Source organism: Pinus tabuliformis, chromosome 7 (assembly GCF_031772625.1).
Source record: "Pinus tabuliformis cultivar Carrire ecotype Pingquan chromosome 7, CPIR1, whole genome shotgun sequence".
Classification (NCBI taxonomy): Eukaryota; Viridiplantae; Streptophyta; class Pinopsida; order Pinales; family Pinaceae; genus Pinus; species Pinus tabuliformis.
Genome location: NC_142293.1, coordinates 599,584,848 through 599,729,026, shown reverse-complemented (window position 1 = coordinate 599,729,026; position 144,179 = coordinate 599,584,848). Strand labels below are relative to the sequence as shown.

General features: G+C 38.9%; 1 protein-coding gene and 3 long non-coding RNA genes across 5 annotated transcripts; 3 read left to right on the top strand and 1 right to left on the bottom strand.

Moving 5' to 3' along the window:
• Positions 1–3,574: 3,574 nt before the first annotated feature.
• Positions 3,575–4,446, bottom strand: LOC149248864 (cyclin-U2-2-like). The gene is made up of 3 exons (XM_089456116.1): positions 4,034–4,446; positions 3,851–3,901; positions 3,575–3,718 (listed from the first exon to the last, which is right to left on the bottom strand). The coding sequence occupies exons 1-3, from the start codon at positions 4,144–4,146 to the stop codon at positions 3,661–3,663; spliced, it is 222 nt and encodes a 73-aa protein (XP_089312242.1). The 5' UTR covers positions 4,147–4,446; the 3' UTR covers positions 3,575–3,660.
• A 41,136-nt stretch (positions 4,447–45,582) lies between these two features.
• On the top strand, positions 45,583–47,452 carry LOC149248863 (uncharacterized). Its single transcript, XR_016265790.1, has 3 exons — positions 45,583–46,864; positions 47,040–47,187; positions 47,334–47,452. It is a non-coding gene; the product is annotated as an uncharacterized LOC149248863 (long non-coding RNA).
• A 133-nt stretch (positions 47,453–47,585) lies between these two features.
• On the top strand, positions 47,586–101,066 carry LOC149248862 (uncharacterized). Its single transcript, XR_016266706.1, has 4 exons — positions 47,586–47,682; positions 47,829–48,061; positions 48,164–48,250; positions 100,800–101,066. It is a non-coding gene; the product is annotated as an uncharacterized LOC149248862 (long non-coding RNA).
• A 12,657-nt stretch (positions 101,067–113,723) lies between these two features.
• Positions 113,724–139,965, top strand: LOC149248861 (uncharacterized). Of its 2 annotated transcripts, none has more exons than XR_016266705.1 (8): positions 113,724–114,439; positions 114,556–114,843; positions 115,092–115,301; positions 115,403–115,489; positions 116,318–116,450; positions 117,131–117,546; positions 139,589–139,743; positions 139,938–139,965. It is a non-coding gene; the product is annotated as an uncharacterized LOC149248861 (long non-coding RNA). The 2 variants fall into 2 exon arrangements; XR_016266704.1 differs by having other exon boundaries at positions 139,853–139,965.
• The last annotated feature ends 4,214 nt before the right edge of the window (positions 139,966–144,179 follow it).

The following is a 144,179-nucleotide window of genomic DNA, read 5'->3' as shown; positions in this document are numbered from 1 at the left end:
TTTTATGGAAAAAGAATAAAGGAAAGAACTCAATACCTGTGTTACAATGGGATAGACTGGCTAAACCAAAGCTGTTTGGAGGATGGAGACTGCAGAATACACATTAATTTGGCAGGGCCCTCACAACAAAGAAAATTTGGAGGATTATTAAAATGATGGTCTCTGGAAGCATGTTATTCTCGCCAACTATATTGTCCCCCTGTTGATAGAAGATTGTATAACGCTAACAATCAAACCTACTGCTAATGTATCTATTACTTGGAAAGTCCTCGCATTGGCCCACCTTGTTCAAAATTGGCTTTGCCAGAAATTTGGCAATGGAAGAAGTATCAGATTAGGGTTTGGTTGAAAGGTAGGTTGTAACTTGTGAGGGTCGACATAGATTATCAGAGATTTCTTGGTTTAGATGGTCCAATACTAGAAGAGTGGTACCTTTTCATCAAAAATTTGCAAAGAAATTTCATTACGCTGGACATAGATGAAAACTTTTTGGTCAAAAGATCCTGCAGGTGGAGATTAAACTGCCAAGTTAGGAATCAGGATACTCAACTAGCTTTTTGGATGATCCAGAAATGGCTACCTGGTGGTGGAAGCCTGTTTGGATGCTCAGAAGTTGATCCACAAGTGGCTAACCTGGTAGTGGAAGCCTGTTTGGAAGCTCAAAGATCCTCCAAAATCTAGGATTTTCTGCAAGCTTGATTTAGCAAACAAGATTCTATTTTAGGATGTGCTCCAGAGGAGATCATGGCAAGGTCCCAGCTTCTAAATTCTTTGGAGGAATAACGAAAAATCCGGCATATTGTTACAAACTGCCCATTTACTGAGGTATAGAAAGAGTTTATAACTCTAGCAGGAGACAATGGAAAGTGTGGAGAATACCTCACTAGTGTACTTAAACTCCAGGTGGAAAACACTTCAATTGCAGATCATAAGGCCCTTCCTTGTATTGCAGCATGAAGAATCTGGTTGGCAAGGAATGCCACTATTGTTGAAGAACACTCTTTCACCCCAAAGTTTTCTATAAAATTAGGTATTGTTTATGATGAGATTAAATTGGTTCCAAGCCCAAAGCCTGTGAGACAGAATAGGACTTTAGAAATACACATAAAGACACCTTGGAGTTTCTTTGATGGTAAATGTAAAGGAAACCCTTGGGGGTGTGGTGCAGGGGGTGCTTTATTTCTTTCTAACTTTCTTTACTTCTCATTCAAATTGGTTCTTGGGAAGGGCTCAAATAATTGGACAGAACTGAAAGCCTTGTTAAGAACTGCTATAGAGCAAGCAGTGAACTGTTCCAAGTCTTTAAAGATTCAAATTTGTCAATTGATTGGATAAATGGGAAAACAGAAATGCATAATATCTGCCTCCACCCAGTGATGGAACAGGTCAGTCTTCTTAAAGGAAATTCCAATCAGATATCATTCACTCACATATATAGGGAACATTATGATCTGGCACTGGGCAGACAAGGTTTCAAACCTGGGAGTTCATGTTGCTGAAATTTTCTTAAAAATGGCAGTCAACAGGACAAATGGGGACCAGCCCCAAGAAACCTGGGCTTCTCTTACATAACCTTGCTTTTCACTGTGGATCAAAATGACAATAGCACCGGTCTTCTCCTTGCTCTTTATAGCATGTTCTGGAGGTGTTCTGCTTATCTCATGATAATAGCACTTTTTTCATTTGATCTTTCAAATAGCTTTATTTCAGCATTATAATAGGCATTTTTGATATGTATAAAATAGAATCATGCTATACAGAATGTTGGTTTTAAACCTTTTTTGGACAGTATTAGGGACGGTTATGGTCTATTTAGTTTTTGTTCTCAGAAGCAAGTATAAGATGTAACTTCTTTAATCTTGAATATAAGTGTCAAAACCGTGCCACGTATGTCAGGTTAAGGGACATCCAACATACATACATCCCCCAAACCATTCAGAGATATCTCCCATTTCAATATAAAAAAGCTTAGGTGATTTAAAGCAGATGCCTCTGTGTTCAAACTTCAGATAACGTATAACATTTTTATTAGAGCAAGTTTCTGTATTTTCTATAGCAGAATTTCCAGGTGCTGGAAGTGCTTCCTGTTTGATAGTCATATTGGAATCATTTCGTGACCAATTCTGACCTGACAGAATCATTTCTAGTGACCAGATCCAGTGCCAGTTAGATCAGAATTGCCATTAATTAGAAATGACCAACTCGGATGGTTATTCCAAAGGCATGTGGTGACTACCAGATTCCAAGCCATATCAAAACCAAGGTCCAAAACTACCAAGGAGGGATCAATTTTGGTTCCTTCGGTGGTTTCCAGCTAGGTTACTCATAAACAAAGCAAGAAGAATATTAAGGTTCACTGGAAAATGATGCAACAGGACGAAAGAAAAATGAGAATCCATAATGCTTCTCACATTAAGGGATATGAAAACCAAACATGAAATATGAAAGATTGAAATCTAAGGTATCACAAAGATGGCAGGCTCAAATGAAATCTATAAGAACAGAGTTAGGTTAGCATGCATCTCAACAAAGGCAATGGAGTAGTGCCCCTTCCACGTAATCCTAGGCAAGATCATATGGCACGCTCCAATGCAAGGGGTCCACCACTCATGAGTCCTACCACTCAAGGTCAAGGAAAAGAAACTCTGAATTGATGACCTGCTACTCGAAAGATGCATGGACACTGGAACTTAGAACAGAGGAAACCTATCTGTGTCTAGAGCTACACTATCTATTAGTTCTATGACGTCCAATCTAAGCTCTGGGACAAGAGCTCTTCAAGAGTCTCTCAGAAGAATGACAACCTGTCAGGACAATGTCGAGAAGAGGTTCAAGACCTTACCAATCTGATAGCTAAAAAAGTATGAATCTCTAATTGTCATTTCCAGCCCACAGTAGGAAGCTGGAAAACAAGATTGAAATGATCCACCTGGAAGAGTCTAGATGCGATGGGCCACATAGGGCCTATTACTTGCACCACCAGAAAACTGAACAGAAGAAACAAGTGATGCATCTGATGGGGTATGTCTGAGTACATCCCTAAAGGGGCTGAGATTTGTGCCCTAACACCTTCCTTATAAAAAATGCTAGGCATCTCTGGTCTGGTTATGGGAAAAAAGTAGTGAGGGAGACTCTCAAGTTCCTGTAGAAGGTGGCAGTACTTCCCTTCAATTGTGTAATAGATGGACATCATAAGAGATAAGACCTTCGTGTAATGCTTATCATATTGTTACGAATTGGGTGACAGACAAACCTATACAGCAAAAATTTGTTGAGCATGAGATTTTAGCACTTGGAAACCTAGTGAAACCAATAAACCAACTCTTTTAAAGACTCGGGGTGAACATGTAAGAAATGTGCAGGTGAACCATAGACCCTAATTCCGTTAGTTACTCTATCTGGAAAAATGAAAGATAATCAAGTACCAGTGGGCCTTATAGATGTTGACACATGGACGGAAAAATACAAGCCTAATAATCAAATAAGAACACAACTAAACACCTGACAAACCTTGATCACTTCTAGACCTTCCGGTAATCCAAACATGCTCGGAAAAGAAACATTTAAATACCTGATAGAAAGAATATGAATTCTGGAAGATTGGTGAACTTGCCACGCGCCATTCCAAAACCCATCAGAAATAAGAATTCCATCTCCATTCTATTTATTTTTTCGCTGCTCACGCTTCCTACCCGCGTAATACGAATTCCTATAATTTCTGTTCACAAAATCAAAACCGATATTAAAATCTTGAGACTGATGAAAATAATGGGATTTATAAAACTGCTGAAAAACAGGAAATAGAGAACGTAGATGGTAATTAAAGTATTGAATTCGAGAATTCGCTTACAGGTGTTCGAGGAACATGACGGTGGTGATGAGCAGCCTGTTCCTATAATTTCTGTTCACGAAATCAAAACCGATATTAAAATCTTGAGACTCATGAAAATAATGGAATTTATATAACTGCTGAAAAACAGGAAATAGAGAACGCAGATGGTAACTAAAGTATTGAATTAGAGAATTCGCTTACAGGTCTTCGAGGAACATGACGGTGGTGATGAGCAGTCTGTGGGCATTCACAGACGTAATGCGGAATTGCGGATGGAATTGAATGAGGCGGTCGATGTAAGCATAGGTTGACATACTTCTTCAGACCTCTCCAGATGCCGCTCTATAGAGATGTCTGGCACCTGCCTCTGGAAAATCCCTTTTAGAGGAGCAGCATTGGTTTATTTACAGAGATATACAGAATGCTAAGGGTACTGCCCTTAGCTAGACAACTCCTTGACAACTCCAATTGGAGCGAGCAGGATTTCAGGGTGGTTCCTGTCCGAATCCTTGAAGGCATTAAGAGCCCAGGGTTGAGAGTAATAGCGGTTGAGGCATGTTGTAAGCGCACAGCAAGCCACACCTATTCCAAATGTACCAGATCACTTAAAAAGTCGGAACTGAAAAGCTTGTCAAATCTCCAATTTAAAACTTACAGCCAAAAAAGCATGCCATCTTTTAATCCCATCTTTTAAGTAATCATTAATACTTTAATAATTTTTTCAATTAAAGATTAATACGTTGAATTTATGGTATTTTTGTTTGATGAAGCATGTTTTAAGCGCACACCAAAAGCCACACCTGTTACAAATGTGCAAACAAAACTAAAAAAAGCCAAAAAAGGCATGTCATCTTTTAATCCCATCTTTTAAGTAATTATTAATATTTTAATACAATCTTTTAATTAAATACTAGCATACTCCCAAATCCCAAATTGGGGAAAGGGAACACCGAAGGCGTTTATGTTTTTTTGAGGATAGGGTAAATTTGAATGGATGTATGATGGGAGAGTGTGCTTTGGAGGGTAGTTAAATACATGTTTATTATTAAATTAAATTTTCTGGATGTTTTTAAGGGAGCTTTCAACGATAATGTTGTGCTGATTATGTTAAGGACTATTGGATAAGGAGGAAATGGAGTTTCATTATTATGTATTGATATTTTTGTGAGTCATATGCATAATTTAATTAAAAGTTGAAAATCATTGGTTTATATGAGATCTATATTTTAAAGTGCACAAGAGAGTCTTCACTTCAACAATTTGTAAGAGTCAGTGATTTATCATATAAAATAGGGTTCCAACCATAATTCATATGAAATTCATCCATAAAAGGATAACGAGAAACCTTATAATTGAGTTAACTATTGAAGCACCAAATTTCTCATGTACTCTTTGTATTATTTCTTATTGTAATCAAACTATTTCACAAAATTTCATATAGAATATTCAGGACATGAATAATTGAATAGATTCATGCCTCTTGTATTTGTTATAAAAGTATGAATTTAGTATGAGAAAAAATACTATGAATAACTATGTTTGTGGGCTCACAATCAAGTTATTTGGTCAAATTGTACTTAAGACGCATTCTAGGATACATTGTTTTGTTGTTCAAACCTTTTTTGTTAAGGAACATTGAAGAAAGCAAAGGACCAATGAATGAAAGTAACTCTTTTCAACTGTAATTTTGCAATCATTTTTACTTTCTAATTTATCAAAAATGTTAAGAAATGATTGGCTTGTGAATGATAGATAACACATCCATCTCACAGTGAAAGGGTTTAAATTCTATAACAAAGCTCAATTTCTTCACTTATTCCATAAAGAAATATTTACCGTAGAGAAGTGCCCTTTGTGAAATAATGATACATATGCAATGTTCCACAAGTGTGGTGTTTGAGAGAGGATTTGTGCTTTCTTATAATTTCCAATACCACCACCCTAAATCTATACATGTCACACTTCTCTATTACCCCTTATAATGTAAATATAAAATATATTTTTTTATTATAAAAAAATTCTAAATAATAGTAATTTAAAAAGCAAGATGAAAGAACATAAATCCCGTGATAAAAAACTCATACTATGCAAATCACTCCACTATATTGATGTTAAATATTGTTTAAGAAAAACCTTGAAAGAGATTGTGAAGTCAAAAATGGTTCTTATGCATTGGAATGAAGGGGTCCATTGGATGTCAAGACACATCACTGATCATGAACAATTCTACATCAAACTATAAAAACATCACACATACTCATGAAAACACTTTGATTATATCTATTTGATTAATCAGAGAGTTCAAAAACCTCAATGAGCCTTGAAATACTATCATTGTTATGTTTTAATCATGAAAACAAGATTGAAAACTTTGTCATTTCCTTCTCAATTTCATATCTCACAATTGGACCAAAGAATTCGGTTTCCACAACACCATAATATAATAAGTTCAATTGACACTAATACCATATTAAATTATGGATATTTAGACTTCATCTCAAATTACTAAAGTGAATAAGGAAAAGTATGTCCAAATCACTTGAAATGAAATTACATTAATGCATGTCTCTTTTCTTCTTGTGGTTCCCTATCTCCCCTCTGCAAAAAAACAAGGTTTTATTGGGTTCCAGTCTTGGCTCTTTTTCATACTTGGACCATTTACTCCTCCTTTTTGTCTGTTTTTTGGTATGTCACCTGAGTTCCCATCCCTGTATGTCATTGGTAACCTACAAGCCTCTTCTAGTACTCTACTCCTATGTAATATGATTGTTCTCCTCTCTTTCCTTAGAGAAAACTGTATTTTAGGCTCTCAACCTTCCCCTTGTGATATAGTTGACCTCGAATTAAATTCTTCATGTCTGTGGAAGTTGGGATTTGTTGGCCTTTTTATCTTATTCAGGTGGCAATGAAGATTCACAAATAGACTTATTCAGGTTATGGGGGTCACCCTTCATGCTTGTTGTGCTCCCATCAAGAAGAGACCTTGAATTTGGATATCATGGAAACTAAAATGAAATTGCATGAATAGATGAACCTCATCACCATCCTAGAGGAAGAAATACAAGAGCTCAAAATCAACATGGCTCACTAGGCAGATGAAGTTGACACACTACGCTAGCAGATTGAAGCTCTTCAAACCCAAAATTCTTCCAGGACAAACACCAATGCTAAGTCTAGTGCCTCTAGTAAACGCAAAGGAACTCTTCTCCCAGACCTCAACAAGCCTTTAGTTGGGGATCCTAACTCTCTCTTGGGATGAGCTCAAAATTCAAATATGTTTTCCTTCTTGGGCAGTTTTGTAAATCATTATCATATCAACACTCTGTTTTTGTATGTCTTCAAGTTAGGATTTTGGTATCAGTAGACATTTCCTCTCTAGAGGATCAGTTTGTAAGAGCAATCAGGTACTCCAATTCCTGAGTATATGCCACATCTAGGCACAGATTTTAATACAATACTACTCACTTATGTATTAAAAAAAAAAAATCACTTATCTCATTGAATGTATTGAAAGTTATTTTCCTAGATTTGATGAACAATATTAATTTGGAACTTTGATGAACAATATTAATTTGGAACTTTGATGAACACTATTAGTTTGGAACTTCATAAAGAGGTTTTACCAATGCATATTATTCCTTTTATTTATGATTATTAATCTTGTTAAATGAAATGCAAAAATATGGCATAATCTTAGCTTGAATGTTCAAAGCATAAATAATGATAACACTAAAGCTCCCCATATGGTAGCTATCAACTTATTTGAGTATATAACATAGAGTGGATTGACATGAAGAATGAAGTGTAGGTAATTTATTCATACCCTATCCTAAATATTGTGTTAAAGAATTTTGGATGAATAGTAGATGCACTATAGTAAATTTATGTTTTGAATATTTTAACAATTTAGTAATGAGATGAATGGGTATGTAGTTTTTTTGAAATGAGCTAAATGTTCTTCTTCTTATTAATTTTATAATATAAATGGATTAATGGATAAGTAGTGTGATGTATATTTTGAATGGTTATAACATGTAATTTATCATAATAAAATATATTCCCTAATTTTATTTGTCTATTACATTTATCAAAGATGTTTTTTAGGGAACAATTCCTAAGCAAATTATAGTTTTTTTCACTTACATTCTATTGTACTCTCATTTTTCATTTCCTAAGTATTACATCCCGAAGCAGTGGGGTGTAAAACATAGCAGAGATTAGACATGTTTTCAGAACAATGGATGAGTACGTAAAAGTCGAAAACCTGGAACCCTGAAATCCTGCTTCTCCTCATGAAACTAATTATAAAAGGCTCCAGGGACCAGAGATCAGAAATTTGTCAATTGTCGAAGTCGGGGGCATCTATTGATAGAACCCCACAACAGAGAATGGAGGCCTAGCAATCTCGTATCCTCGTAACTTTTTGCTAACTTAATCCTAAAAAAAGTCAAGATTGCACCATTCACAGTCAGGGACCAGGCATTTTCTCATTCGACATACATATGGAAACACACTATGGAGCAAAGATAACGTCAACAACTGCTCAATGGAAGTTGAACACATGGCTGACAATTTCGAAGTTTTCAGGAACATGAAGGACCTAGATATAAACGACATTTGGAACAATCATGGGTCGACATGTGGCTTAGCGAGCATCAATATTGCGCCATCCCGGTCGTAGACCCCGGAGGAGTAAGAACCCCATTTCTAATGGAATTCTAAAGGGAGTCAGGCTTCCAGGCTTTAGGGGGGCAAGGCGCTTGAGCTACCGGGTTATAGCTCAGTGGTGACAAACACTGCTTCCAGTAAGGGGAAGCCGCTAAATGGCAGTGAATTTTCCACATGTCACAGTTATCAACGAATAAAGAGCGGACATTTATTAAAAGGATCATTTCCCATCATAAAGCAATATCATTCGAAAGGAGTTCCGATAGGTGGACAAACATGGTTTTTAAGCCAACGCTACCCCCCGAAAGGTCAGAGTCAACAAAGCAATATCTACAAATCAATGGTCGTTATTAATTCCAGGGGCATGAGCCTTCACTCCAACTCCACCTAGGCACCCCACTAGGAAGATTAAAAGGGTCCGCCACATGTCAGGTCAACGTGCGAAGCACATCAGCAGTGAAGACCGTTATCAAGCGAGCTTGTCAAGAAAGCGCGAAAATAAATTGATGTATCTCCTTTCCACCCTTGTCCTTCGCCCAATCTAGTTCTACCATGTATCTTCCCTGCACCATCTAATTATGTTTCCTGCCTAAAATCCCCATGAACTAACCATTATAATATGCACGCTAATTGTTGTAGTTTAAAAAACAAAAACAACTTTTCTATTTAAAACACTCTCATGCACAAGCCATTCCATGTTTTAGAACCTGAAGTCGTGAGTTATCCTTGACTGGAAACCCATATCGTAAGAGCTTTGTTGCACCATCAGCTTTCAACTTCCTCTGCTCGCCAGGTAATTCCTAGGTACCATGTTCCTGTAAAATTGGAAACCATGATTAAATTAAAAAAGGACTCATCAAAAATCTCTAAGCAACAACAACCAAAACCCTTGGGCCATTTCGAACCCCTCATGGACACCGAAGGGGAAATTCATGACCCCTTCTGCCCTCTAAATCTGTCTGACCTTCTTTTTGAATTTTATGGTTGTTATCTGAACAAAGAAGACCCTTTCTGTGTTATTAAGTCTGGGCTGTGTGAAAATTTGGAAGCCCAAATTTCTACTGCAACAACTGATTATGTTTCTTCTATTTGTTAATTACTGAACAAAATTATTTATTGTTTCCTACAGTAAACACCGAAACTAATACACTACAGCCTTCACCATCTAAATAAAATACGGAAATAAGAAACTGAACAAGAAAGAAATACATCACATCTACACAGTTATTTTTGGACAAATGTCCCCGGAAAAACCTAATGTGGGAAAATCGGTGTAGCAGCTGAGGGTTTTATTATTATGCAGTAGTAATTATGAGTACAATTTGTTGTATGCCCAATTGGCTATCATATATAGAGATAAACTGGACAAAACAACTAGTGAGATGTTCTCACCCTATCCCTGGAAGAATCTGACTCTGATCTCACTTGAATAGAGGCTCTACATCCCTTCTGCGCAGAATTGCATCAACCCCACGCAGTCTCTGCGTCACCTCTGTTAGGGACTGCACTTCTCCTCCTTCTAACCCTTTACTGACCAAAAACTTTGATTTCCAACCTCCCGGTCTCACAACCCAACTCTTAGCTTCTAAAACTCTATTTCCTCAGTAGGAATTTGATCTCCCTCTAGGCTCTGCACTGTCACTGCGTCAACACTGCGTGGGTCAGCACCAGCCTCTCTCTAGATGTCGTTCTGTCCTCTTTGTCTTGTACTCTCTGACCTAGGGAAACTCCCTACTGGATACTATCCCTACCCCTCACTGCAAAACATCACTTCAAATTTCTCTCCGACAGCTGCTCTGTTTCAGAAATTCGATCTTCTGATCTCCACTTGTTGTATCTTCCAAATGCCCATCAAGCCTCCTCTTATAATCCTTATGTTGAGAACGAACGGCCAGAATTAGATTCTAATTAATGGCTTAGATCATTTTTGGCTTGATCCTCGTCTTATTCTAGAAGTTTCACCCACAGTTAGATTAATATCCTTTAATTATTTTAATTTACTTAGGCACCCATTAAAAATAATTAATTATTTTAATAAAACTGCCTCCGGGTGGAATTTCCCAAAACGATTTATGGGTATTGTAGAATGCATGTGTCTAAGCCTCCCTGCAAATTTTGAGACTTAGAACACATCCGATGCTACCAGAAATCAACACTCCCTCTTAGCGAGGAATGTGCTCTAACAATGCAACCCGTTGAAGCATCACTTTGTTCTGTAACATCTCCTTCTGCGTTGTTGATGTCTGACATCCAGTCCACCAACTACTGCGCAAATGATGCATTTGTACTGCTACTGACCCTACCACTATCAACACTGCATCCGTACTGCAACTCCCTCTCAATTCTGCATTCGTGTTGCTGCTGGCATTGCCACTGCCAATGTTGCATCTGCATTGCAATCTCCTCCAATTTTTGCTGCTATTAGATCAACAACGGAAAAGCATCCCAAATTACTGAACAAGCGTTCAGTATGATGCATCTCGTTGCTGGAGTTCTGACTGCTGCTAGTCTCTACGCTGACCCTCTGAAGCCTCTGCGTTGCTGCTGACTCTGCTTTATGCCAATTGCACTGTTGTCAACTCTAGCTCTGTGTTGCTCAGTCTCTGGAGCTCCTAGCCACTGCAATTGTCACTCCAACACTCCTTTGTACCAACTGACACTAATTTAGGTTCCCAAGGTATTGATCCGGGAGGTGGGCTCCTAAAGGATCCTACCCAACTGCAGTCCTTTCGAACTAGAGTTCTAGATCTCCCCACCTCCCTCCTGAAGATGCCTAGGCTGCCATGGTGAACTCCTCCTCCTCAATCTTCGCGGATGCAATCTTCGAATCATGCTTCTCATCTTTGTCCTTCTTCCTTAGAGGACATTGTGTTGTGTAGTCATTGAATTCACCACACCTTAAGCATTTGATCTTTGAAACATATTCCTTCTTATGCTACTCATGTTGCCCCTTGGATGCGAGGGTTGCATTCTCTTCCTCGTCCTTTTGCTTCGACCCACTGTTGTTGCTTCCGTCAAGTTTACACTTGACCAAGTCTCTCCTCGGCTCCCCTTGCTTAAGAGTTGCCCACATTCCATCCCCATCTGGCAAAGTCACCCTACCTAGGATGCTCTTGACAAAAACTTGCCACTCCTCAGAAACTGAATTCAGGGCCATTCTTACCATCTCAGAACCTTGAGGTGTTAACCCCACAACTGTCATCTCATCTTGGGTCTCCTGAAGCTTAGTGAGGAACAGATCAATGCATTCCCTCTTCTGTATCTGCATAGATCTCATCTTCTGCTCCAAGTACATCTTCCATTGCTCGGAAGATCCCTGATATAGCATCGAAAAATCATCCCACATCTCCTTGGTAGTGTCTCTGCCAGTGATCTAACAGACTATATGATCCTTCACTCCTTCGAGGATCATTCTCTTGGTCTTCGCCATTTCTCCCTTGTACTTCTTGAGCAGATTTGGATTTGCAGCTCAGCTACGACGTTGTCGACGTAGATCTTGAGAAAATGCTCCTCTAGAAGGCATGACATCCTTGCCTTCCAGATCACGTAGTTGGATGCCCCATCCAACCTATCCTAATCTCTCAATCCACTAGATGCCATCTCTGTCAATCAAAAAATTCGAATGACCTCCTCTCTCCTGTTGTTGCTCAACAAATGAGAATTCAAATTCCCTGGCTAGGAATTCTCTTAGGAAGAAATTCCCTCAAATGTCTCTTCTTCCTTGTAACCTCTTTTTGCCTGGAAGTTGCCTGCAGAAAACTACGTCACACCAAAAACCCCTCTTCATTGAAGCTTTTACTGCGCTTCTCCCTCTGACGCTGACAAATCTCGATCTGGAAATCCTGCCTCTCTGTCGACTCACTCAAAGAGAGATTTACCATGAAGATCTTGCCCTCCTAGCATGAACTACGCAATCCCTCTGGGAATTCGAATTACTGCCTCTGCAGGAATTTCAAACTCCCTTCTTCCTTTAGCGTTGGGCTCTTTTGGAATGCTCTCTTGTTTCACTTGCAGCTCTGATACCATGTGAAAATTTGGAAGCCCAAATTTCTCATGCAACAACTGATTATGTTTCTTCTATTTGTTAATTATTAAACAAAATTATTTATTGTTTCCTATAGTAAACACCGAAACTAATACACTGCAACCTTTACCATTTAAATAAAATGCGGAAAAAAAGGAACTGAACAAGAAAGAAATACAACACATCTACACAGTTATTTTTGGACAAATGTCCCCGGAAAAACCCTTTGTGGGAAAACCGGTGCAACAACTAAGGGTTTTATTATTATGCAGTGGTAATTATGAGTACAATTCATTGGATGCCCAACTAGCTATCCTATATAGAGAGAAACCAGACAACACAAGTAGTGAGATGCTCTCACTCTGTCCCTGGAAGAATCTGACTCTGATCTCACTAGAATAGAGGCTTTGCGTCCCTCTATGTCATCTTTTGCACAAAATTGTGTCAACCCCACGCACTCTCTGGGTCACCTATTCTAGGGACTGCGATGCTCCTCCTTCTAGCCCTCTGCTGACCAGAAACTTCGATTTCTAGCTTTCCGGTCTCACACCCCATCTCCCGGCTTTTGAAACTCGATTTCCTCAACAGGAATTTGATCTCCCTCTAGGCTTTGTGCTGCCACTGTGTGGGTCAGTGTCAACCTCTCTTTTGATGTCGTTTTGTCCTCTTTGCCTTGTACTCTCTGGCCCAGGAAAACTCCTCACCAAATATTATCCTTGCCCCTCGTTGCAAAAGGTCACTTCGAATTTCTCTCCGGCAGCTACTCTGCTTCAGAAATTCGATCTTCTGATCTCCACTTGATGTATCTTCTGAATGCCCATCAAGCCTCCTCTTATAATCCTTCTGTTGAGAACTAACGACCTATATTAGATTCTAATCAATGACTCAGATCATTTTTGGCTTGATCCTCGTCTTCTTCTAGAAGTTTCACCCACAGTTAGATTAATACCCTTTAATTGTTTTAATTTCCTACTTTTAGACTTAGGCACCCATTAGAAATAATTAATTATTTTAATAAAACTGTCTCTGAGTGCAATTCCCCAAAACGATTTTTGGGTATTGTAGAATGCATGTGTCTAAGCTTCCCTACAAATTTTGAGACTGCATATCCGATGCTACCATAAATCAACCGGCTATACCACCTCATCACCCACACCATGTACCATTTACCATAATTCATAGCCTGGCTAATGGCTACATTTGTGAAGGAGAAAAATTGTTGTATTTCTTCCACCGAGCAGAAAATTTTGGGGGTCACCCCTGAATTAATTCATGACGCCTTCCTTTATCCAAAAACCCCAAAGCCAGAAAAATTTATAGAGACTACACTCTCATATGAATACGTTGGGCTCTCAGTTGGAGAGAAATAATTCTTTCACCAATTAATTATGGCCACCAATGCCCAATTGCCCGTCAGCTCGAAAACCCTTCCCGTCACCCTATTTTTAGAATCTGTGCAACCTATCCTTTTTGTTATCCTATGGCTATTCGAGGATGATGATACGGTAAACGTCTGCAAAGGAGTCTTAGGAATTTTACATAAAATGATGAAGTCAAATGTTACCCTTGATATACCCTCTTTCCTGGCCAAAGCCATCAAATTCCAATGTGAACATTTTCACCTTGCTTCCTCCTTCAGTTATTACTCTATATTTGTTTTTTTTTCTTCTATACTCATACGGAAGAATTCGAGTACCTAGGCCTCAATTTCATGGACTCCCATAAACAAAGGAAATTTGTGGTGGACTGGGATAGTTCTTTGAAGAAAAAGCCTGATAATGAAGGATTTACTCATTTTATCTCTACTTTCATGACCACTGGTTACAAAATTATCAACGGAGACTCCCCTCCTAGAATCTTACGCCAGCAGAAAATGATCCTTCAGCTCAGCAAAGATACTACGGTGGGTGACTGGTATTTGTTCGAAGATTATACTGAAATACGAGTATATGGATCTAAATTTCCTCCCTATCAATTGCCCATATTTATGCCCATGAGAATTTTTGCTTTGGAATTCATCAGATAAAGCTTAAATACATACCAGATCCATTTTGTACAAGCCAAAAAGAGTCTTATGTTTAAACTTCCCATGACAGTGGCCCCATTCGTTTTGAACTCTAGGTAGGAGTTCCAACAAGTGGAAATTATGTTGAAGGAATTGAATTTTGAACTTGGAGAAGTATGGCATTATGATCCTCATGGAATTATTTCTAAAAAGAGAAAGGACATCAATGCTTCTACTTATGAGCATGAGTTTAGGCTAGAATTAGAATGGAAGGCTAACTCTGATTCATGGCCTATCAACACAAAGATGGAGATTGAGACACCGAGCGTTAAAGAAAAGACTCAGAAAAGAAGAATTGATGAGGAAGGGGATACTAAAATGGAGGATGCATCCTCAACTAAGAAAGCAAAAATTCAGGAGCAGGCAGAAGAAGAAATCGAGGTGAAATTGACTATAGAGAGGTCGAATCAACATGGCTTCTAGGTGCAGCTAGAGGACCCCAACAACCTACCACCTCTAATTCTACTGAAGTGGAAATCTTGGGTTCTGTGGAGGACACATCAGTGGTAGGTCCTAAATGGGAGGAAGGGAAGCTAATAGAAGAAAGAAACAAAAAAATTTGGGATGAAATCTCATCACAGTTTTTATCCCACTTAGTACCATATTAGACCAGGCTCTTGAACGCGATGGACCTAGAAAGAAGAAAAATGAAATTCTACCTATATCATCCCTCAGTGTAGACGCTCCCCTTTGGACTAGAGTTCAAAATTGTGGACTTGTCTTTCGACATGACCAGTTTCCCATTGCAGGACAATATTAACTTACATAAGCATGTAGGGGAGATGTTATATAGCAATTTAAGCAAGGGATCCTTGACTGTTAGCAAGGTCGAGAAGCTGTTAGAGAAATCAAAATGAAAACTACAAAGAACTGATCATCAAGATGGGAGTGGATCCTAATGACAAAGCCATTGTAGAGGCTATTATCAAGGACTCGTATTCAGAAATACACTCACTCAGATAACAACTTAAAATGCTTGTTGCAGAGCATGTGCAGACCAGGGAATTAGCTCAAGTTGAAAATGAGAAGGAAATCATGGCCAAAGAACTAATTCAGAGGAATGATGAGGCAATAACCCTAAAAGTGTGGGTGACAAAGATAAAACAACAGATAGAGTCCCATCTTTGTGTCGTGGTTGTACTAAACAACCCGCAAAATCCCATTGAGCAGCTAACCAAAGTTCTCATAGAACTGCAGTTGTCGGAAAATGAGCGGAAGAATGTTCAAATCGACTTGGAAAACATCAAACACACACTAGAAAATAAGGAAAAACAACTCCAATCCACTCAGTAAAATGTAGATCAAATAAACAACAAATATTAGGCAACGCAGGATGAGATCAAAGTGTTGGAGAGCAAATTGAAGGGTAATATGGCCCTGATTGAAGGCAGACAAATAATATGGGAAGAAATAATCTCAGAAATGAAAAAATTATGGGAACATCTAAAATTGGTTGAAAAGCATAAGGTTGCGGTAAAAACCATTGAGTTCTGCGTCCAGAAAGCCAAAGAGGAGAATGTTAAGAAGGCTAGCGTTGCTGAGAGAATTATCAAACTCCTAAATGAAAAATCAGTTGATGAATTAAGGGCGATAAACATCATTAACAAGACTGGTGTAATCATGGAAATCACCAAAGTGATTCAAAAGAAAGAAGCGAGGGATAGGGCTGAAACATGTGTGGGTGAGTTGGAAAGGGCGGTTGCAACCTTCAACTCTAACTTTGAACAGAGGGTTAGAGCAGGCTTACCCAGTTGTTGGGATTTTAAAGGGCAGCTGCTACCCTGAGATAAATATGAACAATTACTGATAGAGGCCAAAAGAAAGGTGGATTACTCATGCGAGAAAACTATCACTCTCAAGGGAAGTACCATTGTAAACTATTTGCAAAGGGATTTCCAACTATTGTGGCTAGTAAAAAACCATGTTCGTTGATAAGTCGAACTACTCGAAGCTCACAAACCTAAGGATTACTGATAGTACCCTTATTCATATTCCCATACCAGACCCAATTATATGGCGAAGGTGTGACCAGCTGGTCAACCCACCGTGAATCAAGGTGGTGGAACCGAGACTTGCTTCAAAGGATCAAGCGAGCTGTATTTGAGGATCTCTCCTGATTTGAAAATCATAACATATCTCTGCCATTTTGGAAATTTGTATATATTTTATTTTCAAGAAGGTATCAAGTTGTTATATAATGATTAGAGTAGTTAGGCCTACAACACGCTTGCACAACTAATTAGTTTAGCCAGTTGTTGCACTAGAAGATATTTTTGTAACTATTTTTGTCATGGCTCTCCCTATAAGAGGGAAGAGGGAACTCATTTGAAGGGTTAGATTTTCTATTCAAGGGACCACTATTTTTGCAAATTTTGGCAAGTTTCTGAGACAAAAAAGTATGTATGTTGTTCTAAAAGTATAATGAATAAGTTTGTGGTGATTCCAAGCATTGTTATGTGGAGTATGTGTTCTTCTCTCCGTGTATCATTTTCATATGTGTTTCTTTCCTCTTAGAAATCATGTAATTGTAACTGTTGGAAATAAATATTTTATGTCAGATTTATCTATGTCATGTTTTGGCAGATGGCACTGGCAACCCCTGGTATTGCACCAAGAATGTTGCAACTCCCAAGGGCTCCTCAACTCAAATTATCAACCCGGGGTTCGTACAAACTTCGAGATGAAAGTGTTATAAGCACAACAGATAGGATTCCACTCATTCCACCCTCATTTATGACATTAGATCAAAAAGTGCTCAGAGACCCTTCCTCCTACTGAATTAGAATGAAAGCTTGCTGATAAAGGTACAATTGGAAATTGCTTCTAGCTATGAAAATAGAATTGTCATTGACTCAACCTGTAAATTCTAACTAATCAATTCATGAAAGGACAAAGGCTAATCTACTTGTAGAAATAAAGTTATGTTATCTTGCAAAATTCATCAAATTACCTCATCTACTTGCAAAAAAGAAGCTAATTTATCTTGCATAATTCATCAAACTACCAATCAGAATTACATGTACCATCTACCTAGTTCACACTTTCTCATAAATTAGTAACCTACTTGCATGATAAAGAAAATAACTCTACTCTATTTTTACAGTGAAGAAAAGGAAGGGTTGGAGTGGTCTAGGAGCTTTCCTTGATCATAAAATCACATATGGGGGTCATTATGCATCTATGCTAAGTCAAAGTTGCAGTGGGAATCAAAATTGATGAAGGAAAATGCTGCTACAGGTTTGCTACAGGCGATTTCTACAAGAGGCCTGTAATGCTATAGACAGACCTATAATGCTACATGAGGGCATTTGAGTGGTTTTTGAAGGTGAAAATGTTTTCTTGAGGATATGGAGAGGTGGATGGAAGTTGAAGCAAATGGAAAGAGGTTGGTTTGAGCCCCTAGCCAAGGTCAAGACCTCTCGGAGGCCTGTCTTGCACTAGGATGGGTGCTCTCGGTGTACTAGGAAGAATGGCTTATAAAACAAGATTTTGGGACAGAGTTTGGAAGTGGAAGGAAAAGATGAAGGAGCTTAGGATGGAAGTGGTGGAGGTGTCCTTCCCTGCAGATCAACCAACCCTGCAATCAATCACATGCATGCATCCATTTATCATTAAAAAAGTGAAATAACTTATGATGGAAAAGATGATTTGAATTTAAATAACATCCAATTCATGCAATACCACTGATCTAATTACTAAATTGACTTCTAAGATACAAAAGAAAATGTAAAACAGGACAACTAACACTAATCTATTTCCATGAAATCATAAACACAAGATTTTTGGGTTTTGGTTGTGCATCCTTCCATTCATTCTCCCACAAGAGAGGTGATGTAGAGGCTGCAACCACGTGATTTTATAGATTAATCTCTATTGAAATGCAAGAAACTATGAACTGCTTGGAATCAAGAAGAAACATAAGTACAAGAAGAGGGACCAAAGCCTATGGGTTGGGCCCAAACCTAAGGGTCTCAGCCCTCTGAAACTAACTCAGATGTAACTTAAAATCCAACTTCTCATTATCAAAAAGTGCAGGTCTAATACATCACATAAAAGTTGAAAATAACAATGTCAAGCTTGAAGCTAAATAATTATACCTAGCTGAACAAAAACTTTGAATCCTAATGATCTCTTCTTCTAGTTTATTTATACAAAAGGGTAGTTGAAGTTGCTCCCTTGAAATTAGGAGTGGTTCCCTCCATGTTCTCGAAAATGGTGGATCTTGTCCCTCTTGATCTTCACTTGGACTAGGAGTCACTTGGTTGCCAATGAACTCGAACCGGTGAGAGAGGATATGGTGATCCCAAGCTGAGTTTAGGGAGTTAAGGAGGTGGACAAACCCCCTAGATTCTCTCCTAGTTGTCTCCATTAAGCCTCTGCATAGTAATAGCCTAAAAAATGCTTCATTTTCCTGCAATTAAACCACATTAGGCCACATATTATGAAAAACACCTATAGCTCCTCTTACTAAGCATAATATAACAAAAAATGCAAATTAATGTATGAGAAGGATAATTTTAAGGCCGGAGGATGGCATATTGATCTTCAAAATGTACCTATTGATGGGACTCATCATCACTCCCCTGTTGAAGGTGTTCACTGTTGCTCATCCTCTGAGAAACTCAGTCATCCATGTGCAGCTCTTTCATGGCCCTGGTGGCCTCCATAACATCCCAAGGCTCGTCAGATGGTGTGCCCTCTTTGTAACGTCCCCTAATAATAATAATAATAATAAAATATAAATAATAAATAATAAATAAAAGATAATAATAGTAAATAGATAATAAATAATGAAGAAATATAATAATAACAAATAAATAAAATACTAAATAACAATACTAGAGTTTACTAAATAAAGTTAACAAAAGTAAAATAAAATAAGAAAAGTAAAACTAAGTAAAGTTAAATAATAATAATAATAATAATAATTAAGAGAAAAATTAACTTAAGTAAAACTTAAAATAAAAAAAATAAAAGTTGTATGCTGACACATGGAATGTGTGCATGCGGTTCCATTTCCAATGTTTGGTCTATTTAATAGACGATGAGGAAGATGAGAGATCATTCCATCATTTCTTCCCCCATTCTTTGGGGAGGAAAGTGTTGTGAGATAGAGGTGTGCATGCTGTTCCATTTCCAATGTTTGGTCTATTTAATAGACGATGAGGAAGATGAGAGATCATTCCATCATTTCTTCCCCCATTCTTTGGGGAGGAAAGTGTTGTGAGACAGAGGATTCCCTCTTCCCCCATTCTTTGGGGAGGAAAGTGTTGTGAGACAGAGGATTCCCTGACAGTAGTATGATTGATGGCTTGGGGTGGCCAGTTGTAGAAATATTATGTGCAACTAAGCGTACGGTTGGGTGGAAAGTCATCCCCAAAACTTTGTTGCAGTTGGCGAGATTCAAATAACGTTTAAATCTGAAATTACAAATAAAGAATATCATCCCTACAGGTAAGTTGTCTTTGCTCATATTTGTCAAAAATTCTATGCTAATTAGTTGAATATAAGTGTTTTGATTGTAAATGGCATAATTGATCTAATTAGTTGCATATTTTAATTTCGCGGTTGTTATGCAAGTTTCCACTCCAGATAACCTCAAAGTAAAAATTTGAAAAAATTACTTCATTAAATTTATAAGTTTCCACTCCAGATAACCTCAAAGTAAAAATTTGAAAAAATTACTTCATTAAATTTATCAATAATTTTGTTTCCCATAGCATAAGAATTTAATCAAAATAAATACAAATCATTACATAAAGTATTAAATAAATATAATTTTTTTATTTAAATCCGTAAATATAAAACTTTGATTACTTTTAGTTTACATGCAATGGTATGTATGAACATGCTATTAGCACTTAAATATTAAAAATAAACTTTACACCCCCTTTGTTTCCATTCATGATAAGTGTTTATAACATCATAAATATGGTATCATAAATATTTCTGTTACTTGGATTAAACACATGTGGGTGGAAAATATTTTGAATTGTTAAGACAATAACTTTGTACGGCCTTCGGGAAATATGGTGCATGTATCACCACTATTTATGGAATCGAACCAAGCGTAATTAAAAGCCACGGGCTCTACTTTTCCTTATACTTACATTAAAAGGTTTCAAGAACTTACATGAAAACGGGAGATAAGGAAGGTTCCCGTAAAATAGAGATGTAAGACTACGGTAAGATTAAAATTGCTATTATTTTTAAATAAATAATAAGAGTTAGCGTAAATTATGCTTGAGAACTTATGAAAGATACATATGAATTAGAGAATGCATAAGAGGTGGTTGCACTTTATTATTGGTTGGTTGATAAAATGTAAAAAAAAAATAAGCAAGGTTATATAGCTAGTATTTTCGGTTAGTTTAATTATTGAATTTTGAAATGTATGAGTTAACTATTGTATTTGAACAAGGGCTACTTTGTAGATATTCTTGCTTATTTTAAGTATCTTTAAATTAGAGTAAGAAACAAATAAGACATACATGAAGGAATAAAGTGTTTTTAGTAGCCATGAAATACTACTAATGGCCTTGAAACCAAAATTCTAGAACCATACTTCCAAACAAAAAAATGTTTCTTCCAAAAGTGGTAAAAAAATATTGATATCTAACGTTGAAACCAAAATTCTAAAACTATACTTCCAAACGAAAAAATGTTTCTACCAAAAATAGTAAAAAAATTATTGTTATCTTGCGTTGGAAATCTGCTAACTAAATTAAAAAAATATTGATGTTGTAATGTTTTTTGTAATAAAGACACAATTACCTTATTAATTTTAGGTGATATAATTTTTAACAAAATTATGATATATATTTTTTTAATAATGTGTTCTTGAATGCATAATAATTTAAAGATATTTCAATTAATTTTTATTTGATTTTACGCAAAATTCACTAGTGACAATTTGACCATGGCTTACATAACTAGATTCCAATGTATTGTAAAAAATATAAAAGATTTACATTTGCATTAATTACCTTATGACATTTCAAAATGAATAAAGTATTTGACAAAACTCATATTAAAAATGTCATTTAAACAATATAAAACTATAATTTCACTAACCATTATATCAAAGGTTTTGAAAATAAATATGATTAAAAACTTTCTTAGTGAAAAATAGGTATTTCAAGGTGTATTCCAAAAACCAATAGATTAAAAGTTATGTAATCTAAATATTGTAAAAAAATAATTTAGCTAACTATATTTCTCAAAATGAAATATATTATTTATTATTTGATAGTTTATTTTTTATATGATGTAATTTGTTATTTTATATGATGTCATATGTTATTTGATAATACATATGGCAATTTTATATCATTTTAGAAATTGAAATTTAATATAAATTTTAAAAAGCAAAACAATTATATAAAAATTCGAAAATACAAAATAATTAAATATATCAAAAACTAAAAATATAAGACATTAAAAATAAAAAATTCCAAAATATTTCACATGAATTTGAAAAAACACTTTAGCCCATTGCACTTTAAACTCACGTGGGAAATCCAGTGAGTGTATCCAAAACTATGCAAAGACAAGGTTGACGAGAGAATTAATGGAGACCTTGGGTGAAGTAACCAAAGTACGGTCAGACCACATTGAAAATGTCGATCTCAGAAACATTCATCGGAAACACCAAATACCTACTAGGTTGCCTCAATGGCAGCCTAGGTATTCTGGATATTTATAAATTATGAATTAGGCCGACAGGCTCAGTCGAGGTTTTAATTTTTTTTATATTTTGAAAAGTCAAAGAAGCATGAAAATAAATAACACGGAAACAGATCTTAAAAGCAAACATATATAATAAGTGTTGGAGTAAGTCCGCGTAATGCATTTCACTTCCAGTTCTCCATGTTAAACCAGCTCCTATTGTTAGATATCAATATCAATTAATTCCACGCTTTTGATCTCTAAATGGTTCCACGTACTCCCACCTCCGCTTGTTGTACATGGCCATTAATATGTTAAAGTACATATTGCTCTAAACAATTTAGCCAATCAGAATTTAAAAAAAATAGATTTAAAAATAAAAATAAAAATATTTCTAAAGTAAACATTAGATAAGATCATTTAATTTTTGGTAAATTTAAAATTAATGTCAACGTCATTGTTTTTTTAATAAGTTATTACCCTGCTATGGCAGGAAAAGGAATAATAAAATAAAGGTAATGTTAATGGAGATAAAAATTAAAGTAATAATTATTATAATTAATTTTGTAAGTGTTTTTCATATTTTATTATGTTTTACGTTTAAGTTATTATATATGAAAAATTATAAGTGATTTTATTTTCTTATCTTGAGAAAATATTTTATTATTTATTTAAATTGTTAGGATGGACTTTTTTATTAAAAAAAAACAAAAAAATATTGCAATATTGTAGATACATGAAGCACACCAATCCTTCTCTAAACAAATTGAGGTACAAGTTAATTTTTATTTAGTTTTTTCATAAGTTGACCCATAATAATCATAAGAAAAACTTAGAACAACTTTAGTCGTAGGTGGATTAAGCATGACAAAAGACTTAAACAAGGCTGACCGAGTGTATGTGTGCCATTGGATAAGCAGAATATGTATAGTGACCATGGAATTTTAATTTCATATTGATGATTTAAAGAATGATTGTACAACCAGTAATATCTTAACAATGAATTTCACTAAAATTTCCTTGAGGAAGGAATAATACATGATGAGAGATTATGGCTCCAGATGATGAGGCTCATTTAAAATTTAATGATGTACTTAAAATGAGTATACCTATGGTGTAAATGGTCAACTTAGTAGTTGGAAAAAGTGGAAATGATTATAAAAAAGTAATCAATATCTTGATGAAAACATGGCACTAATAAGATTGGTGAGATAACCTAGATCCTAGGGAGACGTTGAATAATATTATTTCATAGTTGGTATTCATTGTTTATATAAGGAAATGGAATTGATTATGATAAGAATGATTATATTGTATTATTGTTCTATATTTTATGTTTATTGAGATGATTTTCATATTCATGGTGTTGGAATGAGGTTTCATGATACGATGGTATGAGGATAATGATGCACATATGGTTCTTATTTATTTAGTTGTTATGATAATGATGTTGTATGCTCGTGATTAATATGATATGCATAGGGATTATGATGTTATGATATGAGGTATATTGACATGTGGTTCATTTATTATGTGATGATATGTCTTTGATGTTGATATGTCAATGTTACAACTTATGAGGATATTACGATGTGAAGCATGTGGTAATTACATGTAGATTTTATGACATTCATGAGCATGCAGTGCTTTACTATTCAAAATGTCGCTATTAATAATGATGTTATGTTATAATGATGACATGCAAGAGTTGGCATATGGATTATTTTCTATAACTAATGCATTGGTTGCATTTTGAGATGTGGTGTTTGACAGGAAATCCACGAATGGGCCGAGAGGGCTAGTTTATTTTATGATCTTGTGTGAGCCCATACCTGCAAGGGAGAATAATATGTAACACCATATGGGCTAGGGACAAACTCAATCAACACTACATATGTCAGTGGTTCCTTTGTCTTGTATAGCTCTTGAGGGGTTATGGGACCATCTTGAGGAGGCCAAGTGTCTAATATTGTAGGCTAGGTGCCTGGTATTGGATTGGGATGCCAAAGTCTGGTGGGGGTGTAAGGACTTCGATGCTTGGGGTTGTGCACCTTAGTAGGTGTGGAGGGAGCGGGCCAACCTTGCGAGATGCCCAGAGTCATTGAGTACTGGGACTGGATGCCAGCCTTGGGGCAGATAAGGTCTGAGCCAAGCGCGAGCCTTAGGCTAGGATACAGACCGATGAGGCTTATGTCTAGTTCCGAAAGTGGGAAAAATGACAGAGATTCCTTGAGATTTCTCGAGTGTTGTGAAAACTTTCGATGCCTGCTGGTTATACTAGTTCAACAGAGGGTGTAGAGCAAACATGAAGTAATAAATAAATAAAATGTTAAATGATTCAATTTAACTTCGAGACGAAGTTCCTTAAAGAGGGGGAGTATATTGTAACGTCCCCTAATAATAATAATAATATAATATTAAAATATAAGCAAATAAATAATAAAGAAAAGATAATAATAGTAAATAGATAATAAATAATTAAGAAATATAATAATAACAAATAAATAAAATAGTAAATAACAATACTAGAGCTCTAAATAAGTATATATATAAGTAAACTATAAAATAGTAAAAGTAAGTAAAGTTAACAAAAAGTAACATAAAATAAGAAAGAGTTAGCTAAGAGAACTATAAAAATAGTAAAAATAAGTAAAGTTATCAAAAAGTAAAAATGAATAAAATAAGAAATAAATAAATTAAGAGAAAATTTAACTTAAGTAAAACTTAAAATAAAATAAAAAACAAAAGTTGCATGTTGACACATGGAATGTGTGCATGTGGTTCCCTTTCCAATGTTTGGTCTATTTAATAGACGATGAGGAAGATGAGAGATCATTCCATCATTCCTTCCCCCATTCTTTGGGGAGAAAAATGTTGTGAGATAAAGGATTCCCTGGAAGTGGTACGTTGATTGAGGTCTTGTGGGTGGCCAGCTGTAGAAAGAGTATTTGCAGCTGAGCCTACAGTTGGGTGGAGAGTCGTACCCAAAACTTTGCTGCAGTTAGCGAGATTCAAATAATGTTCAACTCTAAAATTACAGGTAAGGAATAACATCGCTACAGGTAAGTTGTCTTTGCTCCTATTTGTCAAAAATTCTATGCTAATTAGTTGAATAGAGGTGTTTTGACTGTAAATCGCATAATTGATCTAATTAGTTGCACATTTTAATTTCGCGGTTGTTACACTCTTGGGGGTAAAAACCTACATTCCTCTCTGTCTCTCTGCACTCCCTCTGCTCTCCTGCTTCATCTATTCCTTCTTGTAAGCCTAGCAGCAAGGGTGTACTGATCTTGAGTCCTATACACCTGATTTTCATCCTCTGCATGATCCTCTTGTACAATGGTGTTCTCTCCAAGGCATTCCTTAGCCTTTCAGGAGAGTGATATTATCTGCTATGTACACTGTGGGGTAAGGCATGCCATCTCCTCTAGCAAGATTGCATACTTTTTGTTCCCAACATCCTGAATGTGTCTTCGAAGTCTAGAATGGCTTTCTCTTGGGTAGAAATGTATTTGGGTGCTAGAGAAACATCATTGGAGATGAGCCCATGATTGCTAATGGCAGCCTTTGGGCTCACTAGCTCTACCATGATATACAATGGTTTATTTTCCTCCTTTACCATTACCATTTTCACTTCTTCATCTCTTGTCTCCTCATGAGTCATCCAGGATGCGAAACATATCAGCTATATATCTCCCAATCTTAAATTGGGATCCCAAAAATTCATATTTGTCAAAGTGAGGTTGTGCATGTAAAATTCAACCAATTTTTCTCTGTCTTCCATGTTAGTTTGGCTGCAAAATTCAATGAACTGCCTGTAGTCCTGAAAAAGCAGAGATCCATATTGTGCCAAAGTTTTGATTTGGAACTGCAGCCACTGTTCTTTGATAAAGAGGGCATAAGACTTTGATGGTTGTCTGCATTGCAGTGCTTCCATGGCGAGACTTGCCATGGTGGTTTTTTATGTTTCTTTCTCCCGCAACCTCTCTCTCAACCTCATGTTTTCTTCCTGTACTTTCTCCTTCATTATAGACTCTCTCATTCTCAACTCATTTAATTCGTTTCTCATTTAAATGACATTTTCTTCCATGATGCCTACATCCTCTACCTTCTTAAATTTAGCAATTTGCATTCACCTGTGGGTTCTACCTCTCTCTATCTCCAGCTCATAAAGGAGTGGGATTGAAAATTTTTCGGGGATAATCCTTCCTCCTTCAATGAATTTGTAGTAGGAGTTCAAGCTAGGTTGTGGGCTAGGTTCTTGGATCCATTGTAGGTCTTTTCCAACAATATTTGAGGTGGTGGCTGTTGAAAATGGGAACAAGAAATTGCTAAAAATAGAAGTGCTAAAAATAGCATTACTAAAAATAGCAGTTTGGGTACCAGTGCTGGATTGGGCAACATGGAATGAAAAAATGGAAGTGCTAAAAATAAAAGTTCTATTTTTAGCAGTTCAGGATGGATTCCTATTTTTAGTCAGTCCCTGGACTAAAATAGGAAGTAAAATTCGAATTTGATATTAACAGCAGTTTGTAAATTAATTAATTAATTCATCTTGAGTTAATTAGTTAAGGAAAAACAAACTTGAAGTCTATGTGAGGACATGCAACAGTTTATCTATTAATTGAGGAATTTATCCATCAGTTAAAGAGATAAGGATGAGTTCTAATATTGAGTTGTAATTAGTTGGCTCAGTTAATTGAGTTAAGTCCAGTTAGATTAATTTAACAAGTTGTTAAATTAATGAAATTCAGTTTGTTAATGCTTGCATGCATGTAACAACTGGTATTTTCAGATAACTGAAGATTCACTCATGGATAACTCATACATGTCAGTTCAGACAAAGACCCAGTTGAGATCAGATGGAGGGACAGTGTATTATCAGTTGCTAGGATATTCCTTGTGAATATTCCTTGCATGCAGAAGGAATATTATTCCTTATGAATTGCGTAGTTGGACCTGAGGTTACAGTAGGTATGATGTGGCCAATTCACACATGTTATGACATTGGACCCCAACCAAAACTGCGCAAGGAAATAGGAGCTTGGAGGACTTGTGTAGCCTATATATTCAGGCCTAGGTAGTCCATGAGCTTGATTATCAAAGTACAGAGAGAGCAGGATAGCTTTTGAGTTGATTCTTTTTGTATGTTGTTGAGGATTTCCACTTGATTGATAATACAGTGTTGGGGTTTTATGCTGGTGCTTTCCCCAGTGATATATTATGTGTTATGTGTGATTGATTCCTTCTTATCAGTTATATGTGTTCATGCTTGACGTTGCTCATGGTTGATTAAGCTTCCGCAAAGTTTATGGTAGATGTAGATCTAGTATTATGCTTTAGTACATTTCATATATCAGTTTGATCTGCAGGTGAAATTTCTACATGATATCAGTGAGCTAGTTGATTTGTAGAGAAAATTCTACATGGTATCGGAGCTAAAAAAATCCATAATATGCATATCACATTAAAAGAAATTTAAGTAATGGTGTGAAGGTCACAGCTTACTCCGTGGGCCAAAATCCAGTCATGTTAAGCGCTGGTGTGGCACAAGCCCGCTGCTACTCAAGCCACTTACAAACTAGAAAAAAGAAAAGATGTAAGTAATAATGATTCATATTCACAATCATAAAATACAATTAATAAATATGTAGAGTTTAATTAATTTAATTTTTCCCTAGAAAATAAAATAAAAATTCATATTCATAACTATTATATTTACATCATTTTTATTCAAATTTAATTAATAAGTATATAAAAAATCAATATTTTGCAATAAAAGTTTTTCCTATTTATCTACATATTTATTATCAACACTCCATAAAACATTAAAAAATTTAAATTTTAAAAATTTATAAAAATATCAAAGAAAATTTCCCCATATATATGTAACTAAATATATTATCAAATTTTTATAAAACTAAAAATAAGGATACATATATTATTGAATTTTCATAAAACTAAATATAATTAAGGATATAGAGGTGTGAAATTTATATAAAGATAAATATTAATATAGATCCATCTTAAGTTGGGATCTGCTAGCACCCACAACAATCAAATTTCTTTAGGTGCAAATTTCAATCACAAAGAGATTTGCAATTGAGAAATTTGATCCCTCTCTGAGGGGTAGTATATCCATATCTTAAGATAAATTTATCTTGAGATAAGAAAAAAATCAAAGTATCAAATTTTCATCATTTATAATTTAATCTAAACAAATTTAATGATATTATGAAAATATTAAGATAATGAACATTGATTGCATATTTTTGTGGTCAGATTTTGAAGAATGGTTATTCAGAAATAAATCCAAGGTATCCATTTTATTTTTATTGTGGATGCTTTTATTCAATGGCATATCCCCTCATCCCGACATATGTGCCTAAAGAAGAATGTCATAGATCTAAGGGTTATATAGAAGTAACGTGAGAGAGAAGGGTTATATAGAAATAAGGGTGGGAGAGAAGAGAACCAATGGATGGTTGGATAATGGACGCGGAAAATATAGAAAATCTTAAGAAAATCCGCTAGAGAAAAAATGTAGACGAAAGAGCCAAAGAAAAAAAAAAAAGGAAAAACCTAAAAATAAAGGTAATTCAATCTGGGATAATATAATTCCAAGAAGCACTTTGAAATAATAAAAGTTTTATTTTCATTGAGGGTTTAGGATTTACTATAATAGCGATTGTGCTATGTAATATAAATGGTTAATATGTGGATAATATCAACTCAAAAAAATAATATAAGGTAACCTTGACCCATAAAATAAATTTATGGATAAATTAATTAATTAATAGTAATTTTTTTAGAATATAGAGAGAATTCCATAAGAAAAATAGAGATATAATGGAGATGAAATAGAGATGAATAAAATAGTGTAGTGAGCAAAGGAGATAGGTAAAGAAAGACACAAATGCGATATAATGCAGAGACGGGAGCATTAATAAAAAGGTGATGCCTTACTTAAGGAAATACTAAGATAAAGAAACAAAAATAAACTAGATAAAGGACCAATGACAAGGGTAAAAGGGAAGGTGGGGCCATCAACGGAAGAGAAACAAGGGAAAGGAAAACGGGGCTGAGGGGAAAAAGGGAAGGTGGGGCCAACAACGCAAGAGAAACAAGGGAAAGGAAAGGGGGCATGGGGGGAGGCAAGGGAGGAAAATTAAGCGGAATATCATATAGTATGGGTAGTCTAATAAGGAGAGCGAATTTGTGTAGAATTCGAGGAAAATTAAGCGCAATATCATATAGTATGGGTAGTGTAATAAGGAGAGCGAATTTTTGTAGAATTCAGGTCCAGTATCCCTATTGAGATTGTTTCGATGCTTTATAATTTCCAAGCCCTCTCTAAATATTCTCTTAAATTAATAGTTTTCTTTTTTGATGATTTGAATGTCTTCTAAACAAATATGACGTGTGGAATGTTTGGAGTACTGCGCAAGTGTTGAAGTGTGTATAAGTTCATTTAAAAAACAATGAAATTTCATCTTATATTTAATATAAATATATTTACAAATAATTTATCTTTTTCAATGTATTTTTAATATTAATATAAAAAATAGTATCCTTTAATAGAATTAAATTTCTTTCTGTAATTTAAACATTAATATGAATTATTTTGGTTATCTTAGCTTTGCAACTCACTCTACGTGAATGCACATCTATGGTTTATGCTTGAGTCCTCCACGGTTTTAACTTATTCACCCTTGTTCATCTAATACAGCCGTGAAAAATCCCCATTTTGATTCGCGATCAATTACCACCGAGGGAGGAGGGGTCCCTGACACCTCCAACCCATCTTCTAACCAACCCCATCATTCGTCCTCGATCCCTCTCAAGCCCAAATCAAGTGACACCATGGATATAGACAGGCCTCACACCTCCCTCCTAGAATTGTCGGGAGCACAAAATCACTCTACCCCAAACACCTACATTCCTAAATCCCTGGAGATCCCCACGCTGAGTATCTACAAATTCATCGGCATCTAGCTTACTGATAAATCCCTTCTGGAGTGAATTGGGCTCGGGCGGAAACTGAAATCCCACTACAATGTTTAACTCAGCTATAAAGGGTTATTCATTGTGATATTTTATTAGGTTTAATATCTCTGTGTCGTAATGGAAGGAGGCCCTTACTTCTTCAACTTCATTAGCCTCTACATGCGTTAATGTGTAGAAATTTCTACCCTGACAAATATGAATTCTCATGGAAACCAATTTAGATATGTTGTACTCTCTCCCACAAGAGTACTAGGACCCTGAAACCCTAGTTGAAATTGGCAACAAGCTAGGCAAATGCGTTCATCTCTCGGAGAAAACCAAGCAAGGAACGCACGCCTCCTACGCTAAGATCTATCTCTATATGAGCATATCAGACACTCTTCCATAAGTCATAGGCCTAGAATCTGAGGACATTGATTGGATCCAAATTCTTGACTATGAACATGCCCCCTTCATGTGTCGCAACTGCAATGAACATTTTCATTGCCAACTCACTTCCCCGAAGTGATCTGAGAAGGGCGAAGCAACCAAGGACGACAATGTATTGACAAAATCCCCTCCAAATGGCAGTATACCAAGAATCCAATGGATCCAAGGCACCCAAAAAGCATGCCACTCGCAACAGCTTTGAAGAGCCTACATCTCTTCAGAAAAGTATAAAAGAGCAAGCCTCAATCTCTATTCCAAGAACCCAACAAACCCATGTCCTAGCCATGGATAGGCTGGGAAAGTCAATCCTTAGCAAGTTCCAACATCATCCACCACAGTAGCTCCTGGTACCCCAGCCATGCAAGGAGCGGAGACCCCCTCAACACACACTGAGGATGTCGATATGACAGAAGACGAAGATCTCATAGGCTTAGAGGGATTGTATATACTAGCCATGGAGGATGCATGAGGGAGGAACAACCTCAAGGCTATCCCCCAAAGGGGCAGCTATAGGAATGACAAGAGGGTTGAGTATGAATACCTCATGTATAGTGATACTTTGATCAATTAAGGGATAGTTAGGAGCAAGATATGATGAATCGTTATGCCAGAGATTTGGTTTAGAGAATCATTGATAAGAGGACAAACGTTGAAGTCCCAAAGAGCATTCCGTCCTGGTGGAGAAAGAGGGTTGGTAGAGGGCATATCATTGAGCCTATGTTCAATCATTCTAGAGGAAGATAGAAGATTGATAGTGGCAGTATTTATTGTAGGAGTTGTAAGCATTCTGAATTTGCACAAGTTGTGGTGATCAGCAGAAGAGGACGAAAAGTACTTCCGAGATGTGTCGAAGCTACGCAGATTTAAATAGTTGTAGAAGTGCCACATTAACAAGTAGGTCAAGTGTATCTTGTTCAGGGAAATATTGGTGATCATAGTTATTGACACCAAGCCCTATTCATTCAAGTATCATAGATGTATGTAAGGGTCGTGATCCCTAGTATGGGGTCCCTAAGTTTCTTGTATTAAGATTTGTAATATAGCAAGTTGTGGGTTAAAAATTGTCGTTTGTACCAGCTAATTCACTGTTGTATGTTCTTTGTAGTGAAAAGTTCTTATCTTGTGGCATTTGAATGTGTTTTTGATCGTGATCTTAGACTCAAACCTAATTCTTAGTGTCGTAGAAAAATCAACACTATGGTCCCTAGATTTCGTTGTAAAAGATTGGAATTATGGCATACAAATTGGAGTTGCATCCATCATCATGTATACAACTACTCTTCCATATTTTTATCTTAAATAAGGTAATCAATGACAATATCCAAATTCATATTACTTTGGTAGATATTAATGAAGAAGAGAAAATCATATTAGAAGCAAAAACAATCTTTGAATAAAGGATGAAGAAACTACGAAATCGAATAATTATTGAATTCCTCATCAAGTGGAAAAACCTATTAGTAGATGAGGTGGCATGGCGTAACCTTGAGCAACAGAGTATCCGCCAGTCTGCTTACCCCATCCTCTTGTGTCCCTTTTTCGAGCCAGCAAAGGAGACAGGCTGTGGAGCTTGGAAATCAGGGTCTTAAGCTCCATAGAAAGTTCTGGGGGTGTTTGAAGATTCCAGCCAGCCCAGCGTGAGTTCTGCCAAGCTAAAATGTCCCATAGAGTTCGCAAACCAGCGTCATTCATCCATTTGCGTAGCGTTTGGAGTGAACGGCAGTCTCCCAGAGGCTTGTTATTCAAAATTTTATCTGTCCAGAGATTGATCCTTTTTCCATTACCAAGAACCCAGAAGGCATGATCTTTGATGAGAGAGCAAGCTTTGTTATAAAACTTCAGGAAGGGTGTATTTGAATGCTTCTTAGGGTGATCTAGGCAGCGAGAACGCTGGCCTTCGAAGTATTTTTTCCAGAGAGATAATTGCGCCCAGCCAGGATTAGGGGCAATAATTCTCCAGATTAATTTAGCTCCCATTTCTACATTATGATAGCCAAGATTCTTGAAATTCAAGCCTCCTTCCGATAGCGGTTTGGAGATTTATTCCCAGTTGACTAGCAAAATATTTTTCTCATTCTGTTTGCCCCCCTTCCAAAAGAATTTTCGGATGATCTCCTCCATTTTTCTGAGAATGCTAGTTGGAGCGAGAAGGACAGAAAACTGAAACAGGGGAAGACTAGAAAGAACAGATTTAATGAGGACCGACTTCCCAACAATGTTAAGCCAGGAATAACCTCACGCAAGCAGCTTGTTCTTGAATTTCTCCAATTGGGGGAGCCAATGTCTCCTGTAAGCTTTTTTGAGAAAAACCGGGAGGCCCAAATACTTGAAGGAAGTCCAATTTGAGGATGCTGCAAAACCAAAGGTTCTGGATGTGGAGTTGAGCAAGTAGGAAGTGATGTTCCAGCAATAGATATGGCATTTTCCTTTGTTTAGACTGCTTCCCGATACCAAACAAAACTCATCCAAAGCTTTTTTAAATCTGGAGGCAATAATCCCAGAAGCTGCTCCCAATAGCAGCGTGTCATCCACGAAAAGAGCGTGATTAATGGTTTTCACACCCCTCGCAATACAGAGTCCAACAATATCCTGATCTGCTCTTTTTTTGTCTAGGTAAAAACTGAGAACAGAGGCTTGAAGAAAAAATAAAAGAGGTGAGAGAGGGCACCCCTGCCTAAGCCCTCTCATGGCTTTGAAAAAGTCAGCTGCCCTGCCATTAATTAATGGGGCAATCCAAGGCTCCGAGATGCAAGCTCGAATCCAATTTATAAAATTCTCACAGATCCAAGTTTATGTACGACTTTCAACAAGAAATAATGTCTAACTCTGTCAAAAGCATTTGCTAGATCAAGTTTGACAACCATACCTTTTTCATTGCGACTCAAGATTGAATGGATTGCCTCCTGGACCAGAATGAAGTTGTCCACAATCTGTCTACCTTGAATGAAACCTCCTTGAATTTCTGGAATGATTTTGGGGAAGATGGGCTTCAGTCTGTTAGTGATGACTTTGGTGATCAATTTGTAGCCTATATTACAAAGCGAAATCAGACGAAACCTGTTGAAGGAGTTGGCTCCCTTCTCTTTGGGGATGAGAGCAAGAAAAGCAGAGTTTGTTCTTCCTTCGACTTTCTTGCAAACTTGGGATTTTAGAACCATTTTGTAAAGATCCTTTTCCACAATGGACCAGCAAATTTGGAGGAATCTGGCTGAGAATCCATCCGGCCCAGGGGCTTTGTCTGGGTTCATGGAAAATAAGGCAGCCTTGACTTCATTCTTGGTGACTTTAGCTTCAAGGAGGTGGTTCATATCAGCAGAAATCAGGGAAGGGATCCCGTCCAACATCTCTGAGTTTTGATCCAGAATTATCTCTTCGCTATACAGACTTTCAAAATGAAGAGAAGCTGCTTTTTTGATGTTTGCATTATCCTTGTGAATGATGGTACCATCTTTGATTTCAGAAATGGAATTGGTACATTTCCTGGCCTGAGCTTGTTTGTGAAAGAAGGAAGAATTCCTGTCCCCTGCTTTGAGCCAAAGACTGCGAGACTTAAGTCTCCAGTATTCTTCCTCTGCTAGACATGCCTGATGATATTTTTGCTGAAACAGAGCTTCTTTATCTAGGATCTCTTTTGTTATGTCAGCTGTTACGGCTTGGAGCTGATGGACTTCCAGCATATGCTGGATTTTTTTCCTTTCGTTGGCTGGATTTGGCAGAGATTTGGTCCATATTTTCAAAGCCCTTTTCACTCTTCTGAGCTTTTCTTCCCAAACGAAAAAGGGAGAGACTTTGACCAGTTGCACCCAAGTGTCCTTAACTACTTGCATGAAGTCCGATTCCTTAGTCCAGAGCGGGCTAAATTTGAAAGGTATAGGTCCAAGGTCCAGCTGTGACACGAGTTCCAGCTTGATGGGTTTATGATCCGAAGTGCTGCATGGGAATATGCACTCTAGCCTCTAATCCAAGCAGAAGAAAAGAGCTTTGAATTAAGAATCTATCCAATCTAGCAGCGGTGTGGCCAGGACCAATTCTTTTATTAGTCCAAGTGTACTTACCAAAAATTGGCTTGATGTCCAGCAGGTCCCAGTCCTGTATAAGATCCTTTGCCCATTCCCTTGCCGGATCTCGAACAATGCTGCCTCCTCTCTTGTCTGCTGATAAGAGAGTGAGATTGAGATCTCCTGCTATGATGATATTCTCAAGATTAACTAGATCTGCTTGGGTTCTTATGGAGTCCCAATAGTCCTTTTTTTCCACAGCGTTCACGGGGGTGTACACATTGAAGAGGCTGATTATCTCTTTTGAATCTATGTGCTGCAATTTTAAGAGCAACCAATGAGTATTGAGGGTTTCAGAGAATTTGCTAGCGTTCCGAAGAGAGCCCAACCCTCCGGAAGCCCCTCGAGCTGAGATTAATTTTGCCTCATATTTGTTCCAGAGTTTCTTGCTTGCCTGGAGGAAGACAAAGTCTTCCAGTTTGGTCTCCTGGATGAGAAGTATGTCAGTAGTTTCTGTTCTTATTAAACTTCTGATGGCTTCTTCTTTGATTCTACTCCCATACCTCTACAGTTCTAGGAGACTATCTTCATCATTTGTATTTCTGATTAGCTCATTTGGAGCCTTGGGGCTGGTTTCTCATCATCTTTTCTTTTGATACTAGTAACTTCTCAAGGGTTGGCTCGCTGCCTTGAAGCTTATCCTTGAAAGTTTCCTGCTCTCTTTTTTCTCGATCTGATTTGCGGCCTCTTGTGGATCTCCTTATCGTTGCTTGAGATTCTCCTATTTCCCCCTCTTCCTCTGAGCACTCCGATTCATGCTCGTCTTCCTCTTCTTCAACAGTGTTTCCCTTGGAGCTCCCAACCATTGCCATTGCTAGAACACCACTTTCAGCCATTTCCTCTATTGCTGGAACACCATTTCCAGCTTGCTCAACTCCATTTCTAGAGGGTCAGTTTGATTTTTGATTTTCTAGTTCCTGAGTTTCCTCTACTTGCGAGCTTAGAGGGGCGAATTTGTTTTCTTGAACCATTATGGGCGGGGGTTGCTAAGGGGGGGCTTGAGTACCTTTTCCGTTTGGACCGACCTGCTTTTGAATTTTCCTGGTGTGCTTGGCCTGATTCCAACCTTCTTCTTTTCCCTTATCTGGTTCCACATTGGTTGGGCATCCTCTGGCGAAGTGGCCATAGACATGACATTTTCAGCATTTGAAAGGCATCTGCAAATGGGTTCAGCTTCCTACCTTGATTTTGATGGCTTCCGGGAGACCCACCTCTAGGTCGACTTCTACGCAGATACGAGCACAGTCATATTGATCTTTGCTGTTTGCCCTATCTATGAATTTCCCAAGGGTGTTTCCGATGTGTTTCAGCGAATCCCAGTTCCAGCAATGGACTGGGAGATTAGGGAGTCTGACCCAAACAGGAACAACAAAGGGGACATCCACTGCAGGGTCGAAATCCGGCGTCCATTTGTTTAGGATACTTGCCTAAGTCTCCTTTGGATTTCATTTTTGGAAAAGATGTTGCTATTGATGGTCATAGTGACATAGACAAAGTAAGAAGGTTCATTGAAAAAATCCAGTTGGTACACCAAAGAGTTCAAGAACAGTTGGAAAAGAGACAAGGCAAGTACAAAACAAGGCATGAAAAGAATCATGTAGATCAAAAGTTCCAAATCAGTAATGAAGTTTGGCTTCACATTAGCAAAGAGAGGCTCCAAGGAGAAGGTAAAAAATTGAAACCAATTAAATATGGTCCATTCAGAATTCTAGAAAAGATTGGTGACAATGCCTTCAAGTTGGATTTGCCTTCATATATGCAAATTATGTTGAGAACATAAGGTTGTATTAGCCTCCTTTGATTGAAGATAAAGGAGAAAATGTCCAAATTCCTTCCATTGGGTATTTTTCTCCTGAATACCTTGATTAAATACAGCAAGACATCATTCTTGACAGAAGAACAAGGTCTTCAAAATGAGGGAGTGTGGACTACCTTTGAGTGGGGCTCAAAGGAACAAATCCCTCAAAAGCCAAATGGATCGAGATTGGAAAGGTGAGGGAACTGTACCCTCACCTATTGGACAACTGAAAGTGATATTTTGGGGTCCAGAAGGCTTCCAGTGGGGAGGAATGGTTAGGTGCTAAAAAAAAACTCAAAATTCAAAGCTGTCGGATCGGTGTGGAACCTGAACGACCGTGTAGTGCTCGTCATCCTGATTTGGTGCAACTCGTTTCGCACGAAACAAACTCCATATGATCCCAAAAACATGTCTGTTCACTTTCCCAAATAGGGAAATTGTTGCAAAATGTGACAGCCCAATTAGCAGTCTGTGATGTTGATGTGGCTCTAACTGTGCAGGCTAATGTGGCACGGTTGACTAGTCAATGAGATCCTTCAACGAATGGCGTGCTGAAACATGGCAGGTACCTAGGTCCTGATTTGGACGAATTTGGTAGGTTGGAAGGTGGCCAACCACAGGATGACACTTGACCCAGCCAAAGGCCACCATGTGGCAACCCGGTGGCCACCAAAATTTTGGTTAAGGTGTGGGCAGTAGCAGTGGGAGTCGAACCGCGACCTCCAAGCGCAAGTCCAGAGCTCCTACCAACGCGCCACATGAATGGTTGTTAACAAACTATTTGTTCGACATTTATTTGAAGACTTCGTCTGCGCCATTCCAGGGAAAGGGTTAGGCATGGGGGCCAGCCCTTCGGCACGCGCCACCCACGACACCACCATCGGAGCATAGTGGGGGCCCGACCAGCGAGGGCAAGCCGTTGTCCTTATCCCCGGGCACATGGCCCCCCACATGTCCATAAAATTAGGATTTAAGGCCTTATAAGTTATTTAACGCATTCGACAATTTTGCCTGGATTTCAGCGAAATCGGTGCTCCGTTAGCACAATTTAGGGCAAATTTGTAGGATGGTGCCGAAATTTGGCGGGTTTGTAGAGCGAATAGCAGAAAGACTTGGGGAAGCCATAATTTCTTCAATTCTTGACCAAATCAGGAGCAGAAAGAGGCTAGACAAACTTTTTTGGGAATTTTGGAGCCATTGGAACAGGTTTTAGAGCTATCTAAGCATTGTAAACTGATGTACTCACACTTTTGAGCGTAATAGAGAGTGGCAAGCCATTAGAAGCTGAACCAAGAAGACATATCGCAATTGGGGTGAACCCGTTCATCATGTGTTGGTGTGATAATTTTTTGGTGATGTTCATGTTTATTATATGTTGTTGTTCAGTCATTAGTTTATGTTAATTTGTACATGAAATTTACATAAAAAATACACTCAAAAACTATGTTTAAACTTGCAATTAACCTCACGAATCCTTAAGCACTTTTACATATTCTGAAGATGAATTTAGCACAACAAAATTAATTTTCCCATTCATATCAACATCACACAACACTATGCAATTCTTGCTTAACTAGGACACAGAGTGAGAGGCCACACAGTCATTGGGAGATTGGTGCTAGAAGTTGGGGTCTCTATTGTTGCAAAGGTGTTCTTGATCATATTCCAACCAAAGGAGGGAGATTTTGGGAGGCGATAGGGAGTCCCTTAATATTGTACAAATTGTTGAATCTTGCTACTACATCATCTCTCATAGGCTTGCACAATTCTCTTGGGTAATTCTTGTGTGGAGTGTCTGTTGGAGGATTTAGGGGTTGAGATACTAGGATTACATTTGGAGGGATATTGCTAGCATTTTGGAGCAACAATTAATCATTTTCTACTATAGTTGAAGCGTTCTGGTATTTGAGGAGGGCTAAGATATTTAGGGTTGAATTTGGAGGTTCAAAACCAAAGACAACCCTTTATAAGTTTTTGAAAAGTATCACATCCCCAAATTTAGATAATTTTCTAGGTAGTTCTGAGGGGCCAAATAGGATATCCAAGTTAGTTAGCAGTGTAGAAAACTGGGTCAACGAAGATTTATGGAGGGAAAAACTATTGCAGCAGTTGGGCATTGGGAGATTGATCACTTGGGGCTTGTAGCTTGCCTTTAGCAAACCCATGTTCACTCCTTCCAATTTTATTATACTCGAACAATTTATTTTTAATAAAATTGCAGATTTTGGGTGTTCTAGAGCATTTTTATGTTCATGGGCATTTGCTAAAATTTATTATGTTATTATTTTTGTGCATGTCTTTGATTATCCCTGTAAAATTTCTATTTGGAATATTACATCCTACCTTGAGGGAGTAACACATTCCTAAGTTAAGAATATAGAACTTACAACGTTAACGCATAACTCATAAGATAATTGTTTGTACCCTCTTTGTTACAAGGAACATTTTGTAAAACAAAGTCCAGTAAGGTGGAAATACCATCCTATGTACACTTTCAGTTCTTCATTTTCTTAATGAATGAAATTCCCCAGGGAACATGAATAACCTCATAATGGTGTATCCCATGCCTCACACTCTCTTCTAGTGGACATATATCCCTAGATCCACATTATATACAATGTTGCAATTTTTTGCAACAGAATGGACAATATATTTGACACTATTCAAAGATTGGTTGAATTGATGAATTATCTCAGGACAACTAGGAAAGTTGCTAACAACAACTCCCTCCCAACATGGCATTTTCTTGGAAGTCTTTAAATAACACAACTCTCAATCTATTGGCTGAAATCATGAGGGAATTAAATGATGACCTATATTGCAGTGGGCCTCTAACATAGTTTTTTTCACCTTCCAAAAATATGAGGCATTTATCTGTAGTCATCCAACTATTCATGTGCTAATGGGGTAATCACAACCAAGAAAAAATTATGCTACATTTGTTGAAAGGCATGCCACTGCCACTATTCTTGATAAAAGAATACCTTGCCTCTATTGTATGAGTCTACATCTCAAATAGTCATTAGGCACAAGAATTGAATAAATGAGATGACATTACCCTCTAGAATCATACATTGAGATAAAATATAAAAATGCTTGACATTGAGTTGAACATGGTTGATATTAGCAAGCCCAAAGAATCATTTGCATGCTAGAAGTTATATGTTATATATAACAATTCACGTTCCGTCGAGTACTCGAGGATTTCATCTTCCACTCTAAACTTGCTTATGTGTGACATCTAACACTTCCATGAATGCCCCTTTGTTTGACATGCTTATGATAGGATAATTGAAGCATTGGGCAGATAAAGTTTTTTTTCTCCCAACTTCTAATTATGCCTTTATAGTGGACACTTGGATTCCTTCCCTCTAGGGTGGGTTGGAGTTGGAATTTTCTGTGGTAGAGCGCAGGGTGGGTTGGGTTGGAGTTGGCGAGCCTCAATACAGGCGAACGGACTGAGCGCGAACAATGAGCAGTGAATAGGTTTGAGTAGCAAACGGTCCAGCGAATAGGTGAGAAGCGAACGGTTTGACAAACAGGTGAGCAACGAATAGGTTTGGCGAATGGTGAACAATGAACATCGAATGATCGTTGCGTTTTGTTGTAACCGTAGCAATGATACCTCAAGGGTTTCAGCAAAGATACACAGGTAGACAGAGCAGAGATACTGATAACCTGAGTAGCAGGGATCTACAACCACAAGTAAGGGTTATGCTTTTTCTGACGTAGAGTGTTTGTGTGGGACCACATCATAGAACTACGAGAACATGTCTGCTCCATCTTCCTATGTGTCTCTTTTGAAATAGAAATTTTAACTTTTTACTACTTGTTGAGGTTGAAGAAATAATTTAGAGCTGCAAATAGAGGGACTAGACAACATCAAAATGTCATTTAAAGCCATGTCCATGCCTGAAGTGGGTCAAGGTAGTTTTAAAACAAAGGATTCTAGTTCTGCTGCTAGTAAAAACCAAATTTCAGTGGAAAACATATCCCCTCACAATCTTGGATTAGTAAAATGGTCTTCAAACTGTTGTGAGGCGGTGAAAATGCCTATAGAGACATATCATGACTTGGAATGGAAACCCCTTTTACCAGAGTTTCAGCAGGTTAACACAAACAACCCAACCGATAAGTGGATCTTTGTAAATGAGAAGCAATATTTGGGGATATTAAAGTGCAGACAAGCTAGGAAAAGGAAACAGTTGCAGGAAAAAAGACTCATCATGATCTTACCAAAAGTAACAAAAAACAACATTGGGGCAACAACTATAAGGGGCCTTTCAATAGTGAAACAAATTGACCAGGGAGGTAACAAAGGCAAAAAGAAGGAGGCACTCTCTTCCCAGGAAACATACAAGACAAAACAAATCAGAATTGAAACCTCTGCATTAAACAAAGGGAAGAGTAAGGATGGACATCAAAGCAACAAAGACTTATACAGTCCCACAACCTCACCTTTAGTATGGTCTCCAAAACTATATGTAAATGAGCTCATGACTGTGAAAAAGAAGATTGAAATTTTAGAGGCAAAGGTACAACAAGAAGACAACTAGATAAAAGAAATCACAAAAGCTAGGGGGAGGATTGAAAGAGAGAACAAGTTGTTAAAAGAACAAGTAAGAAGCCTACAAAACAAAACGTAGAAAGGGTAGTAAGAACTGATCAACTTAAAGTAAGAAAAATGGAACAACAAAAGCAACATTAAAAAAAATAAATAAAAATAATAATAATAATAATAATAAATAAATAAATAATAATAAAAACTAAAAAATAAAATAAAAAAATTCGATTAGAGCCAACGGGAGTGGCTAACACAATTCAGATGGAAAAGTTCTAGTCAGTCATTATAGACATGGAAATAAGAGAAAACAAGTTAATGGAGCAAATAAAAGAGGCTAAATCCTGGGCCCAGGTGATAAAAGAACCGACAAGTGAACAAAAGGAAATTATAGAAAAATAAATCAAGAGGCAAATGAGAGAGGAAAGGCACAGAGAAGAAAAAGTGACAAATATCAACATCAAAGGTTTGAAATACTTTGGGGAAAAAGAGAGAATACATATTATAGCAAGGGATTTTCTCAGGGAGACGCTGCATTAGACAGGTGGGATTCAAAGGGAAACATGATAGGAAACATTATGGGTGCATGAAGGGATAAACACGTGAGAGTTTCTTTGAGATGCACGGAGGACAAGGCGAGGATCTTAAAGAATAGAGGGTTGCTTAAAGGCACTCGTATCTACCTAGATGAAGACTTAACACTTGTCTAACAAGAAGAAAGGAGGAAAAAATTGGAGAAAGTAACGTTAGCAAGAGAGGCAGGAAAGTGAGCATGGTTGAAAAATGGGAAAGCCCAAGTTATTGATAGAGCAACACATAAGAAATAGGGATTCGGGGCTCCACTGGAGTACCTAAACATGGTAAACTGGAATTGCAAATGCTATCCATGGAGAAGGGGACCGAGGTTGGGGCCCATAGCTAAGGATAAAGACATTATTTGCCTTACAGAAACACACAAACACAATGGATGTAGAATTCTAGATTTCGAAGGATACACTAAAATCTCTGTTTGGAATGAAGAAACAAAATTAGGTAAAGGGCATGGAGGAATAACAATCCTAATAAAAGAAATATGGACCATGATTATAAAACTAGAGAAAGAAGACCCAAATAAACAATCTATATGGCTGAAAATAACAGATATGGAGGCAACAATATGGATGGCTACTTGCTATTTTTCCCCAAAAAGCTTAAAATTCTACAAAAAAGGAACCTAGATAGTGAAGACCCATATGTAGCATTAAAAAAAGATATTTCAAACTTTAGTACTAAGGGAGAACTATTCCTAATTGGTGATTTTAATGCGATAACAACAAATAATCAATCTATTCAGTCAGGCAACGATATGGGAGAGGATAACAATCCATTATGGCTTAGAGAGAATAAAGAGCACACTCGAAGGAGGATATCACAAGATGGGAAGGGGCAGGTTTCACACTTTGGAGCAGAACTATTAGGTCTTTGTAGCCTAAATGACATGGTTATACGTTATGGCATGAAAAATTAGCCGAAGTCCAATAATATTACTTGTAAAACATACAACGTGCAATGCACAATAGACTATGTTATATGCTCTCAAAGGTCTATTTCCAAGTTGTTGAACTTTTGTATGAGCGGACAAATGAGAAAAGTAAGCCTCCCATAATTGTCTCCTCAATAGAGCTATTTTCAGTTGCTGATATTGAACAAAGTATAGCGAAACTGGAAAAATGGCAAGGCGCAAGACATTGACAGTTTACAAGTAGAATTTTTAAAATGGGGAATGAAACCTCTAGCCCCACACATCAAGGAGATATTTAACATAGTCAATAAATATAGCTTTCCAGTTGAGTGGACAACCAATGTTGTTATACCTCTTCACAAAATCGAAGATATCAATAACCCTTCTAACTACCATACTATTATGATCAACCCTCTTCTTGGAAAACTTTTTGGGAGCATGCTAGAGCGCAAAATTAGCGAATGGGTAGAAAAAGAGGGAAAATGAGCAAAGGGACAGGCTGGCTTCAGGCCTAAACATTCTACCATTGATCATTGCATCACTCTAAGACACTTCATTGAAAAAGTTTGGGACAACCAAGGTGGGGAAGCATTTTGTTGCTTTGTTGACTTCAAAAAAGCCTTCGATACCGTCCCTAGAGATAAACTATGGCACAAAATGGAAGAACTAAAGGTCCCAAAGGAATATAGGGCAGTTGTTCATAAGCTTTATGAGAGGGTTAGAGCCAAAATTAGAACAAAGGAAGGCATGTATGAATGCTTTGACAGTGACATAAGAGTCAAACAGGGATGTCCTCTTTCTCCCACATTATCTGGTTTATATATTGATAAGCTTTAAGAGTGGATAAACAATACCAAAGGAGAAGACATCCAACTGGAAAGATATGTGGTGAAACTACTTTTATATGCAAACGACCTTATTATTATTGCTAAATCGGCACAAGGTTTGAGAGAACACTTGAAAGCTATGGAACTCTTTTGTCAAGAGGTGGGAATGCAAGTAAATACCAGCAAAACTAAAGTCATGATTTTTTCTTTGAAAAGAAAGAAACATTAGGGTACTTTTCTCTTTGAGGGCAGCCCCTTGGAGGTGGTAGATGAGTACAAGTATTTAGGAATTGACTTTCACTATAGGCTTAACTGGGAGACATGTAGATCAAAGAGAATCCAAGGAGGTTGGAAAGCTTCTTACCTCTTTCAGAACATGTGTATATAGGTAGAACTATGGGCTTGGAAGACTAAGAAAACCCTCTTTGGTATATTAGTGTTGCTAGTTATCTTCTATGGTTGCGAAATATGGGGGAGCAACATGTCAAGCCAGAAATGGCGACAAATAGAAAGAATTCAAAAGCATATGATCACAAGTAGCCTCAAAGTTAAATCAACGGTCCCATATGATGTCTTTTTAGCTGAGGCTTGTATGTTTCCAATTGAGGCGTCAACGATCATTCATTTGCTAAGTTACCTAAAGAAGGTTGAAAATATGGAAAAGCACCAGTGGCCCAAATTGGTTGTTGAAGAAGAGCTAAACCACTAGAAAAAGATACGGATGAAACAAGAAAAAAGTGGTTAGGAAAATGGGACATAAATCTACATGATTTCCCTCATGCTAATGAGGAGATAAAAAGGCGGGTGTTAGAAAAATTTAGGATTGGCATGTGGACAAAGTATATAGGCAAAAATAAAGCATATTATGTCAAAGAATTTAACCCAATGTGGAAACATGATGATAAAGAGTATTTGAGTTCCTCAATCAAGGGAACAACTAAAATTTTAATTGCTCGACTGAGGACTAGCTCACATCATTTAAGATGTGAAACTGGTAGATGGGCGGTCCCTAAAGAAGATTGGGAAGAACGAATTTGCATTTTTTGCAACAAAGGGGTGGTAGAAACATAATGGCATTTTATCAAGGAGTGTGTAGCGTATGAAGTTATCCATCGTCAATTTGTTAGCAATCTAAAGGTGAACAATCTTAGTGAGCTTTTTGAGGAGACAAGACTTCACAAAACAACAAATTTCTTACTCAATATCCATAAAAACAAAATCAACCTAGAAAAAAAATCTGAATATGGATTAAGCGATAGTGGGTGGTCCCTTACACCGCGAGGTCTCGTGGACGTCATTAAAACCATTTCATTTCATTTCACTATGCTCTATAACTCTTGGGTTTACTTGCAACTTAGCATTTATTAAAAGCATTTGTTCTTTTATGACTTGGGAGGTCCAAACATGGATGATATCATGTGATGTAGTCTAGGAAACAAGTCTCAAGTTTTGTAATAACAAGCATGAAAAGAGTTAAAGAAAGGAAAGAGAGACAACTCTTCTCTTTGTTTTAATGGCACGTTCTTTCCACTCAGAAGTACAACATTGTTTGCAGATACAAAAATCCTATAAATTATCCTTGAACAACTAAACCTCAAAAGTCAGAAAAATAATCACCTAACATAAGTGACTATTTCCTCAATCATCTTTTAAAAAACCTAATTTAACTAATAAATCTAAAATTAAAATAAATCTAAATTCATCAAATAAATATACATTATATAAACAATTTCTATAATATTAATTCTCACACATTTAATTAATAAAAAATATGTTGTTAAGAGAAACATTTATTCAATCCCATAATTGTTAGTGTGCAATGAGTGAGAAACACTATTCAAAATATTTTTAAAGACTTAAAATGCCATAATTTTAATCCATCAAATGGTTGTTTATTTTTTTTTGCATTTTACGTTAATTATTATTTTAAAATAAAAAATAAATTAGATTTGTTGCGTTGGTGCAAGTGGTCGGTGGCGTCATTTCAAAATTTGAATTCATGTCATCATTAGAAGGCATGGTTATGGTTAGAAAAGCCAAACAGTTGTTTTGAAAAAAGCATAAATCAGAAAAGCAAAAAAAGCATAAATCAGAAAAAGCATAATTTTTTTTAATGAAACAAGATAATCACCGCCCTCATTAAATGCAATTCGAGTTTGGACGCCTGGCGGGAGAGAGGAGTGATGTGTCCGCTGGTCGGCCTGGACACAAAGCAGGGTCTGATGTCGTCGTAGTTTTTTCACCGGACTTCTAAGCCGAGAAGAAACAAGGCATTCCTCTCGCATTTACTACAGGGCTCCGGACAGGGTATTCCTCTGGCATTTACTACAGAGCTCCAGCTCTGGGAAGAATCCCTTTCAATTGATGAGATAATTCCGCCCTGAATCCACCACCGTTCCTTCCAGCCGAAAATAATGGCAATTCACGCGTTTTTCTTGTGGAAAAAGGAGGACGGGGTTACTGCACAAGATCATGTACTGCCTGCAACAACACAAAACTCAAATGAAAGCAAATGTGAAAACTCAAATGAAAGCAAAGGTGCGCTGGACGACGCGAAGATGACACTAAGCGACGCAGAGAAAATTAGAGTTGAGATGATGATCAAGAATGGTGGCATTCACATTGTAGCATTAAGTTCAGATTCAGAATGCGAATGTGAGGTTAATTACGCAGCAGGCAGTTCGGATGCATAGGGAGTTCATATAATGTGATGGTCTCTTCGGTGGCCATGGACGCAGAACAGAGCAGAGTTGGAATTGAGAGTTCAGGCGATGTGATGGCGGCCTTCTTGATTGTTTGTGGCGTCTGTTGTGTTGTTGATGGCGGCCTTCTTGGTTGTTTATGGTGTCTGCTGTGTTGTTTTTGTTTTTTATAATTTTATTTTTGGCTTACTGTTTCCATCTTTTTTCGTATTGTTGGCTCTCTGGTTATTCTCTTCTGAATTTTAGGCATGGCCATGCCGATTTTTGGTTTGATATCTCTCTGGTTTTTTTTTTTTTACTCTGGTTGCTTTCTCCGCTTGGCTTCGCTGTTACCAGTGGTTTTCATAATTTAATTGGGGTTAATGAATGGGAAATGAAGACGGTCCAACCCAGACCCAGAAAAGCAGACGAGCGGGATGGAGGTGCTGCTGGGCACCTGAGCTAGTGGCAACTTCCCCTACCTCTTCCATAAGCAGGAGAAGCACCGATTGCACGTGAAAGGAGCATTCGCAAGTATAGTTTCCTCATCGAGATGTGCGAGCCAAGTCCCAAGCAAGGATCAATGATGCCATCGCCTTTTCGTCTGATTCGTATTATTTCGGTCACTAGCCAGGTATCTAAGTGCATAAAGCCCTAAGGAATAGCCAGAATCTCACGGCTGGGCTTGGTACTCCGATCTGAATCGAAACAGCCGATGCAGATTCCACTGATGCAATGGGCACAGGTGAAGATACAAATTATAATGTGATTTGTTTTAAAGTTTAGAAATCTTGAAATTATAATGTGATTTGTTTTAAAGTTTACAAATCTTCAAATCATAATGTGATTTGTTTTAAAGTTTAGAATCGATGCAGATTCCACTGATGCAATGGGCACTGCTTCATTTCTCTCATTTTTAGGCACAAATTATAATGTGATTTTTTCCAAAGTTTAGAACCAGCAATGTGAAGGAGCCATTTAATATTTTGGTGGTCTGAGAAGGAAAGAAAGGTCCATCAGCTTTTGGTCCAAAACCTATGGATCATCCTCATTTCAAGCACAAGCACAGTTAATCTCTTCCTGCCCTCAGGTTGTTTTGGTCTCTTTTTAATACATTTTTATAGTATGTTACTGGCTCCTTAATCTTTTTTAAGAGAATTTTTTTATTTTTTTAATATTTGTTTTACATGAATTTTTGGTTTTATTTTTGTTAGGTTCAATGCGTGGGAAATTATCTCTAGTCCTAGCAGTGGGGCCAGGAGAAGGTGAAGGAGGAGGTGCAGTGGAGGCAGGGGAAGGCGAAGGAGGAAGTGCAGTAGAGGCAGAGGAAGGGGAAGGGGAAGGGGAAGGGGAAGGGGAAGGAGGAGGAGGAGGAGGAGGTATTTTCGGTTAAATTTAACTTCCATTCTTCTACATAATTATATCAGAAGCATTTTTAAGAATTTATTTCATGTGCCTTGTAATGCAGGTAAATAAAGGTGGAGGTGCACTGTTGAATCTCTCTCTGCCTTTCACAGAGAGGCAAAGGGTGGAGTGCGAGTCCTCTTCGGGATCAAAGCCCCTGTAAGCTTCGTCATTTTCTCCTGACATATATGGAGGGTGTACTAGTTTCTTTTTCTCCATAGGATGGACTTACTTCTACCTGTAATTTGTGTTAAATATTTTCTTGTAATTTACAATTTATGGTTAATATCTCTCATTTTTTTCAGAAAATTTCTTTTAGGCCTTCGATTCCTTTGGGGTGGTGGGAGCAAAAGCGAATTGATAGGTGGATGCAATAAATGCTGCTATCTCGCCGAACACATTTGGCATCAGTAATCATTCGGGAAACGCACGGGTAACAGAGGGTTAGTAAGGAAAGAACACCTTCGATCACCTTCGATCGACACATTAGTAAGGGAACACATTCTAACACATCGATCGGGAAAGCATCGAAGGAAGGGTAAGCTCCCAAATTTCTCATGAGTTTTTGTTTTCTTGGTGTTTTTTAAATATTTCTCATTATATTTTTCTGGTTTTGTTTTTGTTGGGTTCAATGGGCCAGGAAATTAAGGCTTAACCCAAACAATTCAACTAATGAAAGTTCTAATGCTCCATGGGTGTAGTGGGTGCAGCAAAGGCTAAAGAGCAGGTATGCCTGGTTTAATTTATCAAATAATTATGTGATGCCCCTTTTGAAATTCAAAGGGGCTATTCAAGGTTTATGGTTTCTGTTTTTTGCAAAATGTACTTATTTCTACCTAAAGTCTTTTTTCTCTCTTTCTTTCCCTATATATGTTCCATGAAGTCAAATGCATATTTGATATTTTAGGAAGAAATCCAAATATAGATATATAGATTCCTTCCATCACTCCCAATATACTTTGCTACTTTTGTTTGTTCCTCAAATTTTACCACTCCAAACAGGCTTAACCAACTAAATTTACACTAATTAAAATGGCCCATGTAAATAGTCTTCCGAAGGCAAAAGACAATTGTTGGCATGAATACAAATAATACTCAAAACATTAAAAACCATCTTCTAGGAAGTTTCAACTTTGTTTAATAAGTTCTTCATACAATAAATTCTTCCACCAGATTTGCAAATTAGTCCAAAAGGATTTTGACTAGTTTCAACATCGTTGCTTGCAATGGCAGTTTTGTTTTGAGAGATCAGTCCCTCAAAATTACAGATTTAGATCTCACCTCTGTAATTATTTCCATGATTGTAATTTAGCTTAAGCCTAATGTAAGGGGCCCATTGAACTTCATCCCAAGGATTCTCTACCAATAATAATCAAGTCATCTCCAACTACATCAACAATAGTTCTTACCAAAGAAAAACATTGATTGATGAAATAGACATATGCCTCCAAACCAACTGCTTAAGGTCCAACATCAATGTGTCATTTTGTTATGATCGAAAACTCTGAAAAATTCTCGACCCTTTTTCTATTTGACTCCATTTTGCCATTTGCAAGATTAACAAGAAATCTGACACAGTCCTTCAAGATCTCCAAGGTGTAATGACCTTCTCCCTTGTCTCAAACAAAGGCATGTCAAAATGTGATTGCGTGCTCGAAAAACCTTCATTTTACTTCTAATCCAATCCTCCATTCAAGAGCTATAATCACTTTTCTCCACAAGCCTTCATTCCTTTTCATTCTCCATAAATTTTTTGTTGCTAAATCTTGTTCAAATATATGAATATTCTTTAATTCCTCTATACTCTTTACAGTTTTGCAATCTTTTTCCTCTTAAAAAATGGTATTCCTTCCCTTTAGCTTTTTCTCTATGTTGCCAGGAAACGTGGGTGCGGGGACGGGGACGGGGACGGGGACGGGGACGGGGACGGGACGACATTTTTGGAAACAAGGTGCGTGGGTTTGTCGGGTAATATAATAATATTAAATTTTAATAATTATATTTTATAAATTATAAATTTATAATTAATAATATATATGAAATTTGAATTTGTATATTTTTTCAACTTTAAACAAGAAAACTTTAATGATAATCATTTAAACATGTTTAGTCTCTCCCATATAAAAACACAATTTTTTCATAGGAGATTCTTCTCAACCTGATAGAGGTCTAGACTTTTCTTGATGTCTAATCATCCACCTGCCCCATGCATGGTGTGCTCTGTGGTAAAGCAATCCCAAAAAGTTAAAACAGTGGCAGCCTTACCCTTCCACAAAACACGCTTATTCATTTAGGCATATTTTCCTAGTTTTAATCTTAACATGATGTTATCAGAATGCTGTGAGAAATTGGCAGATTTTGATACTTAATTTAGCCATTTTCCAAAATATCCCTTCGCCATTTAACAGCATCAGCTGATTACAGCTTATGGCTGGTCTCAATCCTACTTTCTATTTGACCGAAAATGTCTGAACCTGTATGTGTGCATTTACAATTTATAATTTGATGGTTATTAACTTATTTGGCTCGGGAATGAATGTTTCATAAATTCATTCCAAATTGATTTACAAGAATCTGCAGGCTCAAATTATAGAGTAAGAGGTCTCTTTTCCAGTTCTGGTTTCGATGCCATATAATATTAAAGGCATTGAAGATCCACAAATACAGGAGATTCATAATTTACATTGAGACTCTAACAAACCTTGGGCATAAGTTTTGAAATTGTTTTTATAAATTTATAGCATAAGACTAATGGAGAGACTGATCATAAGAGTCTCCTGCGGTAGGAAGGGACTCATGAATGTGCAAATAGCTACCCTTTTTTTCTAACTATGGTCATCACCGTATTAAATATTTCCACAAAGCTACAACCAATATGATATGATATTCTGCTTGTGGGATTGTACACCCATAATGTTCCTTTTATAATATTGTGTCACTCATAAGTTTTGAAAAACTTACACTGTTCAGTGTTGATAAATTTGTACAATGATTCATTACCCTTGAGCAACACGTCATTCCCATAGAGCAATGCTAAGGCATGTGAACAAAGACATTCTTTGGAAACTGTAATCTTTGGAAATGATGGCAGAAAATTTCCTTGAGAAACATTTAGAAGACCTTACAACCATCTCTGAAGGACAATCCAGATTCCAGACCAATGACCATCAATGACTCCAAAAATGATATCATTCGTTTATGGCATATATTCTATATTCTATGGCATATCATTCGTTTATGGCATATCATTTTTAAATTTCAATAAAAAAAATTATTTGAAAATTAAATTTTTAATATAGTTTTTTTATGAAGAACCCAAAGAACCCAACCCGAAGAACCCGAAGAACCCAAGAACCCAAGCACATGAAGAACCCGAAGAACCTGAAGAACCCAAGAACCCAAGCACCCGAAGAACCCAAGAACCCGTTAAAGGAAAAGAACCCAATTTTTTTTTTTGAAGAACCTGGTTCTTCATGGAAGAACCCGGTTCTTCTGGGTTCGTCTGGGAAGAACCCGTACCCGAATCTGGTACTTGGGTGCGGGAACCCGGGATGGGTTCGAGAACCCCACCCCCGGGTGCGGGTACCCGTGCAACACAGCTTTTTCTTGAACATGGGAAGCTAAAGCACCTTTTTCTATTTTTCCCCAACATTCCTTTTGTTATCTAAGCTAAAAAATGCCAATAAATAGGTATCCCCTCCAAAACTAATTTGACCAAAGTTAGCTTGCCTTTTTTGGATAACTGTCGGTAGCAAGAATTAGTCATCCTCTCTTCAATTTTTTCATAGAGCCAACTCCAATCCTTGAATCTGTAGTTAGTAGGCTTGAGGAAAAACCTTAGATATTATAACCTTGCATCAATATTTGAGCAAACTGTCTCTCTACCTTCCTCTAGGCTATTGAATAACATTAAAGGATTTATGAACATTCACATACATCCATTTTTCATTATTGTGCAACTCAAGGATCTTTTTATACTTTTCTACTTCCAGAATTGTTCAAAGGGGGAACAAATTTTCTTCATTTACAAATAGTAAATAGGACAAGGAGAAATAGGTTCTCATTTTAATACCCTTTATAGTACCTTCCCTTTTAGATGCATTCACCATCTGCTCAAACCTTTTTCAACCAACACTAATAAATAAGGAGACATAGGTCATCCCCACATTAGACCCCTAGGAAGTTGAGAAAGTGCACCCCATAATCTAATTTACTACTTAAGATCTCATCCCAATCTGAATCAAAATAATCCCATGATCTAACTAGATCACCTTGTAATAAACCTTAGCTAAGTCTGATTTCATCATAATAGTTCGATTTTTTTAACTTTTTCTTATATGTAGTCCTCGTTGTGCTATTCCTCACCACATTGTGAAGAAAACCAAACTAACTCTTTTGAGACAAAGTGGGGGAATTCTTTCTTTTAAGCCTATTTGTTGTAATTATTGTTGGAATTTTGTACAAAAATTGCATATTGAGATAGGGCTATAATCATCAAAATTTTATGGATCATTTTGCTTTGGAAGAGCTATTGATGTTAACTCTAGATTTTTTTATCACCCTCTCCTACTCCTATTCTAGGAGGTCAGAAAAACACAAAATTTTATTGTCTAACTATGTGGACTTAGTCTATTTGGTTTCTTAAAAGATTGTAGAATTGATTTGAGTCCCTCTTTTGTTACTTAAGCTTCAAGTTCTTCATTTTGTTGTTCTTCAATCATTGTTATGTTTGCCTTACGAGGTTCTTGGAATAAATTTTTGAAGTGCTTTACTCCTCTTAATGCCATCTTTGAGAAATTTCTTCGCTTCCTCCCATCTTTCTTACTTGTCTTCCATGTATTTTTTTGATGTTCTTTTGATGTTTCATGTAGTTTTGGAAGAATTTAGTATTCTTGTTTCCCTCTATAAACCAAGTAGCCCTATTCTTTCTTCTAAATTTTTTAGATTAATATTCTCCTTTTTTGTAATGATTCGTTCCTTTTATGCTTCAAACAATTTCTTGATCTATTCCTTGGTCCTAGTAAGCTTTTGTTGAGCATTCTAGGAGTTTTTCTTTTCCCACTGTGCTATTATGTTTTAAACTTTCATCAAATTTATTCCCGGTAGATAAATAGTTGTTGTCTCCCTTGTACAAGGTTCATATTTCTTCCAATTCTAGGTGATCAAATTTTTGTAACCTTCTTTTAACAAATTATGCTTAAATTTGAAGGGTTTTTGATGCTTCTCATTTTTTTCTAATTGTAACAATATGGCTAGATGGTATAAAGGTCTCCCTAACCTTGCCAATGACTCAAGTCATTCCACATCCTCCAAAATCTTTTTTGCCACCAAAATCCTTTCTAATATGTTTGATACCCATTCCCTTCCTTTTCTAAAGTTCCTTTATGTTGGAACTGAGCTAATAGGCTCCACATCCTAAAGCCCTGAATCTTAAAACCTCTAAGGTAAGTAATCTATCAATGAGTTGTTAGAATTTTGGGCACTAGACTTAGTGTGCACACACACACAAAACCAACAATTAGATCATGCACAATGAACACAAAATTTAAGCGCAAAATCATAATTCTTATAGGTGCTTCAACAGGAACCTAGGGTTCCCATACCAAGGAAAATGACCCTTTTACAATGCTCACTAAAATGCTCAGTGCAAGGGAAAACTTACATATAAAACCCCTTATTTTGACCCATAGAAAATTACTCAGAGAAATAACAGTTGAAGGGGAACTTGTAACTCGCTCCCCCGGAGATTATGGCTGCCTAGAAACTTAAATGTTGAATTGGAATCAGCCCCAAGACAAGCTTGGATTCCTTGGTGTGCTTTCTACCCTCTCTCCCTGCTCGCGACCTCTTTAGCAATTGTATGGCTTATGCACTTCTCAAATTAGCCCAAGGAAATAACTCGGTCTCCACAACAAATAGACCCCTCAGCTCGGTCCTTCTCTTCGTGTTGGACTTCCCTTGAATTTCTCTATAAATCTCCCCTAGCAATTTCTCCTCAATCTTCTTTTTTCAACTAGAGCCTCATCACCCTCCGTAGGCCCTCTTGGCCCTCTATAGGCCCTCTCGGCCTCCACAAGTTCAAGGCCTACTCGACCTTCTCCTCCACAAGATGTTATCTTTCCAACCTGCCACAGGCCCTCTCGACCTTCGATAGGTTTGAGGCCTACTTGACCTTCTCCTCTACAAGATGCTCTCTTGCCAACCACCTTCCACAGGCCCTCTCTCCAACCTGCCACAGGCCCTCTCGACCTTCGATAGGTTTGAGGCTTACTTGACCTTCTCCTCTACAAGATGCTCTCTTGCCAACCACCTTCCACAGGCCCTCTCGGCCCTGAAAGGTCCGAGTCCTACTCAACATCCTCCTCCACAAGATGCTCTCTTGCTAACCACCTTCCATAGGCCCTCTTTACCCTCAAAGGGGTTTGAGTCCTAGCGGGCCTTCTCCTCTATAGGCTCTCGTAGCCCTCCAAAGCTATGAAGCCTACTTAGCCTTCTTCTCCACAGGATGCTCTCTTGTTAGCGACCTTCCACCCGCCCTCTTGGCCCTTAAGGGGTTTGAGGCCTACTCAGCCTTCTCCTCTACAAGATGCTCTGTTGTTGACCACATACCCCCTCCATAGGTTTGAGGCCTACTTGGCCTTCTCCTCTATAAGAGGCTCTCTTGTTGACAACAAGAATGGATGACTCACCCTTGTACTTATACCTTTCCAAAGGGTGCAATACCATGGGTCATCGGAATATCGTGGGTCTATGGGTGTAAAGCCCCATCTCTTAGCTCACTTTCCCCACATGTGAGAATACTCTCGATGCTACCCAAAACATCAACATTGGTCTTGTTTGGCATGCGCCCCACCCTCCCCTAAAAAAAAAAACCTTTCCAACCTTCATTGTCATATTTAGATCATCCCTTATGATGACATTTTTTGACCACTGCCTATAATCTAAAATTGTCACAAAACACTTTTCTATCTCCAAATGTGTCGTAAATATCGATGAAGGAAAAGGCTTTCTACAATTCCTTGACCCTTGTTGAGTTTGGATACTTGTAGGTATAAGTGCTTATGCCCTATAGAATTATTCCATTTGGTTAGTGTGGAAATTTCCAATGCAAACTAACTTAATGCAAAACATAATTTTTTGTTTGTTTGTTTTTGAATTAAAATACTTTATATTACTTCAAAAAACTGGATCCTTCCAAGTTTGAGGCCTAGCTTACTTTCTCCTCCACAAGATGCTCTCTTGCCAACCACCTTCCACAAGCCCTCTTGACCTTGAAACATTTGAGGTCTACTCAACATACCCCACTACAAGATGCTCTCAGGTTGACCACTTCCCGTAGGCCCTCTTTGCCCTCAAAGGGGTCCGAGTCCTATTGGACCTTATCCTCCATAGGCCCTCTTAGCACTCCAAAGGTATGAGGCCTACTCGACTTCTCCACAAGATGCTCTCTTGTCAGCCACCTTCCATAGGCCCTCTTGGTCTTAAGGGGTTTGAGGCTTACTTGACCTTCTCCTCCACTCCACAAGAAGCTCTGTTGCTGACAACAAGTATGAATCACTCTCCCTTGTACTTATACTTCCAAAGGGTGCAATACCATGGGTCATCAAAATAACATGGGTTTATCAGTGCAAAGCTCCATCACTTTGGCTACTTTCCCCACACGTGAAAATACTACCAATGCTACCCAAACATCAACATTGGTCTTGTTTGGTATTTGCCCCCCTCCCCATGGGTCATCTTATTTATGATAGCTAATATTTTTCTTGGATTCCTCTCTCCGAGAGTTGTAGGATTAATTTAGAGATCATCCGATTCCAATATGTATAAATGAAGTTATGAATTTATTTTGATTATGGAGAAGTGGTCAAGGTTGGCCAACAAACTTACGTATTCTCAGAAGCCCAACAATCACATAGCCCAACAATCACATATATTCATCCTCAACGTTTGCTATAAATACATGATGCCTTAGCCTCATTTGGACACACTCATCTTCACACTTCTCTCTCTCTCCTCATTGATTGAGTGCAGATTTAGGGGCCTCTCTCTCTCCACATGACCGAAATTTCAGGAGACCGAATTTTTGGACAGCTTGACCATATGTTGACCAACAACATTGACATGTTTGACTGTGTTTTTGGGTGAGATATTTCTATTTGGGCAAGTCGCATTTTTGGGCACAGAAATCGAGGTCAAAGTTCAAACATTGACTTTGACCAACGTTGACTGCAGCTAGAGCTGACTGCAAGGTTGGCTGTTTGACTAGGTTTGACTGGACTATTTTGGGTTGTTTTGAGGGTTGATTCATTTTGCTGTTTGGAGGTCGACATTGACTAAAGTTGACCAAATTGTGAGGGTTAAAATTCCCTGTTGACCAATGTTGACTTTTCTAGTTAGGGCTCTTTTATTGCCGTTACAATATATCAGATTTGTAAATTGTACTCTCTCTCTATGAACGATTGAAGACTATAAGAAGATTTGATCAAGGGTTTACCCACATTGGGGTTTGTCCCTAGCTCATCCCACTTCTCGATTGAAGATAAGCTCCATGATAAATCTGACTATCACGGATGGAAGATGTCTCTTGATTTGACCTTGGAAGAACAAGAAGTGATGGATTATGTGCAGGGTAAAATCTCTGAGCCTCTTTCAAATGTACCGGTTGCTGTGAAGACCAAGTACAATAGGGTTGAAGTCAAAGCAAAGAAGATTATCAGGGATTCCATTGACAAGCGTCTGATGGCTTGCATCTCCGATTTGAAGACCTCCAAGGAGATTTAGGACAAGTTGATCAATGTGTTCAAGGTTAGTAATGCTAATCAAATTCTATTTCTCAAGAATAAGTTGAAAGATATTAAGAAGGGCAAGGATGAGGATATTCAATCCTACTTCTTAAGGAGCACTGAGATCAAGAATGATCTACTTTCGATTGGAGAAGTCATTCCTGACAGGGAACTTACTCTCACCACCCTTGGAGGACTCCCACTTGAGTGGTATGTATTTAGAACGACTATACTCAACAATGATCGAATTCCAGGGTTTGAAGAATTGATGTCGAGATGCATTCAAGAAGAAATAAGAATGGTGGAGCAAGAAATGCCTTTTATTAGAAGCAACCCCATTGCGTTCTCCGTTCATGCCAAACTGAGAAATAATGCAGGGTCTAAAGGTCATTTCCATGGAAAGCCTAGATTTAAGGGAGGAAGGAAGGGCGGGTGATTTGTTTGCAATAAGTTTGGCCACTATGTAAGGGAGTGTCCAAATAGAAGGGACACATCACATGATGATGATCACAAGCATTCCAGGGGCAACTTCAACAACAACGATCAAAGGAATGGCAGGTCCAATGGCAAGGGAAAAAGTAATGCAGGACATCAAGGAAATTGTCGACCCTCCAAGAGATCAAGGAACTCCAGGTATGAAGAATCCAATGTTGTTAATAATAAACACAAAGAGTACTATTTTATATTGGCCCTCTTCACTGTCTCTCCTCCGGACACTATGGGAAATTGGCCGATTGATAGTGGTGCCTTAAGGCACTTCACCGGATACAAGGAAGCCCTCTCTAATTTGATAGAAAATGAGACAAACTTGGAGATCATCCTTGGAGACGATGCCGCCTATCCCGTGAAGGGAGTAGGGAATGTTACTCTTCAATTGAATCAAGGTAACACTATTCATTTGCAAGAAGTACTATATGTACCCGATCTCAAGAAGAACCTTGTGTCCATTTTGGCAATGGAAAATAAAGGATTCAAGGTGGCTTTTATCGATGGAAAGGTACGTGTTTGGAAAAGAAATTTTAAAGATGCTTTTATTCTTGGGTTTAGGGTTGACACTTTGTATAAAGTTGGAGGAAGTCCATTGGGAGCCATGTCTTGCGACATATCTCTACAATCTGAACTATGGCACTGGAGGTTTGCCCATCTTTATTATAAGGCGCTACGCGATGTGAGACAGATGGTAACAGGTATGCTCAAATTCAAAGTAGAGTATGAAGGTGTATGTCCAGGATGTGCCGAAGGAAAACTTACAAGGGGACCATTCCCCTCAAGTGATAGCAAGACCACATACATATTGCAATTGATCCACTCCGACACTTTTGGTATGATGCCTGTAAACTCTTTGGGAGGATATTTATATTATCTCACCTTTACGGATGATTATTCTCGCAAAACCTGGATCTACTTCTTGAAGAAGAAGGATGAAGTGTTCACCTGGTTCCGACACTTCAAAGCCTTTATCGAAAACCAATCCGAGAAGAAAATCAAGATATTGAGGACTGATAATGGGACAGAGTACAAATCCAATGAATTCCAAGATTATGACAGAGAAGTTGGCATTAAGAAGGAGACTACAACACCATACACTCATGAGCAGAATGGTGTGGCTAAAAGGAAGAATTGCACTATTGTAGAAGTTGTTCGTGCCATGCTTCATGATGAAGGGCTTCCAAAGTTCCTATGGGCTGAAGCTGCAAATACCGTTGTGTATGTTCAAAACCGATGCCCTCATCAAGCATTGGACTCCAAGACTCCCGAAGAAATGTTCACTGGTAATAAACCCGATGTCTCTCATTTTAGAATTTTTGGAAGCCCTGTATATTTTCATGTGCTGAAAGATAAAAGAAGCAAATTGGGTACATCTGGGAAGAAAGGAATTTTTGTGAGCTATAGTTAAAATTCTAAGGGATATAGAATTTATGTGGCTGGTCAAAGGGAAGTTGAGATAAGTCATGATGTCGCCTTCGACGAAGATATGGTCCTCAGGAGGACAACAACCTTCCTATCCCAAGGAAGGACAAAGAAGGACAAAGAAGCTGACACCGGAAAACAGGGTGCAAAAGAAGATGAAACAATGACAGATGTTGATGAACTTATGGGTCCTATTGATCCTCCTCCTCAAGTGCCGCCCTCCTCCAAGAGGAGACCCTCATGGCTTAGGGAGACTCTCGAAGATGTCGAGAGACATATTGCACCAAGGGGGACCTTTCGTGAAAGCAAGAAGTCGAACAGGTATCAAGGATACTTGACTGTCATGAGCATTATCATTCAAAATGAGCCTTCATCATTTGAAGAAGTCGTGGAGCAACAAGTATGGAAGGATGCTATGAATGAAGAATACAAGTCAATTATGAAGAATGATGTTTGGGATGTGGTCCCTAGACCCTAGGACAAATCGGTTGTCACCTCTAAGTGGCTCTACAAAATCAAGCATGGAGCTAATGGAAGTGCAGAAAAGTTCAAGGTTCGCTTTGTTGCTCAAGGTTTCTCTCAAAAGGAAGGTGTAGATTACGATGAGTTATTTGCACCTGTTGCCCGATACACCACCATCCGCTCGATCATAGCCCTTGTTGCCTCACAAGGATGGAACCTACATTAGATGGATGTCAAGACCACTTTCTTGCATGGCTCGATCAAAGAGGAAGTCTATGTGGAGCAACCTGAGGGGTTTGAGGTTCATGATCGGGAATCTTGTGTATGCAGGTTGAAAAAATCTCTCTATGGAGAAGCAAGCACCCCGGGCTTGGTATGAGAGGATCGATAGCTATCTGATGAAGCAGAGATTCACTAGAAGTGAAGTCGATCCGAACCTTTACTTTAAGGTTGAAAATGATAAACCTCTCATTCTGGTACTTTATGTGGACGACTTCTTTTGACAGGTGCAAACCCTCTGATTCACAAATGTAAGAGGGAGTTGGCTATTGAATTTGAGATGGACCAAGGACCGATGCACTACTTCCTAGGGTTGGAGGTCTGACAAAAGGCAGGTGAAATTTTTGGGTGCCAAGAATCTTCTGAGATATCTTCGGGGCACAATCACTCATGGACTGAGATACACTGCCGGAGATGTGAGGTTGCATGGTTATTCTGATGTTGATTGGGCTGACAGTGTGGTGGATCGAAAGAGCACTTCTGGATGTTGTTTTTCTTTGGGTTTTGCTTCGATATCTTGGATGAGCAGGAAGCAGAAATCGGTTGCCTTGAGCACCACTGAGGCTGAATACACGGTTGCTATTATGGCCTCTTGTGAAGCTGTTTAGTCGAGGAAGCTCTTCAGTGAGCTGTTTGGACATGTGCTAGATACCATCGTGATCCTCTGCGACAACCAGAGTGCGATCCGATTATCAGAGAATCCTGTGTTTCATGATCCCTCCAAGCATATAGATATCAAGTACCACTTTATCCGGGATATGGTACAACGAGGAGCAATAAGGCTCCATCACATTGGGACTGATGAGCAGGTCGCTGATATTCTGACAAATCCCCTGGGGAAGGTCAAGTTCTTGGCCTTTCGAGAACGACTTGGAGTCATGGAGAGACCCTCTTATGAGGGTCCTACATGATATGGGCATTGAGCTCTGGGGGGCTTGGGGTACTTCTTGGAGCGATGAGCAATTATAGGGTGAGTGGTTCAATCTTCCTCTAGTGGTTTGCTGTGTACAGGGTGAGTGGTTCAGCCTTCCCTCGTGATATCCCTTGGCGACATGTAGGCAGGATGAGTGGTTCATCTTTCTCCTGCTGAGACATCCTACCCATGCAGTTTGGGACTCATGGGAAGTACCTCTCATCTGGCCAATGACTAGGGAAATGAGGATAGGGACCATAGTACTACTGTACTCCCTATGCTAGGATGAATGATATTGATCTGGGATCAATGGAATTGACTTCGGGTCAGTAAGAGTGATATGAGACACTCTCTTTTGATTGGAACTGACTTTGGGTCAATAAGAGTGGTATGAGACACTCTTTTATTTGGGACTGACTTCAGGTCAGTAGAGAATGGTATGATACATTCTTGATCACTTCTTCTTCTTCATAGTTCAGCAGAGCAGTGCATTGATGGCAGAGATAGTACAGATTGGCAGATGGATTAGTAGATGGAGTTCTCCCTAGTTGAGAGGGAGTTTTAAAATTGGCAACTAGGGCCAAACTCCACATGGGTCATCTTATTTATGATAGCTGATATTTTTCTTGGATTCCTCTCTCTGAGAGGTGTAGGATTGATCTAGAGATCATCCGATTCCGACATGTACAAATGAAGTTATGAATTTATTTTGATTATGGACAAATTGTCAAGGTCGGCCAACAAACTTATGTAGGCTCAGAAACCCAACAGTCATGTCTATTCATCCTCAACGTTTGCTATAAATACATGATGCCTTAGCCTCATTTGGACACACTCATCTTCACACTTCTCTCTCTCTCTCTCCTCATTGATTGGGTGTGGATTTCTGGGCCTCTCTCTCTCCACACGTCTGAAATTGTAGGAGCGAAATTTCAAGACGCCGAAATTTCAGGAGACCGAATTTTTGGACAGTTTGACCATGCGTTGACCAACAACGTTGACATGTTTGACTGTGTTTTTGGGTGAGATATTTCTATTTGGGCAGGCCGCATTTTTGGGCACAGAAATCGAGGTCAAACATTGACTTTGACCAGCGTTGACTGCTAGGGCTGATTGCAAGGTTGGCTTATTGACTAGGTTTGACTGGACTGTTTTGGGCTGTTTTGAGGGCTGATTCATCTTGCTGTTTGGAGGCCAAAGTTGATTGAATTGACCAAATTGTTGAGGGTCAAAACTGCTTTGTTGACCAACGTTGACTTTTATGGTTAGGGCTCTTTTACTGCTGTTACAAAATATCAGATTTGTAAATTGTACTATCTCTCTTTGCTGAACTATTGAGGACTAAGAAGATTTGATCAAGGGTTTCCCCACATTGGGGTTTGTCCTTGGCTGGTGCCACATCTTGTGTCCTCTTGTCTTGGCTTGTCTTCTACTGTTTATATTTATGTTCTATCTGAGTTTTACTATCATGTTGATGTGATTGCTAATTTGAATATTGATATTGGGCTATTAAAGAAATTGAAGTAAAATTGCTCTAAAGCATAGAACATACCATTTTGCCTAAAATTAACATCCTCCACTCCACAAGAAGCTCTCTTTTCGATAACAAGAATGAATCACTCACCTTTGTACTTATACTTTTCCAAAGGGTGCAATACCATGGGTCATCAAAATAACATGGGTTTATCAGTGCAAAGCCCCATCACTTTGCCTACTTCCCCACATGTGAGAATACTCTCAATGCTACCTAGAACATCAACATTGGTCTTGTTTGGTATTCGTCCCACCCTCCCCCAAAGAAAAAAAAACCTTTCCAACCTTCATTGCCATATTTAGATCACCCCCTATGATGACATTTTTTGACCGCATTCTTCATTGTGAAATTGTCCTAGAATGCCTTTCTATCTCCATATGGGTCGTAAATATCGATGAAGGAAAAAACTTTCTACAATTCCTTGGACCCTTCTTGAGTTTGAATACCTATAGGTAAAAATGATTATGCTCTATACAGTTATTCCATTCAGTTAGTGTGGAAATTTCCAATGCAAACTCTAACTAAATTTAAAACATTTTTTTTAGTGAATTAAAATACTTTATATTACTTTAAAAAGCCTAGATTACATTGAAGACAACTGATACCCAAAGGGAGAAATCGAACACAAAGCTCGACCTCTGTTGCCATGAAGATCTACAAATACTATCAGGAATAAAAAACATATACACTACTGCCATAACAGGCTTGGAAGCCACCACATACAAGTTAAAACCAGATACAAGATACCAAGTTACAAGAGAGAACCTAAAACTAATGCTTGCCCTTGTAGTCACCTCGGAACACACAAATAAATGGCCAAAACACCATGACGGGAGGGACTGCCGTCGTTGGCCCAACAACTAGCCATTTTACCAAAAAATAGTAGCATATGCTGCATTGCACCATACACTTAAAGCCAATGATAAAAAGAAAACGTCAAAGCTCAAAATTGGAAGCCATAAGTAAACGTCATGAACACACGACTGCAAATCAACTATATCGCTCTCATCCGTAGAGAAGTAGACCACCAAAGGAGACAAAGCCAAAAGCTTCAGGAGAGACCGAGAACTCGCCACCCACTAGCGTTGCTCACTATTCATTGTTTGAGGAGAAAATATTGGCAAAAACCCTTGTGCTAGAGCTAAGGGGATCCAATTGCCAACTGCTCCCCACCATTTGAGTCACATGCTATGTGACTTGCCATGTGCATTAGTCGAGCCTCAATTTTATCCAATCCAAGCCTCAGGTTCCTTAGCATTCTTTTCATGTCCTCTAAGGAGGTGGAAATATTATATTTTTCCACCTCCTTATCTCTCAAGACCAAACCTAGTAACGTCTTCATTTGCCAATGGAGCGCTACCGAATTTAGATATTGTTTACGCCTTCCCCTAGTGTGCCCAACGTCTAGCACCCAACCAGACATGTCTTCTAGCAGTTCTGAGTTCGATAGGGATTGTCTCTCTTCCCCAACTTTTATCTCAAGCTCACGGATCTCTTGACGAGTCTTAGGCGGAATAACATTAAAATAAGTCACCACAGAGTCACAGGCAAAGAGCTTCGCCCCATGCTACCCAGGTTGGGATCTGCTGCCTCCTCCCCTCTTGCTTCTCCATCCTACCTTAGCGACATTGTAGAGTCACAGGATGGTTCCTCAATTTCTCTACATAACTTTAAAATAAGTCGCCACAGAGTCATGGGCAAAGAGCTTCGCCCCATGCTACCCAGGTCTGCTACCTCCTCCCCTCTTGCTTCTCCATCCTGCCTTAGTGACATTGTAGAGTCACATGATGGTTCCTCAATTTCTCTATAGGGGCTGTGTTCTTGCAAAAGGACACAAAGGCTAACTCGACCCTTCCACAACAAAACCAAGATACCAGCAAATAACCTCGTCGCAAAAGCACCAGACAATGACCCGACTTTTGACAAAGAACCACAAGAGAGGGCCGAGGACAACACTGCCTTTGCTCAAGACTCTATTCCTTTAACCATTGAGCACACACAATGCCACCTTAGACCCCAAAAGCTTCCACGTCCTAGAGCCTGCAACAATTAACCAAACCCAACACACTTCACTTGGCCAACCCCACAATTAAAACTAACTAGGCCGCACTTTGCAAAGAAATCCAACTACCACTCCCAAGAGAAGAGACTGACCCAATGCTCGATGCCAAACCACTTTTGCAGACCGAACAATTTCCCCAGCTTGAAGGACACAACCCACACCTAGAGACTAAGACATTGAACCCATAAAACAAACACTCTAAAAAAAACTAGGCAAGAAATTCAAATGTAACCAAGACGGGAGCAACAAGAGTTCCTGGAGCTTACCAACTTCAGACGCAACAAATACCTTTGATTGAAAGCCACTGCCTTCCAGAAAGACCATGCCAAGCATAAAACTTTCACTAACGGTTCCCAAATTGGAGCAGCTCGATGAATTCCCTTTCCCTGGATTAGTCCATTTGACAGTGTACAATATGCTGGCTGCTTATCCGGTTTGATAACTGTGTATGCAGCCCCTTTCATTTGCTATTTGAAGGTAGAAAGATCTGTAAATAACATATAGGATAGCTGCCATTTTACTATGGGTCTTCTGTCTTCTTTCTTGTGCTATTACATTCTTTGCTGTGGCACCTGTTTGCAAAATTTCAACATGATGTGCAGTTACTTTCTTTCTATTATGCTCGTGCTCCTGCTCTGAAAGTCTCAATTAGCTTAAGCCTAGTGTAAGGGGCTCATTGAACTTCGTCCCAAGGATCCTCCACCAATAATAATCAAGTCATCTCCAACTACATTAACAATAGTTCATACCAAAGAAAATCATTGATTGATGAAATAGAAACATGCCTCCAAACCAGCTGCTTAAGGTCCAACATCAATGTGTCATTTTGTTATGATGGAAAACTCTAAAAAATACTCATCCCTCTTTCTATTTGACTCCATTTTGCCATTTGCAAGGTTAACAAGAAATCTGACATAGTCCCTATGCATGAACATCTGTCCCTTATCTACTATAGGGACTTCCATCCTTATATAGTTGCATCTATAGTTTGAGGCCATGTATAGCATATATGTTCAAGTCTGCCTAGCCACGGCTCTGTTACACATAGCCACAATAATGTTTCATTTTTGTTGGGTATGGTCCAGGACCCTTTATGCTTATCCAACAAAATGATGGGTAACATCTGGTTCCAACTTAGGGACTAGTGGTCCTTTCGAGAACACTTGGGAACCCCAAAATCTCATCCTTGCTTCAACATGTGGTTGCTAAAATGAATGGTGTAATCCAGTGAAGCCACCTCAAGATCTCCAAGGTGTAATGACCATTTTCCCCGTGTTTGATTGCTAAAGAAAACAAAGCCATGTCAAAATGTGATTGCTTGTAGGATGGCTTCTCTCTCAAAGAGGCATTTGTATTTGTTTTTTAGGGACATCTAAATATTTGTCTAAAATAATGATGACATCATAAAAGAATACAAATTGTTTCCTTGACATGTTTGGCTTATACCAGTAGCTTGCTTTAATCAGCTAAAGGTCAAAATTTGGTAGGGATCAGTCTCCTTGAGTAAGTTTGAATGGATTGTTTTGCCTTCAAGATACAATATCTAGTGCATTGAACTCTTCTAAACTTGATGAGATCAACTTGAAGTGCAATGCTTAAAGGCAATTAGAGAACATAGAATCATTTTTCAGATGACTTTTGCAGCCTGGAGTAGGGCAAATGGTATCATCTGACTAAGTTGATCTAATATGTGCTGATTGCAAAATACATGGATGAAAACAGTGATATCAATTTTTTCAAGAATGTCATTAGAGATGACACAGAGCCAATGAACCTTCCGAACAATTTATGAGATCCATTTGTTTTTATTTTCTGGGTAGCTTCCTTGTTGCCTATGCAAAAAATCTCCAAGTAGAAATGAATATGCGACTTTTAAAAAAGAATAGGATGAACTTCATGCTTAACAAAAACATAAGAGCATCCATAATATATTCACATTCATCCATGTTTAACAAAAACAGAAGAGCATGCATAATATATTCACATAGTTCTTTTTTAAAGTTCCTGCAGTGGCACAGACCTTGAACTGAGCTCGTGAATAAGCTTCATCACAACCATCATTAGCCTGGAACGTGTTAATATTTGATAAAAAGGTTCCTATGTGGGTGATTGAGCTGCAAATCTGATGTTTTGAATAAATTCTCCCGAAGCCCATAACTTCATCATAATGAGGACTAATTTGATCCTCTATACCCCTAATGGCTCCTTGGTAGTAGAACCACAGTCGGTCACAACAGATGCAGTGCCAATTGTTACAAGCAAGTGCTGGAATATAATGGATGCCCAAACTTTGCCCCATGAACCACAGTCGGTCACAACAGAGGCAGTGCCAATTGTTACAAGAAAAGTGCTGGAATATAATGGATGCCCAAACTCTGCTGCATGCACTCGCTCTATTGAGTGAATCTTATTATCTTCTTCTCCATCCAATTGGGAAGAGAAATCCTTTTCAACAGGTTTAGCCTTTTTAATTTCATCGAGAATGAAGTTATAATCCTCATTACTACTACTATATTCCTGCAGCTAAACTTTTCAATGATGCCAGTAGGGCTGGCCTCAGTGGATCCTTTGCAAAGCTTTAGGTTTATAGCACATTTCTCAGTGGCTTGCAGCTCATCTCTTACTCTAGTTCTGTCCTCATCACAATTTTAAGGGATCTGCTTAATTTGTGGTGGCTCACCATTATGGTTGGAATTTGCACTTTCAAGCTCAGAGATTTGTTCTAGTTTTACTTCACCAATGTTGTTATTAGCATGTTTTGCCCATGTTATAGGTTGCAACCTACCTTTTCTGTAACCTCTAGGTATTGGCTTTAAAAATGTGTAGAATCAACAACCCACAAATTGCGATACTACTTGAAAAGGATGGGCATCTTCTTCATTATGATATGGGCTACCATAATTTGGCCAAAATTTTTTGTCATACTGGTTATGTTGCTAGTTACATTTCATACTGTTATGGTTGTCACATGGACTGTCCTTAGGGTCAACGAATAAAATTTCCCTATAAAAGAAATCTTTTTCCAGATTTGTGGTACTCCCACCAGAGAGCTATTATTAACATCATGCTCTTACACATCAAAATTAGTGATAGCCTCAGTATCACCAAAAGTTTGTGCAGCACTATCACTACAGCACCCGGGGTTGTCCACGTTTAGGCCATGATTAATCTATTTTCCTTCACATTTAGGACTCTTATTAGCTTCTTATTTTCTGCCTAGGGAAATTGGCAAACAGATAGTCTTCACAAGGATGCTTAGCCCACAAAGATCTGGAATTTTCCCTTTCAACCTCAGAGATCTGTTCTAGTTTTAGCACATTTCTCAGTGGTTTCCAGCTCATCTCTTACCCTAGTTCTGTCCTCATCACAATTTACAGGGATCTGCTTGATTTGTGGTGGCTCACCATTATGGTTGGAATTTGCCCTTTCAACCTCGGAGATTTGTTGTAGTTTTACTTCACCAATGTTGTTATTAGCATGATTTTCCCATGTTATAAGTTGCCTTTTCTCAACCTACCTTTTCTGTAACCTCTAGGTATTGGCTTTAAAAGTGTGCAGAATCAACAACCTACAAATTGCTTGATACCACTTGAAAAGGATGGGCATCCTCTTCATTATGATCTGGGCTACCATAATTTGGCCAAAAATTTCTGTCATACTGGTTATGTTGCTAGTTATATTTCAGACTATTATGGTTGTCACATGGACTGTCTTTAGGGGCAGCAAATAAAATTTCCCTATAAAAGAAATCTTCTTCCAGATTTGTGGTACTCCCACTGGAGAACTATTATTAACATCACCCTCTTACACATTAAAATTAGTAATAGCCTGGGTATCGCCAAAAGTTTGTGCAGAACTATCACTACAGCACCCAGGGTTGTCGACGTTAGGCCATGATTAATCTATTTTCCTTCACAGTTAGGACTCTTTTTTTTTTTTTTTTTTTTTTTTCATTTCTTTTACAAAAACGGGTAGAGGATCTATTAAATACTTGGCCTTAATGCCAAAAATCGGATTACAAAAGATGAGTCTGATTCCACAAGAACCGCACAACCATGCAAGGCCATGGCGTTTATGCTTAGCTCACATCACTTTTTGCCTGCTACTATCTAGTCTATTTCTGAGGTTTTCCCAACTTTATGGGTACGTACAAACTCATTTAACAAAAGGCAGTAAAACATGACAGCTATCTAAATTAAGGAATCGGTTCCCATGATTCTTGTCCTCCTGAGTATGGTAAGGAGGGCAGATTTGTTGGCTTCGATGTCCGCCTCCTTATTGTTAGCTCTCAACACATGATAAAAATTCAACTTCTGGAAAGAGTCTCTAAGATCTGTTACTCTGAAAATCAGCCTTGCAAGCCTTAGATCTGTTGGCTTAGAATGAGTCACCATAATATTAATTATTACCTGGGAGTCCCCTATTACATTTGCCTCCCTGATGTTCAACATTTTCATAATCTTGAGACCTTGGAAAAGAGCCAAAGCCTCAGCTTGTATGCTAGAAGCTATGCCTAGACCCCAGGCGAAACTGTGTATCCTTATGCCATCGGGATTCAAAATGACGCCTCCAGCTCCAGCTCTTCCAGGATTGGCCTTTGCAGCCCCATCAAAAAAGAGGGAGAATCTCTACTGATTTGTGGCCCAGTCTTTGAATTCATTTGCTGAAAGTCTTATTTGCCAATCTTTGAGGAGGGAGATACTGTTTGCACTATTTTGGAACTGGAGTTCAAGAAAGGAGCCCCAATTTATATCTTGCTGACTGAGATTTAAGTCATCTTTAATATCTCTCAGATTCTCTTTAAGCTGGCTTTTAATCTTGACTGCCACAAGCTTGGCCTCCTGTTCATAGCTTCTAAAAATCCTTTTATTTCTCTCAAGCCAAACCTGCCAACAGATTATTTTAGGGAGAGCAGTCCAAGCAGCTCTGATGATTTTGTTTTTTGGGGGAGTCTCGGGATACCTTTGCAGCCATTTAGTAAAAATATCAAGGATGGAGGAAGGCAACACGATGCTGAAACTCAGAGTTCCCAACAATTCTGCCCAAATCTGCAAAGTAAATGTGCATTCAAGCATAAGATGAACTACGCTTTCTTGATTTACCTTACAAAGACTGCACCTTGAAGGACCGTGAAAACCACGTTTCTGGAGGTTATCATCTGTCAAAATTTTGGAATGACAAAGCAGCCAGCTGAAGAAGTCGATTTTAGGCAAGGTGGGATAATGCCATATCCCTTTCCAAGGCTCAGGGTTTGTGGCCACATGGGGACGCTCACATAGCTTGGCGTAACCTTGAGCAACAAAGTATCCGCCAGTCTGCGTACCCCATCCTCTTGTGTCCCTTTTTCGAGCCAGCAAAGGAGACAGGTTGTGGAGCTTGGAAATCAGGGTCTCACGCTCCATAGAAAGTTCTGGGGGTGTTTGAAGATTCCAGCCAGCCCAGCGTGAGTTTTGCCAAGCTGAAATGTCCCATAGAGTTCGCAAACCAACGTCATTCATCCATTTGCGCAGCGTTTGGAGTGAACGGCAGTCTCCCAGAGGCTCGTTATTCAAAATTTTATCTGTCCAGAGGTTGATCCTTTTTCCATTACCAGGAACCCAGAAGGCATGATCTTTGATGAGAGAGCAAGCTTTGCTGCAAAACTTCAGGAAGGGTGTATTTGAATGCTTCTTAGGGTGATCTAGGCAGCGAGAACGCTGGCCTTTGAAGTATTTTTTCCAGAGAGCTAATTGCGCCCAGCCAGGTTTAGGGGCAATAATTCTCCAGATTAATTTAGCTCCCATTGCTACATTATGATAGCCAAGATTCTTGAAATTCAAGCCTCCTTCCGATAGCGGTTTGGAGATACATTCCCAGTTGACTAGCAAAATCTTTTTCTCGTTCTGTTTGCCCCCCTTCCAAAAGAATTTTCGGATGATCTCCTCCATTTTTCTGAGAATGCCAGTTGGAGCGAGGACAGAAAACTGAAACAGGGGAAGACTAGAAAGAACAGATTTAATGAGGACCGACTTACCAGCAATGTTAAGCCAGGAATAACCCCAGGCAAGCAGCTTGTTCTTGAATTTCTCCAATTGGGGGAGCCAATCTCTGCTGTAAGCTTTTTTGAGAAAAACCGGGAGGCCCAAATACTTGAAGGAAGTCTAATTTGAGGATGCTGTAAAACCAAAGGTTCTGGATATGGAGTTGAGCAAGCTGGAAGTGATGTTCCAGCAATAGATATGGCATTTTCCTTTGTTTAGACTGCTTCCCGATACCAAACAAAACTCATCCAAAGCTTTTTTAAATCTGGAGGCAATAATCCCAGAAGCTGCTCCCAATAGCAGCGTGTCATCCATGAAAAGAGCATGATTAATGGTTTTCACACCCTTCACAATACAGAGTCCAGCAATATCCTGATCTGCTCTTTTTTTGTCTAGGTAAAAACTGAGAACAGAGGCTTGAAGAAAAAATAAAAGAGGTGAGAGAGGGCACCCCTGCCTAAGCCCTCTCGTGGCTTTGAAAAGGTCAGCGGCTCTGCCATTAATTAATGGGGCAATCCAAGGCTCCGAGATGCAAGCTCGAATCCAATTCATAAAATTCTCACAAATCCAAGTTTATGTAAGACTTTCAACAAGAAACAATGTCGAACTCTGTCAAAAGCATTTTCTAGATCAAGTTTGACAACCATACCTTTTTCATTGCGACTCAAGCTTGAATGGATTGCCTCCTGGACCAAAATGAAGTTGTCCACAATCTGTCTACCTTGAATGAAACCTCCTTGACTTTCTGGAATGATTTTGGGGAGGATGGGCTTCAGTCTGTTAGCGATGACTTTGGTGATCAATTTGTAACCTATATTACAAAGCGAAATCGGACGAAACCTGTTGAAGGAGTTGGCTCCCTTCTCTTTGGGGATGAGAGCAAGAAAAGCAGAGTTCGTGCTTCCTCCGATTTTCTTGCAAACTTGGGATTTTAGAACCATTTTGTAAAGATCCTTTTCCACAATGGACCAGCAAATTTGGAGGAATCTGGCTGAGAATCCATCCGGCCCAGGGGCTTTGTCTGGGTTCATGGAAAATAAGGCAGCCTTGACTTCATTCTTGGTGACTTTAGCTTCAAGGAGGTGGTTCATATCAGCAGAAATCAGGGAAGGGATCCCGTCCAACATCTCTGAGTTTTGATCCAGAATTATCTCTTCGCTATACAGACTTTCAAAATGAAGAGAAGCTGCTTTTTTGATGTTTGCATTATCCTTGTGAATGATGGTACCATCTTTGATTTCAAAAATGGAATTGGTACATTTCCTGGCCTGAGCTTGTTTGTGAAAGAAGGAAGAATTCTTGTCCCCTGCTTTGAGCCAAAGACTGCGAGACTTAAGTCTCCAGTATTCTTCCTCAGCTAGACATGCCTTATGATAGTTTTGCTGAAACAGAGCTTCTTTATCTAGGATCTCTTTTGTTATGTCAGCTGTTTCGGCTTGGAGCTGATGGACTTCCAGCATATGCTGGATTTTTTTCCTTTCGTTGGCTGGATTTGGCAGAGATTTGGCCCATATTTTCAAAGCCCTTTTCACTCTTCTGAGCTTTTCTTCCCAGACGAAAAAGGGAGAGCCTTTGACCGGTTGCACCCAAGTGTCCTTAACTACTTGCATGAAGTCCGATTCCTTAGCCCAGAGCGGGCTAAATTTGAAAGGTATAGGTCCAAGGTCAAGCTGAGACACGAGTTCCAGCTTGATGGGTTTATGATCCGAAGTGCTGCATGGGAGAATATGCACTCTAGCCTCTAATCCAAGCAGAAGAAAAGAGCTTTGAATTAAGAATCTATCCAATCTAGCAGCGGTGTGGCCAGGACCAATGCTTTTATTAGTCCAAGTGTACTTACCAAAAATTGGCTTGATGTCCAGCAGGTCCCAGTCCTGTATAAGATCCTTTGCCCATTCCCTTGCCGGATCTCGAACAATGCTGCCTCCTCTCTTGTCTGCTGATAAGAGAGTGAGATTGAGATCTCCTGCTATGATGATATTCTCAAGATTAACTAGATCTGCTTGGGTTCTTATGGAGTCCCAGCAGTCCTTTTTTTCCACAGCGTTCATGGGGGTGTACACATTGAAGAGGCTGATTATCTCTTTTGAATCTATGTGCTGCAATTTTAAGAGTAGCCAATGAGTATTGAGGGTTTCAGAGAATTTTCTAGCGTTCTGAAGAGAGCCCAACCCTCCGGAAGCCCCTCGAGCTGAGATTGCTTTTGCCTCATATTTGTTCCAAAGTTTCTTGCTTGCCTGGAGGAAGACAAAGTCTTCCAGTTTGGTCTCTTGGATGAGAATTATGTCAGGAGTTTCTGTTCTTATTAAACTTCTGATGGCTTCTTCTTTGATTCTACTCCCCATACCTCTACAGTTCCAGGAGACTATCTTCATCATTTGTATTTCTGATTGGCTCATTTGGAGCCTTGGGGCTGGTTTCTCATCATCTTTGCTTTTGATGCTAGTAACTTCTCAAGGGTTGGCTGGCTGCCTTGAAGCTTATCCTTGAAAGTTTCCTGCTCTCTTTTTTCCCGATCTGATTTGCGGCCTCTTGTGGATCTCCTTATCGTTGCTTGAGATTCTCCTATTTCCCCCTCTTCCTCTGAGCACTCTGATTCATGCTCGTCTTCCTCTTCTTCAACAGTGTTTCCCATGGAGCTCCCAGCCATTGCCATTGCTAGAACACCACTTTCAGCCATTTCCTCTATTGCTGGAACACCATTTCCAGCTTGCTCAACTCCATTTCCAGAACATTTGGGGTGCCTTTAGAGGGTGAGTTTGATTTTTGATTTTCTAGTTCTTGAGTTTCCTCTACTTGCGAGCTTAGAGGGGCGAATTTGTTTTCTTGAACCATTATGGGCGGGGGTTGCTGAGGGGGGGCCTGAGTACCTTTTCCGTTTGGATCGACCTGCTTTTGAATTTTCCTGGTGCGCTTGACCTGATTCCAACCTTCTTCTTTTCCCTTATCTGGTTCCACATTGGTTGGGCATCCTCTGGCGAAGTGGCCGTAGACATGACATTTTCAGCATTTGAAAGGCATCTGCAAATGGGTCCAGCTTCCTACCTTGATTTTGATGGCTTCTGGGAGACCCACCTCTAGGTCTACTTCTACGCAGATACGAGCACAATCATATTGATCTTTGCTGTTTGCCCTATCTATGAATTTCCCAAGGGCGTTTCCGATGTGTTTCAGCGAATCCCAGTTCCAGCAATGGACTGGGAGATTAGGGAGTCTGACCCAAACAGGAACAACCGAGGGGACATCCACTGCAGGGTCGAAATCCGGCATCCATCTGTTGAGGTACAAACCCTGGGGGCCCATGAAATAGGGGCCATTCTGAAATATCAGATCCTTATCTTCCTTTGAGGAGAATTCGAAGAGGAAAAACCCTCGTCCTAAGAAGTATGAAGTGACGCTGCCCTTGATCAGAGGAGCCCAATTCCTGTTAACCCAGGACTCCGTGGTCTTAGGAGAAGGCCAAAGACCTGTGAACTGGCCCACGAGAGCCCGCTCAGCTAAGGAGAGGGCAACTTGAATCGGGGTCTCTGGCGGCAGGGAGATTTCAGGAATGTCATCCAGCCTCTTGACAAACTTGGCTGCTTCGCTCTTCTTCTTCTGCGGCAAGCCGGCCAAGAGCCGAGAGAAAGCTTTGGCAGCTGAAGGCAGGCCTGCCTGGGGCGAGCTCAGGGCCTCCATGAGGGCGGGCCCGGCTTAAACGTCCTACCCAGCAGAGGCTGTGCGCTCTGAATCCGTAGAAAGACAAAGGGGAACGCAGAGGAGGAGGGCAGAGGGCCCAAAGCCACGGGCCGCAGAGCAGCAAGGGCGCAGGCACCGAAACGCAGCTAGGGTTCCATGGACTCCAGCCTGCAGCTTCTTTCCTCCAGGAAAAATTCACAGTTAGGACTCTTATTAGCTTGTTGCTTCTCATTTTCTGCCTAGGGAAATTGACAAATGGATAGTCTTCACAAGGATGCTTGGTCCACAGACTAGTATATTCACCATGACCTTCACTATCTTAATCACAATCAGGGTCCTCATTAAAGAATACAAAGAAAGTTTTTTCTCTTGCGTGAGATGAGATGAATTCATGCAAATGACATGTGTCAAAATTTGGCTTTTTTTCATCAACTACCCGTTTGTCATAAACTAGAGCAGTAAACAAGTTTTCTTTGTGAAAAACATACTCTTCAATAACAATGGTAGTGTTGTATTCTTCAAACTCTTCAACAATGTCTTCATCTCTATTATTGCTGCCACAAAATTGTTCTTTTGGGACAACAGAGTCACAGACATATTATCATGTGATTCAATTTCTTCAAAAGGGCACAAAAAGAGCTCTCCCTTGTGGTGCTTCGTCTTCATCTTCATACTCAGAAATGCCTTTATGACCTTCAAAAGAAACCGGCAAATCTTCCTCCTTAAGGGATGCCAATAGCTCTCTGTAATTGTTTTCAGAACTTTGGCAATCTTGTGCCCAACACTTGAGAAATCTTTCAACGAGGGTTGCCAACGAGGGTATGATCTTTGGACTGCAAGAGTGTCTAAACCAATCATTATTTCCTTGTCCCAAAGGACAAACACATTATCTCATCATGATATTTTCATGTTTTCCTTGAATGTTGAAATATTTCCCATTAATGCCAATGCATGTGGGACAAGTAAATAGGCATAATCAAAATTTGGAAGCCTCTCATTGATTTTTAGGGAGGCCTATTTGCGTATCTTGTCATATTGTCAATGTTTAGAATTGAAAATAAAACATACAAAACCTAAGGAGCCATCTTGCATCCATGCAAATTCAAAATTGATGGTAAATGAAATTTTATACCTTTTTCATAGTGATGTTGGCAAGGTGAGTTGTTAAATGCCTTCACAATGATGCTTATCTTGCCTCACAAGCAAGTCTTCAAAGTATTCAAAGAAATAGGACTTTATTCTTCCAGTGGAGTTACCTAAGTCTTCAAAGAATAAGGACTTCATTCTTCCCATGGAGTCACCTAGATGGAAAGATTTTCAAGATTGAGCTTCATCCAATGTCTTCTTCTAAGAAATGGAATTTATCCCCAATGTCTTCTTCCAAGAAATGGACTTTATCCCCAACAACGACAATAAACTATTACAATAAAATCTCACACACTTCTTGGCATATAGTCCAAAAGATAAAGTCTAGAATCTTTTGTACTCAAGATGGGATTAAGTGTCACCTCACCAATCCTCTTGTCACTTCTCCAGCTCTTAGGGGGACTTAGAGCTTCTCCCTAATAGAACTTAGGGATCTAATGTTGTGATCAAACCATGTCAAGAGCCCCGCCCCCTAAGGCTTCTCCCCCTTAGAGCTTCTCCCTAATAGAAATTAGGGATCTAATGTTGTGATCAAACCATGTCAGGAGCCCCCTAAGGCTTCTACTTCAGATACCACCAATCAAAGGATTGAACCTTAAGGTTTAAGGTGGATAGGATTGCTAGAATTTTTTTGGGGAAATTTCTAGGTTTGAGTTCAAAGGGAAACGTCCCCAAACACATACGACCAAGGAATCTCTAGGAGAGTAAAACGTCAACAAAATAGTTTAAATGTTTTATGGATAAAAAGGGTGATGGAGGATAGAAGATTAGTTCTTTAACTTGCCTTAGGGACCTAATGTTGTGATCAAACCATGTCAAGAGCCCCCTAAGGCTTCTACTTCCGATACCACCAATCAAAGGATTGAACCATTAAGGTTTAAGGTGGATAGGATTGATAGGGTTTTTTGGGGAAATTTCTAGATTTGAGTTCAAAGGGAAAGGTCCCCAAACACATACGAACAAGGAATCACTAGGAGAGTAAAACACCAACAAAGTAGTTTAAATGGTTTAGAGATAAAAAGGGTGATGGTGGATAGAAGATAAATTCCTCAACTTGCCAATATATTTTCTAGAGTGTATGCAGTCAAATTGCCAATATATTTTTTTGCAGTGTATGGGGTCAATGAACAACACAATCAAATTGAAATGAAGTCAATGCAGGTTCAAAGACTAGAGAAACTAACTTGTGTGCCCTTGAGGTTTGACCTAGGCATCCTTCAATATTCAAAGATGGGAGGTCATCTCACAAGAGCTTGAAGAGAAGTCCAAAGAGGCTTGGAGTATATTTAGTTTCAAGGACTGAGTAGATTAGTTCATGTAGCCTAGAGAGTTGGGATAAGGACCTTACAATTTTCAAGGATAAATAATAGAGAGAGCTTCATTTAGGTTACGTCAAAGGAAGTTGATAAAAATCTTGTTGAAGGAAGAATGAGATAATATACTAGCAAAAATATGGTGAATATTTAATAACCCTTATCAATAAACTTGAACAAGATAACGAAAAATAGCTTACCCAATTTATCATGCATTCATCAAAATTCACCTATAATCATCCATGAAAAGAAGTCTATCCACGTCAACAAGGCTTTCCTCATCAAGATCTACCAATATCCCTTAAGAAAGAAAACTATCCACACCAACAAAAACTCCTCAAGAAGTCGCTCAACTCATCCATCCATAGCCAAAATTAAGAAACAAGAGAAAATTTCAAAAGTTTTAGACTTGTAGGGATTTCAGCCATCATCCAACCATGAGAAAATGAGAGGAAGTGCACCACTATTTATAGAGGTTTTCAACTTCCCCTACATTAAAATATTAATTTCCTAGGCTAAAAGCTCCTAATCTAGCTTATGGAGGGGCAAAAGGCCTTATTATTCAATTAATTAAACCAAAATAAATAATTTAAAGGGAATTCATGCCACATGTACAAAGTGAAGGGGCACAAGCAGTCAAAAAGTGGCTCATCTCTTAAATCAGGGGATTATAGGGGCATTTAGCACAACACCTAGCCTCCAAAAGCCCAACCTTCAATGTTAAAAGTTGTCAAAAAGTGACCCATTTCCATAAATGAGGGGATTATAGGGGCCTTTAGCACAACATCTAGCTTCCAAAGGCCCGCCCTTCAATGTTGGAAAAATCCTTCAACCTGCCACGAAAATCCTCTAGTCTCCCTCAAATGTAGGTGCACTAGCCCCCAAAACATCCAATGCATCATCTAGAGGGGTTTCCAAAAGGGATTGGTCCTTTCACCCATTTTATAAGAAAAATCCCAAGTCTTCATCAGTGTGGTTTCAAGATGAAGTGTCAAAGCCTCCCTCCAAGAGATGCAACATGCCAATCTTTCATCATTTATTCAAATAAAACCTCTAAAGGATGGATGACCCCCTTGATATGATGATCAAGAAAACCTTTCAAAGGGGTGCCCCTTAAACCAATATTAATATCTAAACGTATAAAGGTCAACTCTAATCAAGCTTCTTGAAAAGTCCGGCTCTAAAAGGTTTGTCAACCTGGATTCATTTTACTTCAAATATTATACCTTAAGTCGACCTTGCAATACCATTGCATTTTATAGGTTGACCCAAGGCCTATAGTATATAGTAGGTCTATTGGACTAATATTGTTTTTCCAACATTTGTGTGTGTTCACGCGTACACATATCTATATATATATATAACGAGAGAGAGAGAGAGAGAGAGAGAGAGAGAGAGAGAGAGAGCCGCTTATTTTGAATCCTCTAGTCATATTGCAGTCTCTGTAATTTTGACTCTATGGTACAAGTGGTTGAGGGTGTTGTTTTTTTGGTTTGGATCAACATTTGCCTCTATACGGCAAGCCTTGATTCCAAACGTGCTTATTTTGAATCCTATAATCATATTGCACTCTCTGTAATTTTGACGCTATGATACAAGTGGTTGAGGGTGTTGTTTTTTAGTTTGGATCAACATTTGCCTCTATACAACAAACCTGATTCCAAACGTGCCAGTGGTGCATCATTAGATCAATCCTTTTGATAATGTCCAATTTTTTGGCTGATTATCGGGTCTGAAATAGTATATGCGGTCCGTTTCATCTATTATTTGAAGGTGGAAAAGTTTGCAAATAACATAAAGGTCCTCCAACAATAATAAGTTTGTAGAATCTGAGCTAGATGATGTCTATGTTGTTCTTATCGATGATACCATTTCTAGTAGTGGTGATGAATTTGATGAGTAATCAAGTCGAAGTGATTTGTAGTAGGCTAGTTATCTAATAGCTTGTAGCATGGATTTTGGACTAGAGGCCATTTAGACGGTCATTGATTATGCATTTTGTCATGATATGTATTGTACTTGATGCCATTTTGATTTATTCACCTTCATGGTATGTTAGATGAGAAAACTTTGTATATTTCATCTCTAATGGTTTGGAATCTTAAAACTAATTTTTTTCAATTAAAAAATAATCATTTTATGGTTTTCTTTTTAAGTCGGTCCATTGAATCTGGTTTGGTTCTATTCTAATTCAAAACCTGGATTGATGGGTGGTTGGTTCGAAGACTAGTTTCGTTTTTTAAAACACTGGAAACATCTCCTTATTCCAAGGATGCTATTGAGTGTAAGCTTGATTTTGTAGAAACTCGAGGCTTTGTCAACACAAGGGTAACGATTGTTACAACAATATACTTGTTTAACATGTCGCTTGCAGGAATTAAACCTAGGTGGGGAGGATGATACTCCTCACAACCAAATTGAAAGGTACGCTGAATCAACTCAAGGGAGAAAAGATATCAAAGTAACTTAATAAGTTGCAACCCTTTAAGGCAATTTTATAATGCACAAACCATATTTGAAAACCCATTTTTACAATAGTTATAACAGGAGTAAAACAATTGTTATTTTCGACTACAATGTTAAATCACTTAAGTCAATCTAGCAAGACAAAGTATAGTTGTAAATAACAATTCATGAAAAACGTAGATGGCTAAAATTCAAATCTGCAATTTACACAACAATTGGATAGTGAAAACTTCATTGGTATACATAAGATGTTGTATGTAGTACATACCATATCCTTATCACAAGGCTAGTACAATCCACTAACACCCCAAAACCCTAGATGAGGAAAACAATGAAAACCTTGGCTTAACTGAGGAGTTCAAATAGGTCCTTCAAAGCGAGATGTCTTCTCTTCTTCTTCTTGATGAAATACCCCGAAGGTTTCGTCACAAAACCCTAATCTCTATCCTTGAAGGGATGAAACCTTAACGCTAGATTTCAAGATGCTTCAAGAAGATCACAAAACCCTAGCAACTCGAAGCAAGAGAGAGACCAAGTATAAATGGATAGGTACGAGAGAGGAGATGACTAGTGCGCTCCTGCTCTAGATCACATATCTACACAACAGTGAAGTACGAGTGAACATAATAATTGTCTTCAACATCTTCTTCACAAGTGCAATCTCCAATAAAGATTTCCTTCTCCCATGTATCACTTGTCCTAGGGTTTCTTCGTGAACTCTATTGAACCACTCCAAGAAAACAAGTACAAAGAGTAGAGTATAATGATGATAATGATGAAATGAATATCTTATTTCTCTATATATATGAGAGGTAAGGGATGCCAACAATACAATGTGGTCCAAGCCTTTACACGCAACTTATAATAAACACTTGTAGGCCCACACAAGTGAAATGCTCTACCTTAAGGGTACATATGTGATGCTCTAAGGTTATGTACACATTAACAACTCCGAGAGGATGTAGCTATAGATGGAGTGTCCACACATTTCTATCACAAGCCTACACAAATTCCATTGCTCCTCATAAGCCATGTTCTCCTTTGGGTACACTCCCCTTGCTTGAACATTGTCGTAACTCGAGCATTCTCGAGTCAATTCTTATGACATCCCCAACCCTCCTGCTAGTCAAAACTACTCACATGTTGAAATTTCTAAGTATTACTCGTTAGAATTTTTATCTGTATTCTCTAGTTTATTTTGCCTACTTGTTTAATTACTAACAAGTTATTTAACCATATAAACACTGAAACAAACATAATACAGTCTCAACCATCTACAGATCAACAACTGAAAGAAATAGACAAACACAAGGGACACCGTTATTTTTGGACAATCGTACCCGGAAAAACCCAACTTAGGAAAACTGGTGCCAACAATTTTGAGGGTTTTATTATTAAGCAGCTTTTTTTGAGTACACTGGGTGCCAAACTGGCTCACCCGACATAGAAAATAATCTGGCAGTAATACCTCCCACGAAACTCTCTCGAGCACCTCTTTGAGGCTCAGTGTCAACCTGAAACCCTCTGCGTCAGCCCTCTGAGGCTCTGTGCAGCCTCTCTGGGCCTTTGCGTCACTCATGCAAGCCCTCTGGCCCTCTGCGCAGTCACTCTGGCCTCTGTGTGGCTCCTTCTGGCTCTGCGTCCGCCTCTCTGCCTCTGTGTTGGTCTTCCGGAACTATCTCTGCCTCTCTGCTATGCACTTATTGCCCCTCGCTACAACTCTGATCACTAGTTCAATTTCTCCTAGCAAACCCCGCTCTAGAAAATCGAACTCACTGATCACTCTGGTGTATCTCCAACTGACCCTCAAGCCTCCTCTTATACTTTTTTTGTTGAGTCTTCAATGACCGAGATTACATCTCTAATCAACGGCTAAGATTAGATTTGGCTTGATCCATGTCATTTAGAACCTTCTAACCTAGTTTTATATTAATACTCATTAATATTTTTATTTTCCTAAGTTTAGACTTAGGAACTCGTTAAAAATATTAATTATTTTAATATCTCCTTCACCAAGCAGAATTCTCCCAAACCATTTCTGGGTCTTGGATATCTCATGTGCTTTAGCCTCTCCACCAATTTTCATGGCTAGAGCACATCTGATGCTACCCCAAATCAACACTCCCTCTTAGCGAGGAATGTGCTCTAGTAATACTCCATCATTGAGCATCACCCTGAGCATTCAGCGCTGGTACTTGTACTGCTGCCCATGGCTCTACTACTGCCACTTGCTACATTTGTACGACCGCTACTCTGCATCTGTGCTGTTGCTGGTCCTTCCTCCCAACACTGCATCTGCACTGCAACCCTCTCTTATCATGCTGCATCGTGCTGCCCATAGCACTACCACTGCTACTGTTGCATTGCAACTCAATTACTAAGACGATGGTAACTGATCTACCCAGCTACTGACATCCTTGTTAGGCTAGAAATCGTCTTGATGCTGAAGCTCTCTCTGCTGCTATCCTGTGCTCCCTCTGTTGCCTCTGCGCTGCTGTAACAACCTCTATGCCTCTCGCACTGCTGCAAACACCTCTGTGCCTTCTTGTACTGCTGCTACGTCCTCTGTGTCTCTCGCATTGCTACAACCCTCTCTGCACTGCCTGGGACTACTGCACTCTAGCACTCTTTGCCGCTTCATCTGCATCCGCTTCTACCGATATTTGCCATCCTGTTACTGTCACTTTGGGGCTCTTGTAGCCAGGTACAGTCCAAGAGTTTGGGTACGTCAAGGATCCTGCTTCTCATCTCCTGTAGTCCTCTTGACTACAACTCGATGTCTCCCCATCTCTTCTCTAGAGGTATATGAGTACTCATGGCACAATCGTCATCATCCTCTACCTCCTTTTTTGCCTTCGCTGGTGCTGCCTTGGAGTTAGACGCCTTTCCCTTATTCTTCTTCTTAGGACACTGGGTTGCATAATGGCCCAACTCCCCACAGTTGAAGCACTTAATCTTGGAGAGGTACTTTTTCTTCCTCTTCCCTTTTTGCCTCGCAGATGCCAGAGCTGCATCTTCTTGCTCCTCGTTCTTGATTCAGGCTCCTTTACCACTTCTTCCTGCCTTGGTCAGCCGTCTAATCTCTTCTTGGCAAAGAGCTACCCACAGTTCTTCCCAATCTGGAAGATTCGCTCTGCCCAAAATGCTTTGGACGAATGTATCCCACTCCTCGGAGATTGCGTTCAGGGCAGTCCTCACCATCAACTCTTGATTTGGCGTGGCCCCTATGGAAGTCAGTTGGTCCCAGATCTCCTGCAACCTACTGAGGAAGTGATCTACCTGCTCCCCCTTCTGCATCTGATACGACTGCAGCTGATTTTCAAGTAGCATCTTCCTTTGCACGGAAGTGCCTTAATACAATGTCGTCAAGGTGTCCCACATTTCCTTTGTCGTATTCTTCTCGACAATATGTTGAACCACATGATCCTTGACCCCATCAAGGATTATGCATTTCGCCTTGGCCATCACATCCTCATACTTTTCGTTATCAGTTGGGTCGATTGGGATAGCCACGGTTCTCAAGGCGAAGGCCTTGATGCGATGTCTATCTAGAACAGACATGATCTTGGCCTTATAGATGACAAAGTTGGATGCCCCGTCCAGTCTGTCCTGATCCCTCAGTTCATTAATGGCCATCTCTTTGCTCTTCCTTTCGACTCCTTTGAGTCTCTACTTCCCTCTTGAAAGTTCTCTCTTCGACTCCCTCCGAGTCTCTACTTCCCTCTTGGAAGTTCTCCTACCAACCGTCGAATCGCACCTTTCTGATCGCCTATGCTCCTGCAACACTAACCTGGATTTCTTAGCTGGAAATCCGCTTAGGTAGCGACTCCCCTTCTACCTTGGTTCTGTCTCGTTAGGTACTGTTCTGCCTCGATAACAACAACACCCCACCAACTTCACTCTCCGTAATCTGCCCATAGCTTCCTATGCCTCAACCACTGAAGAAATGATCCTCTAGGCTCTGCGTAATTTCGGGAAGGCTGATTTTCTCCCCTGGCCAATTGCGTCAACCCTCCTGATCTTTGCGTGGCTCTTTGTGAGCATCTTCTGCCTTCTTTTGCCTCTGCGTTGGCCTTACTCCGGCTCGAACTGATGACGCAGGCCCTCTGCATCAACCCTTCTCTGCTGCTTTCTGCCTAGGAACAACTTTTGTCGCTCGAGACAGTTGTTTCTATTGCAAATTCTCTGATTCAGCTGGCGCGTTTAGCTCTCCTGTGATCTGCAATGCTCTGATACCATGTTGAAATTTCTAAGTATTACTCGTTAGAAATTCTATCTATTTTCTCTGGTTTATTTCGCCTACTTGTTTAATTACTAACAAGTTATTTAACCATATAAACACTGAGATAAGCATAATACAGTCTCAACCATCTACAGATCAACCGTTGAAAGAAATAGACAAACACATAAGGGACACCGTTATTTTTTGGACAATTGTCCCTGAAAAAACCCAACTTGGGAAAACTGGTGCAACAATTTTGAGGGTTGGGAAAACTGGCTCACCCGACGTAGAAAATAATTTGGCAGTAATGCCTCTCTTCGAAAGCAGATATTCTGAAAGTCTGCTCCATGAAACTCTCTCTACCACCTCTATGTGGCTCAGTGTCAGCCCTCTTGGCCTCTGCGTCAACCTGAAACCCTTTGCGTCAGCCCTGTGAGGCTCTGTGCAACCTCTTTGGGCATCTGTGTCACTCACGCAGGCCCTCTGGCCCTCTGCACAGTCACTCTGCCCTTTGCGTGGCTCCTTTTGGCTCTGCGTCTGCCTCTTTGCCTCTGCGCTGTCTTCCGGCACTATCTCTGCCTCTCTGCTATGCACTCATTGCCCCTCGCTGCAACTCCGATCACTGGTTTGATTTCTCTTAGCAAATCGCGCTCTAGAAAATCGAACTCACTGTTCACTGGTGTATCTCCAACTGACCCTTAAGCCTCCTCTTATACTTTTCCTGTTGAGTCTTCAAGGACCGAGATTACTTCTCTAATCAACGACTAAGATTAGATTTGGCTTGATCCATGTCATTTAGAACCTTCTAACCCAGTTTTATATTAATACCCATTAATATTTTTATTTTCCTAAGTTTAGACTTAGGAATCCATTAAAAATGTTGATTATTTTAACATCTCTTTCACCGGGCATAGTTTCTGTAAACCATTTCTGGGTTTGGGAGATCTCATGTGCTTTAGCCTCTCCACCAATTTTCATGGCTAGAGCACATCCGATGCTACCCCAAATGAACAACAAATATATCAACAAGACATAACTGAAAAATGTTGCATAATTTAAACAGAACATTTCACCATGTGCATAGTGAAGCCATAATAACAAAAATTGTATAAGAACATAGCAAAAGACATGCCACAATAATTCTTAAACAAGCACATAACATGTTTCAAGAACTTATCTGTTAACTTTGTGGGCTGTTCTCTTGTTCTCTCAGTAGCCGATCACCCCTGAGTTGGGGAAATAGCTCCACTTGGCTTCGACTTCTCAAGCTAGGTACATGCCTCATACCAAACATAACAGGGCCAAGGTACCAAACTCAACAACCTCCAACTAGTAGACTCACATCCCCTATTAGCCCCACACCCAAGTTGTGTCTATCTCGGTTGGACAGGGATGTCTAGAGTCCTGTGACTCCAAGAGTTCCTGCTACCCTCATGGTTCTCCAGGTACCCTCCAGACCGTCACATAGCAAGGGGGATTCACTCAATGAACCTCTGACATATCACGTGCATTTGTGGCATACTAAACGATACCTTTAATTTTACTACATATTGAAAAATATCTCTAAAAGACACATTATTTAACCCCCTACAAATACAAACCCAATACACCTTCCCAATTAAAAAAATCCCTACTTTCACTAGATATTGTAGGTATCTATTTTTTTATTAATATTTTTTAAAGCCTTTTATATTTTTTCATTAACTTTGAGCTTCATTTTTTATACCCGCCAATATAAAAATCCCTTACCCCCTATTATATGCTCAATATATTATGTCATTTTTTCCTCAATATATATCCCTCAATATGAATGTACGTGGTATGGCATTTATCCCCTAGTGAAGCCCTCGTGCAAACTCGATAGCCTGCAACCAATAGGTTTACATCCCCCATTAGCTCTTATTTTTAATGGCTAGGGACGTCCAAAGCTCTGTGGCTTTAGGAGTTCCTGTTGGCCTCATGAGTCTCTAGGTACCCTTCACGTTCTTACTTAGGGACACCTGTCCCTTCATTGAGCATGGTGTCCCCTTAATTTTTATTATAATAATATATTATAATATTATAATATCATAATAATATAGTATAATATTATAATATACTTTCATATTAGGATGCTTTTCTTGTTGTGGAATTTCAACTGCCCATACTCCTTTTGTCCCTCAATCCACAACAATAATAAGTATGCTAGGCCCATTGAACTTTTACCACACAAGCTCTTTGGCCTAATCAATCCACAACAATAATAAGTATGCTAGGCCCATTGAACTTTTACCACACAAGCTCTTTGGCCTAATCACACAGACACTATGTTGATTTTGCATAACTTTTTAATTTGATAATTACTTTCTAATGATATCTTAATTTATTCATCCTAGGTCACATTCATCATTAAGCAATTATACATAGAAAATCTCAACTACATTGCAATATGACAATGAGCTCATGGAGAGAGAACCAAACACAAGAGAGAAAACATTTTTACCCTAGGAAAAACCTAACTATGGAAAAACCCGACAATCTTTTCTTAGGAGAAATTATTCAATTCATCAAAAGTATAATCTAGTTTTTCCCAATCAAAATTTGTTAGATCGACTACAAAATTCAATAGGTCAGACTTGGTCAAATAGACCACTTTTTCGGCGTCTTGCAACTCAAAAATTTGGTCAATAGACCACTTTTTCGGCGTCTTGCAACTCAAAAATTTGGTCAACTTTGCTCAACAGGGCAAAATTTTGGCCTCTAGCAGTTGCCTCTAGTCCACTGTAGTCAAATTGCCCAAAAACAAATTCGGTCAACTTCCCAAAATCTCGATCATTAGAACATAAATAGTCTTAGTCAACGCAGGTTAAACTTCTACATTCTTCTCCTCTCTCTCTCTTTAGCATGTGTGAACAGAAACAAATGCTTTTTGGTGAGATCTGAATTGCTCCAAGTGAGGGAGGTCGAGTGTGAATATATAGTAGCTTAAGGTTCTCGAATAGGTGTGTCTTTATGGTTGGGCCAACTTGACCTTATGTTAGGTTGACTTAAACAATTTGGAGCCGACCGTACTTTTGGAGGTAAAATTTAAAATTTAAATTTCTTTTCATTTTTCTTTAGTGCCAACACGTAAGGAATATCGATTACAACTACCAAAATTCAACACTCCCTCTTAGCTAGGGAGGTATTCTCTCGACTTTCTCAGATGTACATTTTGATGAAACAATTTCCCCATCCCAAGAAAAAAGATTGGAAGAGCCCGCTATGTTGATGTATCCATCCACTACATGTGGAAAGCATCCAACATCAACATCGTGCAAAGGGATCTTGTCACCCACTAGTCACATCTCCTTTGCAAAGGATCTAGTCACCCACAAGCCAACTACCCATTGGCTAGTTAAGTACCCCGAGACACAAGACTAGTCCTTGTTTCACCAATCCACCAAATTGTCACTTGGAACCATGTCAGGTGCCTCTTGAAAAATGGTGAAACCCTGGGCCCATCTACCATTCCCACATGTCGTCACATGCTATTGAATGGTAAAACACTCGCTTGATGCTACAATGCACTCACTCAAGCAACTGGGCCAATCTCCCTAACCACATTACATGGCTCCCGATCACTACCCATGACCTGGTCAATACCCTTGATCTAGGGAGAATCTATGCCACTCGATGATACAACATCGACACTCCCTTTAATCAAGGGGAGCATTCTCAACCACTCCAAGCTTTTCCTTGAAGTATACAAACTTCATCCTGTGATAGATGCTTTGTGAGAATGTCAACAACTTGCCTATCCATAGAAATGCATTGGAGCCTCACCACTCCCTTCCGTACAATGCACTGGATGTGGTGGTACCATGATCTCGATGTGCTTCTACTTGTCATCACGATCATCTCTTGCACCTGATCAAATAATTCTAAATCCAAACACTGTACCAAAGCCATACTACTTCTCAACTCATTAAACACACTATAGTATGCTAAACTTTAGTAGTGTTGAGTGCGACAAATGTTCGCTTCCTGCCTATCCAGGATATTATAGTAGAACCCAAACTGAAACAACATCCACATGTGCTCTTCTTGTCTTTAGCACTTCTTGCCCAATCAAAATTAGTGAATGCCTGCATCTATACTTCACTATTTGAGACATATTTTAATCCATATCCAACTGTACCATGTTGGGACCTCAACACAAGTTGTGCCATAGCTACTTTCTGGTCACCTTGACTGGGTGCTCACTCTAACATTAAAACATATCTTGTTGTGGCAATTTTGGTCACCTTGACTGGGTGCTCACTCTAACATTAAAACATATCTTGTTGTGGCAATTTTGGTTGCTCCCTCTGCCACTTTAGCTTCTTCATATTAGTTACCATGGGAGTGGCTATGGATTGGCTATCCATCATCCCAAATTTCTAAAGGATCGTAATAATATGCTTCCTTTGACCAAGGAAGATCTCTCTCGGCTTTTGCCACACTTGTAGTCCTAAGAAGTAATGTATCCAACCAAGATCCTTCATCTTGAACTCAGAGGTGAACTCCCTCTGACATTGAAGCTGGTCTTGACTTCCCCCGTTAATTTTAGTTAACAACGGTATGTTCTATGCTTACCACAATTTACTTCAATGTTCCTTTAGCAGCCCGATAACAATATCTAATTATTTCCACTACAAATCACATCAACCATTATTCACATTGACAGTGTGTTAGCGCTTGGAATTTCACCTCAGGCTGAGAAAGGTAAACCTCAAGGCTACATCAAACCATTTAGCCTCGTAGCTAGCCCTACGGGGCAGGAGAAGGCTCTCTCCGGTCAATCTCGGCAGATCTTCAATGGGATGAGATGACCAACAAGGTAACACTGATATTAGGCTAGTAAACTGATTAAAAATGTTGATTTGGGGTTTTTTGGGTTTTTGGTGGCAAATTGAGGAATTGTAATTTTGGGTGCGGGGATTTGGCACAGTTTCTGCAGGGGGTTCTTTGGGGCGAGGTAGGAGACCGTATTGATGCCTTTGTTTGAGGTGAGTGGATGGAAAAGACTAGTGAGGAGCTAAGGAGAGAAAATAATACTTTGAATTCTCTTTAAACAGTAGAAAACATAGAAATTAAACAAATTTAAAAGCAGAGCATGGCAAGCATGAATTCTTACTTTAACACTTCATTTGTTTAATATGCAGAAGGAAAGAAAGGAGATGAATCACATAACAAAGCTTACAAGAACATTGAGAAACACACCATCACCACATGAGTCCACAAGAATCCCAAAGATGACTGCAAAACCCTGGTCTTCTTTAGCCAAAAATTGCAGAGATACAGTGAAATAATACAATGATAGCTTCTCCCTCAAGAGTCCAACCATGAAAATGAGCAAGAAAGTACATAATATAGATGATCTAACCTCTTTCCCTGCCTCCATGGGTCGAGCTCACTATCCTAGGAGCTGTTTCAACCACTTCTAAATTAAGCACTACAAAATAGGCAATCAAAACAACTTGCCTCTATAAACTTGGAAACCAGTTCATACATTCAATTTTTACCCTTTACATGAATAAATCTTCTAGAAGAGTTACAAAAGGGTAAAAGTGTCTAAAAAGTGTCACAATTACATCAAAGATAATCATCTTCAACCCCAAAAAGTCAAACCAAGTCAAACTGTGCTTTTCCGAGCTGTACAGTGAAATTTGGGAAAGTTTCCATGACGGGTCGCGCACATCTGCCTGACGGGTCGCGCACATTTGGAGCTCTGTTTGAGGCACTTGCAGGTGTCAGAATTGGGTGCAGGATAGCTCGTTGGAAAGGTCTGTGAGTCTACTTTCCAACCCAACTGGAATTTTTGAATTTGGAGGTCATTTGCCCTGTCAAAACTTAATTCTCCCAAGACTGGTTTCTGCAACTCAAAAAAGGGGCAGAAAGTCAAATTTTACATGTATTTTGACCTTCTGGAGGCCCAAAACTCCATAAAAACTCAAGTCCATCCATAGGCATATGTAACTTTGCATAACAAATCTAGAAATGCTGAGTTTTTGCAAAAAGGAGCTGCCATGACAAAGGGTCTCACCGGGGGTGAGACCCGTTGAGGAGCCAAAACCTGTGAATTTCCAAAAATTGTCAAAATTACCCAAAACTTTCAGAATTTTTTGGGATTTGAGCTGTGGCTAGGCTAATGAGTGCCATGATCCTTGAGCGAAGCCTCAGCCAAGATACGGAGGGGATTTGGCTTCTTTCTCTGTTTTTGAGCCTTGGTCAACCTCCTTTGAAAAACTTTCATTTTGGCTTTGCATACATGCATCCTTGCCCAATAATGATTTTTCATATTCCTCAGCAGCTTTTTCTCTTGGTTGGCCTTAGCCAACAGCCTCTCTAAGTATGCATTCACTTGGATGAGCATTGACTCTCGGTCTGCAGGCAATGGATCACCGGGTCTTCTTCGGTTCAAGACTCGGTCACTACGAATCCTCCATAGCTCATCAAGTGCTTTCTCCTCCTCCAGCTGTTTGTTCCGCTGCTCCAGGTAAGTGATAGTCCATTGGGCACCCTCAAGTCTCCTCTGCAAAGCATCATTTTCAGCTCTCAGATGCTGAATGATCTCCTTTGCCTCTCGGCTAGGAGAACTGGCCTCAAGATCAATGACCTCGGTGTCTGGGACTCCTGATGGACCCTCATGAATCATAGGCTGTTTGCCCCTCTGTGCTACCTGTGCTGATGAAGAGAGCGAGGCCCCTTCCACCTGATGTGGAGATAACACTCGCTGAGCTGATGATGAAGGCGAGACCCCTTCCACCTGCTGTGGAGATAGTACTCGCCTGGCTGCTGCAAATAAGGCCCTTGGGCCTTTCTGATAGGTGACCAGAGGTGTGGAGCTGACATGTCGGGTGACCGGAATATCAGGCTGCTGAGATGGTCCTCCCTCCTCATGAATGACCTCATGATGTGGCTGGGGTGGCACTGTGAAAAACTCACGAGAGATAAACTCCTCCCATGAGATACCCTGCTGTGTCAACTGATGCAAGACTATGAGCTGAATCAAACCATAATGACATAAGCTCCTGTACTGCTGGGCCGGGGTCTACCTCTGCAACATGGGCACCATCTTCTGAATGTTTTGAAAGAATAAAACCGAGATGTTCATCATCCTCACTCGGGTGAAGTGCATCAAGAGGTGAATGTGATATGAGTACACCTGTGAAAATCTGCCCTCACAGGTAAAATAGTGCATAATAAGCTTCATGATGGGAGCATACTCGCTCCGGAGAAATCTGAATGGAAAAACACCCGCTAAATGTCTCAAGAATGGTGGCCGGACATAAAGCTCAAAGTGAACAGTATCTAGCAACTTGCGCTTAGGCCACACCTCACCAACATTCGGTATCCCTGTAGCATGTGAGATCACCTCGGGTGTCAATGTAAAATCTACCCCTGCTAGATTGACATGTCCATCATGCAAATGTAAAACAAAGAGGCGGGCCAACTCTCTGTGATGTTGAATCCGGGAGATCCTCTCACAAAACTGATAACAAGACATGTACTGAAAACAAGTGACTGCCATAGGACAAGCCTGTAATTCTGCCAAAGAGGTGGGCTCCTCTCGCTTATGATGTCCACCCTTACCACCCCTGCGAGGCCTCCTCTGTACCTCAACCTCTGTGGATGATGAATGGTCATCACTTTGCTCATAAGTTTCGGTTTCTGACATGGTTTAGGAGCAAAGTGGACAAACTGAACTGCTGTCTCTGCCTGCAAAAAGTGCTGAACTCTATGCTGTTTCAAGGGGAAAAAGACATGAGGGAAATGTTAGGGGAGGGATCTTTTAACAAGGAATGGGAATATATAAATATAACAGGGAATTTTTAAGGGAAATGTTGCAAATCATTATGCATATAGGAATACATATTTATAATTGGGAAATCATTTGCAAAGATCATTGCATATGGGAAAAAACATGTATGAAAGTGAACATGGGAATATGCATACATGTATTAATAGGGGAAATAGGGAAACTATGCACAAAACATGCTGACATATTTACCAACATTTTTTGTTTTATTTACACATGCATATGGTGGAGGGAAATTAGGGTTTGAATTTTGTTTTTTGATGCTTTGGGAGAGGGATAGGGTTTTCATTTTAGTGATTAGGGATAGGGAAAGATTTTCATTTCATTTGTAAAATAATATGGGAAAAGAGATGAACATATAAGTGTGAGTGAAAGGGAAAGGAGGGAAACAAACCAAAGGGAAAAATAGCTTGAAACAACACAAACCCTAGCACAGTTTGCTCATTAACATTGCAGCCATATAGAGTTTCACTTGCAAAATTTTGATCATTTTAACATGTTCATGACATCCACCATTCATAACCAACAACCATTCCATGTTTAGAGCACCTACCTCGAACAATTTGATAGCTTGGAGGGCGTTTGAGGGAATTCGTTTGAAGTTTGCAGCAAGACAGTTCAACGGGTCGCGCACCACGCCCAACGGGTCGCGTCCCTCTGACGGGTCGCGCCCCTCTGTCGGGTCGCGCCCGTTGTTTTTCTGAACTGTGGGAGACCCTCTGACGGGTCGCGCGCACCCAACGGGTCGCGCACCTGGCTCGACGGGTCGCGCTCCTCTCTGCTGCTCGAAATCGCTCTGCCTTTGCTCCTTTCTCTCAATCGCTCTCTCAAACCTCTCTTGCAAGCGTTAGGATGCACAATGAGAGTGAAAGGAGGGAATTTGGGCTTTTATAAGTTTCATTTAAAAAAATTTCATTCATAAACCCACTTTCTAAAGTTTATCTTTGATACTTTTATAAACTTTTATAACACTGACTTTTGGTTTCCTTTATCCTCAATTTGACTCATTGAGTGCTTTGACTTGATTCTTTTTGTAGGTAGATCATCTGAGGGACCTTGGCAAGGGGACCAGGGTTGCACTTTGTCCGCTGAAGACTTTTGAAATTTCATCACTTATTTACAAAGAACTGAGAAAATGACCTTGGCTTTAAAAACAAAGTTTTTAAATCCAAGGTGAAAATTCATTGTACAAGATAAAAATATCGAAGAAACACATTTACAATCCTCCCTCTGGCTTGCTGAGTACTCATGGATTTTCAAAAACATGACCTTGCAGAGATAAATGACCAAAACCCTAGACCTAGGACTTTGACCTCAAGACAAAACAAGACAATCTTGAAAAAGCTTAATGACTGATATAACCTGATCCAGCAAAGCCAAGAGGGGTATAAATAGACTAGCTCCTCCATCAGGGTTATGGCATGCCTAACGGGATGCAAAATTTGACATTGATGAGACACCTACTAATGCAAATGCAAAGAGCTTTGATCGCTGATGGAGGGCTTTCAAGATCGACACTAACACAGTGAATGCAGATAGAACATAAAAACAAATGCAGAAGACGAGAACACCAGATTTGGCGGATGTCAGGGAAAAACCCTAATGTGGAGAAAACCCTATGATCAAATCTTCTTATTAATATGCAATAGTTTAGTAGAGAGAGAGAGAGTACAAAAGTCAATAGGCTAGCCCAATACAAAGTCAAATCAACCCTGTGAAATTCTGTAGTCAAACTTCAGCCCTAACTAGAAAGTCAACGCTGGTCAAAGAAACAACAAAACACCCCCTTTCAATCTTGGTTTAAGGCAATCGAATTCGGCCTCCAGCAAAGGTCAGAGTCAACCCAAAACAATCCCAACAACTCTAGTCAAACTTGGTCAAACAACAATCAGCCCTATGGTCAAACAGACCCCAAACTCCTCAATTTCTGTGCGAGTTGGTCAAACAGTCTGAAATTCGGTTCTGTTTTAGCCCAGAAATTCTGTCGTCCTAGCTGCACGTGAGAGAGAGAGAAGATGCCCAAGCTGTATGAACTAATTTGATGAAGAGAGAGAAGAATGTGTGAGTGAATGATGTCCAAATGAGGTGTGAGGCCTCTTCTATTGGGCTTCTTGAGCCTACATTATGTTGAGGCCGACTTGAACAAATTGTACATGTGAGAGAATAAATTCAAAATCACACTTCTGCTTGTTAAAATGAGATGATCTTTATATCAATATCTTATTCAATATTATTTTGTACATTATGTTGAGGCCGACTTGAACAAATTGTACATGTGAGAGAATAAATTCAAAATCACACTTCTGCTTGTTAAAATGAGATGATCTTTATATCAATATCTTATTCAATATTATTTTGTATCTGTAGATTCTGAAAAATCCTAAATTGGAATTCCTACTGCAATAACTAATGATATTTCTCCTACTTGTTAGATTTGCATGAACAAGCTATTGGCAGTTTCCTATGACAAATATTGAAATACATACAGTGCAGCGTTCACTTAATTAATTTATATGTGGAAACAAGAGACTGAGCAAGAAAGAAAATACAACATAATAGCACTGTTGTTTTTGGACAAATGTCCTTGGAAAAACCCAATGCGGGAAACTGGTGCAACAGATCTAAGGGTTTATTATTATTAAGTAGTAGCAAATTTTGAATACATCTCTGAATACCTCACGGGTTGTTCAATTATAGAGAGAAATACTGGCAGAAAGATTTGTGAGATTACCTCACACAATCACTGAGAAAAATTCCAGTTGATCCGGACACTAGATGAGGTGCCTCTAGCAGGTCCCTGTGCTGTTTCTGCACAGTACTCATGCATTCCCTGCGTCAACCCCTATAGGCACTACGTCACCCAGCCAGCTGATTGATTTGTTGCCCGGAGTCACTGCTCTCAGCCTCCGGGTCTCACACCCTGGCTCGGCTTTTTAAACGGACTCTATTGCAAAAATTTCGGAATCTCTCTCACCCTCTGCGCTGCCTCTGCATGGCCCTGTATCAGCCTCTACGTGAGAGATGGTGGATCATTCTCTGCCTCTCTCCGCTGATGATGATGATGATGATTCTCCGACTGAGAAAATCTCTCTCCGGATGCTATCTCTACGCCTCAACTGCAAGAAATCTACTGGATCAAAATTTCCCCCTGAGAACTTCTCACTTAGAAATTCAATCTCTTGATCTCTCGATGTATTTTCCAAATGACTCTTGAGCTTCCTTAAATAATCTTCTCGTTAACATTCAACGACCCAGATTAAAAGCTAATTTATGGCTAAGATTATTTTAGCTTGATCCTCATCTTCTTCTAGAAGTTACACCTACAATTAGATTAATACCATTAATATTTTTAATTTCCTAAGTTTAGACTTAGAGTCCCATTAAAAAATATTAGTTTTTTAATAAAATTGTCTCTGGGTGGAATTTCCCAAAATGATTTTTGGGTTCTTTGGAATGCATGTGCCCAAGTCTCCTTGCAAAATTTGAGGCTTAGAGCACATCCGATGCTACACCAAATAAACAATCTCTCTTAGCGAGAAATGTGCTCTAGCAATATATGCTGCTGCATACTGCTTTGACTTTGAAGCATCGTCGTCTGCCCTGTTGATGTCTAACATGTTGTCCACCAACTAATGCGCTGCTGCTGCAGCTGTACTGCTATTGACATTGCCATTGTTAACACTGCATCCGTACTACAACTCCCTCTCAAGTGTTGCATCTGTGCCATTGCTTGCATTGATACTGCCAACTGCCACTGCACTGCAAATTGTTTCTGCAACTCTATCAGCAACGAAAAAACATCCAGAACTACTGAACTAATTGTGTTCAGTATGATACCACATGAATGTTGGAGCCTGACTGCTGCTAGTCTTTGCACTGACCCTCTAAATCCACTGCGCTGCTACTGACCTTTGCTTTGTGCCATCTGCACTACTGCCAACTCTGCTCTATGCTGTTCAGTCTCTGGCGCTCCTAGCCACTGTAACTGTCTCCGTGACACTCCTCTGCACCATAGTCCATCCTGCTACTTCTGATCTGCACTCCCGTAGCAAGTAAATGATCCTATAGGTGGGCTCCTCAAGGATCCTGCCCATCTGTAGCTCTTTCAAACTACAGTTCCAAATCAGCCTACGTACCTCCTGGAGGTATCTCGACTATCATGGTGAACTCCTCATCGCAGGCGCAGCCTTCAAATCGTGCTTCTCATACTTGTCCTTCTTCTTGACATGACACTGAGTAGCGTGGTGACCCATCTCACCACACCTGAAACACTTGATCTTCGAGACGTCCTTCTTACTTCTCTGCTGCTCCTACTGTCCCTTCGATGCAAGGGCTGCATTATCCTCCTCCTCCTTGGGCTTCGACCCACTGCTGCTGCTTCTGTCAAGTTTAACCTTGACTCTCTCCTCAGCTCCTCTTGTTTTAGAGTTGCCCACATCTCATCCCAATTCGGCAAGGCTGCTCTGGACAAAAACTTGCCACTCATCTAAGACAAAATTGAGGGCCAGTCTAACGAACTCTGAATCTTGAGTTGTATGCCCTGCAGTAGACAACTCATCACAGGTCTCCTTAAGATTCGTGAGGAATGGATCCACATGCTCCCCCTTCTGCATCTGAGCAGATCTCAGCTTCTGCTCCAAGTACATATTCCGTTGCTCGGAAGATCCTTGATATAACATAGACAATGCGTCCCACATCTCCTTAGCAGTCCCTCTGCTAGCGATATGACAGACCACATGATCCTTCACTCCGTCGAGGATCATTCTTTTTGCCTTTGCCATTTCAACTCGACACTTCTTCAACGGATCTGCATCCTGCATGCACAACCACCACGCTGTCGACATATGTCTTGAGGGCATGCACATCTGGAAGGAATGACATTATAGCCTTCCAGATGACATAGTTGGATATCCGTCCAACCTGTCCTAATCCCTCAAGCCACTGGTTTCCATTTCTGCCACAAATACAAAGTCGAATGACCTCTTCTCTCCTCTGTGCTGCTGCTGGGCTAGCCTACACACTCCTTGCTGGAGCTAGTAAAACTACTGCCCCTTGCTGCTCCTCAGCTCTAGAGAATTCGAATTTGCTGGCTAGGAATTCTTTGAGGAAGAAATTCCCTCAATCGTGCTTCTCCTCTTTCTTCTGATGATTTTCTGCCCAACAAATTGCTTATAGAAAAAATTTACGTCCCAACAACTCTCCTCACGTTGAGGTTTCAGCGCTGCTCCCTTTGCCCTGACAAAATCTCGATCTGGAAGCCCTTCTCTCTGTCAACTCACTCGGAGAGAGACTGCCTCGAAATTTCAGCCCTCCGGCTAAGAACTACGCAAACCCTCCAAGGTTTCGAATTGCTACCTCCTGCAGCTTTTCGATCTCCCTCTTTTGCTCAATGTTGGGTTCTCTGGCACTGCTCTTCTTGTTCCACCTGCAACTCTAATACCATGTGAAAAATCTTAAACCGGAATTTCTACTGCAGCAACTGATGATATTTCTCCAACTTGTTAGATTTACATGAACAAGTTATTTGCAGTTTCCTACGACAAATATTGAAATACATACACTGCAACCTTCACTTAATTAATTTATATGTGGAAACAAGAGACTGAGCAAGAAAGAAAATACAACACAATAACACTGTTATTTTTGGACAAATGTCCCTGGAAAAACCCAACGCGGGAAAATTGGTGCAACAAATCATAGGGTTTATTATTATTAAGAAGTAGCAAATTCTGAACACATCTCCGAATACGTCACGGGTTATTCAGTTACAGAGAGAAATACTGGCAAAAAGATTTGTGAGATTACCTCACACAATCGCTAAGAAAAATCCCCGCTGATCTGGACACTAAATGAGGTGCCTCTGGTAGGCCCTGCATTACCTCTGCACAATCCTCATGCAATCCCTGCATCAACCCCTCTAGGCTTTGCGTCACCCAACCAACTGATCGATTTGTTGCCCGGAGTCACTGCTCTCAGCCTCTTGGTCTCACACCTCGGCACCCAACCTTCTGAAACTGCCTCTGCTGCAAATATTTCAGACTCTCTCTCACCCTCTGCGCTGCCTCTGCGTGGCCCTATATCAGCCTCTGCGTGAGAGCTGCTGGATCACTCTCTGCCTCTCTCTGCTGATGATTCTCTGGCTGAGTAAATCTCTCTCTGGATGCTATCTTTGCCCTTCAACTGCAAAAAATTTACTCTATCAAAATTTCCTCCGGATAACTTCTCACTTTAGAAATTCGATCTCTTGATCTCTCGTTGGTTTTTCCAAATGACCCTCAAGCTTCCTTAAATAATCTTCTTGTTGACATTCAACGGCCCAGATTAAAAGTTAATCAATCGTTGTATTTTCCAAATGACCCTCAAGCTTCCTTGAATAATTTTTTCGTTGACATTCAACGGCCCAGATTAAAAGTTAATCAATGGTTAAGATTATTTTAGTTTGATCCTCGTCTTTTTTTAGAAGTTACACCCACAATTAGATTAATACCCATTAATATTTTTAATTTCCCGATTTTAGACTTAGGATCCCATTAAAAAATATTAATTATTTTAATAAAATTGTCTCCGGGTAAAATTTCCCAAAACGTTTTCTGGGTTCTTTGGAATACATGTGCCGAAGCCTCCCCTCAAAATTTGAGGCCTAGAGCACATCCGACGCTACCCCAAATGCTACCCCAAATCAACATAGATGACTTGTTTTGATGATCACAAACAAAAAAAACTCTTGGGGAGGTGTGTTTCCTATTATGAATAATTATTAGTTTTGAAATAAACTTATCAATGCGTGTATATTTTAACCTTATTTAGTCCCTCTTTTTTTTAGCTACCCCAAATCAACATAGATGACTTGTTTTGATGAGCACGAACAAAAAAAATCTCTTGGGGAGGTGTGTTTCCTATTATGAATAATTATTAGTTTTGAAATAAGCTTATCATTACTAACCGTGTGTGTATTTTAACCTTATTTAGTCCCTCTTTTTTTTAGCGGAATAGAGCACATTGCAGAAGAGATGATGTTCAGAGGGTATGTTTGCAATTTTGATCTCATATATGATATTATTGTGTAGTGAGTGACTACAATTGTAGTGTCTTGATGTAGTTTCAAATCTTTAGTAAGTTTCTAAACCTAAAGGCCATCTATCTTCTAAGTTGCCTTCCACCACTAGTGCCTAGCTTCTGCCACATTTTCACTCATCTTCTCTTCATATCCTAACTTTGTTGTCATTACCCCTATAGTGACATTCCTCGTCCAACATGATTCATTTTCTTGCTTCATTCATATCCTAACTTTGTTGTCATTACCCCTATAGTGACATGATTCATTTTCTTGCTTCATTCATATCCTAACTTTGTTGTCGTTACCCCTATAGTGATATTCCTCGTCCAACATGATTCATTTTCTTGCTCCATTAGAGAAACAGTGCTATGTTTAAGGTCAGTGACACATATTGGGACCATTCACATCCCAGATGACGTTGTAGTTCCAAATCTTCCGCAAATTTCCAAACCTGAATTCGTGTATTAGGCATTCCAGCCCTTAAACCATCTTGAAAAGAAGTTTCCCAACTATTGTGAAGGTGCCTCCTTAGGGGATCTAAAAGCAAAAAGTTCCTTCGACATCTGATCCACGAGTCCTCCCACCTTCACATTGGATGATGGATCTATTACTAACTTTTCAAACGACCCATGGATTTAAGATTTCAAAAGCTTTGAATAAACCTCTCCACATGTTAGAGGCACCTTTGAATATTTAGGCTCAAGCCTAATACACTACTTCGGAGCGCTGCTTTCTACTTGACCCTCGTTACCTTCCCTCAAAGGCCCTGTTTAAACAAACACCTCCAAAGATTCTTTGCAGCCAAAGCTTGTCCAAACAGCTGCAAGTGTTTTAACCTTCAGCCACCGTTTCCTTTTTTATTTGCAATCCTTGCCCACTTGGGAAGGAGAAAACCCTCCATTTCCTTCCTACTTGACCATAGGAAGCTTGATCACTTATTTCTAACATTTCCCAAGATTGATTTTGGGACATTCTCTATAGATAACCAGTAAACAAGTGTGCTCTCAAGAACCAACTTAACAAGAATCAACCTTCCCCCTCGCCTCAATACTCAATGATAACACCAACAATTGATTCGTCCTTCAATCTTCCCAACTAGCCATAACCGATTAACTAATTTGTAATTATTAGGTTTTAAGTTACCCCCGAGATACTTTCTTTACCAAGAAGCTCAAGCTTCATTGGAACTAGCTGGCCTAACCTCTCCTTCAAGTTTTCACTTATCCCATTCAACTTCCATTCCCGTAGTCTTGCAAAAGGTTTGCAAAAGGTTTCCAAGATGACCTCAAGACAATTCAGTTCCCACAAGGTACCTCTCCAAAGAGGAGAATGTCATCCAAGAACAACAAATGAATTACAACTCTGCCTGCTAAACTTATTTCATTGAATTGCCCAACCCTCTTTACCTCTAGAGTCAATCTGCTTAGGGCTATTGCAACTAAAAGAAACAAGAAAACAACTGTACCTGCTAAATTGATTCCGTTGAATTGCCCAACCCTCCTTGGCTCTAGAATCAATCTGCTTAGGGCTATTGCAACGAAAAGAAACAGAAAAGGTGACAAGGGGAAGCCTTGCCTGAGGCCCCGGGAAGCCATAAAAAATTTAGAAGGTGACCCATTTATCAAAACTGTAAAGTTAGCAAACTTCAAACGTTCAATTATCCAGTTATAGACTTAAGATTCAACCCAGGTTACAAGAGCACCAACTAGACTGGGATAATTTTCAAGCTTGGTCTTCATTTGTGATTGGGAGGGGCACTAAGTTCTTCATGCCACGGGATGTTGTGGGCTTATCACTTGTGTTATTCAGTCCCACATTTTCTGCGGAGTGACAAATTTGGCCTTTCAACTTCATAATGTATACAACCTGCTCCATGGATTTTATGTTGCCTAAATTCTTCTTTAGCCCTTGGAGTGACATATTTGGCCTTTCAACTCCATAACCTGCTCCATGGATTTCATGTTGTCTAAATTCTTCTTAAGCCCTTGGATACAATTCTTTGTGTCAAATTTCACCTCTACATCTTGCATGAAGGAGCCAAAAGCACCACGGACTCCTTTCATCACTATATTATAAAGTGCCTCATTGATGGAGGAATGCATGACTGACATTGACTTGCTCTAGCAAGGCAATATAGCAATGAGTAGAAAAATTTGGCGTTCATGAAAGGTTGGGAAAGAGTGCATTCCCACTCTAGTTACTAGTATGCAGAGGTTTTGGATAGGGTTAGACTTCAACATTACTTACTTTATTCGGGCCTGAATGTGCATATTGTAGTGATCAACTACCTTTTGTCATTCTTCCCATCCTCCCAAATGCTCCTTTACCTTGTTATAGTCTAGGTGCCACAGGGAGCTTAAATCAAGAATGTAGGCTAATAAAGCATTCGAATAACAAAGAAATGCACTAAATGGTTGAAAACAATTTGAGTCCAGTCTTTTAGCTATTCAGGGTGAACAAACATCTTACACATAGAGCTAACAACCCCCCTTGGGTAGGAAGGATGGCAAATGCAATGCCTACACTTTACAGCATTGAAGTTAATGATTCCAAGTAGGTGCTTGTTTTATAACTAAGCCTGGGAGACACTGGGTAAGTAAGCCAACTAAAGCCTAAAACCAGAGAGGGCCTCTAAGTAGATAAGGAGGAGATGCAAGGAGCCTCAAAAGAAAGAAATGTTTAGAAGATTGAAGCCATAGTTTTACTTCCATTCCAACGCCTCATTTACTTGCACTGGGTATGATTCTTCCATCCTGCTACCCCATGCGATAATGTGATTTGATTTCTAGCCTTCATTTTCGGCAAAGGGTGAAACATTTTGTTTCATATCCTTCTCTTGGAGTTAAGTTCCAGAATCCATCCTTGTCATATCATGAGGGTGCATGTTTGTTAACCTTGTTCGGTCATGCTAGTTTGGAGTGGATTTCCTCCACATATTTGCTATACTACTCCAATGACGGGTGACCACTTCTAGCAGCCACTTGTGCAAGCCTCCTTGTTTATGAAGTTCTCGTTGCCCCTGGAGGTTGGCATTAACATCGATATTTATGAACAAAAGCGTAGCAACACAAACCAGCTAAATAGTGAAGTTATTGCTTTATCTCCATTCTCAACACCTTATCCACATGCACTTGCTACGATCTCCTAAAACACATGCCATTCGACCAGGGCAGAACATAGCAGGGATGGGACCTGTTACTCTTGATCAAACTCATGAGTGAACTAATGCCTCATTGGCTTTTCTATTCATGATATATTCTGAAGAAGGGATGGCCTTTTGATCAACCTCATGAGTGAACCAATGCATCGTTGGCTTGTCTATCCATGATATATTCTGAAGAGGGATGGCTGCACTTCGAAATTGCTGCAATTTTTTGGGTGTTTGCCAATGATGTTGTTTTCCTTATTAATAGGATTTGATGGTTAGGGTGACGTGCATTAATAGGTGGACTGACTATTTAGCTTTGCGTTGGATTAGCACTTGGGGGTTTGTATTTTGTTCTATTTTGCTTTGCTTCAGATAAATACTTGGGGGTCTGTATATAGCTCTATTATGTTCATGATAAAGCACAGTTTCATTATTAACTTTAACTGTTCTATTTCGCCAGTGGTTTGCTCCTTCGCATCAATCCAAAGGAAGTAGACATTGAGGCTCTTGCTTTATCTCCTTTATCACTTTGAGGCTCGTATCTCTGTTGGGATCCATGTTTGCTAAGATCTACCACAATCCTAAAAAAGTTGCAAACCAATCTCGTTTGCAAAAGATATTACAGTTTTGGGCTTGCCGGGAAGTTTAGGACAATGAAACTATGTATAGTTTAGCTGGAGCTGGATTGACAAAAAGAATCCTCTGCGCAACAGCCGTCTATTGGTCTAATAGGTACTTCTTTTGATTGCAGCAACTTGTAGCATTTTTTGTTTTCCGTTGATATACAATTGTACACTAAGCTTGCCTCTGGTTTGGGAATTCGAGAAGCTTTTACTTAAAAACCTTTTTAATATACAAAGCAAAATTTTTTGGTGTTGAATACATAGTTCAGTACACTTCAATGACAACTCAAGTTTTTGTAAGCTTGCCTCTGGTTTGGGAATTCGAGAAGCTTTTACTTAAAAACCTTTTTAATATACAAAGCAAAATTTTTTGGTGTTGAATACATAGTTCAGTACACTTCAATGACAACTCAAGTTTTTGTAGCGCAAATCTATTGGTCGAATAGTTACTTCTTTTGACTGTAGCAGCTTGTTGCCTTATTCAGTTTCCATTGGTGTATAATTGTACACGTAAGTTTTCCTCGTTCATAAATTTCATAATCATATACGCAGGAACTTCCTCAATGGTTCTTAGTTTCACAAAGAGACTCCTAGTCATTAGCAAAGTGCAGTAACAACAACACAAATCTTTGGTGTTGATTACACAGTTCAGGTCATTTGAATAACATCTTATCGCTATGCGGCCAAAGTCGTATCCCTGTATGTGGTATTTATCAATTTCTCACTGTTTTCATTTATCAGTGCCTATTCTGACCCATCTAGCTGCTCAATGGACTATTCAATCACCATATCTATCCCATGTAGCATTCATATCCATTTTTTCCACTAGGGCATATAATAGGAATGTTTTCCTGAATTCAAATAGGAAGTGGGTGGCTTATTCCCATTTGAGCCCTTTGGATATCCTATAGTGATTCCTCTACTTTCATATATGCCTGGAAGAGTCACAAAGTGTTTCAAAGTTAAACCTTTAGAGAGCCAGGAAGCAAGATGATGGAAGGGCTGTTACAAGTTACAACAACAGAAATCTTTGGTGTTGAGTACATAATTCAGATCACTTGAATGACATCTCAGTCCTTTGCAGCCAATGCGGTATCCTTCTATGTGGTATTCAACAATTTCTTAGTGTTTCCCTTTATCAATGCCTACTCTGACCCATCTAGTTGTTCAATGGACTGCTGAACTGACACATCTATCCCCTGTTAGCATTCATAACCATGTTTTCCACTAGGAATTATAATAAGAATGTTTTGTTGAATGCAAATAAGAAGCGGGTGTCATACCCACTTCTGATTCCTCTACTTTTATATATGCCTGGAAGAGTTACAAAGTTACTCTTCCAAAGTTTTTCAAAGTTAATCCCTTCTTGTGCCAGGGAACAAGATGATTGTTACAACAACAAAAATCTTTGGTGTTGAGTACACACTTCAGATCAATTGAATGACATCTTAGTCCTTTGCAGCCAATGTGGTATCCTTGTATGCGGTATTCATCAATTTCTCAATGTTTCCATTTATCAATGCCTACTAATCCACGTAACTGATCAGGGGACTGCTCAACGGCCGCATCTATCCCCTATTAGCATTCATATCCATTTTGCCACTAGGGATTATAATAAGAATGTTTTCCTGAATGCAAATAGGAAGCGGGTGGCATACCCTTTTGGAGCCCTCTGGATATCCTATAGTAATACCTCTACTTTTATATTTGCCCGGAAGAGTTACAAAGTTTTCCGAAGTTCAACATTTAGAGAGCCAACAACAAGACGATGAAAGGGAGTCAGCCTATATTATTGTTACAACAACACAAATCTTTGGCGTTGAGTACACACTTCAAATCAATTGAATGACATCTTAGTGGCGGACTCAACCGCCACATCTATCCGGTGTTAGCATCATATCCATTTTTTCCCAGTGGGATTATAATAAGAATGTTTTGTTGAATGCAAATAGGAAGCGGGTGGCATTTCCCCTTTTGAGTCCTCCGGATATCCTTCAGTGATTCCTCTACTTTTATATATGCTTGCAAGGGTTACAAAGTTTTTCAAAACCTTTAGAAAGCCACACAACAAGATGATGAAAGGGAGCCAACCAAGTCATATAGGCGGTGATTGTATTCCACTCCCCTTTTCCTAATATGCAAGTTGTGATGTAGAAACTGGGACAAATCCATACGGAATCCAAGATCGACTAATGCGGGAAGGTTAGCATTGGAGCTTAATACATATTACAAAGAAAAGCATATCAAGCTATAATATATCAATGAGTGCCAGAGATTCAACAAAGTTGGGCATTGGAGCTACTCTTGATCCCGATAAAGTGATCCAGGATTAACTAATGCAGGAAGGTTGGGCATTGGAGCTATGGCTAACCTTAATGAAGTCAACCAGTACTAGGATATCTATACATAAGCAAAATGGCTTAAGCTGTCATACATCAATGATTGCCACAGCTTATGTGGGATAATTGAAGTCCATCCTCTTTTTTACAGGTACTTGATAATGCTATGTAATTCGAACAGTTTGTAAGAGTTTCCAAGTGCTTTGCAACAGACTATTTCGCAAAGCATCGCTTGTGAAGTTCACAAAGCTGTAACAATTATTCATTTCAGACGGCGTTATACATTACATTTCTTAAATTGTTCCTCATTAAGCCCTTTCATGTATCTGAATAGAGTCTAGACTCCAACCCTTTCAGTTATTCAGTACACTGTGTTGTCGCACAGATTGACACGACAACGCTCAGACCGGGGGCTGTCACCCTGATCCCCGATCTCTCCGTTTAAGCCTGTCTCCCGCGGCTAAGGGGGGTAGACCCTATGAGGTGATGAAGACCAACTGTCGACCAGTTGGTTTGGGAGACACGAAACACTACCAGCACTAAAATGATTTTATTAATTTAGCGGACCAGTGCCTTATAAGATTTATGATTAAACGATTACTTGCTAGATGATATAGAAATATAAACCATGAACAACAATCATTTATCATCAAATAACTTGAACGATGCTAAATATCAAGTAAAACCACAAAATTCTTATAATGACCAAAGCTCAATAACGATATCCAACGACTAAAAATTTCAAAGGATAAATGCTTTGAACAACCATGCAAATTATGAACATAAACTAGATATCATAGTCATGCAGCGAATCTTCCAAATGATCAAAATGATAAAAATTCCACATCAAAAGAGTCTGAATCTCAGCAGGGAAAAAATAAAACGTGATAAGTTACCGAGACAAAAAAAACTAAATCTGGCAAAAATTTTCCACAATATATATATATATTTTTTAATTTTTTATTATTATTTTTTTTTATACGCTTTTATGATTTTTAATTAATAAAATCTAAAAAAGTTAAAACTATTTAAAATAAAGCTTTAAAAAATAAAATTTAAATTATTAAACTAAGCTGAATTTAAAAAAAAAATTAATTCCTAAACTAAAACAAAACTATTGAAATCTAAAATTTAAAAGTTTATTCTAAATTTGAAGTCTAAATAAATAAAAAGAACTTTTATTTTATTTCTTTTCCCTTTTTTTTTAATTAAAACTAAATCCAAAAACTAAACAAAGCCTAAAGTTAAAATTAAAATCTAAATCAAAATATACAACAGCTAGAATTATAAAAAATGAAAATCGAAACTTGTTTTTATTTTTTGATTTTATATATATAAAACCTAAACAAAAGAGAAAAAAAAACAAATCACGTTAGAGCATAATCAAAATAGAAAATAGAATAAGTTAAAATGAAATGACGCATGCAGACTTATATTACCTGGCCCGTATTGTAATATTTGACTTGGCTTCATAAAAAATCAAAACGATTTCCTGAGATGCATCGCGGATGACAGCGGATTCCTGCGGATTTTCAAAACGATGCTGCGTCTAACGTTTCATCACCCTTGTTTGTATGCAGACGTGATCGATTTCTTGGCGTGCTGATTCGATTTTGCTGTTCAACGCAGGGATTTGAGACTGGGCTGCATGAGAAAGGGAAACGTTCTGGCGGGATACCTTTGAGGGCAGATAGAATTTCTGAGCGTTTGCGGGTGATGAAGAGCGGATAGCGTGGGCAAGTCTGATGAATTTAATTGCAACGCAGGAAGACGGATCTTGCCGCAAGCTAGAGGTCACTCCAACGTACAGAACGAAAAAAAAGAGAACACGCGCAGTCAGGGGGAAATGAAATCTGCAGTGGGCACGTCTTGACCAAAAATCGATTTTTTATTTTTATTAAGTCCTCACTGTGCGTATAACAAAAACCCATGCTCTGAAAACGTGTTGCCTTCACTGTGTAGGTTGCGAGTTTTGATGCTCGACGGCCAGCAAAGTATATGGGATGGCCAGCAGAGAAAAATGGAGATGGGAAGAGCTGGACGGATGCTGAGACCAGAAACACAGGCGAATCCACGTGCAGACCAAAAATCGAATTTCGTTTGGTGCTTGTGCAGGTCGAAGGAAAAGGCAAGGGGGACTGGTTTCAATATTTGTTGCAAGTGTATTGGCGGCAAGGAGAAAATACAGTGCAGGGAAATAAAACCACAGTGAGCACGTTTTGTTATGGTGGCAACGTGGATAGGGATAGCAACACTTTGAAATTTTTTTGATGACTTCCAGTAAAGCTTTGATACAGATTCGAGGGTTTTGGACAACAGTAAATGGAGGAGCACAGGTCCAAAACCAGACTTTTAAAGAAACTGAGAGCTCCAGACCACAGAAAATAGATTGCCTTAGAAACAAAAAACTGCAGCTCTCCACAAAACTTATATTTGAAATTTCCGGCTCGAAATTTGCCTGATGAAACCCCAAAAACTTCTCAATCACATGCACCTGTAATCTGCAAAGGAAGGACAAAACCCTAATAATATGTGCACAAAATTAAAAAAATTGAAAAAACCCTAAACCCAGCAAAAATTTACAGTATTTACAAACTGAAAGCTCTTCAGAAGCCAGATTTATCAATAATCACAATAATATTATCAGAATTTAATTTTAATATAAAACGCTTCAGAAAACCCTGCATGCATTCATAAAAAATATATTTCGAATGATAAGCCCAGGATCAAGAAATGGCTGGGCTCTTCCAGAAAACACAACCCGGGAGTTGGCTGGTTCAGCCGAGAACTTCCCCTAATGCCCGGTAATATGAAAAAAGGATTTCCTGCACAACTTAAATTCAACCATAGAAGGAGAAAACAATAGTGAAACCCCGATCAAATGGAGATACCTGCCAATATATTTCAGAATCTAAACTATCATTCAAACCCCAAAGATCAGACAAGATATCTGTGCCTAGATCAATCTTCATCAAGCTATCATTAATGGCTGAAAATAAAATTATGCAGAACAAATAAAACAATCTTACAGCATTTTCAAAAGAGTAACACCAGCAAGATTTTTAACTCCAAAGTCTTCTTTATTGCACAAAAAAATGAACTACAAGAGAGCTTCTTCAGCACAAGACTCACAGATCTTATCTCTTCAAATGACCCCCTAGGACCCTATTTAAAGGAAATGATCCCAACGGCTAGTTCGAGTGATCCATGTCGAAATGATCTCGACCGTCGATGAGGATCAAGACATCTCTTAATCTCATCCGTCGAATTTGTTAATTCATTAAAAAATGAAATTTTGCATGTATTTACTCAAAATATTATTATTTTATTATTTTTTAGGGTTTTTGCTTTATTTTATAATTTTTTATTTATTATTATTATTTTTTATTATTTTTATTATTTTTAATTTTTTTTTATTTATTATTTTATTTTTCAGTTATTTATTTATTTTTAATTTTTTAATTTTTAATTCATTTTTAAATGGATCCTCGAACTTAGCCTTTGGAAAAATCACCTAGGACCTAGGACTTAGGACTCATGAGGGGATTTAAAACATTTTCCAACCCTCAAGACACTTTACATCATGACTTTTACAATTTTACATCTTAAGGTGAAAAACCCATTTAACATGGACCCTCATAAACCACCCAGTTCTGCGACACAACTATAATCTAGCAGATTAACACTAGGATTCTCCTGAGATTTTAGTGACAAAATCCATCCCGACTTTGGGGTTAGGCTGAAGGAAAACCCTGCCGATCATGGATCGGTGAGACGAAAAACCTTCCGGGACGTAGATTATCACTTAGAAAATTAGGTCCACCTAGGCAATTTACAGACATGACTCATATCTGCTAAGATTATTTACAATTTATACATGCAGACTGGGTTTACAATATAAATTGATCAAGTTGTCGATGACTGCAGGATGGCACGGACATGTCGATCAAGCGCTACCCTTTTTGCAAAGAAAAAGGGGGTGTACTGCTATGGGCGGTTGACCGGTAGTGGTCAACATCTGGCTCTACTTGGGGACACGTTGCTGCACTGTAGGGATGTGAGAATCCAGAATTTGCACCCATGCAACACACAACAAAACATAAGTAGCGTCCATCCAAAAAATCATCATATAACATTAAGCACAGGAAAGATATAAGCTCTTCATTTATTAACTAATCAAGAAAAGCAAATCTAATCCTAAAACAGAAATGAAAATACTGAAATGACAAGGAGTATCGTTAGAAATACAATACAAAGGATGCCCCATGGCATCAGATGTGTTCAATATAGTGTATACGGAGCATTTGCTTGCTTTCAGGAAAATCTGTCGGCTGTTTGTTGGATGTGCCATGTCCAATTCTACATATGGTAGGACTTTTTCCTATCCGAAAATCAAGCTGCTCGCGGCTGTCTGATGCATCAAATCTTCTTCTCATTCTCTTTCTTTTGCACTTTTTCTTCCTGGCAGGCTGTATTACTGATGACGTGGAACTTTCTGTTTCAAAGCTATCAGATAAAGTATGTAAGATATGCGTGACATGTCTTTCTTTGTCCTGCATTTGATCTTTAGCATTTTTAAGTCTATCTGGATCACCTTCAATTAACCATCTTTCAATCCAACCAATGACCTCCTCATAATAAGATGGAACTTGTTGCAACAAATGAGAAGGCTCTTTCTGTTGATGTCCCCTGGTTTCTCTCATCCTTTGACCATTGTTGAAACTTTTGAACCTGTATTTTAATGGCATCCATCTGACTAGAATGTTCAACCTTTATAGCACTGATTTGCCTGGCATGGTCGTCTTCCATATCTTTTATTACTTTATCGTTCTTTTCCTTTATATTCATCAAGCAATACTGCATGGAGTTTATTTCTTCTTTATGATTTGCTTGCATGGTAGCCAACTGATTATTATGCTCAAATGTCATGATAGTCATTTCTTCATCCATAGTTAATAACTTGTTTTGCATAGAATTAATTTCCCTATCATGATTAGCTTTCATGGTCGTCATATTTTCCTCTAAGCCTGACATCTTGCTATGCATGAATCTAATTTCTGTGTCATGATTAAACTTCATGGCTTCAATTTCCTTACTATGTTGATTTTGCATGATCTCCATCTCCCTATTACGCTTTTCCAGGTGAGCGCATAAAGTTCTCACATCATTGGCGTAATTAGTTTGATTTATCTCCATGTTTCTTACCAGTAGCAGTAGATCTTGTATAATTTGCTTATGATCTTCCTTTTCATTGTCAACACTACTATGATCTGCAATGGTACAAGTGGTTGGCACATTCTGATATGAAGAACTGTCTTGGACAGCTGGACCTTTTACAAGATTACTTTCATTTTGTTGCACAATTTTAGGGGCACAAGGCGAGCTATCTGGATCACCATATCTATCTTTAAAAGCATTGACAATGTCTTGCAAAGAAATGAAGGAATCTTAAGGAAAACTATTAAACCAGTTCAAAGCATCACCCTTTAAAGAATGGACAAATAGACACATCTTGAAATCTTCATGATTATATTGAGGAAGTCTACAATATATGATCATTACACAAGTAAACCTGTTTAAATGCTGTCTAACAGCGACCGAATCACCACCTGAGAACTTAAATAATTTAGAAATGGCCTCTTTCGGAAAATCATGGAGATTATCAGTAAAATGACATGGTTTAAATGAATAATCCATGATGAATAATAAGGGATCAAATGGATGATAGAAAGAGATTTCTGCTCAAGAAAATTAAGAGATGAAAGAAGTTGAGTCGCCACTTGAACAATGAGTCTAATTCTAAGATCCAAAAAGCAAACAACAAGTAGATATGAGGGAGGCTTCTTGTCTGGGAAAAATAAGAAAATGGAGTCGCCACCCAAACAAGAAACAAATCGAAGAGAAGTTGCTGATATGACGAAATATAAGGGGATGAAAGAGATCCAAATGATGCCAAAAAATGTTGAATCTGCCAGCTCAAACGTGAGATGAGAAAGATGAGAGAATGATGAGAAAAGAGAAGATGGATGTTGAATAAACCAAGGACAGGAAAAACTCTGTCCCCGGCAACAGCGCCAAAAAATGTTGGAGTTGCCGGGCCAGATGAAAAGATAAGAAATGAGAAGGATGATTGTCGTTGAAACACCGAGAATAAAGTATCCCCGGCAACGGCGCCAAAAAATGTTGTCGCACAGATTGACACGACAACGCTCAGACTGGGGGCTGTCACCCTGATCCCCGATTTCTCCGTTTAAGCCTGTCTCCCGCGGCTAAGGGGGTTAGACCCTATGAGGTGATGAAGACCAACTGTCGACCAGTTGGTTTGGGAGACACGAAACACTACCAGCGCTAAAATGATTTTATTAATTTAGCGGACCAGTCCTTATAAGATTTATGATTAAACGATTACTTGCTAGATGATATAGAAATATAAACCATGAACAACAATCATTTATCATCAAATAACTTGAACGATGCTAAATATCCAGTAAAACCACAAAATTCTTATAATGACCAAAGCTTAATAACGATATCCAGCGACTAAAAATTTCAAAGGATAAATGCTTTGAACAACCATGCAAATTATGAACATTAACCAGATATCATAGTCATGCAGCGAATCTTCCAAATGATCAAAATGATAAAAATTCCACATCAAAAGAGTTTGAATCTCAGCAGGAAAAAAATAAAACGTGATAAGTTCCCGAGACAAAAAAAAACTAAATCTGGCAAAAATTTTCCACAATATATATATATATTTTTAATTTTTTTTATACGTTTTTATGATTTTTAATTAATAAAATCCAAAAAAGTTAAAACTATTTAAAAGAAAGCTTTAAAAAATAAAATTTAAATTATTAAACTAAGCTGAATTTAAAAAAATTAATTCCTAAACTAAAACAAAACTATTGAAATCTAAAATTTAAAAGTTTATTCTAAATTTAAAGTCTAAATAAATAAAAAGAACTTTTATTTTATTTCTTTTCCCTTTTTTTTTAAAATAAAACTAAATCCAAAAACTAAACAAAGCCTAAAGTTAAAATTAAAATCTAAATCAAAATATACAATAGCTAGAATTAAAAAAAATGAATATCGAAACTTGTATGAAAATCGAAACTTGTTTTTATTTTTTGATTTTATATATATAGAACCTAAACAAAAGAGAAAAAAAAACAAATCACGTTAGACCATAATCAAAATAGAAAATAGAATAAGTTAAAATGAAATGACGCATGCAGACTTATATTACTTGGCCCGTATTGTAATATTTTACCTGGCTTCATAAAAAATCAAAACGATTTCCTGAGATGCATCACGGATGACAGCGGATTCCTGCGGATTTTCAAAACGATGCTGCGTCTAACGTTTCATCACCCTTGTTTGTATGCAGACGTGATCGATTTCTTGGCGTGCTGATTCGATTTTGCTGTTCAACGTAGGGATTTGAGACTGGGCTGCATGAGAAAGGGAAACGTTCTGGCGGGATACCTTTGAGGGCGGATAGAATTTCTGAGCGTTTGCGGGTGATGAAGAGCGGATAGCGTGGGCAAGTCTGATGAATTTAATTGCAGCGCAGGAAGACGGATCTTGCCGCAAGCTGGAGGTCACTCCAATGTACAGAATGAAGAAGAGAATGTGCGCAGTCAGGGGGGAATGAAACTGCAGTGGGCACGTCTTAACCAAAAATTTATTTTTGATTTTTTATTAAGTCCTCACTGCGCGTATAGCAAAAACCTGTGCTCTGAAAAAGTGTTGCCTTCATTGTGTAGGTTGAGTTGTGATGCTCGACGGCCAACAAAGTATATGGGTTGCTGCAGCACGCAGAGAAAAATGGCGATGGGAAGAGCTGGACGGATGCTGAGACCAGGGACGCAGGCGAATCCACGTGCAAACCAAAAAAAAACGAATTTCGTTTGGTGCTTGTGCAGGTCGAAGGAAAATGCAAGGGGGACTGGTTTCAATATTTGTTGCAGGTGTATTGGCGGCAAGGAGAAAATACAGTGCAGGGAAATAAAACCACAGTGAGCACGTTTTGTTATGGTGGAAACGTGGATAGGGATAACAGCACTTTGAAAATTTTTTGATGACTTCCAGTAAAGCTTTGATACAGATTCGAGGGTTTTGGACAACAGTAAATGGAGGAGCACAGGTCCAAAACCAGACTTTTAAAGAAACTGAGAGCTCCAGACCACAGAAAATAGATTGCCTTAGAAACAAAAAACTACAGCTCTCCACAAAACTTATATTTGAAATTTCCGGCTCGAAATTTGCATGATGAAACCCCGAAAACTTCTCAATCACATGCACCTGTAATCTGCAAAGGAAGGACAAAACCCTAATAATATGTGCACAAAATTGAAAAAAAAAAACTGAAAAAACCCTAAACCCAACAAAAATTTACAGTATTTTACAAACTGAAAGCTCTTCAGAAGCCAGATTTATCAATAATCACAATAATATTATCAGAATTTAATTTTAATATAAAACGCTTCAGAAAACCCTGCATGCATTCATAAAAAATATATTTCGAATGATAAGCCCGGGATCAAGAACTGGCTGGGCTCTTTCAGAAAACACAACCCGGGAGTTGGCTGGTTCAGCCGAGAACTTCCCCTAACACTCGGTAATCTGAAAAAAGGATTTCCTGCACAGCTTAAATTCAACTATCAACATAGAAGGAGAAAACAATAATGAAACCCCGATCAAATGGAGATACCTGCCAATATATTTCAGAATCTAAACTATCATTCAAACCCCAAAGATCAGACAAGATACCTGTGCCTAGATCAATCTTCATTAAGCTATCATTAATGGCTGAAAATAAAATTATGCAGAACAAATAAAACAATCTTACAACATTTTCAAAAGAGTAACACCAGCAAAAATTTTAACCCTAAAGTCTTCTTTATTGCACAAAAAAATGAACTACAAGAGAGCTTCTTCAGCACAAGACTCACAAATCTTATCTCTTCAAATGACCACCTAGGACCCTATTTAAAGGAAATGATCCGAACGGCTAGTTCGAGTGATCCATGTCGAAATGACCTCGATCGTTGATGAGGATCAAAACATCTCTTAATCTCATCCGTCGAATTTGTTAATTCATTAAAAAATGAAATTTTGCATGTATTTACTCAAAATATTATTATTTTATTATTTTTTAGGGTTTTTGCTTTATTTTATTATTATTTTTAATTATTTTATTTTTTTTTAACTTTTTTTATTTATTATTTTATTTTTCAGTTATTTATTTATTTATTTTTAATTTTTAATTCATTTTTAAATCACCTAGGACTTAGGACTCATGAGGGGATTTAAAACATTTTCCAACCCTCAAGACACTTTACATCATGACTTTTACAATTTTACATTTTAAGGGGAAAAACCCATTTAACATAGACCTTCATAAACCACCCAGTTCTGCGACACAACTATAATCTAGCAGATTAACACACTAGGATTCTCTTGAGATTCTAGTGACAAAATCCATCCCGGCTTTGGGGTTAGGCTGAAGGAAAACTCTGCCGATCATGGATCGGTGAGACGAAAAACCTTCCGGGACGTAGATTATCACTTAGAAAATTAGGTCCACCTAGGCAATTTACAGACATGACTCATATCTGCTAAGATTATTTACAATTTATACATGCAGACTGGGTTTACAACATAAATTGATCAAGCTGTCGATGACTGCAGGATGGCACGAACATGTCGATCAAGCGCTACCCTTTTTGCAAAGAAAAAGGGGGTGTACTGCTATGGGTGGTTGACCGGTAGTGGTCAACACACTGCACAACCACGACATCCATTGTCCGTTGTTTCGTCCAGGGGTTACATTAGGAATGTTTTGAAAATGCCAAATAGGAAGTGGGTGCCTTAACACCCCTCTTCCCCTCTTTTCCCACCTTGATTCAACTTGTCAATATGGTTGGGTAGCAGTTAATATTCATGCAGTTGGTATTTCCCCTGTATATTTTTAAAGATAAAGGTTCTATATCTCTAGCTCTCTGGGACACTGTTTTCATAAGTTTTTCTGAACGTTATTCCAGAAAATCATGACCCTTTACAACTTTGTTTTCTGAACTAGCTATTGGAATCAAAACATTCTTTGAACCAAAATTGGCCAGACTCGATTTTGGTCAAGAAGTTTGCATGTTTCAGTGAATTATGTACCCTGGCTTCCCAGTTTTTAAGCCAAGTCACGGAGAAGACTCTCCATTTTGAAGTTGCCAAGTCATTGTCGAGACTCTCCATGTGGTTTTGCTTTGATTTTTTTATTTTTTGGTTCCCTGTAAATCTCTTGGTGTTTTTTTGAGTGAGTGATAGGATTTTGGCATTTGGATATTTTGGGAAACTGTAGTATTGTGGAAAGAATCCTTTGTTCCAATGCTTATCTAGCAAAATAGCACCTTAGACTTGTGTGAGGGACTGATGCTGACAGAAGCAATATTTTGTCTGTGGGCATTTACCAATAGCAGAGATGAAGAACAAAAGAGTGCTCAACAAGCTAATCCTCCAAGACAAATTGGCATCTCCTTTGAGGATCTCATGCAAAATTTTAAGGATGAAATTCCAAGGATGTTAGATTGAAGTCACTTCAGCAGCGTAATGCTTCAAATAATGAAACACTGGTGACAGGCTTGAAAGGAGTCGGAGGAGGAGCTGAACACAAAGATGTTGAGGCAAATATGTTCTTGGTTGTAAGTTTGATTCACCATTTTTAAGTTCTTACTTGTATTGGACCGGGATCCATTTATTCTATAAATTTGTCAAACATCAACTCTTATTGTATGGTGTATGAGCTGGGCCATAAGTGAGAATTACATGTGAATGCAGATCGTTCACAGATTGAAGAAAGTCCAGCAAAAATTCAACGGAGAGTACCTTTTTTCCCTTGCTGTTTTTCTATCACATTTGTTACATGGTAGAAATGAATCCATATTAACAAGAATTTAAAACTGATCACCATTTTTTGAATATGGAAATGATACTTAAAGGGTGTACCCAAAAGTGCAAATGTGGATCTTCGAGCTATTTGGGATTTGGACATTGCAGGGTTGAGTTCATTGAGCTAGTTTTAAAGTCTCTGTTCTATCTCAGCAATTGAGACAACGAAGAAGGGAAAAACGGCGGACAAAGTATGTATGGGGAATTTAACTGTTTGTTACAACATAATGTTATGGTTACAAAATTTACCTGTTTGTTACATGTTTGTTATATCATAACTATATTTTGTGTGTTCGTTTAAATTTAGAGTGATTGCAGGTAAAGGGAGGTGGAGCGTTGATGAAAGCACTGAATATTTTTGTTTGAGAAAGATATGGCGCTCTAAAGAAAATGCAAAGGCAGAGGATGAGTTATGCTCTGGTGCAAGGCCCGTGTGTGTTCGTCCATGAAATCCTCCGTTGTATTTACTTGCACCATGTGTGTTCCTCCATGAAATCCTCCATTGTATTTACTTGCACCATGTGTGTTCGTCCATGAAATCCTCCATTATATTTGTTTAAATACAATGGTTCTCCTCCCTTCTTAACTATACCTGGTTTGTGAACTTTGATCTCTACATATGATGTAATTTTACATATTATTATTCAAAAGTTTTTTGTTTAGAATTTCACATAATATCTTTTAGTTTTTTTTTAATATTTCTCATATTATTTTCTAATCTTTATTTAATATTTTTTTTTTTGTTTTCATTTTTGTTGGGTTTTTAATATTTCTCATATTATTTTCTAATCTTTATTTAATATTTTTTTTTGTTTTCATTTTTGTTGGGTTTATGCGGTGAAGACATCTTATTAGTGCAATGGGGTGGTAAAGGTAGATGGAAAAGCATTGATGGCATTGCTCAAATATCCTTGTTTGAGAGGGATATGGGGCAATGCAGCAAAGTTCAGGTCGAGGGCGAGTTCTACATTTATTGACAAGGACTCATATTGTGGGTTTAGGAATGAAGCATATTTTACAGGTACAATGAGCGAGAAGGATAAGGAGTAGGAGGTATGTTGCATGCATGGTTTCATGTTAGTTGAACTTAACTCATTCGTTGTTACATTATTATATCATGTGCTTCCTTAAATTTTTAAGGAAATGTATTGCAGGTAAAGGAAGGTGGATTGCTGATGAAACCATTGAAATCTCTTTGTGTGAGAGAGATGTGGGCTAGTGAGTAGACGTAAAGGAAAATGGTGAGTTCTGTTTTGCTTCAAAACCAATGTATGTTATGCGAATAAATATTCCTCGATTCAAATAAAATGCTTCTTCTACCTCCTTTTCTGTTTAGGATTTGTGATTTTTAGCCTTTGCAATAGATTTTCCTTGATTTTGGATATTTCTCATGATATTTGTTTTTTGGATATTTCTCGTGATATTTTTGGCGTTTTTAAGACTTCTCATTATATATTTTTGTGTCGAAAGGCGCTCTCCAACCTAATATGGTAGAGATGTTGCAACGTAATGTAATATCTTGTAAACATTTTTACTCAGCCAAATAAAAATAAAAATAAACCTATGTTAAACATTTTTACTTGGTTAAAATAAATTAAAAAGAACTATGTTAAAATAGAAATAATTTTAAACTAAAATAATAATGGTAACTTGAAAAGTCAAGTTACCTGTGGTTTTTGAGCTTCGGGTTTATGAGAACCCATGCAGTTCATGTGAAATATAATCTATTTAAAGGAGAAAATTAAACCAGTCTAGATCCGTCTTAACTTCAAATATACTAAGCGCAACTCCGGATCTACCAAGCGCCAAGAGGGATCAAATTTATTTCTTGAGATGCAAACCTCTTTTAGAGTGAACAAGAGATTTGATCCCTCTCAGCGCTTGGTAGATTCGTAGATCCGGAGTTAAGATGGATCTATCCCTCTCAGCGCTTGGTAGATCCGCAGATCCGGAGTTAAGATGGATCTAGGCTGGTGGTATCTATTTAATGTTATATGCTTTGATTTTGCTGAGTCGAATGGTTGTTGAAATTAAGGCTTGTCCTAATGAGTCATATTTTGTGGATATAGGGTTTGATGCGGAGCCATTAAGTGGGTGAGGGCAAAAGCAGAAGTGTATACATCGTTGCATGTGTGTTTGGTAAATTTCAATATTATGTGGTGGTTCACTGCTAAAATCTATTATGTAGAGGTAGAGGCAAAGGTGAGTTATATTTTCGTCCAAAATCAATTTATGGTCTGCTATAAAATATTTTCCATTTAAAATATAATCGTTCTGCTTCCTCTTATAATTTTTGTTGTTTGCATAGGATGTGGCAAAGGTGAGCTATATTTTTGTGCAAAAACAATTTATGATATGCTATGAAATAATCTTTGTTTAAAATATAATGGTTCTGATTTTTGTTGTTTAAATTGGAAAAATATAATCGTTCTGCTTCCTCTTATGATTTTTTGTGCAAAAACAATTTATGATGTGCTATGAAATAATCATTTTTGTTGTTTAAATAGGAAAAATATAATCGTTCTGCTTCCTCTTATGATTTTTGTTGTTTACATAGGATGTGGCAAAGGTGAGCTATAATTTTGTGCAAAAACAATTTATGATCTGCTATGAAATAATCTTTGTTTAAAATATAATGGTTCTGATTTTTGTTATTTACATAGGAAGTGGCAAAGGTGAGCTATATTTTTGTGCAAAATAAATTTATGATCTGCTATGAAATAATCTTGGTTTAAAATATAATGGTTCTCTCTTACGATTTATGGTTTTTATTGTTGGCGTAGGATGTACTTGCATAAGATTACTCATAAGATTGTATATATCTAAGATCTCTTATCAAATATTTTAGTCTCTATTTAATACTTATCTATTTTGATGTGCAGGGTGATCTTGGTTGGCCATGGACCCTTTTTAGGGTTGAAGAGCAGGGTCTATCTGTTATTTCTATTTGTTCATTTTCTTTTTGTTATTTTTGTTGTTTTTTGTTATTGTTGTTCGTATTTTTTACCATTGGTGTTTTTTTTATTGTTTCTTGGTGTCTTTTTGTATTTGTGAGCATGGCCATGCTAATTTGTGGTTTAGTATTTATTTATTTATTTTTTCTGAATTTTTTTCTTATCTTTGGGAATAGTTTTTGTTTTGGGTTCCGTTGGTGGCAAAACTAAGGTGGGCCTTAACTACCTATATTTTGGTTTTTAGTGCTAAAAACACACAGAAGGCGAAGGAAAAGGTGAAGGAGGTGGGCCTTAACTACCCATATTTTGGGTTTAGTGCTAAAAACACACCGAAGGTGAAGGAGGTATGTATGGGGAATTTACTCATTTTCTGTTACATGATTTTATGGTTCCATGTCATTTTAATTGTTTGATAATTATTTTCTCCGAACAGATATATAAAAAGTACAGATATATAAAAAACTGGGCTGAGAAAGATCAAAACTTTCAGCCCAAAACAGTCCAAAAAAAATGTTGTTTTGTCGATCATCCTGTCAAAAATCCAAAAAAAAAAGAAGTATTTTTGCCTCCTCATCTACCGACTGTCACTGTCTATACCAATATATTATATCAAGTGTTTGTTTAAATTTAGAGGCAATGTGGGTAAAAGATAATAATTGGAATCTCTATGCATTAACAAAAATTGCCTAGAATTGAGTAGAGTTCATCGATATGGATGGTTAAAATAAAATTTCTAACCCTATTTCGTTTCTTATCCTTTTTGCAAAAAAATCATTTCCTTTCTGCAAATAAATAATTTTATTAATATTTCAGAGAAGAAATCAAATACACTTCGACTAGCTTTTCCTCCCATGTTCCACTCAATTACCCCCATTAGGAGAATTTACAATCTCACCCTTTTTCAACCACACCATTGCTTAACTACTGACTAGTCCAAATTGAGCTGATACAATAATATTCTAGTTTTCATCCTTGAATGACCTTAAGCAGCCTAAACATAAAATAACATCAAAAAAGAATTTTCTGTACTTCAACTAGCTATTCACCTATGTTCCACTCAACTACCCCATTCAAAACAATCTTACCCTTTTAAAACCCAATTTTCATCCTTGAATGACCTTAAGCAGCCTAAACATAAAATAACATCAAAAAAGAATTTTCTGTACTTCAACTAGCTATTCACCTATGTTCCACTCAACTACCCCATTCAAAACAATCTTACCCTTTTAAAACCCAATTTTCGACCATGCTATTGCTTAACTTTCGACTACTCCAAATAGAGCTAACATAAAAACATTCTAGTTTTCATCCTTGAATGACCTTAAGCAAACTAAACCTAAGAGAACATCAAAAGAGAATTATTGCTTAACTTTCGACTACTCCAAATAGATCTAACATAAAAACATTCTAGTTTTCATCCTTGAATGACCTTAAGCAAACTAAACCTAAGAGAACATCAAAAGAGAATTTTATGTATCCCTAGCAAGGCAAGGGAATGTTGTCCTTTATCTCTTGTTTGATAAATGTTCCTTCTTGAATTGAGATAGCCTCTTTAGATAAAATATCAACTTTTTGGCTGAATTCCTTATATATACGAATGAACATTTCATACAGATTACTTTTCAAACATTGAATTCTCTTTTGATAAAATATCAACATTTTGGCTGAATTCCCTATATATACGAATGAAGATTTCATTCAAATTACTTTTCAAACAATGAATTCTACTCATGGTGGGACTTGGACACAAATTTTGAAGGTTATGTCTGCCACTTACCCCACTCTAAAATAATTTTGGAGTTCCAAGTGAAGCCTTTTCATAAAATATCAACATTTTGGCTGAATTCCCTATATATACAAATGAAGATTTCATACAAATTACTTTTCAAAAAATGAATTCTGCTCATGGTGGGACTTGGACACAAATTTTGAAGGTTATGTCTGCTACTTACCCCACTCTAAAATAATTTTGGATTCTCCAAGTATCTGAAGCCTTTTCACACCTTATGGTTTGCTACTGCTTTTAACAAAAGCCATAAAGCATAAAATTTTGTTTAGTTATTCATTCTGATCCTTGTTCTATGAAAATTTCATTTATCACCGCACAAAGAAAATCTAGCGCACACAAATTTTACACATTTATTTTTGGACAAATGTCCTCGGAAAGACCCAATGTGGAGAAATTGGTGCAACAGTGAGGGTTTTTATTATTATGCAACAATGAAATTCTAGATGCTGAAAATTGACAATCCACAACAAGAAAATTTGGCAAAGATATTCCCTAAGCAACCCTAACACTTGCGCTGCCTGAACTCGCGTTCCTGCACTCGCATTCCTAGGAATAACTCAGCCTCTTGCTATTGCCTCTCCAAATCCGAAATCTTCTTTTGGATCACTGTCCCTGCCCCTCATTGACACTGCATACCTCTCTCGCTCGAACTCTACTGTTGCTAACTCGATCTGCACAAGGAACCGCTGCTCAAGTGTCTCCTCCATCACCTCATCGATCCCTTCTTATATCATCTTGTTGGGACTCCAATGGCTCAGATCATTTATGGATCGATGTGGTGTGAGAGTTTAGAGAATTGTTACCTTGACTTAATTAATAATGATTAATTAACTAGTTTCCCTAAGTTTAGACTCATGAAACATTAAAAGTAGCTTAATAATCTAATTAAGCCATCTTTAGGTGGAATTTCTAGAAACGATTTTTGGGTTATGGAGATTTCATGTATTCTAGCCTCTCAACCAAGTTTCGTGACTAGAACACATCCAATGCTACAAAAACTAACACTCCCTCTTAGTGAGGACTGTGTTAGTGTTGCACATCTTGCCACAACACTCTGTCTTTATATCATCTCTTGTCACACTGCTGATGTCTGGTCATATTGCCCACTAACTACTGCGCAATGGATGCTGCATCCGTGCAGCTGTTGCCACTGCCATACCGCTGCCAACCCTGCATCTGCACTGCAACTTCCTCTCATCTGTTGTTTTTGCAACTGCAACTACTGTAACTGAGAAGCATCCAAAATACTGAATCAACTGTGTTTAGTATGATACATCTGTCTTCCGAGTCATGACTACTACTAGCCTCTGCACTGTCACTGAAGAATCTGTGATGCTGCTAACTCTGCACTGAGACACCTGCTCTATTGTCAACACTGCACTGCGCTCCTCAGAATTTGACTGCCACTAGTCTGCAACTATCACTAGGAATCTGGCTTCATCACTGACATTGATCCATCTTGCTACTGAATACTGTGGGCCCTCGTAGCAAGGTAATGATCCATGAGGAGGACACCTCAAGGATCCTGCCCAATCTTTGCAGTTCTAGACTACAACTCCATGTCGCCCATAGTTTTAAAAACCGGCCTAGCTAACTGGTTACCGGTCTAACCGGCTGGTTAGCAGGCCCACCGGTTGGAACCAGAGCAAAAACTTGATTTAGGAGGCTGGATGGCGAGAAATGGGCCCTAACCAGTCCTAACGGGCTGGTTTAGGACAGAACCCGCCAATTTGTGGTCAAACCGGCTGGTTACTTACCATACGCGCGGAGGACCCACACAACAACTTATCCAAGGTGGTTTAGTGTTTTTGGAGGGAAAGTAAGGGTCCTTTCCCTCCAAAAACACCCTCTCCAAGCTTTTAAGAGGCCCTTCTCCCTCTCATTTGTCTCACACATCTCATTTGGAGTGTTTGTGAGTTTGCTTGGGAGCTTGGAGAGTGTTGAGTTTTCTTGGAGTAGTGGAACAATAGAGTTTAGGCTAAGTAGTAGTCATCATGCCTCCAAAAGCTAGAGATACTGCATGGGCTCATTGTGATAGGATTGATGGCAAAATGATCTGCAAATATTGCCAAAAATCCATTGAAGGAGGGGGTATTAACAGGTTCAAGCAACACTTGGCTGGGATAGGAGGCCATGTAAAGCCATGTGGAGCACCAAATGAAATAATAGGGCATATTAGGGCAGAATACCTTCAGAAGTTTGAGACTCAAGTCACTTAACCAATAGAGAAGTTTGTGACTGCAAAGTTTGGGATTCGAGACTCAACCAACTGAGTTTGATCACGAGTCTCATGAGAAGTTTCAAGTGATAATGTTGATCACTATTATCATATATGTAGACTTGAGTCTTGTAGTAGGCCATTGGCCCCATAGCTTGTAGGCTTTGTTTTTGCACTCTAGAGACCGTTTAGAGCCTCATTGCTTATGTATTTTGTCGATGATATGTATTGCACTCGGTGCCATTTTGATAATATTCACCTTTACATGGTATATAAATGAGCAATCTTTGCATATTTTGTCTCTATTGGCTTGGAATCATGGTTTTAAATCTTAAAAATAGTTTTTTTCATTAAAAGTTAATTATTTAATGTATTTTTCTAAAACCGGTTTGTTTAGACCAAACCAGTCCCGGTTAGACTGTTTCTGGTTGGTAAACCGGTTCATTAGGTGGACCAGTCCGGTCATCAGTTCCGGTTTTAAAAACATTGATGTCACCCCACCTCACTCTTGGAGGTATGGCTTCCATCATAGAAAAAATTGATCTATTCATACTGTTGCTGCTACTGCTCTGTTGCTGCTTCCACACTGCTGTTGCAACTATTGCAATAATAAGTTTGATCTCCCCAGATCTTGAAGTACTAGCTTCCATAGGGTTTCTCCTTCTGAAACTAGACTCCCTATGAGTCTCCATCTCCCTGCTCCGTCTTGGCAACTCGCACTAGAAACTGGACTGCGAAGTTCTGCACTGTGAACCTTATGGCTGGAACTGCACCTACATACTGCAACTAGGCAATTCACACTGCCTTTGTCACTGCATCTAGCTCTACAACTGTCTCCCAGGTACTGACTGCAACTAGACTTGCAATTGTCTAATGACAGATTGCATTTGCTGACACTGAACCTGCTACTATGATATTGTGGGCTCCTGTAGCAAAGGTGATTGTCCCACTGCAACAATCCAGAATTGATCTCACTGATCTCCTTATCCTTGTGGCAACTGCATTGGACCCTGCCCATTATGGCACACTGGAGTCTTATACTCCTCCTGGATCTGGTGCTCCAATATCTCCTTTCAAGCCTAGTCCCTGGCTGGGACCCTTCCTTTCTTTGCAACTTGCACTTCCTCTGGCATCTGCCTGCCTCCGACAACTGGAAGTCGATCTGCTCCCCATATCTGCTTTTTGGTTGCACAACCTCCTTTGGCAATCTCGTATGAACATCCCTGCAGAGCTACAAAATTTGGAAACTCAAAACTAGAGGCTGGATTTGGAAATATCCCTCTTCCTTTGCTTGCCTATTGAATCTGCTACTCGCACTTCCTTCTAGAGTGAGAAGATTTGCTCACAGCGATTGCCAATCTGCAACTGGGAAAATCAATCTTCTGAAAGTTGAAGTTCCCTAAGAGAAATCTTACCTCTGCTGTGTGTGCTTTTCTCTTCCACCTGATGCTGATTTTGCAACTGCAAACTGTTGCAAAACCCTTTGTATCCAAGCAGAAATTTGCTTAGTGAAAATCTGAGCTGTTGCTGCTCCCTCTGATCGCTGGAATCACTATCCCGGGCAACTCAACTTTTCTGCAAACCTGCAACTGAAAATCGAACCCTAGCCCCAGTAAGTGAAAATTTGAGTTGTTGCTGCTCCCTCTGATTGTTGGAATCACTATCCCGGGCAACTCAACTTTTCTGCAAACCTGCAACTGAAAATCGAACCCTAGCCCCAGTAATTTGGCCTGCCTGTCTGGGTACTGCGCAACTTCTGAGAATTTCGGCCTGCTGCTCCCACTGAACAACGAAATTACCTCCTTCGCTTTTGAGCTTCCCGACTGATCACTCACACTCTGATACCATGTGAAAATTTCATCTATCATAGCAACTGAAAATTATCTTTCTAATTGTTAATTTATTTAACAATTTATCTGTTGTCATCTATGGCAAATACCAAATAATTCACACTGATTTCACAAATAAACTGCGAAAGAAAATAGCGTTGGAAACTGAGAAAATCTAGCGCACACATAAATTTTACATAGTTATTTTTGGACACACACATAAATTTTACATAGTTATTTTTGGACAATGTCCCTAGGAAAAACCCAATGTGGGAAAATCGGTGCAACAGTGAGGGTGTTTATTATTATGCAACAATGAAATTTTGAGTATAATCTGGATGTCGAAAACTGGCAATCCACAACAAGAAAATTTGGCAAAGACATTCCTGCATGCGCCTTCCTACACACTCACACGTTCCTAGATAACTCGGCCTCTTGCTACTGCCTCTCCGGATCTGGAAATATTCCTCTGGATCAGTGTCCCTGCCACTCACTGACACTGCGTCCCTCTCTGGCTTGAACTCTACCGCTGCTAGCTTGATCTGCACAAGGAACTACTGCTCAAGTGTCTTCTCTCCATCACCACATTGATCCCTTCTTATATCTTCTTGTTGGGACTCCAAAGACCAAGATTATATCTTAATCGATGACTTAAATCATTTCTGGATCGATCCGTGTGAGTTTCTAGAGAATTCTCACCTTGACTTAATTAATTCAGATTAATTAACCATTTTTCCTAAGTTTAAGGCTTAGGAAACATTAAAAAGTAGATTAATAATCTGATTAAGCTATCTCATTTTTAGAAATGATTTATGGGTTATGGAGATCTCATGTATTCTAGCCTCTCCATGGGTTATGGAGATTTGTTGTTGAGTGGTGAAGTGGGTTCTCTTGAAGGACAAAGAGGGTTCCTAAGTCACCTAGGGGAAAAGTATAAATATAAGCCAATGGATAGGTTTAGTATCACAAGTGAGGAGGACTTCACTTGTAAGAGAGGAGGCTAGAAGGACTTAGCCTAGGCAATCAAAGGAGTGGCAAGCAAACCTAGAGAAGCAACAACAAGCATAGGAGGACGCCGAGTTTGTGTTATGGTTAGTAAAGGAGTAGGCCGCCGCTAGAGCAAGTGATCAGAGGTTTGTTCTAGCTAGATAAGGAGGATCAAGCCCTAGTTTGAGTGATTGTATAGTAAATCTGAGGAGGGCCGAAGTTTGATCAAGAGAGTCAAGTTTTGTTGTTGGTATGGATAGCAAGAAGAGGGACGCAAACCTAGAACCAAGGGTTGAAGATTGCGAAAGAAGGCTACATGAAGGGCTGAGTGTTTAGGAAGGAGGTTGAGACTAAGGTTGATGCAGGTTGTAGAAAATAAGGGGAGGACAAGTTGAAAAGGAGGCTGGTTAGTGTTGTTGTAGCAGCAGTGAGGGTTAAGGGAGGCTTGTTAGGAAAGGTTGTAGCCTAGAACCCTAAGTCGAGAACAAAACAAAGGAGGCCAAGGTTGTTGTAGAAGGATGCAAATGGTGTTAGAACTGGTTGCAACTTGGTTTTGGTTAGGGCAAGGCCGAAGCCTAAAGGAACAAGCCGTTGTTGAAGAAGGGCACTTGTAGTAGGTTTAGGGCTGGCTAGAACAGGAAATGAGAGCTGACAGAAGTCTGGATAGAGCTGGCAGAAGTCTGGATAGAGCTGGCAGAGATCTGGATAGGGATGACAGAGGTTGGAGGCCTACCAAAGGCCTAGTACAGATGATAGAAAGGTACAACAAGGTTTTTATGATGACTATGTGTTAAAGGAACAAGCGTAGGTGACTCAAGTTCTTAATGGTTGTATTTTTGTAGGCGAAGGACAATTTATTGTATTTATTTGTTGGGATGGACTAAGCCTCAACCCTAGTTAGATTGGTCAAAGGATTGACTGTTTATATTAGCTTTTTACTGGGGTTTGTCAAGGGCCATGATCCCTAGTATGGGAGCCCTAATGTTTTCTTATTGAAGGACTAATAATGAACACGTTTTGGGCCATAAATATCGTGTTACTATCATTGATATGTTTCTATTATATTCTTCCATGCAAAGTTGCTGTTGTTCGACACTTCTAGTGTGTTTGTGTTCCTAGTTAGGGCATAGACCAAACCTATGGGTGCGTGGAAATTCTAACATTGTATTAGAGCTACTCTGAAGGGCAACTAGATTAGAGTGTGCACATGTGTTAGCTCTAGGAGGGAGCTGTGAGACTGTTGCAGAAAGCAACAATGTTCCCAAGTGAGTTAGCTAGACATGGAACAAAAGGTTCAATAGAGAACATGGTGATGTGGTATTTACTACTTTGGTGACTAGGCAAGATGCCAAGTTTCATGGATCGGTGGAGAACTCGATGTACAATACTATGTTGTGTGGCAGGTTGCTGATATGTCAAAGTATGTTGAGATAGTTCAAGTGCCTTGGTAAGCAGTACTATGGCTTGGACGAGATAGATTTGTGTGGATGGCGAGATAATTTCTTCATTGGGTTGTAGAGTTGCACATCGAATAGTGGAGCCATGTGCATATGAGGTGTTTGACGTAGGAGGATGAAGACACTCGTAGAGTTGAGTTGCGGTGGTCTAAAGTAGACTAGGCATAGTGTTCAACCACAACTCGGAACTGACCTTGAAAGGACACAAGTTCAGTTGCAACACTTTCTGGGAGGGAAAGCAAAGTGAGCCAAGGGGATTTGTGTAGGCTTGGAGGGAGTCTGGCTTCAGAGGGAGACTGCAAAGGAGAGTCAGCTGCCTAGTGGAAGTCTAACCTTCAGGTTCAAGCGAGAGAGTGGAGTCTTCCAGGTTATGCAAGGAAAGTCATGACCCATGTAAGGACAATTGTGGTACATGCAAGGAAAGTCATAAAGTATGCAAAGGCGGTTGTGGTGCACACAAGGAAAATCATGGTACATGCAAGGATAGTCATGAATTATGCAAGGAAAGTCATGATCATGCAAAGAGAAGACGTGGCACATGCAAGGAAAAGTCATGAAGATGGAGATTTCTAGGAGTATGGTATCTTCAAAGATCCAGGTCTTCTAGAAGGACGTGGTTGCAGATTAGATTTAGAGGTAGGGCCACTTCTAGGCAGTGGTCGAAATTCCTTCCTCACTAAGAGGGAGTGTTGAAATTTGGGTAAGCTCGAAAGGTATTTTGAGTGGAGAGAACCCACAAAAAGAAAGCTTGTGGGCAAGACACCCAAAGTTTGGGATTTTGACCAAAGGAATGGGCTTGGAACCCATGGAAAGTAATTTTATATTTTAATTTTTGTTGTTGAGTGGTGAAGTGTGGTCTCTGGAATGACAAAGAGGGCTCCTAAGTCACCTATGGAAAGAGTATAAATATAAGCCAATGGAGAGACTTAGTATCACAAGTGAGGAGGACTTCACTTGTAAGAGAGGACGCTAGAAGGACTTAGCCTAGGCAAGCAAAGGAGTTGTAAGCAACCCTAGAGAAGAAGTAACAAGCATAAAAGGAGGTCGAGTTTGTGTTTTGGTTAGTAAAGGAGTAGGCCGTAGTTGGAGCAAGTGATTTGAAGTTTGTTCTAGCTAGATTAGGAGGACTGTGCCCTAGTTTGAGGGTTGGTATAACAAATCTAAGGAGGGCCAAAGTCTGATCAAGAGAGTCGAGTTTTGTTGTTGGTCTGGATAGAAAGAAGAGCGTTGTAGACCTAGAACTGAGGGCTAAAGACTGAGAAAAGGTTGCAGGAAGTGCCGAGTGTCTAGGAAGGAGGCCGAGACTGAGGTTGATGCAGACCATAACTAATAAGGGTAGGCCAAGTTGAAAAGGAAGTTGGTTAGTGTTGCTGTAGCAACAGTGAGGGCTAAGGGAGGTCTTTTAGGGTAGGGCTGCAGCCTAGAACCTTAGGCTTGGGACAAAACAAAGGAGGCCATGGTTGTTGTGGAAGGCTACAAGTGGTGTAGGCTTGGGACAAAACAAAGGAGGCCATGGCTGTTGTGGAAGGCTACAAGTGGTGTTAGAGCTGGCCGCAACCTAGTTAGGGCAAGGCTAAGGCCTAAAGGAACAAGTCGTTGTTGAAGAAGGGCACTCACAGCAGGTTTAGGTTTGGCTTAAGCAACAAAGGAGAGTTGATAGAGGTTGGAGGCTTACCGAAGGATTGTTAGGGCTGAAAAAAGGTACAACAAGGCTTGTATGATGACTGTGGGCTAAAGGAACAAGCCAAGGTGAGTCAAGTTCTTGCTAGTTGAATTTTTGTAGGCGAAGGACAACTGATTGTATTTATTTGTTAGGCAAATGAGAGTCTGATGGAGTAGGGCTCAACCCTAGTTGGATTGGTCAAAGGATTGACTGTGTATATTAGCTTTACATTGGTGTTTGTAAAGTGTCATGATTCTTGGTACAGGAGCCCTAAGGTTTTCTTATTAAAAGACTCATAAGGAACGTGCTTTGGGCCATAAATATTGTGTATTGTTATTGATATGTTTACTGTTATATTCTGTTGTGAAAATTCGTTTAATGTTGGGAGCTACTAGTGTGTTTGTGTTTGTAAAGTTTTGAAGATGTTCTATGCTAAGAGCAATTTCACTTTTCTCACAGCAATCATACAAGTAGATAAGCAAAATGCAGATAGAACATATAAGCAGATCTTACAGAAGACAAATCAGAAACAAGAAAAATGTATGTGTTCGTTTCGGCGGTCAACAGGATGCTTCAACCAGCAAAGTCTCCTTTGGTCAGCCAGCCCAGCATGTGTCACAACAACCCTCCAACCAGTAGATGAGTCAACCCAAGTCAGTTCTACAAAAGTCAACGCTGTCCTGAAAAGTCAACGCAGGGGCAGCAAGCTAAAAGTCAACGCTGTAGCAAAACGGTCAACCCTTTGACCTCGATTTTTGTGCCAGGTAGTACGGCCTTCAAAAATGAACCTCCCACAAGTTTTCAGCTTGTTTGGACCAAGCGTTGACCAAAGTCAACGCTGGTCAAACTTCTGCGAAACCCTAGCAGCAGAAAAATCCTCTTCGTCCTTCCCACGTGTGGCTGAAATTCGTCCTCCAGGTAGCTCGTACTTTTTAGGATGAGAGAGGAAGATGTGAGTTGTGTTGTGATCAAATTCTCTCCAACTTTTCCTGTATATATATCCATCAATGAGGGTGTGTGACACATCTGTTGGGCATGTGAGCCTACATTACAAAACTGGCTGACCTTGCACATATAATTTATTAAGAATAATAAATTCAAAATATAAGTTCTGCTCATCGGATTAAGACTATTTTTATATGGATTTTACACCTCTCAGAAAGAGGAATCCAACAAAAATATTAGCCTCTTAATCTGAGCATCAGAACATGGAGTTTGGACTTAGTTGTCCAAATTTAACACTCCCTCTCAACTAGGGAGAACTCCATCTATTAGTGCAATTAACATCGTGAGTCATCCCGCCGAAACTTGCTTTGCTGGCTTCTTTATTTCAGAACAGAAGTGGGTCAGTCACAAAGACATCATTCCCTGACTGACATAATCAGTCCAGAGGTCCCAGACCTCACAAATCTTGATCCCAGATCAAGTGGTTGGACCATGCCATCCTAGATAGAGAGTACGGCAATCTCTGATGCGTCCATCAATCTTTGCTAATAGTCTCTAGCTTTTCCACACCTCATTGACCAAATGAGAGGTACTTCCCATGAGCCCTGAACTCAATGGGTAGAATGCATACGGGGCACATATTAAATGAGTGGCGAACCAGCTCAATAATCACAAGGGTGGGGTAGAAGCATTATGAGTGCTTATAGCTCCGAGAAGCTATCCCCAAAGCCCCCCAGAGCTCCCAGAGCTCATCGTCCAACATGACCCACATCATAGGGTCTTTCCACGACACCAAGACTCTCACGGAAGGTTAGGAACTTGACCTTCCCCAGGGGCTTAGTGAGAATATCCGCGACCTGCTCATCAGTTCCTATATGATCGAGCCTTACGGCGCCTCGCTGTACCATATCCCGGATAAAGTGGTACCTGATATCAATATGCTTGGATCGGTCGTGGGACACAGGATTCTCAATCATACGAATCCCACTCTGATTATCACAGAGTATTACAGTGGTATCTAGCACATGTTGGAACAGCTCACTAAAGAGCTTCCTCAACCAAACTGCTTCACAACAGGCCATACTAGCAACAATGTATTCGGCCTCCGCGGTGCTCAAAGCCACCGACTTCTGCTTCCTGCTCATCCATGAGATCGAAGCAGAACCAAGATTGAAACGGCATCCAGATGTGCTCTTACGATCCACCACACTGCCAGCCCAATCGGCATCAGTACATCCCCGGAGTATCACACTCCCGGCAGTGTATCTCAGCCCATGGTTTATCGTGCCCCGAAGATATCTCAAAAGATTCTTGGCACCAACCCAGTGAAAATGATGAGGCTCAACCATCTGTTGACTCAAAGTATTCACTGCAAAACATAGGTCCGGACGGGTGTTCACTAAGAACATCAAAGCTCCTATGAGTTGACGATACTCAGTAGGATTGGCCAAGATAGGCCCTGCAGCGCTGCCACTCAACTTCTTAAAGTTGAGTTCCATTGGTGTCGACACGGACTTACAGTCCACCATCCCAAATCTTTCCAGAAGCTTCACAATATACTTTCCTTGAGAAAGGAAAATCTCTCCAGGTCTCTGCCAGACCTCCAGGCCTAGGAAATAGTGCATCAGTCCTAGGTCTTTCATCTCGAACTCAGCAGCAAGCTCCCTCTTACATTGATGAATGAGAGGGTCATCACCTGTCAAGAAGAGGTCGTCCACATACAGCACTAGAATGAGAGGCTTTCCTTCCTCAACCTTAAAGTAAAGGTTTGGATCAGCATTGCTTCGAGTGAAGCCCAACTTCATCAAGTAACTATCCATCCTCTCATACCAAGCTCTGGGTGCTTGCTTTAACCCATAGAGGGCTTTCTTCAACCTGCAGACATAAGTGTCTCGATCTTGAACTTCAAATCCCAGAGGTTGTTCTACATACACCTCTTCCTTTATTGCACCATGCAGAAAAGCGGTCTTGACATCCATCTGATGAAGACTCCATCCTTGCGTAGCAGCAAGGGCTATGATGGATCGGATGGTGGTATATCGAGCCACAGGTGCAAATATATCGTCATAGTCAATTCCTTCCTTTTGAGAGAAGCCACGGGCAACAAATCTTGCCTTAAACTTTTCAGCACTCCCATCAGATCCATGTTTAATCTTGTAGAGCCATTTAGCGGTGACAACAGATTTGTCCTTCGGTCTCGGGACCACATCCCAGACATCATTCTTCATAATAGCCTCATATTCTTCATGCATAGCATCCTTCCAGACTTGATGCTTGATGGCTTCCTCAAAAGATCCAGGTTCAGATTGTATAATAGTACTCATGGCAGCTAGATACCCTTGGTATCTACACGGCTTCTTGCTTTCTCGGAATGTTCCCCTTGGGGCAGCATGACCCTCAGCATCTTCGAGGGTGTCCCTGAGCCATGATGGCCTCTTTCCTAGAGAAGGGGAAGGATCAATAGGGTCCATTGGCCCTTCAACATCAGGCATAGTCTCATCCTAGGGTTCTTCTAGATTTCCAGGTCTTTCTTCATGGTTTTCTTCAGATCTAGGAAGATCTACTACTTTCTTCAGGGAAGTATCTTCGTCAAAAGTGACATCATGGCTTATCTCTACTTCCCTTTGACCAGGTACATAGACTCTATATGCCTTAGAAGTCTCACTGTAGCCCACAAACATTCCTTTCTTCCCAGTAGCATCCAGCTTACTTCTCTTTTCTTTCGGCACATGAAAATAGACAGGACATCCAAAAATTCTAAAATGTGAGACATCAGGTTTCTTACCAGAGAAAACCTCGTCGGGAGTTTTGGAGTCCAAAGCGGAATGAGGGCATCGGTTTTGAATGTACACAACAGTATTTGCAGCTTCTCCCCACAGAAACTTTGGAAGACCCTGGTCACATAGCATGGCACGGGCAGCTTCCACAATAGTCCTATTCTTGCGTTCAGCAACACCATTCTGCTCAGGAGTATATGCAGTGGTAGTCTCCCTCTTAATGCCAGCTTCTCTGCAAAAGTCTTTGAACTCATTTGACTCATATTCAGTGCCATTGTCAGTCCACAAAATCTTGATCTTCTTTCCGGTCATATTTTCCACCAAGGCTTTGAAGGTACGGAACCACATGAAAGCCTCATCCTTCTTCTTCAAGAAGTATATCCAGGTTTTGCGAGAGAAGTCATCAGTAAATGTCATATAGTAAGAACATCCCCCCAGGGATGTTACAGGCAACATACCGGAAAGATCAGAATGGACCAGTTGCAATATCTCAGATGTCTTTGTGACACTTGAGGGGAAAGGTCCCCTTGTATGTTTTCCTTCAGCACAACCCTTACATACACCTTTATGATTATTTCCAAAATCAGGCATCCCTGTCACCACCTTCCTTGCTTCGGGAAGAGCCTTGTAATGAAGGTGTCCAAATCTTCGGTGCCATAGTTCGGTTTGACGGATAGTATCACAAGTCATAGCTCCCAACGGACTCCCTCCAACCTGGTAGAGTGTACCAACTCTAAAACCAATTGAGATAGCTTCCTTGAAGCTCTTCTTCCACATGAGTACCTTTCCATCAGAGAAAGTTACATTGAAACCTTTGTCTTCCATGGCAGATACAAACACAAGGTTTTTCTTCAATTTGGGTACATAGAGTACATCTTGTAGATGGAGGACTTGTCCTTGAGACAAGTGGAGGGTCACAGTCCCGGTCCCTTTCACAGGATAAGTGGCATTATCCCCAAGGATAATTTCTAGATTAGTATCCCTTTCAACCATGTCAGAAAGTGCTTCCTTGAATCCGGTGATGTGTCTTGAGGCACCACTATCGATTAGCCAGACATCCATAGTGTCGGGCGGAGATGCAGCTGAGAGAGCAGATATTAGAATATACTCATTTCTTTTATTAACAACATTAGACTCCTCATACCTGGTATTTCTGGTCCTTTTAGAAGGTGGATTGTTTCCTTCAAAGTGAGCCTTCCTCTTTCCTTTGGATTTGTCATTTCTTCGATTCCCATTCCTTCGGTTGTTGTTGTTGTCGTCACTATCGGGAGAATTCTTCTGGAAGGGGCATTCTCTAGCATAGTGTCCAGTCCTATGGCAGGTGAAACATTTACCCTTCTTCTTTTGAGTCTTAGTCCTTCCTTTGTCCTTGGAACCACCAGAGTTCTTCTTTCGGGAATGAGCAACATAGGCAGCATTTCTTTCATTATCAAATTGCTTCATCCTTGTTTCTTCTTGCATACATCTAGACAGAAGCTCATCAAAGTTAGGGATGGTATTATTGTTGAGAATGGTAGTTGTGAATACTTGCCATTCATATGGAAGTCCTCCAAGTGCGGTGAGAACCATCTCACGATCAGTTATTGTCTCCCCAATAGCTAGCAGATTGTTCCTGGTTTCGGTCAACTTCATAAAGAAAGTTTGAATAGACTCGTCTCGGCCCTTCTTCATATTCTTCAACTTGTTCTTGAGGAATAGCACTTGGTTCACATTGTTTACTCGGAACATAAGTATCAGTTTGTCATACATCTCCTTGGATGTGCCTAGTTCAGATATGTAAGGCAACCAGACTCTTATTTATGGATTCCCTGATCAGCAGCTTTGCTCTGATTTCTCCCTTCTTATACTTGTGTTTAACAGCAGCAGAGGCATTTGATGGAGGTTCTTGAATCTTCCCTGTCACATGATCTAGGAGATCATGATCTTCTAATTTGAGATCTAATAACATCTTCCAGGCATGGAAGTCATCACTTCCAGTCAGCTTGTCATTCTCCCTGAATTCAAGCTTAGAGGAATCCATTTCCTTCGATGATGATTGCTATAGATAGAGTTTGTCTTCACCTCACCTCTGATACCATGTAAAGTTTTGAAGATGTTCTATGCTAAGAGCAATTTCACTTTTCTCACAGCAATCATACAAGTAGATAAGCAAAATGCAGATAGAACATATAAGCAGATCTTACAGAAGACAAATCAGAAACAAGAAAAATGTATGTGTTCGTTTCGACGGTCAACAGGATGCTTCAACCATCAAAGTCTCCTTTGGTCAGCCAGCCCAGCATGTGTCACAACAACCCTCCAACCAGTAGATGAGTCAACCCAAGTCAGTTCTACAAAAGTCAACGCTGTCCTGAAAAGTCAACGCAGGGGCAGCAAGCTAAAAGTCAACGCTGTAGCAAAACGGTCAACCCTTTGACCTCGATTTTTGTGCCAGATAGTACGGCCTTCAAAAATCGAACCTCCCACAACTTTTCAGCTTGTTTGGACCAAGCGTTGACCAAATTCAACGCTGGTCAAACTTTTGCGAAACCCTAGCGGCAGAAACCCTAGCAGCAGAAAAATCCTCTTCGTCCTTCCCACGTGTGGCTGAAATTCGTCCTCCAAGTAGCTCGTACTTTTTAGGATGAGAGAGGAAGATGTGAGTTGTGTTGTGATCAAATTCTCTCCAACTTTTCCTGTATATATATCCATCAATGAGGGTGTGTGACACATCTGTTGGGCATGTGAGCCTACATTACAAAACTGGCTAACCTTGCACATATAATTTATTAAGAATAATAAATTCAAAATATAAGTTCTGCTCATCGGATTAAGACTATTTTTATATGGATTTTACACCTCTCAGAAAGAGGAATCCAACAAAAATATTAGCCTCTTAATCTGAGCATCAAAACATGGAGTTTGGACCTAGTTGTCCAAATTTAACAGTGTTCCTAGCTAGGGCATAGACCAAACCTAGGTGCATGGAAATTCCAACATGGTATGAGAGCTACTTTGAAGGGCAGCTAGATCAAAGTGCGCACAAGTGTCAGCTTGAGGAGGAAGTTGTGAGACTTGCAAAAAGCAATAGTGTTGCCAAGTGAGTTGGCTAGACATGGAACAAAAGGTTCAACAAAGAACATGGAGATGTGGTCTTGACTAGTTTGGTGACGAGGCAGGATGGTAATTCTGTTGAATTGTGTAGCTTGGGAGGTACTCCACAAGCCTAGGAGTTGGGTTTGTGAGAAGTTTGGTCACAAAAGGCTTTGTGGGCAAATAACACAAGTAGAGGGGGATGTTTAAAATCTAAAAAGAAATTAAAAGGAAAATTAATATTTCCCAAGGTCTAAGAGGACAAAACCCCAAGACCTAGAGGGATTTTAAGAGGCCTAAGGAAGAGCTATTTACGGAGGCCTAAGGGAAGGCTAGAGAATCAAGTGGGAGGAGCTCATTTGATCATGAGGCTAGGAGAGATGTAGTCTAAGGAAAGGCCAAGTTGAAGGCTAAGCATGGGCTGCAAGTAAGGCTGAGTTTGTACATCAAGGGCATTCGATGATGAGAAGGAGGCCAAGTCTGAAGAGCCGCAAACCAATAATAGTTAGTTGGAAGCTAAAGGAGGCCAAGGTTGGAGTTCTTCTTCCAAGATTTGATCTGAACGAGTTAGGAGATTTGTAGGTTGAAATTGGAAGTGTATATCTTTACATATGTTGGTACAAAATCCTCATAGATTTGGCTGCAGAGAAGGCCGAGATAGCTGATCTAATGCAGGAGTAGGGTTGCACAAGTAAAGACATCAACACAAAGATAAAAGGGGTTTGTGAGAGGGGTTTTGGCATTGGTACAAACAGTATTAGAGGCCGAGTTTGGGGCACACCTGTAGCTGGAATAGGTGCCCTAAAAGAGGTCGGAAAAATCAGAGAAATGCATAACACGACTCTAAGATGGTACAACAAGGCGTCTTAGGAAAGGTATGGTTGATTTGGCTCCCGTGATTGATCCAATGCCAAGTGATGGAGGGTTGTCCTAAAGAGTTTAGGACAAAAGTTGCAGGTCTTAGATTGGGGCTATTCCAGTGATGTCGCAACCATGTTTCTCTATCAAGTAGTTTGAGTTTGTGAAGCCTTAGTTCAGATTTGGAGGGAAGGGCTGAGACCCTAAAGGAGAAGCTAGTTTTGCTGGTGTATTCCTAAGATCAGGGCCACTGGTGTATACACAAGTCTTGTGTATGTGCTTGTCCTTTGTGAGGTCGAAACATTTTAAGGGTGAACTAAAGCAGAGGAGAAGGAACAAAGAAGAGGGTTGATGGATTGAGTGGAAATAAGGGTTTATGGAAGCCTGCTCATAGATCATGAGCAACAGTCGATCTGTGCAATTTGAGGAACAAATTGCAGAATTGAAGGAAAAGTATTTGTAGCCCTAGATCAATCAAGGAGTGATTGTGTGTGGGCAGTTTATTGGCCCTAAACAGTGACAGAAGAGGCTAATTTGTCACAAATATGGGGCAGAGATGTGTAGGCCCTAGGATCAACACTCTAAGGTGACAAGAAGGTTGACAAGTGGGCAAATTTGGAAGAGTGAGCACTGTTCACAAACGAAGTTGTGAACAGTGCAGGATGCAGACCTCAAGTACACGTTCATGAAAGGAGTCAATGAGCTGTTAGGAGGCAGATCTATGAGCCCTAGTTCAGAAGTTGCAGATGGACAAACTTTAGTGAAGTAAGGGCAGTTCCAGAAGATCCAATGAGCAGTCATCCTAATGGAGCAGTAGAGCTACTAGTGGCCAAATCCATGAGCCAAAGTTCAGTGACACAAAAGGAGTTGCATTCATTGATAGTGGCTGGATGGAGTGATCAACAATTGGGAGGCAAGAGGACCTGCCAAATGTGCTCAGGACGTGGAATAAAAGGGCTGAGCGTGGCCTCCATTAGCAAGTAGGTCAAGTGTTTTCTTGTTCAGTGTAAATTGGTTGTCAAAGTGATCGACACCAAGCCCTAGTTGTGTCCTTGTATTAGGGCTGTATGTAAGGGCCATGATCCTTGGTACGAGAGCCCTACTACTGTTGCATTCTAGATTGTAATATGACAAGTAGTGGGTTTGAAAAAGTTAAAAATTTTCATGTGCATTAGTTGATTCATTGATGTTGTATATTCTGCTCTACAAAGTATACGTGTTGTGCATTTGAGTGTGTTTGTGTAAGATATTTTAAGACCTAAACAAGATTCTTGAGTGTCGTGGAAATCCAACAAGTTCTGGTGGGTTGGTGGAGTACTCTGTGCACAACAGTATGTTGTGTGGCAAGTTGTATGTTGTGTGGCAGGTCGTTGGATCGACTTCTGTTGACTTGTCAAAGTATGTTGAGACAATTCATGTGCTTTGGCTTGGACGAGATAGATTCATGTGGATGGCAAGATGATTGCGAGATGATTTCTTCATTGGGTTGCAAAGTTGCACATCCAACAGTAGAGCCATGTGCATATTAGGTGTTTGACCCATGATGATGAGGACACTTGCAAAGTTGAGTTGCGGTGACCTAGAGTAGACTAGGCCTAGTGTTCAACTGTAGCTAAGGATTGACCTTGAAAGGACACAAGTTCAGTTGCAACACTTCCTGAGAGGGAAAGCAATTTGTGCCAAGGGACAATTGTGTAGGCTCAAAGGGAGTTTGGCTTCAGAGAGAGACGACAAAGGAGAGTTGGCCACCCAGTGGAAGTCTAACCTTCATGTTCAAGCAAGAGAGTAGAGTCTTCTAGGTCATGCAAGGAAAGTCACGAACCATGCAAGGATAATTGTGGTACGTGCAAGGAAAGTCGTAGACCATGCAAGAATAGTCATGGTGCAAGCAAGGAAAGTCATGGTACATGCAAGGATAGTCATGAACCATGTAAGGAAATTCATGATCATGCAAAGAGAAGACGTGTCACATGTAAGGAAAGTCATGGCCATGCAAGGAAAAGTCATGGAGTTGGAGATTTCTAGGAGTATGTGATAATGCAAAGAGAAGACGTGGCACATATAAGGAAAGTCATGGCCATGCAAGGAAAAGTCACAGAGTTGGAGATTTCTAGGAGTATGGTATCTTCGAAAATAAGAATGTGTCTTCGAAAATAAGAATGTGGTCACGGATCAGATTCAAAGGCAAGGTCACTTCTAGCTAGTGGTGGAAACACTTTCCTCACTAAGAGGGAGTGTTGAAATTTGGGTAGTTTGGAAGGTATTTCTGAGTAGAGAAAACCCACAATAAGAGTGTTGAAATTTGGGTAGCTTGGAAGGTCTTCCAAAATTTGGGTAGCTTGGAAGGTATTTCTAAGTAGAGAAAATCCACAAAAAGAATGCTTGTGGGAAAGACACCCAAAGTTTGGGGGTTTGGCCCAAAGGAATGGGCTTGGAACCCATGAAAAGTAATTTTATATTTTAATTTGTTGTTGAGTGGTGAAGTGGGATCTCTTGAAGGACAAAGAGGGCTCGTAAGTCACCTATGGGAAAAATATAAATATAAGCTAAGGGAGAGGCTTTAGCATCACAAGTGAGAAGGACTTCACTTGTAAGAGAGGAAGCTAGAAGGACTTAGCCCAGGCAAGCAAAGAAGCCATAGGTAGCCCTAGAGAAGAAGCAACAAGCATAGGAGAAGGCCGAGTTTGTGTTTTGGTTAGTGAAGGAGTAGGCCACAGTGGGAGCAAGTGATTCGAGGTTTGTTCTAACTAGATCAGGAGGACCGATCCACCCTCACCATATGATGGATGAGCGAGAAATCCATTCGAATGCCGAAAATGCGGCCATTCATTCATTATATATGTAATTACGGTGAATGAATGAGATATGTAATGACTATTTCCTGAATGATTCAATCATGAATGAGATATGTGTGTCCGGTCTGTAATTGCGCATTTCTGCCATAAATATGCTTTCGTAGTTTGAGGGCTGATATATCATATCTGAGGCAGGCCAAAGTCTGATCAAGAGAGCCATGATTTGTTGTTGGCCTGGACAGCAAGAAGAGGGCCGCAGACCTAGAACCGAGGGCTAAAAACTGTGAAAGAAGGCCGCAGGAAGGGCTGAGTGTTTAGGAAGGAGGCCAAGACTGAGGTTGATGCAGGCCACAGCTGATAAGGCAGGCCGAGTTGGAAAGGAGGCTGAAGACTAAGGTTGATTCAGGCCACAGTTAATAAGGCAGGCCGAGTTGAAAAGGAAGCTGGTTAGTGTCGCTGTAGCAACCGTGAAGGCTAAGGGAGGCCTATTAGGCTAGGCCATGGCCTAGAACTAGCTGGCTTAACCTCACTGGTTCCGATGAAGCTAAGGGAGGCCTATTAGGGTAGGCCATAGCTGGTTTGATGTTTGTAGTCATTGGGTAACATAAACCAACTAAAGCTTGAGAGACACTGGGTAACATACGTCGTAAACCAACTAAGCCTGAGAGACATTGGATAACGTAAAGCAACTAAAGCCTAAAACCAGAGAGGGCCTCTAAGTCGATAGCGAGGAGATGAAAGTGAGCCTCAAAAGAAACAAATATTTTAGAAGATTGAAGCCATAGCTTTATCTCTATTCTAGCACCTTATTTACTTGCACTGGGTATGATTCTTCCATCCTGCTACCGTATTCAATAATGTGATTTCTAGCCTTCATTTTTGGCAGAGGGTGAAACAATTTGTTTCAGATCCTTCTCTTGGGGTTAAGTTCTATCCTTGTCATATCATATATCATGAGGGTGCATGCGCGTTAACCTTGTTCCGTCATGCTAGTTTGGAGTGGTGTTCCCACACATATTTTCCCTATTATACAATGACGGGTGACCAATTTTGGAAGCCACTCGTTCAAGCCTCCTTGTTTATAAGGTTCTTGTTACCCTGGACGCTTGCATTAACATCGATATCTATGAGCAAAAACGTAGCAACACAAACCAACTAAAACTTAATAGAGTTTAACTAGACAACGAGGAGATTAAAGCAGGCAACAAAACCAACAAATGCATGATAACAGCGAAGTTATTGCTTATCCCCGTTCTCAACACCTTATCCACATGACTTATCCACATGCACTTGCTACGATTCTTCCATCCGGCTCCCCTACACCACAATGTGATTTAATAATGGTAGGGGTGAACAACTTGTTTCTGATCCCTCTCTTGGAGTTACGATAACCTTCCTATCATGAAAGTGCATAGTCCTTCTCCTTGATCATGTTGGATTGAGGTCAAGTGACCACATTTATTTACCATCGTGGACCTATCACAACTTCCAGTGACCACTTGTGCAAGCCTCCCTTCTTTATATTGTTGTCAACATCATGTTACATCTTGATCAATCTCGCGAGTGAACCAATAAATCGTTGGCTTGACTATCCATGATATATACTGAAGAAGGGGGATTGCTGCACTTTGAAATTGCTGCAAAATTTTGGGTGTTTGCCAAAGATGTTGTTTTCCTTATTAATAGGATATCATGGTTACGCTGACGTGCATTAATAGGTGCACTGACTATTTAGTTTGGCTTTGGAATAGCACTGGGGGGTTTGTATTTTTCTCTATTTTGCTTTGCTTCAGATTAATACTTTGTGGTCTGTATATGGCTCTATTCTGTTCATGATAAAGCATAGTTCCAATATTAACATTAACTGTGTTCTATTTCGCCCGTGATTTGCACCGCATCAATCCAAAGGAGCTAGACAATGAGGTTCTTGCTTTATCCCCTTTATCACCTTGAGGCTCTTACGGTGTTACCTCTGTTGGGATCAATGCTTGCGCAGATCTATCACAATCCTCAAAAAGATGCAAACCAATCTCGTTTGCAAAAGATATTACAGTTTTGGGCTTTCAATGAAGCTTATGACAATGAAACTATGCATAGTTTAGCTGGAGCTGGATTGGCAAAAAGAATCTTCCATGTAACAGCGTATAATAGGTATTTCTTTTGATTGTAGCAACTTGTTGCATTTTTTGTTTTTCCATTGATATATAATTTATATCAATTGTTTTTCAGCGTATTCCTTATGTTTTTCATCTTCTAACAGATAGATTGAAGAATTTTAGAGCTATGAAGATGTCGTGAATTTTGGGGGCATGATTTCAAATGGCTAAATTCTTCCTATTGTCCAGTTCTTTGGCAGTTTGAATCTATTGTCCAGTGCTTTGGCAGCTTGAATCTGCAACAATGAAGGAATATTATTCCTCATGTTTTTCATCTTCTAACAGATAGATTGAAGAATTTTGGGGCTTATAAAAACCTTCCAGGCAAAAAGCTACAGTCAATGATTTCAAATGGCTAAATTCTTCCTAAATTCTTCCTATTGGCCAGTTCTTTGGCAGCTTGAATATTGGCCAGTTTTTTGGCAGCTTGAATATTGGCCAGTTTTTTGGCAGCTTGAATCTGTAGCAATCAAGGAATGTTATTTTAAAGTAGATCATCCAAGTAATTTGGCAGCAAACTTCCTCCAATCTGTAGCAGTGAAGGATTATTATTTTAAGGTAGATCATCCATGCTTCCAATCTGTAACCGTGAGAGAATATTATTTTAAGGTAGATCATCCAACTAATTTGGCAGCAGGATTCCAATTTGAGGTATCGGAACTCAAAATAATTCTCTGTTAAATTATTTTTTCACTCGTAGTTACCTCAAGTTTACCTAAGCTGGACAAGATCCTTTTTTGGATGGACAAGATACTCTTTTTGGACGATGATATGGTACTACACAGATTTGAGATTTGGCTACACTTTGGTCTGTCAACTTCCAAGGAAATTTGAGGTATCGAAACTCAAAATAACTCTCTGTTAAATTATTTTTACTTGTATTTAGTATTTACCTCAAGTTTACGACAAGATCCTTTTTGTGGATGGACAAGATACTCTTTTTGGATGATGATATGGTACTACACAGAGATTTGAGATTTGGCTACACTTTGGTCTGTCAACTTCCAAGGAAATTTAAATTAAATTGATTCTTTTTTGGATGGACAAGATACTCTTTTTGGATGATGATATGGTACTACACAGAGATTTGAGATTTGGCTACACTTTGGTCCTTCAACTTCGAAGGAAATTTAGGAAATTTAAATGGTCTGTCAACTTCGAAGGAAATTTAGGAAATTTAAAAGAAAATTTAAATGGTGCAGTGGTAGTGAGAGTTTCCATCGCTTCTGACAAATATCTGGCCTTTTCTAATCCTCACATAGCCCAGAACTTCTATCCGAATTCTTGTGGTTGGTGGATGAATCTTTTTTCTTAAAAAGAACGAAAACTAAGAATGTGATATAACTAACCAGGATTTACCACAAGTCGCAAAGTAGTGGGTTAGTTTCTGTACCAATCTTTGTATCTCATTGGTGTGATATAGAATCTTTTTTAATTAAAAAGATCTCTCTTCATTTTAATGAGCTTTCCTAATTGCAATTTTGTATCCTGACATATCTACAACAATACAATATCAATTAATTGATTGCTGGAATTGCATTTATATCATTTTTTTCCATTTCTATTGATTTCCATTCATCCATGGAGTTCAGGATGACATATCTACACTACAATATCAATTAATCGAACGCTGGAATTCCATTTGGAATTGCATTTATATCATTATTTCCGTTTCTATCGATTCATTCATGGAGTTCAGGATATCTGTATCCGTTCATTCATGGAGTTCAGGATATCTGTATCCGTTCATTTGTCAATGGATCCAATGGAACTAGGATTGAAGCAATTTCCGTTTCTATTGATTTTGATTCATCCATGGAGTTCAGGGTGACATATCTACCCTACAATATCAATTAATTGAATGCTGGAATTGCATTTATATCATTATTTCCGTTTCTATCCATTTGTTCATGGAGTTCATGATATCTGTATCTTTTCATTTGTCAATGGAAATGGAACTAGGATTGAAGCAAATTTTTTTAATTCTGGAAGGCATTCACAATCGGGAACCTCTAAAGCTGCTTCATAATTTTGAGGCTGTTTTAGAATAAATTTGTTTTTTATTTTTATCAAATAATATGCCTGAATTTGTCCTTTCTATAAATAAGGGATATAGCTGAGTTTTTTTTTCAAAATGTCATTTGTTATTACACTGACTGCCTTGCATAGATCCAGATGACTGCTTTGCATAGATCCATAGATCCAGATGACTGCTTTGCATAGATCCATAGATCCAGGACTAAGTTTTTATTCCTTGACTGTAGATAAAATGTTAATTAAGCTCTTCTTTTCCATCTTTTCCATCAAAATGATAAATGAATTAAGTTCTTCCTTGACTACCTAGATCCAGGTAAAATGTTAATTAAGTTCGTGATAAATGAATATGAGGATAAAAATGATAAATCAATATTCATGGAGGATAAATTATGAATATGAGAGTATATGAATTACATTTGTTATAAAAAGTTTTAAATAAAAATGATAAATAATATTCATAAATGATAAATTATGAATGTGTGTATGAATATGAGAGATAAATTATGAATATGATAAATTATGAATGTGTGTATGAATATGAGAGATAAATTATGAATATGTATATGAATATCACAGGATCTATGAATATTCATATAGGATAAATTATGAATATGTGTATTCATATAGGATAAATTATGAATATGTGTGAATATGAGTGGATATTCATATAGGATAAATTATGAATATGTGTATGAATATGAGTGGATCATAGAGGATAAATTATTCATAAATGATAATTATGAATGTGTGATAAATTATGAATATGTGTATGAATATGAGTGGATCATAGAGGATAAATTATTCATAAATGATAAATTATGAATGTGTGTATGAATATGAGAGATAAATTATGAATATGTATATGAATATCACAGGATCTATGAATATTCATAGAGGATAAATTATGAATATGTGTATGAATATGAGTGGATCATAGAGGATAAATTATGATTGTGTATGATTATGAGAGATAAAATTATGATTGTGTATGATTATGAGAGATAAATTATGAATGTGTATAAATATGAGAGGATTGTGTATGATTATGAGAGATAAAATTATGATTGTGTATGATTATGAGAGATAAATTATGAATATGTGTATAAATATGAGAGGATGTATGAATTACATTTGTTATAAAAAGTTTTTTTTTTTTTATCAAAATCGACTAAGTTCTTGACTACTATGCATAGATCCAGATAAATTGTTAATTAGGTTCTTCCTTTCCATCAAAATGATGATAAATGAAAATGATGATAAATGAATATGCATGGATAAATTATGAATACACATCATAAATAAAAATGATAAAATAATAAATAAATATAAATAAAAATGATACATGATACATGAATATGCATAGAGGATAAATTATGAATAGACGTGATAAAATAAAAATGATAAATGATAAATTATGAATAGACATGATAAATAAAAATGATAAATGAATATGCATAAAAGATAAATTATGAATGTCTATATGAATAAATTATGAATAAAAATGATAAAATAATAAATGAATATAAATAAAAATGATACATATACATGAATATGAATATGCATAGAGGATAAATTATGAATAGACATGATAAATAAAAATGATAAATGAATATTTATAAAGGATAAATTATGAATGTCTATATGAATAAATTATATAAATTATGAATGTCTATATGAATAAAAATGATAAATAAAAATGATAAATGAATAAATAAAAATGATAAATGAATATGGATAAAGGATAAATTATGAATATGATGATAAATAAAAATGATAAATGAATATTGATAAGGGATAAATTATGAATATGTGTATTAATATGAGAGGATGTATGAATTAAATTTGTTATAAAAAATCTTTTTCAATAAAATGAATATGGATAGAGGATAAAATATGAATATGTGTATAAATTAAATTTGTTATAAAAAATCTTTTCCATCAAAATGATAAATGAATATGGATGATAAATGAACATAGAGGATAAATTATGAATATGCGAATGAATGGTTCAATATCTATGTACACTTGTTTTCTCACCACTTGTTTTCTCACCAGGGTCTTCTCCTTAATGGAAATGCCTCCGGCAAAACCAAGTGAAGAGAGGATAAGTGGGAGAGGATATTTAAAGTTGGTAAAAAATTATTACATTGAAACACTAAAACCCTATTTATTTTTATTTTTATTTTAATAACTCGTACGTGTGAATTAAAACTTTATTTATTTTTATTTTGATAGTTCGTATATATGAATTAAATTTGTTATAAAAGGTGAAAAACATATCATAAAAATTACATCATAAGATAAGTTTTGTGAAAGATTGATGAGAAACATATTATTAAGAATCACATAAGATAAGATTTGTGAAAGATAGATCATAAGAATCACATAATATAA

What these genes read in the sequence shown, in the direction of transcription:
- LOC149248864 (XM_089456116.1), bottom strand. Translation starts at nt 4,146, where the DNA reads ATGTCAACCTATGCTTACATCGACCGCCTCATTCAATTCCATCCGCAA. An exon ending in GTCATGTTCCTCGAAGACCT is followed by an intron (nt 3,902 to 4,033) that starts GTAAGCGAATTC and finishes TTTCGTGAACAG; the next exon opens with AAATTATAGGAACAGGCTGC. An exon ending in GTCATGTTCCTCGAACACCT is followed by an intron (nt 3,719 to 3,850) that starts GTAAGCGAATTC and finishes TTTTGTGAACAG; the next exon opens with AAATTATAGGAATTCGTATT.